This window comes from Geotrypetes seraphini, chromosome 2, assembly GCF_902459505.1.
Source record: "Geotrypetes seraphini chromosome 2, aGeoSer1.1, whole genome shotgun sequence".
Lineage (NCBI taxonomy): Eukaryota > Metazoa > Chordata > Amphibia > Gymnophiona > Dermophiidae > Geotrypetes > Geotrypetes seraphini.
In genome coordinates this window covers 65,076,958-65,221,136 of record NC_047085.1, presented here as the reverse complement: position 1 = coordinate 65,221,136, position 144,179 = coordinate 65,076,958, and the positions used below count along the sequence as shown (strand labels likewise).

General features: G+C 43.6%; 1 protein-coding gene across 7 annotated transcripts; it reads right to left on the bottom strand.

The window, feature by feature from the left end:
• Positions 1–35,364: 35,364 nt before the first annotated feature.
• RRM2B (ribonucleotide reductase regulatory TP53 inducible subunit M2B) lies at positions 35,365–120,298 on the bottom strand. 7 transcript variants are annotated; one of them, XM_033935094.1, is made up of 11 exons: positions 119,178–119,678; positions 115,653–115,724; positions 114,464–114,513; positions 93,562–93,717; positions 91,567–91,683; positions 78,748–78,881; positions 66,851–66,945; positions 63,032–63,165; positions 54,292–54,396; positions 51,841–51,954; positions 35,365–36,666 (listed from the first exon to the last, which is right to left on the bottom strand). In XM_033935094.1, exons 4-11 carry the CDS (start codon positions 93,610–93,612, stop codon positions 36,514–36,516), a joined length of 903 nt encoding a protein of 300 aa, XP_033790985.1. In that variant the 5' UTR covers positions 93,613–93,717; positions 114,464–114,513; positions 115,653–115,724; positions 119,178–119,678; the 3' UTR covers positions 35,365–36,513. The 7 variants fall into 7 exon arrangements, with proteins under 7 accessions (XP_033790985.1, XP_033790980.1, XP_033790982.1 ...); XM_033935089.1 differs by lacking the exon at positions 114,464–114,513 and having other exon boundaries at positions 119,178–119,683; XM_033935091.1 differs by lacking the exons at positions 114,464–114,513; positions 115,653–115,724; positions 119,178–119,678 and adding an exon at positions 120,105–120,298.
• Between the last annotated feature and the right edge of the window lie 23,881 nt (positions 120,299–144,179).

Below are 144,179 nucleotides of genomic sequence, written 5' to 3'. Positions count from 1 at the left end.
TTTCTTTGTATTGTTTGATAGAGGATTCAGCTATAGTATTGCTTTCTCCCCCTTTAATTGAGGTCTAATGTAACAATCCAGTAAATTTTATATTTTGGTTTAATGCTTTGCCTTTATGATGAGAAAAGAAACGCTTTTGTTTTTCTAATGTAAACTTTTATTATTGACTATTGTGTCATCTCAAAAGTTTGAACTGGTATTGTATTATTTCTCTGTCTTGACTAATAATTATATCAAAACTATAAAATGAAAATAAAGATTAAAAAAAAAAAAAAAAAAAATCGAGCACGTTGCTGGCCTCAATTACCTTAAGTGGAAGATTATTCCAACGATCAACCACCCTTTCGGTAAAGAAATACTCCCTAGTGTCACCATGAAATCTCCCACCCTTGATTTATAACGGATGCCCTCTTGTTGCCGTAGGTCCTGTAAGGAAAGATGTCTTCTTCTACCTCAATTCTGCCACTAACATATTTGAACATCTCTATCATGTCTCCCCTCTCTCTGCGTTCCTCGAGAGAATATAGCTGCAACTTACCTAGACGTTCTTCATATGGGAGATCCTTGAGGCCTGAGACCATCCTAGTGGCCATTCGCTGAACCGAATCCATTCTCAGCACATCCTTTTGATAATTTGGCCTCCAAAACTGAACACAATATTCAAGATGAGATCTCACCATGGACCTGTACAATGGCATTATAACTTCTGGCTGACAAAACTTCTACGGATGCAACCCAGCATTTGTCTAGTCTTGGATGATGCTTTCTCTACTTAATTGGCAGTCTTCATATCTTCACTGATGATTACTCCTAGGTCCCGTTCTGCAATAGTTCTTGCTAAGGGCTCATCATACAGGGTGTAAGTTCTGCGTGGATTTCCGCTGCCAAGGTGCATAACCTTACACTTTTTGGCATTAAAACTCAGTTGTCAAGTTGCAGACCATTGTTCTAGTAAGTGTAGGTCCTGCGTCATAACGATACGAAGTTATTCAGAGTAGTGAAGACACAGAAGGATTGTGAAGACCTGCAACGTGACATAAACACGCTCAAGAAATGGGCTGCGACATGGCAAATGAGGTTTAATGTGGATAAGTGTAAAGTGATGCATGTGGGTAACAAAAATCTTATATACGAATACAGGATGTCCGGTGCAGTACTCGGAGATACCCCCCCAGGAAAGAGACTTGGGAGTACTGGATGACAAGTCAATGAAGCCATCTGTGCAATGCGCGGCGGCAGCGTAAAGGGCGAACAGAATGCTAGGAATGATTAAGAAGAGGATCACAAACAGATCGGAGAAGGTTATCATGCCACTGTACTGGGCCATGGTACGCCCCCACCTGGAAAGCACAGTTACTTACCGTAACAGGTGTTATCCAGGGACAGCAGGCAGATATTCTTAACGCATGGGTGACATTACCGACGGAGCCCCGGTACGGACACTTTTAACTAGAAAGTTCTAGTTGGCCGCACCGCGCATGCGCGGGTGCCTTCCCGCTCGACGGAGGAGAGCGTGGTCCCCAGTTAAGATAAGCCAGCTAAGAAGCCAACCCGGGGAGGAGGGCGGGTCCTAAGAATATCTGCCTGCTGTCCCTGGATAACACCTGTTACGGTAAGTAACTGTGCCTTATCCCAGGACAAGCAGGCAGCATATTCTTAACGCATGGGTGACCTCCAAGCTAACAGAGAGGGAGGAGGGATGGTTGGCCATTAGGAAAACAAATTTTGTAACACAGATTGGCCGAAGTGCCCATCCCGTCTGGAGAAGGCATCCAGACAGTAGTGAGAAGTGAATGTGTGAACTGAGGACCAAGTGGCAGCTTTGCAGATCTCCTCGATGGGCGTGGAGCAGAGGAAAGCCACAGAAGCAGCAATAGCTCTGACCCTGTGGGCCGTGACAGCACCTTCCAGTGAGAGACCGGCCCGAGCATAACAGAATGCAGTGCAGGAAGCAAGCCAGTTAGAAAGTGTCCGTTTAGAGACAGGGCGACCTAGACGGTTAGGGTCGAAGGACAAAAAGAGCTGAGGGGACGAGCGGTGAGCCCTGGTACGGTCAAGGTAGTATGCAAGGGCACGCTTACAGTCCAGCGTGTGTAATGCCTGTTCCCCAGGATGAGAATGGGGCTTAGGGAAAAAAACAGGTAACACAATGGATTGGTTGAGGTGGAAGTCCGAGACCACCTTGGGAAGAAATTTAGGATGGGTACGCAGAACTACCTTGTCATGGTGAAAAACCGTGAAAGGTGGGTCAGCGACCAGTGCATGTAGCTCACTAACCCTCCTGGCAGAGGTGATGGCAATGAGGAAAAGCACCTTCCATGTCAGAAATTTGAGTGAAGTTGTGGCAAGAGGCTCAAATGGAGGTTTCATGAGGGCTGAGAGAACCACGTTCAGGTCCCAGACGACTGGAGGAGGCTTCAGCGGTGGTTTGACATTGAAGAGGCCTCTCATGAACTGGGAAACCAGGGGATGAGCCGTGAGAGGTTTTCCGAGGATAGGCTCATGAAACGCAGTGATGGCACTGAGGTGGACTCTGATTGAGGTAGATTTGAGGCCAGCGTCGGAGAGAGAAAGCAAATAGTCCAGTATAGTTTCTACCGCCAATGAGGCGGGATCGTGATGATGAAGTAGACACCAAGAGGAGAACCGGGTCCATTTCTGATGGTAACATTGGAGGGTGGCCGGTTTTCTGGAGGCATCCAAAATATGACGGACAGGCTGAGACAGGTTCTCTGGAGAGGTCAGCCCGAGAGAAACCAAGCTGTCAGGTGGAGCGAGGACAGATTGGGATGCAGTAGAGACTGATGCTGCTGTGTAAATAAAGTAGGAAACACAGGAAAAGGAATGGGCTCCCTAGAGCTGAGCTGGAGCAAGAGGGAGAAACAGTGTTGGCGAGGCCACCGAGGAGCGATGAGAATCATGGTGGCTCTGTCCCTGCGGAGTTTGAACAATGTCCGCAACATCAGAGGTAGTGGAGGAAAGGCATAGAGGAACCGATCCGTCCAGTCGAGCAGGAATGCATCCGGGGCCAGACGGTGAGGAGAGAAGAGTCTGGAACAGAACTGGGGCAGCTGATGGTTGTGAGGAGCTGCAAAGAGGTCCACTTGCGGAGTGCCCCAGCGCGCAAAGATGGAGCGGAGTGTGGGAGGATCCAGAGTCCACTCGTGAGGTTGAAGGATGCGGCTGAGATTGTCGGCCAGGGAGTTCTGTTCGCCCTGGATATATACAGCCTTGAGGAAGAGACTGTGGGCCGTGGCCCAGGACCAGATGCGGATGGCCTCCTGACAGAGGAGGGGAGATCCGGTGCCACCTTGCTTGTTTATGTAGTACATGGCGACCTGGTTGTCTGTGCACAGAAGAAGGACCTGAGGGTAGAGAAGGTGCTGGAAGGCTTTGAGAGCATAGAACATGGCTCTGAGTTCCAGGAAATTGATGTGATGTAGACGCTCCTGAGGGGTCCAGAGACCCTGAGTGTGAAGATCTCCCAGGTGAGCTCCCCACGCATAGGGGGAGGCATCCGTGGTGATGGTCATGGAGTGAGGGGGCAGATGAAAGAGTAGACCCCTGGAAAGATTTGAGGAATTCAACCACCATTGAAGAGATTGCTGAAGAGACGATATCACAGAGATGGGATGAGAAAGAGGATCCGAGGTCTGTGACCATTGGTTGGCTAGAGTCCACTGAGGTGTCCTGAGGTGGAGTCGTGCCAGAGGAAGTACATGGACCGTCGAGGCCATGTGGCCTAGGAGGACCATCATCTGCCGAGCTGGGATGGAGTGATGAAGGAGCACCTGATGACAGAGATGGAGCAGGGTCCGTTGTCGGTCGGCGGGAAGAAACACCCTCATCAGAGTGGTGTCCAGAACTGCTCCAATGAATTGAAGTCGCTGTGTGGGAAGCAGATGCGACTTGGGGTAGTTGATCTCGAACCCCAGGAGATGGAGGAAAGAGATGGTGTGTTGTGTGGCTTGCAGCACAAGCGGAGACGTAGGAGCTTTCACCAACCAATCGTCCAAGTACGGGAACACCTGGAGGTTGTGAGACCTGAGGAAGGCTGCCACCACAATAAGGCACTTGGTGAACACCCTGGGTGATGATGCGAGGCCAAAGGGTAGCACTTTGTACTGATAGTGGCGGTGCTGTACCTGAAATCGGAGGTAGCGACGTGAAGTCAGATGGATTGGAATGTGAGTGTAGGCCTCTTTGAGGTCTAGGGAACATAGCCAGTCGTGTTGAGAGAGAAGCGGGTAAAGCGTGGCAAGGGAGAGCATTCTGAACTTTTCCTTGACCAGACACTTGTTGAGGTTCCTGAGATCGAGGATGGGATGAGATCTCCTGTCTTCTTGGGAACCAGGAAGTAGCGGGAGTAGAATCCCTGACCCCTTTGGTCTGGGGGTACCTCTTCGATGGCATTGAGAAGAAGGAGGGATTGGACCTCCCTCAGGAGGAGGGGGGATTGAGAGGAGTGAGAAACAGACTCTATGGGAGGATTGTCCGGTGGAAGAGTCTGGAAATTGAGAGAGTAGCCGTGGCGAATGATGTTGAGGACCCACAGGTCTGATGTGATGACCTCCCAACGGTTGAGGAAGAGTTGAAGACGTCCTCCTACGGCTGAGGAAGAGGCAAGGATGGTGGGAGACTGGCTATGCCCTGGAGAAAAGAGTCAAAAGGGCTGAGATGGTTTTGACTGCGGGAGAGGCTTGGTCGGTGGGTGAGACTGTGAACGTGCCTGAGTCTGGTGTTGCTGACGAGGCCGGCGAGACTGTTGTTGTTGAGGCGGGTTGAGAGGTCTGGCCGAGAACCTGCGTTGATAGGAAGACTGCTGTTTGTAGGGGCGAGCAGGAGGAGTTTTCTTCTTAGGTTTGATCAGGGTATCCCACCTGGTCTCGTGTGCCGAGAGTTTCTGGGTAGTTGAGTCCAGGGACTCCCCAAAGAGTTCATCACCAAGACAAGGTGCGTTGGCTAGGCGGTCTTGGTGATTAATATCGAGGTCAGAAACTCTCAGCCAGGCCAAGCGCCTCATGGCAACAGCCATGGCAGATGCTCGAGAGGTCAGCTCAAAAGAGTCATAAATGGAGCGCACCATAAATTTCCTGAGTTGGAGCAAACTGGAAAGTTGTTGTTGAAAAACCGGGACCTTGCGTTCAGGGATGTACTTTTGGAAGGAGGAGAGTTGCTGCACCAAATGCTTCATATAGAAGGAGAAGTGGAAGGTGTAATTATTAGCTCTGTTGGCAAGCATGGAATTCTGATAAAGGCGCTTGCCAAATTTATCCATCGTTCTGCCCTCTCTGCCAGGAGGAGTAGAGGCATAAACACTGGAGCCCTGGGTTTTCTTTAAAGTGGACTCCACTAGAAGGGATTCATGGGGTAGTTGAGGTTTGTCGAACCCCGGGATAGGAATGACCCTATATAAACTATCCAGTTTTCGAGGTGCACCCGGTACCGTGAGAGAGTTTTCCCAATTTTTGTAAAAAGTTTCCCGTAAGATGTCGTGGACGGGTAACTTTAAAAATTATTTGGGGGGTTGTTCGAAGTCCAGGGTGTCAAGGAAAGCCTGGGACTTCTTAGAGTCGGACTCCAAAGGGATAGACAGAGCTGCCGACATTTCTCGTACAAATTTAAAACGAAAAAGAAACCCGAAGGTAAAAGAAGAAAAAGGAAGACAAAAACGCGAGCGGGAAGGCAAAATCCGATATTTCAACGGCCGTTGAAAAATACATGCGTCTTCTTCGCTCCGCGGAAACGAAGAAACTGGGGACCACGCTCTCCTCCGTCGAGCGGGAAGGCACCCGTGCATGCGCGGTGCGGCCAACTAGAACTTTCTAGTTAAAAGTGTCCGTACCGGGGCTCCGTCGGTGACATCACCCATGCGTTAAGAATATGCTGCCTGCTTGTCCTGGGATAATAATGCATCCAGCACTTGGAAATTACCAGAATCTATGAATCAAACCAACTTCAACCACAACTTACAATTCTTATTCAAAATTCAATAAAATCAAATATAATTACCTTCACAAGAGCCACACAAGCCAAAACACCTCCTCACAGAACCAAGTCACCCTCCCAACTGTCAAATCTCACAGTTAGAATGTTCAGAAAGCTGATGCTGATCTCTGCATGAGGACAGCAGACCTGTGCAAGAGATCAGCAACAGAAAACCTCAAAACTACACCAATACAAACAATACACAAACCATACTTCTCAAAAATAAAAAAAACACAGATATTTCCTTCCAGATCCTCTCTGCTTCATTAAACCCTTTAAAAACTTCTTTAAACCCTGTTTTTTTTCTCAAGTAGCTATTAAATTTTTATGCTTAAATCTATTATTGATTTTTCAATTTAAATTTCAAGTATTACACTTGTACAGAAAGCAATAATAGAATAGATATCAATTATACAGTAAATATAATTCACAAATTAACAAATTTTACTATTTATGCTCAAGTCCTCAACTTAGGATCCAAGAGTCAAAGAAAATTGGCGAAAAATAGAAGAAATTAATAATAATGCATAAGAAACTGAAAGCTATAGCACTGAAATGAGGTCATCAATAATCAAATTTAGGGTTCAAAGGTTGTTGAATTCAGACGAGACATTGCCACAAAGTTTGTCAATTGGGATGGTTCAAAAAACACATATTTGAGAGTACGGTAACACACAATACATTTACACGGATGTCTCAAATAAAAAGTCGCCCCCAAGGATAAAACCCCAGGTTTCAAAAGAAGAAATTCACGGCGGCGCCTTTGCGTCTCCCGTGCCAAGTCTGGAAACATTTGTATCTTGTGACCAAGGAAACTTTTCTGTCTATTTTTAAAGTAAAGTTTTAACAACCATGTTTTATCAATTGGCAAAGCTAAAGTAATAATCATAGTGGCTGATGATGTTAAGTCCTTCTCAGATGTCTCTAAGATTTGTGAAATATTTAAGGGTTCTCGGTCTGGAGATTTTACTTTTTGTTGTTGGTTTCGTTCTTTATCAGGCAAATAATAAACCCGTGAAAATGGTGGTAATGAATCTTCAGGTATTTCCAAAGTTTCCACTAAATATCTCTTAAGCATATCTCTGGGTGTTACCAGATCAAGTCTTGGAAAATTAATTAACCTTAAATTGTTACTACGTGAATTGTTCTCAAGCATTTCAATCTTCTTCCTTAGGTTAATATTATCTTTAACTAAAGTCTCTTGCGATTGTTTCGATGTTATAATTTCCTTTTCTATTTTCTGTATGGATGAGTTAGAGGTATTCATTTCTTTTCTTAAGTCCTTCAATTCTTTATTATGTTCCTTAATTTTCCCTTCGATTTGTTGAAAAGTAGGAGTTATATTTTTAACAAAACCAGCCATTAAGTCCCAAATGGAATCTAAAGTCACTTCAGCAGGTTTAATCAATACAATTGGAGTTTGTGTGAATGTGAAGTGCTCACCGTTCTGAAGATTTCCTTCGGGGCTTGTCTTCTGTCCTTCCCCCTCATATTGAGATGTTACTGCCCCAGATATCTCCATGGGGACCCTTGCAGTGAGAGCCCCAGCCTCCAAGCTCTCCAGAAGATCCTTCCTTGCCTCTGGAGAGGAGAAAACCTCAGAATCCGGGGTTTCTCCACCCCTGGGAGAGCTGGTAATCTGAGGCTGCGGGGGTGGTGCCCTAACATCGGGGCTTAGAGTAGTATCGGGCCCAGGAGTGTTCACCGTGGGTTCGCCTCCCTGTGTCCTCAGCAGGCCGCCGTCCGATGTTGCAGTGACCTCCTGCATACGCCGCAGAAGATCTTGGATATTACTAAGAGCGGGGGCTCCAGGACGCCGCGAGGCAGAAGCGGCACTCCGGCCCCGTCTCTTAGGCATCGCGGTAAGCAAAGTACCGCTAGAATTGTTCAAATCCGACACTGTTCTGGGACGTGCAACTCAGCGCGTCCTGCTCTCAGTCGCCATCTTGGATCCGCTATTAAATTTTTAACCCTGGTTACAGTACATGAAGAAAGGGTCCAGAAAAGAGCGACTAAAATGGTTAAGGGGCTGAAGCTGCTGTACAGTAAGAAATTAGAGAAACTGGGCCTCTTCTCCCTTGAAAAGAGGAGACTGAGAGGGGACATGATCGAAACATTGATCGAAACATTCAAGATAATGAAGGGAATAGACTTAGTAGATAAAGACAGGATGTTCACCCTCTCCAAGGTAGAGAGAACGAGAAGGCACTCTCTAAAGTTAAAAGAGGATAGATTCCGTACAAATGTAAGGAAGTTGTTCTTCACCCAGAGAGCGGTAGAAATCTGGAACGCTCTTCCGGAGGCTGTTGTAGGGGAAAACACCCTCAAGGGATTCAAGACAAAGTTAGACAAGTTCCTGCTGAACCAGAACGTACGCAGGTAAGGCTAGACTCAATTAAGGCACTGGTCTTTGACCTAAGGACTGCCGCAGGAGTGGACTGCTGGGCACGATGGACCACTGGTCTGACCCAGCAGCAGCAATTCTTATGTTCACCCCACCAAGGGTCCTGCATGCCTCTGGAGAGACCCAGATCCTCATTAAGAGACAAATCATCTGTTGTTTAGGCCGGGGTGTGTGTGTGTGTGAGTGAAGGAAGCACAGGAGCTGAAGGAACAGCCACCCGAAGGAACCTGAAACCACCAGAGAATGAATGTGGATGCCAGTCAAGTGCATGCAGTATGCTTTGTATATAGCCAACACAAATCTGGGGAGAACCCCATGGCCAGGAGTCCAGCTCCACTGCAAAGGAAGAGGCCTGCAAGTTATGTTCCTTTCTCTACAGCCTGGGTAGGATCTCAGAAGGACTCAGCTAAGATAGCAGAGTTTTTTGTCACAGAAGAAATAACTGATGAAAAAGGCTCCCCAGAGGTTGCGAGCACTGAAGAAGCATGAACACTCATAGATGTGGTAGGAGAATCCCCCGCAAGCCCTGACATAACAGCTGGGGAATCCTATGTGCCTGCAGGTCTCCCCACTGCTGGCTGACGCGATGGCTGGGGAATCCCTAGGGCCAGTGGCAGTAAAGGAACCCCAGGCCTCCCCATCACCAGCCGATGGCTAGGGAATCCCCAGGGCCTGAGGTGGTAAGGGAACCCCAGGCCTCCCCAATGCTGGTTGACGCAATGGCCAGGGAATCCCCAGTGCCTGCAGTGGTAAGGGAAACCCAGACATCCCCGTCACCAGCCGACTCTCCCTTCACAGCTGCCAGGGGATCCCTCTTGCCAGCAATAGCAGCGGACTACAAAGCCAAACCCAAAGATGAACCCCCTACCCACGGAGCCAAGAACAGAAAATGCCGGCTACATTGAGGACCCAACAGGAACACACAGAGCACTTCTTTGGCTGAGAAGTGATCATGGTAAACTGCCACATGAGTAGCCCAAGTAAACAATTGGCCGCTAGAGAAGGGAAAATACATTTTAAAACTTCCCTTCAGACTGGCAATGTACTTTGTTTCTTTTTTTTTTACTTTTAAAGAAGCAGACCCCACTGGCTCTCCAAGTTGTAGTCAATGCCCAAAGGCAGAGACGTACAGCTGAGGCACGACTAAACAAGGAGGGGAGGTGGGGGAATGGGGAGAGGAACTCCACCATCTGAGTGTAGTACCCCTGAGGTTTAAAAGGGACCCCAAGAGGCCCTTACCTCTGTCTGGACAAGCAAAAGTCCAAAAAGGGCCACTGTCTATCTCCTCCAACAGAATCCAAGTAAAAGTGTGACAGGACTGCACAGGCTTACCACCTCCACCTGCTGGAGACTGAGAAAAGACTGATCCTAAGGGGACTGCAAAGCTCACTTGTACTACTGCTAGAATTCAGTTGTTCTCAGTCTGCACCTTCCTCTCAGAGGAACATAAACCCATCTGTCTGTGCCAGTCTGGAGGGATGCTAAAGAACATATTTTAGACAGGTACTTATTTTGTACCTGGGGCAAATAAGTGTTAAGTGACTTGTCCAGAGTCTTAAGAAGCTACAGAGGAAATTGAACTTGCAACCTCAGGTGCTGAGGCAGCAGCTCTAACCACTAGGCCACACCACTGTACTCCTCCACTTACTACTATTACTGTACTATACAAAGCTCTGAATCCTTATTGCATTGGATCCAATATTTAATGTTGATCCAGATGGTCCAGAAGTTGTTTTGTAACTACTGCCTCCACAATTATAGCTAATGTTGGAAAATTAGCCACTGCTTGATAGTTTTACAATTGAAAACATCCAAATTATCCTCTTTTAATAGTGAAGCCAAAATAATGTTACCCTTAATTCCAGGAAAAACTGTAAGCCAATCAATTGTGCTGGCAAAATTTTTCATCAGTTCCACCAGACAAGGATCCAGGTAACATTTACCTTTAGCAACTTTTGAGTACTAGTGTGATTACAATTTGTTTAGTTGCATAGGGGAAGGAAACCCAATAACAATCACCTGGACTTTGCTCTATTTCATAGCTATTTTCTTCTTGAAATTTTGGCTCTTCTTTTAATGTTGGAAAACTATCCATTATTTTCACTATTTTAGTTGGAAATGCGTTTGTTAAATTTTGAATTACTAACTCCTGAGTCGTTTGTTGCTCTAATGAAGCAATAAAACTAACTGTTCTATAACTTCCTCTAGTGCAGTGTTTTTCAACCGCTGTTCCTGGTGTGCCGCAGGGCCGCCAACAGGGCAGTACTACCAGTCCTGCATTCAGGGGCCCGGAGCTGACAGGGGGCCCGAGGCAGGGGCGCCAGTAGCTCGCCAAGGCAAAGTGAGTTGATCACCCAGGACTCACTTTGTCTTGGCGATCTAATCTATCGAGCCGATAAGTCTTCTTCTCCCCGACGTCAATTCTGCAGTCGGAGAGGAAGTTCGGGCCAGCCAATCGCTGCCTGGCTGGGCGGAACTTCCTCTCCGATTGCAGAATTGACGTCAGGGAGAGCATGCGTCGGCGTCGGCTTTGGGGCCTGTTATCCATTGGTGGGTCTGTTCCCCGAGGCAGCGGCAGTGGCAGTGGCTTGGGGAACGGCAGAGAGAAAGGAAAGAAAGGGGGCAGGCAGGGAACAGAAGTAAAGAAGAGAAACAGAAAAAAAGAAAGAAAGGTCAGGGAGAGAGGAAGAAAAAGTTGGGGGGAGGGAATGAGGTGTGAGGAGAGAAAGCATACAGGCTGGATAGAAGGAAGAAAGATTGGATGCACAGTCAGAAGAAGAAAGTGCAACCAGAAATCACCAGACAAGGTAGGAAAAATGATTTTATTTTAATTTAGCAAAGTGGGAGGCAGTAGTACCACAGTTTTCAAAGGAATTTGCCCAAATAACTTAATAGTTAACTGGGTAAATTACCAGAGATGAAAACTTCCCTTCACTTAACTATGCACAGTTCTGAATTTATACCTGCTGTCTATATTTTACAATATGGTCACCTTTTACTAAACCGCAATAGTGGTTTGTAGCGCAGGGAGCCTATGAGCGTCAAGAGCAGCGCTGGGCATTCAGCGCAGCTCCCTGCGCTAAAAACTGCTATTGTGGTTTAATAAAAAGGGATGGAGGGTATATTTGTCTATTTTTGTATGCTATAAAAACCAAATACAGAGGAGAGACTGAGAGCTGTTGACGAAGAGCTACGTGTGTGTCTTTCTTTCGATTCCAGCCAGAATATCCAGCTTTGTGTTCAGCCAAACAGGCCCAGGTTTCGCACTGAATAAAGTATTTTATAATTTTTCACTATTCTGGTTTACTTAATATTTCATATAAAAGTAATTATAAAATACTTTCTTTGTGTTATTTGATTCCTATTCAAGAGAATTACTTTAATATAGTCAATATAGGCACAGAGTTAAATTTTTTAACATTTTCTAATGGTGGTGTGCCTCGTGATTTTTTTCATGAAACAAGTGTGCCTTTGCCCAAAAAAGGTTGAAAAACACTGCTCTAGTGGGAGTGCTACTTTCTGGAAATTTTGTTGGATTTATCACCTTTATGAAAGCATTAACTCAAGGCGGTATACAACAAGAATAGGTCAAACAAATGCAATATACAAGTACAGCAGTAAAAGTATTCAGACAATACTACGTATGGCATATTATGCCATATTATCACAAAACATTTTAATAGATAGCATAAGGCGTAAGCAAAGATGGAGCATATAGAGAGATAAGATAGAGTAACAGGAGTTAGAAAATAAGGGGAAAAATTTTAAAAAAGTTGCCTGTGAAGTACGAAAGGTGCTTGAATATTATCTCAGCTAGAACATAAAACTTCTCGGTGTCAAACTTCTCTTTATGTGATCTAATTTTCTCCTTATGCTTTTGAATTTGTAATCTCAGATTCGTATACGCATCTTCACTTTGTGATTTTAGTCAACATCTCTCCAGTTTTCTACATTCCCTTTTGAAGTTATAAAAATCTAAAGAGTATTAAGGATCCTTATTTAATTTGACTTTAATCTATCTGTCCTAAAATCTAAAAACGAAACCATGTACTTGATTCTGTACAAAACAGGCAACCAATGCATCTCCCTAAGAAATGAAGTACTGTAACATGATTCCATATAGTGAAACAGTAGAAGCCTGTACCCCTGAGAAGGGAGTCACCGAGCACCACCTCTGTCCTTTGCTTCCTAGGCAGAGTGATTGCTGATTCAGATATAACTTTTGGTTCCTTCCACCGGTTCTGTAGCTCATATGAATGTGGAGTCATAATGTTGATTTTACGAGCTCTGGTAATGTGTGCCCACTTGTCATCTCATGACCCAGTTTCATCTTCCCCTCTACTGGAAATCGTGGATGCCCAAGAAGCATTTTATCTATGTACTCATAGTTCTCATGGTTACAGGTGTTTCTTAACATCACTACATTCTCTTTTATTATCACCACCTTTTTCCTGAGGACATTAATCTACAGACACCTTTCACATTGAACTGGTTCCTCACAGTGGATCAGGAATAGAGAGTTGCGTGGGGACAGAAATCCCACCCATCCCTGCCCAATCCCCGCCAGGATCTTCTCCATCCCCACCCGTCCCCGCCAGGATCCTCCCATCCCCACCCGTCCCCACCAGGATCCTCTCCGTCCTCACCCGTCCCCATCAGGATCCTCTCCATCCCCACCCATCCCCGCAAGGAATTACCTCCATCCCCGCCCGTCCCCATAAAAAGCAGCAATTACTTCTGACAGGATCATCAATTCCACAGTTTCTTTGTGTTTGCGCTGCTGTTTTCCTTGTGGAATCTCTTTGGTGGAACCCTTTTTTGTTTTCTGTTCAGGTAATTAACTTATAAACCCCCTCTTTTACTAAGGCTGACATGTCCATTATATTATATGGACGAACCCTGCTTCCAAAGCCTTCCATCCCCGTGGGAGTCCCGCGGGCCAGAGGGGGTCCCCGTGGGAGTCCCGTGGGACCTGCGGGATTCCTGCGATCCCCGTTCCTGTCAGACCTCTAATCAGGATATTCATCTAGACCAGTGGTTCTCAACCCTGTCCTGGAGGACCACTAGCCCAATCGGGTTTTCAGGCTAGCCCTAATGAATATGCATGAGAGAGATTTGCATATAATGCAAGTGACAGGCATGCAAATCTGCAACATGCATATTCATTAGGGCTAGCCTGAAAACCTGATTGGCCTTTTGGTCCTCCAGGACAGGGTTGGGAACCACTGATCTAGACCAGGGGTGTCAAAGTCCCTCCTCGAGGGCCACAATCCAGTTGGGTTTTCAGGATTTCCCCAATGAATATGCATGAGATCTATTTGCATGCATTGCTTTCATTGTATGCTAATAGATCTCATGCATATTCATTGGGGAAATCCTGAAAGCCTGACAGGATTGCGGCCCTCGAGGAGGGACTTTGACACCCCTGATCAAGACAGAGAAATACACTAGTGGTGACTACTACATTTCTAGCAAACACCGGTGGCAGCTGTGATCACAATGGCATTGAACGTAAGTGCAAGACACAATGGTGGTGACTGTACTTTTCTCTGTTACTTCTGAAGATTTGAGATTTGAAGGGAAAGAGAGGAAGGTCATGAATTAAATCCCAGGGTGTAAGACAAATTAATAAATTAGAGTAAATGTGTAATTTGCATAAATTTTCAGAAGTTTGTGTGAAAGCTTACTATAGAGAGAACCTGTGAAATGTTTTTTTCAGAAGGGGCTTTGCACATTAAGCAGCTAGAGAGTGCCTGCATTTCTGTCTTTTTTGCAAATTCGTCAATGTTTTTGCACTGTTTAATGCACAAAGCTCCTTTGGGAAAGCATCTTCTGTAGCTATCAAACATTAGATATTATCAGCATAAGTATAAAAGAAGTCCCCAAATGCTTTAACTAGGGCACCTAAAGGATTTATATAACAATATAAGAGTTGCCATATTGGGACAGACCAAAGGTCAAATTTTGGTTATCTGTGAAAGGAGAACACTTAAGTTATCTTATTACATCTTTTATTTGGATTTTTCAAATCACGATAGAATACAAACCTCTTAGATGCATAAACATATATTGTAGTCAGCAGGAATAAGATAAACTCCTCCATTCTCCCATAATTTGCAAGCCAGCAAACAGGATTACACACAGAAAATTAGAGCATGGAAGATCTCACAGAAAATAGGACAGCTGAGGAAAAAGTAGGGACTTTGCTAGGTATTTCTTATTTCAAGTTATCAGAGCTCCTAACAGCAGAAGGATGGCTGGAAAACATTGGTTCCTCACCCCCCTTTGGCTGCAATCACCAGTACCAGCTGGGCCCAGTAATGTGGGATCTTGCATCCTCCTCTGTGGCCATGATCACAGCCATTTATGGATGCAGTTAAAGAGGAAATAGTCTGAGGAAATACATTTAGCTCTTTCTCCTTTTGTCAACTCTGATTATTGGGCAAGAGGATGAGTTTTAAAAGGACTGTGGAGGAGGGTTATTAAAAGAGAAACAAGAGAGGGGATAACCCTGCTGCAGTAGTGTTTCTGCAGGAGCAGAACCTTTGGGGTAGCAAGTTTTGTCTGCCCCCCCAAAAGGAAAACAAATTGTGAGTGCAGTCAAAGTCTCCCTTATGCATTTGAGTCCATAAAGAAGCAATATGTACATCTATTCATTATTTCTTTGTTTCCAAATGTGTAAACTACATCTTCTGGAAAGGCCATGAAGTGGTGACTATGTGCCCTTGTCACATCATCAGTCAAATTTCAAAAAGAAAAGTATTATATGAAAAGGCAAAAATTAAAATACTGTGATGTGATCAGTGCTCATAAAGCCCATCAATTATGAGAAATTAGCCTGTGAAGATGAGTTAATCTCATAGGAACACACTTTTAATGAGAATTTTATTTTCACTAGATAAACTATGGAACTTATTTCATGTTTTATTTGTTCCTTGGCTGTATTATCCCCAAATAAGAGAGTGGCGGTGAACATTTGCTGATGCTCAGTCACACTGCTAGGTAATCCCTGTTGGTGACTTTAATACAGTTCTCAATTGAAATGCCAAAATCAAAGAGAATGTGGTTCTGGTTATGAAAGTGAGAGGAAGTGAGGTATATACAGTACGTGTACTGTATGTGCACTTTGGTTGACTAGACCCAGTAGCAAGGCATTGCAGATACAAGCTGAGTCAAACCTAGAAAAAACTGGATCATTTGCAGGTTTTTTTTATGCTTTTGTAGACTCATGAAGTACAACATTTTGTATTACTTTTTATGCTCCTCTAAGAACAGTTAGCAGAACCCAGACAGAATTTGGGTACATCTACGTAGGAGAAAAAGTCTATAAACAAATTGTATGTTTAGGAGCCAAATCAGTGAGTGCTGAGCACCTCAAATATTGAGCAAACTCCTTCATAGTATTCAAGGAGAGGTCATGTGTATTGTGCTTCACACCCCCAACTGTTGAAATGTTGGCTCCTATTCTGACACAAACAAAAAGGCAGAACCAGTCTAAGGGTTCTGAGAGTGGTAACCCAATGATGAATAGACCTGTGAGAGCCAACACAACTTCAAATAAAATAATAATGCTAAATATTAGCGAAATTGGGTAACCTCAGTGTGGAGGGTCAGCAAAAGGAGAATTTCTCCAGCGCTTCACACAAGGCAAAGGCAAACATACCCCTCCCTGCCCACCATCATCGGTTACCTCATGTGTGCTTAAATCAAAATGTGTGACAAACCACAGTGAAGTAACTAATAACACACAGGTGAAAATCAATCATTGAAACCACTCTAAGAACCCCCCCAGCCAACTCCCCAAAAAAGGAACGGACATTAGCTTCAAATAGTCTATCATGAGTTCCTGTGGCAGCTTGTTTGGAGTTGTGTAGTATATTGAGTGGCCCCTATACTGAGCCAATTCAGCTGAAGGAGGATTGTCTTGAGGTGCCTGCCCTAATCTACCCCCTCTTTTACAAACGCATAGAGTGGGTTTTAGTGACAGCAGCGGTGGTAACTGCTCTTACGCTCATAGGAATTCTATGAGTGTCAGTTACTGCTGTTGCTAAAACCCACGCTATGCGTTCGTAAGAGGGGGATAGTAACATTAAAAATTGAAGAAACTAAACAATTCCTTTGTATCAATTTTGACACACCTAACTTTAGCAGAATAAAATTACCTACGTTTCTCTTTTATCTTTCTCTTATATTCATGTACGCCTTTTCTCTAGTTAACGTTATCCTCATCACTGTGGGATTTATACCAAATTCATTTAAATTGTCTTAGTGAACGTTTCAGCTCCAAAAGTTCTAAATCATACCATCCACAGATCTTCTTTCTCTCTTTTTAATTAGACGTTTAGGTGCAATATTCTCTATAATTGAATTACTAGAATGTCCCAGTAGAATAAAAATTAATGGGGTTAATATTCTCATGATTTAATTCATATTGAGTCCAAATTCTGTAGGGTTTATATAAATCCTCTGTAATAAGATCTCTAGTTTGGATGTATGTTTTGTCAGCGAGGATGATTTTATCCAATTTAAACCTAAAATTGTATATTAAATGATCTGACCAAATGAGTGAATTCCAGCTTCTTTGTGTCATATATAGAAAAACAATAGCCTTAGAAGAAAAGATTACTAAATCAAGATGGTGACTTAAATTGATAGTTTTAGTAGGATCTGGAATGTGTAATTTAATGAGGATAGGAATTCTTTCAAATCTCTAACTGCAGTATCATTCCCTATTTCTAAGTGTAGATTATGTCCGTTTTGTAAAGAAATTCATAAAAATGTGTCTCGTAGCCTTGATCCAAACTACCATGCATAACATAAAAAAGAATACAAGTTGTTAATTCCTTTAACTTATTGTCATTTAATTGTCATGCTAAAAATTTCGAGGCAGGAAGTTTGTCTGGAATCTAATAATTTAAAATCAAAGTGACCTTTCAAAATAATTGCCAAACCACCACCTTGCTTATATTTCTCTACATTTACAGAATTTCCCCTTAAGTGTATACCTGCATATAAAGGAGTAATTTGCTTGTTCATTTATCCTTATACAATGACCAAAAATGCACATACTTTTACATGAGCTGGATGTAGGCATGCTTGATGACAGTTATGGTTGGAGCACATGCAGAGTTAGAATTTAGATGTGTACTTTACAGTATAAAATATACACAAAACATCTATACCTTTTGGGCAGAGTAATTGACCACAGCTGCAATTGGATGGCAGGCTTTGTGCTGATATTTATAAAGACACAAATGTGGTTACGTGTCTTAATAGAATAGGGTACAAATAAGCACCTATCTACCACTTCAGTCTAGGTGACCTGTTATAAAATGATCCTTGGCTTCAACCATGGTCAGTGGATATAGCAGAAGAGGTTACAGTAAGGAAACAGCCAGTACTTTGAAGCATTTTTAAACCATAGTAGATATATTGAAGGAATTTCAATATTACTGTAAGATCTTATATGAGCCCACATTACATAAACAAAAAGGGTGAAAATGGGGTTATGGGCCACTGAGGACTATGGAAGCATACAACATAGGAGGGCAACTCTACTCTATATGTTATTGGAACGCTTGACATTAAGACTATGGTGCGTCCACATCTGGAATACTGCATTCATATATGGTCGCCGCACCTCAAGAAGGACATGGCGGTACTTGAGAGAGTCCAAAGGAGAGCAACGAACTGGTAAAAGGGCTGGAACACTGCCCATACGCCGAGAGGTTGGATAGGCTGGGGCTCTTCTCTCTGGAAAAAAGGAGGCTCAGGGGAGATATGATAGAGACCTTCAAGATCATGAGGGGCATAAGAGAGGGTGGATAGGGACAGATTCTCAGACTGAAGGGACAACAAGTACGAGGGGCATTCGGAGAAACTGAAGGGAGATAGGTTCAAAACAAATGCAAGGAAGTTTTTTTTCACCCAAAGGGTCGTAGGACACTTGGAATGCGCTACCGGAGGAAGTGATCAGGCAGAGTACGGTAGACAGGGAGATTCAAAACAGGGATTGGACGGATTCCTGAGGTAAAGGAATCGTGGGATACTGAGGGAGGAGCTGGGATGTAACACAAGTATAGAAAGCTAACCAGGTACTAAGTATAGAAACCCAACAGGGCGTGCATGTTGCAAGACCGAGGGTTAGGACTTCGATGGGAAGATAGGACTTCAATGAGAAACCAAGGTGGCAAGGGGAGCCCCTTCTGGTGATTCAGACAGGTCATGACCTGTTTGGGGTCCGCCGCGGGAGCGGACTGGCCCGGCAGGATGGACCTATGGTCTGAACCGGCGGAGGCCTGCTTATGTTCTTATGTTCTTAAATAAGAGCTTTAGACATATTAGTCAAATAGAAGTGAATTAGTCACAAGTTCTGTTGCTGTTAGGGGACAAGAGGCTAGCTCTTTACGCCAAGGAGATTTGTCAAGGTAGCCCTGCTGCTGGTCAAGAGAACTATTTGAGATTACTGGCTTAAGGAAGAATCCTCTCTCAATGCAGCTATAAGAAATCTGGTATGCATGAAATAGCAAGATAGTAACTGTTCGAGGAGGGAATAGGAAATGAGGAGTAGAGCAAGACCCAATCAAGTATTATGGAAAGTCTTTAGGGAGAACTAAGCAGAGGAGACTACCTCAGCAGAGGCTTGGAGGAAGTGGCAAGGGTTAGGAGGGAGTGGGTTAGGGAAACAAAAAGGGGAGCCAAAACATGGATGTGGTGTTAAATTATCAGGCTGTTGTATAAGTTATTTAGTTACTTCATGGGCTACATGTGATGACACTTTTCTTTTGCTGTACCTCTGTTTGGTTCTCAAGAGTGATAAAAATAAAAAGAAACTGTCTACAGCTAAAAAAAAAAACCCAACCCAACATACTATACAAGGCCTAAAAACTAACAACTAGTCTTAGCACTTTATTTATTTGACTAGTCATTAAGCCCGTTACATTAACGGGTGCTAGAATATGTCTATGTGTCTTTCTTTCTGTGTCTCTCCCTGCCCCTGTCTCTTTCTTCCTTTCTTTGTCTCTCTCCCTCCACTGTCTGTCTTTCTTTCTGTCTGTTTCTCTCCTGGCCCCCTTTGCCTGTCTGTGTTTCTTTCTTTCTGTTTCTCTCCCTGCCTGTTGTCTTTCTGTGTGTCTGTTTTTCATTCTCATGCGCTGCCTGCCTATCTTTCTGTCTCGCTCCAATGGCCCCCTTTTGTCTCCCCGCCCCAAAGCAAACCAAGATTGCTCCCTGGCCCCCTTTCCCTTCCCCCCTCCCCCACTTTCCTGTGCAGCAACAGCAGCATTCCCCCTTCTGTGTAGCATGCAACAGCATTCCCCCCTTCCCTGTACAGCAATATTCCCCACACTTCCCTGTACAGCAGCAGGCAGTTCCCTCCTTCTCTGTGCAGCAGCATTCCCCATTCCCTGTGTAGCAGCAGCATTCCCCCTCTTCCCTGTGCACCCACCCCTTGCCTGCTCCCCCTGTTCCCTTCCTTTTCCCTCCCCCGTCCAGCAGCATTCATTTCCTGCTCCCTCTGTGCATATGCCCCACAGAAATTTACTTGCCTCACAGAAAAGCGCTGCAACCGCGCTGTTGCTGCCTCGGTATCTTCTCTACAGTGCGGCCAACCCTAGCGGAAACAGGAAGTTGTGAGAGGGGCGGGCCGCAGTGGAGAGGAGATGGTGAGGCCAGTGGCAGCACAGCACAGCGCTTCTCATTTAAAACGCTGTGAGCATGCGAGAGGGAGGAGGAGGAGCAAAAATAGATGCCGGCAGGGGGGTTTGGCGGTCAGGGTGTGTGCGGCAAGCCGCCGCTCGTGCCTGAAGATTTTAAAAGGGCGCTTGGCGTTGGGAAGTTGGGGCGCGTCTGTCAAGCCGCCGCTCGCGCCTGAAGATTTTAAAAGCGAGTATTTTTTTTTTTTGTAGTTGAAAGACGCGGCGGTGGCTCCTCTCATGATCCCCACCTTGCGTCAGACTTCCGACGCAGGTGTGGATCCTGAGAGGAGCCACTGCCTCGTCTTTCAAACTTTAAAATATAGTAAGGCAAGGAGCAGGGCAGTCCGAAGAACAGCACGGCTGACAGGGCGCCGCGTCCGACATCCGCCTCGGGGGAGGAGAGAGGACTTCAGGCAAGGAGCAGGGGCAGAGCAAAAAACAGCACGGATCGACAGCCGCACGGAATACAGACCCACGCGATGGAACGGCGCATGCGCGGCCTAGCATTTTATTATATTAGATGTTTTAGGCCCGTCCTCATCAAAGGAGCTCAGAACAGGTTACCAATCAGGAACACATGCATTTTCCCTATCTGCCCAGTGGGCTCACAGTAACCGTATTTCGCGGATATAACGCGCGCGTTATACGCGTTTTTACGTACCGCGCATACCCTTCCGCGTGTTATATGTCTGAGCGCGGTAATACAAAATTTTTTTTACATATTTCACACCCCGCCCGACGCCCGATTCATCATCTGGAAGGACGCTCGCAACCCCCACCTCCCGAAGGACCGCCGACTCCCCGACAATATCGGGCCAGGAGGGAGCCCAAACCCTCCTGGCCACGGCGACCCCCTACCCCCACCTCGCACTACATTAAGGGCAGGAGGGATCCTAGGCCCTCCTGCCTTCGACGCAAACCCCCCTCCCCCCAACGACTGCCCCCCCCCAAGAACCTCCGACCGCCCCCCCCAGCCGACCCGCGATCCCCCTAGCGACCCCACGACCCCCTCACCCCCCTTCCCCCGTACCTTTGGTAGTTGGCCGGACAGACGGGAGCCAAACCCGCCTGTCCGGCAGGCAGCCAACGAAGGAATGAGGCCGGATTGGCCCATCCATCCTAAAGCTCCGCCTACTGGTGGGGCCTAAGGCGCGTGGGCCAATCAAATAGGCCCTGGAGCCTTAGGTCCCACCTGGGGGCGCGGCCTGAGGCACATGGGCCCAACCCGACCATGTGCCTCAGGCCACGCCCCCAGGTGGGACCTAAGGCTCCAGGGCCTATTCTGATTGGCCCACGCGCCTTAGGCCCCACCCAGTAGGCAGAGCTTTAGGATGGATGGGCCAATCCGGCCTCATTCCTTCGTTGGCTGCCTGCCGGACAGGTGGGTTTGGCTCCCGTCTGTCCGGCCAACTACCAAAGGTACTGGGAAGGGGGGTGGGGGGGTCGGGGGGGTCGCCAGGGGGATCGCGGGTCGGCTGGGGGGGCGGTCGGAGGGTCTTGGGGGGGGGCGGTCGGTGGGGGGAGGGGGGTTTGCGTCGAGGGCAGGAGGGCCTGGGATCCCTCCTGCCCGTAATGTAGTGCGGGTGGGGTTAGGGGGTCGCCGTGGCCAGGAGGATTTGGGCTCCCTCCTGGCCCGATATTGTCGGGGGAGTCGGCGGTCCTTCGGGGTGGGGGTGCGAGTGGTCCTGCCGAGGGGGGAGAAGAATCGGACGTCGAGGGGGGGCATCAGGCTTTCAGGATGGGGACAGACCTTCAAGGGGGGACAGGACTTCAAGGGGGGACAGGCAGACCTTCAAGGGGGACAGGCAGACCTTCAAGGGGGACAAGGCAGACCTTCAAGGGGGGACAGGACTTCAAGGGGGGACAGGACTTCAAGGGGGACAGGCAGACCGAAGGGATTGAAAAAGCTATAAAAATAAACCCACTAGCGTGTCAATTGTGTTGAGAGGAAGAGGTGGTCTGGGAAATTCTGCTGAGAAAACTCCGGGTCGGGACAGCGCACGGAGAGGCGGGCAGCGCACGGAGAGGCGGGGCGGGTGAAACGGTGATCGGGGCAACCAGAGGAGAGTCGGGGAGGGCGAAAGGAGAGTCGGGGTGGCCAGAGGAGAGTCGGGCAGCATGCGCGGTATACCCATGAGTGCTGTATACAAAAGTTTCCGTACATACAAGTGTGGTTTCTGCGCGCTATACCCGTGTGCGCGTTTTACACGGGTGCGCGTTATATCCGCGAAAATACGGTACATACTAATGTATCTGGGGCAGTGAGGATTAAGTGACTTGCCCAGGGTCACAAAGAGCAGCATGGTGTTTGAACCCACCAACTCCAGGGTGCTGAGGCTGTAGCTCTAACCACTATGCCACAACTCTCCTCCTTAAGGCCAAGGTAACAACCATAGCACCCAGCCAGCACAACCCGATCCTTACAATAATGCCATTATATCCAAAAGTCCAATATCAAAGGCTTGCTGTTGACTTGACATTTCTGCCCTAGCTGCAGGTAGATAACTTAATGCTGCATTTGCCCATACAGAGTGCTTCTCCCAAAAAATTTAACTCAGGGTCTTTTTGTCAATAATAATTTTTTATTTTACCTTTCTTTGGTAAACCAAAATTTTAAAGTGAATATATAGTTATTAAATGCATGCAGCTGTGCGTCTTAAAACAATTTTAGTACAAAACAATTGAAAATAAAAGGTCTTAGAAAAAAAGGTCCAAGAACTCCGAGTTGGAGAGAAAGACAACATGCCAAGGTCAGCCCGACGCTTTGTTTCCCTGGTCAAAAAATGAGACACCTGCCTGTTAATTTTATAGAGCTTTTTCTGCACTGTTCCTAATGTGAAAAATATCTTCTGACTCTCAAAAGGAATTTATTACCCTGTTGCTATGGGAATCCTAATTCAGTGCCTGTTAGGCCACCGGGATTACAAAGTATGGAACAGTACGTCTCAGAACAATATAACATTGTTCTGAGACATACTGCTCCATACTTTTAATCCAGGTGACCTAACAGACATTGGATTCATTTGCATGTTGTTATGTTCTACATTGTTTACCCCAAAGAAACATCCTGACCCCTGAGGAAGATGTTTTAATTGAAACACAGACAGGTTGAGTCTTTGTTTTTCTTTAACAAAGTTAGACCACTTTTTAAACGTTTCATTGATTTAAAATAAAGATCCTGCATCAAGTACATCAATTCTGCAGTTTCTCTTTTGGTTTCCATTGCTCGACACTTGTTGCAGACCTGTTGGATCTCTTTTTCCTTTGTGAATCCTAATTCAGTCCCAGGATTCTTATCACTAGGTGGTCTGCACAAATATGTACCAGTCATAAATCCCCCTCTCAGGCACCAATTTTCCAGTGCTAATTTGCCCTCACATGCATACCACAACCTTTTCTTGAGGTCTGGTTAGGATGGACTGCATTCCACAACTCCTGTTTCAAGGCCTATTCAAGACAGACATGGCTAACAATGCTAATATCTATATCATTTTTTTTCATAACTTATATATAATAAAGCTTGACAATAAGTCAAATTGATAGTTTTTTGGGTTTTTTTTAAAGTGCCCAATATATACTTCCTAAATATCTTACAAGGAGATAAAACTGAAGACACAGAAAGTTAATTAACCTCAGATTAGGACTCCTATGAAGAATTCTGAAGGCCTCTATTTTTCTTTCACAGATTGGTTATATCTTTAATCAGAATGGTCTGATAAAGATTGATTTTTCTCTTGACAGAATCAGTTGCACTTTAATTTCAGAAAGCTCCTTTTTTGAGATTCTACAATTTAAACTCAGAATGTTTATTTATGGAACAAGGACTTTACTGAGGCATTATTACACTTCTCATATCAAGTCCAAGATAAACACAGACAAGTAGCTCCAGAAAAAACTCAACTTCATGTTTTGGGATCAAAGAAACAGAGCCTGAGGATACAACAGGAGCTCCACTTCAATTAATGAAAGTCTTAAGGTATTTGCTCCTACAATGTCAAGTTCTTAACACCATTCCTTCTTCTCCCCTCTTGTATCCAAATGTGCTGCCACCCTCTTCCAGGGCTAAGATGGAAGTCATACCGCTAATGTTTTCCCTTCGTAGCAGTCAACCGAAGCACATCATCATTGCATGCTATTTCTGCCAGAATAGATGGCAGAATCTTGGATGTGGCAGTAAGGGAGGGGAGGCAATTGCTCCAGACAAGACCTAACACCTGAATTACTTGCTCAGTGGTACAAAGCAAATCAAAAAATTCAGTGGTCCTGTTATAAACAGCCATGTTAGGGATTAACGCAAAACTGAATTCCCTGTGGAAACAAGCCAGCAAAGTTTCTGTGGGCAGAGTAAAACTGGAGGAGAGAAAGATTTATGGAGAAGCTGACACACTGATGGACATACTTACCTGCAAGTGTGAAATACTGTAGAGTTTGTACGGATGTGGGATGCAGTTCTGCCAGTGCCAGTGGAACACGTACTTTGTGACTGCAGCAAAAGAGAAGATTCCTTGTTAGCCTTTATAAAGTTGGGGGAGTGTTTGGGACCCACCAGAATTGGACCAGGTCGACCTACTTTGAGACTAAAGGACAAGAATTACATGAGCAAAGGCAGGCAAAAAAGGATTGATGAAGAAAAGCAGAGATGAAGTGAAACAGAACAGCATAACAAGAGATGATGGAGAGGATCTGTGCTTGAAAATGGAACAGGAGATTCGGATGACATGACGAGGAACCAATGGAAGAGGCTCCTGTTACCTGCTAATAGAAAGCTAGGAAGAGGCCAAAAATGTAATAATGAGATATAACTAACATAGCTCTAGCTGTTTTACGAGAACTCGCCCTCAATCCAGCTATTTCTCTCTCCTCTATAGCCCCCTGCCCCCCCCCATCTCTTAAAACTGTTTTTTCTTGTAGAGTTTGCCAACAACAATTACATATGCTACATGCAGCCAGCCCCCAGCCTTCTCTTTGCCATGTCCTGCTCATGTGGAAACAGGTGTTTATATCAGAGGGGGCAGGACAGGCAAAGCAAAGACTCCCACTACTGGCAACATCTAGTGGGAAAAGGCTTGTTGAAGGCAGATCAGGGGTGGGAGGTGAGGGGGTTGAGGAGAGAGGACATGCCATACCCAGGGGTGGAGAGAGATGCTGGATATATTGGTGGGGAGAGGAGCCATTGTGTCTCCTACTGTTCTGTGATCTTGGGAAACTGCTAATTGCCTGAATAGTCAGTCTGCCTCTGCCTTTTTATGTGTAGCAGTCCAAAACTTTTTGTGTGGCAACTTAAAAGAAATGCATGTAGGCTCAGCTGCACAGCTGAAATATAATAGTGATCCAATTAATTTTTTACTATACTAGACTATTAACTGTAGGTGACAGAGCATAACGGTTACAATCTAAAATTAGTCAATTTAATTTTAAAAGAATTACAATTGTTTTTAAAGGAGTACTCAAATATCCTTCAAACAGATTCAATAGGAGGGTATGAAGGTGGTAGAAGGAATGGGAAACCAGAGGTGGGGAACAGAAACGGCTGAACATGTTTGCCTGGAAAGTCTCTATCTCATTTATTGAATTCCTGGTTGAAAACCTGATTTTTATTGATGTTTTGAAATTCTTAATTGAAGAAGGCCTACTGGGCTAGATGGAGCCATTAGTCCTGACCAGTAAGGCTATTCTTATGTGTGTATGGTATTTAATTATTTTCTTGGACAAGTCACTTAAATCCTCCCATTCCCCCAGGTAGATTAGATAGATTGTGAGCTTGCCGGGACAGATGGAAAAATGCTTGTTCCTGAATAAATTAATGTAAATCGTTCTGAGCTCAGAATAGTATAGAAAAGTTGAATCAATCAATAAATAAAAGTTCAGAATGGATAGTTTGTGGCAGATAATTCAAGAGAGCTGGGCTACGAAGAAAAAACACTGATTCTTGTGGACTCTAGATGTGCAACACTGGATGTGGAAGAACTAGACGATAATCATTTAATGAATGGAAGGTCCAAGATGGTGTGTATGGTATTGTCAGAGAATTAAGAAAGGCAGGGAGTCTTGTTCTTAAATATGTTCTTTGAGTAAAGGTGAAATGTGTGCACAACAGAGTAACCGGATTGCACAGTTTTGCATATTTATTAGGGGTATCCTGGAAACATGATATGTTTGCAGCTTTTGAAGACCACCAATGAATTATAGCAACAAACTAATTTAATTCTTCAAGCAAGAGCTTATAAAAATGAATGCTATTGAAGTAAACAAAGTCAAACAGAACAATATCTTTTTCCTTTTCAATCAAAGATTCTTATATATTCTTCTTAAGTGCATAGAAATAAAAGTGAAACGTATGAAAACAAATATCTAAAGTGATTTTTATTAATTTTCAAAATGAAACATTCCAAATAAATATGAGACAAAAATACCTATAATATACAATAAGCAATAATATTCAAATTTTAGCCTACACGAGTGTTTCCCAAGTTGGTCCTGGAGTACTCTTGCCACAGGTTTTCAGGATATCCACAATGAATATGCATGAACAGATTTAAATACAATTGAGGTAGTGTATGCAACATCAATCTCATGCATATTTACATCCCTCTAACCTTTCTTAGGCCCCCTTTTATGAAGCCATGTTAGGCGTTTTTATTGCCGCGGCTGCAGCGGTATTAGCTCTAGATGCTCATAGAATTCCTATGAGTGTTGGAGCTAATCCCACCATGGCTAGCGAATAAAAAAGCTAATGTGGCTTTGTAAAGGGGGGTTACTTACTTGTGCTATTAGCAAATTCACCTTAGGTGGGACAAAAAGTTTCTGGAAATCAGCAGCCATCGGGTACAATTTTGGTCTGGTCTGACCCAGCAGCGGCAATTCTTAACCCTCAGAGGGTCCTCTGGCACCTCTCAGTGTTCCATCAGCATCATGGTTATCTTTGGATGTGATGAAAGAAAAAAATGTGGACTGGTTCTTGGAGCTGCTCATACATGAAATTTGAGCTGTGGAAGTCTGCAGAGGTTCCAAATTTATTTTAAAAAATGTATATTCTGCATATCCAGCAATTCTATGCAGATTACAAAATAACATACATAATAAAATAAAAAAACATAACAAATGCAATAAACACATCAATATACCAAAACATAAGACATTTTGCCAACGCACAAAACCACAAACTCTCTCCCAAATAATTTATCTACATCACTAAAAAAGAGAGAAGAGAAAAAAGAGAGAGAGAAAAAAAGATATGCAACAAAAAATAAAAAAAGCTAAAAGATCCTATTCAAAGATGTGCACAAACAACAGTCTTTAACCCCTTCTTGTAGCCTGCCTCAAGTCCAATGGTAGCATATTCCAACAAGTTGGTCCCTGTACTGAAAACATGGTTTTACGAAACCCTGCCAACTTATGCACTCAAGAGGAGGCACATCCAAACACGACTTGTCCATAGATCAGAGATTCCACCTTGGCTGATTGGCAGCATCTTCGGACAATCATTCAAAAGTTAAAAAATTATAGCACAAAACCTTAAATTCAATGTGCATATTGATTGGTAGCCAAAGTAATTCCCTCAGACTGGGGTAATATGCACATACTTGAAAGACATAAGGCAATCGCGCGCAACAGCATTCTGAGGCAAGTTGTAATTCCCAAAAAGATACTGTAATGACTTTCATCAAATCCGCCAGTTTGTAAAGTCTGCACACTGTCAGGTATCCCTTCCTCTCTTAGCTGTTATCACCCACTTGAGACACAGAATCCTCTATGAGATTTCACTTTGGGGGCGTATAGACATTGACCCTGACGCCCAGGCAACTCTGTTCTTTTCAACTAGACCTCCAGTTCCTGGGTTAAAGCTTCCGCTGGGAGCTTTGCTCTGCGAAGGTAAACCCTATGTACCACTACTGGCAATACTCCAGACAATGCAGATGCTTCACACATCAAACTTACAAAATAAGAGTCAAATCCCTGACCTGGATCTCATGAGGATCTCTGAAGATGGAGTGGTTCCATGTGTTTTCAGCTTGAATCCCTCATAAAGAAAGTATAGAAACTGAAAGAAGGGGTAGCAAGACTGAGAAGCATCTGCGAGAATAAGAGGTAATCAATTAAATGGTTCATGAGGTGTCAAAGATTTCCAGCAGTGGGAGTGCTGTGCTGAGAGAAGACAGCTGGACTCAGATTATGGAAACCCTGCAAGACTGGTACTGTGACTCACCTGCCCTTGAAACTGAAGAACTGGTATGCTGCCCTGGACGTGGAGGAGATGAGAGACTCTCAAGGTAGGAAGGACCAAAGCTTAAAATCCCCAAAATTACTGGATTCATGACCACTAGGAGGCATAAAATAGTAGTAGTTGGTGATTCCCTTCTGAGGGGTACAGAAGCATCCATCTGCAGACCACACATGAAGTCACAAGAGGTATGCTGTCTGCCCTGGTGCCAAAAACCAAGATATTATGGAGAGATTGCCAAGACTCATCAAGTCTGATGACTATTATCGGATGCTGTTCATATAAGTTTGCACTAACGATACTGTCAAGTACCCCTGTGGAACGTATCAAAAGTGACTTTGTGGCTCTGGAGAGGTGAAGCAGTCAGGTGTGCAGATGGTATTTGCCTCCATCCTCCTGTAGAGAATAAAGGCTAGGCAGAGAAGTTTGCATCCTGGAGATGAATACATGGCTTACGTGGATGGTGTTGTCGAGAGCATTTTGGCCTTCCTGGACCATGGGAATGATTTTCAGGGCTGCTGAGCAAGGAGTAGTGTGCATCTATCAAAGAAGGGAAGAAGTGTCTTCAGCCAGCAGGCTGGCTAATCTACTTGAAGAGGGTTTTAACTAGAAGTGATGGGGCAGGGTGATCAAAGCCCCTGGGTGAGTATAAGCCTTCAGGTAAGTAAATCACTGAATACCTCTACATAGATATGAAAAGGGCACAACGTCTGGAAAGCAATATATATTAATGCTCGAAGTCCAGGAGATCACTCTGAGGAAAGGGATATTACTAGTGGTGTGCCTCTAGGTTCTGGAATAAGCACAAACAACATCAACGCAGGTGCCATAATAATAACAACAGTTTATTTATATACCGCAAAACCATAAAGTTCTATGCGGTTTACACAATTTAAAATACAATAAAAGCAGAAGGAAATTAGAGAGTAAGAACCAATGGCTAAAACCCCTAAAATCTGATAATTACATAATATAAAATTTTACAAATTAATTACTTAAGTACTTCAGAAATAAATGTGTTTTTAGATGTTTTCTAAATTCCCCATAAAATTCAGAAAAAATGAGCAATTAAGTACATAAGTACATAAGTAGTCGCCTCCGCCCGGGGCAGACCAGAGGTCCATCCCGCCCAGCGGTCGCGCTCACGCGGCGGCCCATCAGGCATATTGCCTGAGCAAGCGGTTCCCTGACTAATTTTATACCTACCTCTACACTTATCTCTAAACCTTCCACTGCTCTTATCTGTACCCCTCAATCCCTTTGTCCTCCAGGAACCTATCCAGGTCTTCCTTGAAACCCTGTACTGTGCTATTTCCTATCACTGCCTCAGGAAGGGTGTTCCATGTGTCCACCACCCTCTGTGTGAAAAAGAATTTCCTTGTGTTTGTTCTAAACCTGTCCCCCTTCAATTTCATCGAGTGACCCCTTGTTCTTGTGGTTTCTTTCAAATTGAAAAATCTGTCCTTGTCAACCTTTTCGATGCCCCTCAGGATCTTGAAGGTCTCTATCATATCTCCTCTGAGTCTCCCGTTTTCCAGGAGAACAGCCCCAGTTTCTTCAGTCTGTCAGTGTGTGTAAGGTTTTCCATACCCTTAATCAGTTTAGTTGCTCTTCTCTGGACTCCCTCAAGCATTGCCATGTCCTTTTTGAGTTACGGTGACCAGTACTGTACACAGTATTCCAGATGCGGGTACACCATAGCCCGGTACAGTGGCAGGATGACTTCCTTCGTTCTGGTCGAGATACCCTCTTAATGATACCTAACATTTGGTTTGCTTTCCTCGAGGCTGTGGCGCACTGTGCCGACGCCTTCAATGTCGTGTCTACCATCACTCCCAGGTCTCTTTCAAGCTTACTGACCCCTAGCATTGATCCCCCATTTTGTAAGTGAACATCGGGTCCTTCTCCCTATATTCATGACCTTGCATTTCCCTACGTTGAAGCTCATTTGCCACTTTTTCGCCCATATCTTCCAGTGTCGTAAGATCCCTTTGGAGATCCTCGCAATCTACCGTGGTTCAACCTTGCTGATAGTTTGGTGTCATCTGCGAATTTGATGACCTCACAGTTTGTTCCCGCCTCCAGGTCGTCAATGAATATGTTAAACAGGAGTGGTCCCAGCACTGACCCTTGAGGAACCCCACTCTGACCCCTTGCCAGTCGAGTAGTGGCCTTTACACCACCCTCTGCTTCCTGTCTGCAGCCAGTTTTTGATCCATCCGGTGGACCTCCCCTCGATTGATCTAGATCTAGATCTTGATCTAGATCTTTGCTGCTGCTTGATATGAAAGAAGATGCTGATGATACTTTTTTAAGTTTTTAACAGCGGAAAAGCAAAAATCAAATGTGAGCATCTTTATGTCTGTTATGTTGTAAAAGAAAAAGTTCATTTATATATTTAGGAGTCAGACCAAATAGAACCTTAAACAAAAGCAACTGAATTTAAATTTCACGCACGCCTCCATTGGTAACCAATGCAACACCCAATAAAAGGGGTGTCACATGGTCATATTTTTTCATCCAAAGATCAACCTGACCGCTGTATTTTGCACCATCCGTAATCGGTGTATATGTTTCTGAGCAATTGCTAAATAAGCAATGTTGCAGTAGTCAAGTTGACTTAGTATAAGAGATTGAACCAAAACTCTAAATGATGAAACATCAAAATATGCCTTAATGGTTCAGAGCTTCCAAAGAGTAAAGAAACCCTTTACTCTTTGGAAGAATCCACTTGGTCCTTCATTGTTAATCCCTGGTCCAATATTACACCCAAAAGTTTAACAGTAGGTAGAACAGGATAATTAAATTTATTAATGCACAATGATATGTTGGTGTCAAACGGATGAGGTGAAGCGATGAAAAATTTTGTTTTTTCTGAGTTAAGCTTCAACCTGAATTCAATCATCCACTGCTCCATCAAATCCAATACTTCTGTTGCCTTAGGAATAATAATAAGGCGGTAAAAGGGGCCAAAAGAGACAATGAGGAAAAAATAGCCAAGGAGGCGAAAAACTTCAAGTCGTTCTTTCGATATATTAAGGGGAAACGACCTGCGAAGGAAGCGGTCGGACTGTTGGATGACCGTGGAATGGAGTGCTAAAGGAGGACAAAGCAATCGCTGACAAACTGAACACATTTTTTGCGTTTGTATTTACCGAAGAGGATATACACAGCTGGAAACGAAGATGGGAAACTGACAGGTTTGACGGTCAGTCTAGAAGATGTATGCAGGAAGATAGATAGGCTTAAGAACGATAAATCCCCGGGACTGGATGGCATCCATCTGAGGGTAATCAAGGAACTGAAAGGAACTATAGCTGAACTGCTTCAAATAGTAGCCAACCTATCAATCAAATTGGGAAAGATTCCGGAGAAAGGTGGCAAATGTTACGCCGATCTTCCAAAAAGGTTCATGGGGGGACCCGGGAAACTACAGACCGGTGAGTCTGACCTCGGTACCGGGAAAGATGGTAAAGGACTGCATCATTGATCACCTTGACGGACACGGGCTGATGAGGACCAGCCAGCACAGTTTCAGCAAAGGCAGATCTTGTTTGATGAACTTGCTGCACTTCTTCGAGGGAGTAAACAGGCAGATAGACAAGGGCGACCCGGTCGACATCGTATATCTGGATTTTCAGAAGGCATTCAACAAGGTTTCACATGAATGACTACTTCAAAAAATTGCAAGCCATGGAATCGAGGGTGAAATACTCACGTGGATTAAAAACTGGCTGGAGCATAGGAAACAGAGAGTGGGGGGTAAATGGACAATACTAGGACTGGAAGAGAGTCACCAGTGGGGTGCCACAGGGCTTGGTGCTTGGACCCATGCTCTTCAACATCTTTATAAACAATCTGGATATTGGTACGATGAGTGAGGTGGTTAAATTTGCAGACAATACAAAGTTATTCAGAGTAGTGAAGACACAGGGAGATTGCAAAGATCTGCAACGTGACATAATCAGGCTCGAGAAATGGGCATCGACATGGCAGATGAGGTTCAACGTGGATAAGTGTAAAGTGATGCATGTCGGTAACAAAAATCTCATGCACAAATACAGGATGTCCAGGGCAGTACTTGGAGACACCTCCCAGGAAAAAGACTTGGAAGTTCTGATCGACAAGTCGATGAAGTCGTCCATGCAATGTGCGGCGAAAAGGGCGAACAGAATGCTAGGAATGATAAAGAAGGGGATCACGAACAGATTGGAGAATGTTATCATGCCGCTGTACCGAGCCACGGTGCACCCTCACATTAAGTACTGTGTCCAGCACTGATCGCCGTACATGAAGGACATGGTATTACTCGAAAGTGTCCAGAGAAGAGCGACATAAATGGTTAAGGGGCTGGAGGAGTTGCCGTACAGCGAGAGATTAGAGAAACTGGGCCTCTTCTCCCTTGAAAAGAGGAGATTGAGAGGGGACATGATTGAAACATTCAAGATAATGAAGGGAATAAACTTAGTAGATAAAGACAGGTTGTTCACCCTCTCCGAGATAGAGAGAATGAGAGGGCACTCTCTAAAGTTAAAAAGGGATAGATTCCGTACAAACTTAAGGATGTTCTTCTTCACCCAGAGAGTGGTAGAGAACTGGAATGCTCTTCCGGAGGCTGTTATAATGGAAAACATCCTCAAGGGATTCAAGACAAAGTTAGACAAGTTCCTGCTGAACCAGAATGTACGCAGTTAAGGCTAGTCTCAGTTAGGGCACTGATCTTTGATCTAAGGGCCGTCGCATGAGCGGACTGCTGGGCACGATGGACCACTGGTCTAACCCAGCAGCGGCAATTCTCTTAGAAAGAGGAAGAGATGATGGTTACTGTGAATGGGTAGACCGTATGGGCCATTGGGTCTTTATATGACATAATGTTTCTATTATTTCTTGTGCTCTCATGGGTTCAGAGGTGTCACCACATTTGCGCTTTGCCGCCAATGCAGAGTCATCATTCAAGAGCTATAGGGGGATTTATAAAACTCTTCCTGCAACTCTAAATCCTTAGAGGGACCATAGGGGGCTAAGCCCAGTGCTCTGCCCCACCTCATGTGCCCTGCAGCAAATGGACTTTCATCCAACCAGCCAGCCCATAACTGGCAGTATATAGGGGTAGAAAGTCCTGGGGAGTCCATAAAAATCATTATAAAAAATGAGTTGTTTTGAGGCAGCTAGAGGCTTTTAAATAAAATTGAGAAATCCAATATGGCCACTGCAGCAGCTTTTTGGTGCCACAAAGCTATATAAAACTTCCAAAAATTAAGAAAAGGGATTTTGGCGAAGGGGACCCTATAGGAAGCCGCAGAGACCCTCAAAAGTCCAGTTCTTGAATGACCCCAAAGTCATTCATCAACTTACATTGCAGCTGGACAATGAAGAAGATTTCTGCCTCAGACAAGCATCTAGGATTTTTCAGCTGCCTGTCTCTTCGGAACTTTGATTTACGAGCATAATTTGTTCTAGAAGTATGCTCGTAAATCAAGTTACTCGTATATTGAAGCGAGTTTCCCCGTAGGAAGTAAGAGAAACTCGCTTGATTCATTCCCACCCAACCCCATCCCCCGAGGCCAGCAGCGCTGCTTCACCCCCCCCCCCGAGGACTGGCATCGCTCCCCCCCACTCGCAAATCGGCATCTCCCACCAGCCCAAACAGAAGCCTTACTCCATCTGGCACCGGCACGTAGCCCCAGGACGTGCCAGTGAACGAAGTTCCTTGCTGTTGCCTGGGCCTTGAGCATCTGCGTATGCTCAAGGCCTTCTGGCTCTCGCTCTCTCTGAGATTCTCGGAGATGACTCAGGCAACAGCAAGGATCTTCGTTCACCGACTGCGTGCCGGTGCCAGATGGGGTAAGGCTTTTGTTCGGGCGGGTGGGGGTGCTGGTTCACGAGCCAGGGGGGGGGGGGGAGAGCGATGCTGGTTCTCGGGGGGGGGGCTCGCAATTCGAATCAACGTTCAGTTTGCAAGTCACAATTTGTGAGAATGTTTTACTCATCTTGCAAAACACTCGCAAACCGCTTTACTCGCAAATTGAGGTTTGACTGTATATCAATTGCAGAGCAGATGAAGAGACCCCTTTTCTTCTTGCTTGCACAAAAATTGAGGAACTGAGGCACTGCCCAGTGACACAAGAAGGTGGAGCTGAAAAATGTAGATGATACCTTCAGTAAACCTCGTAGGTGAAGGCAAGAAACCTACTTGTCAAGCCTACTGTACCCTTTGTATTAGAATGTGTTATGGCTAAATTTAACAAATTATTCATCATAAGCAAAGGGCAGTTAAAGTGATTTACCTGAGGTCAAAAAAACATCAATGTGAAAAGCAAAATTTGAATCTTGGCTTTCCCAGTTCTCAACTAACAGCTTTACCCAACTAGAGTACCCTTCCACAGAGAGAAAGCAGAATTATTTCTGGTAGTGAGTTAAGAACTCTAACCCCCAATATTCAAGTGGGACTTAGCGAGCTGGGAATGGCTCTCAGTCAGCTAAGTCCCATTTAGCTAGCTATCCACTGATATTCAGCACACAACATAGCCAGTCACGCCAGTTTTCATCAGCTGGCTGGCTAAGGCGGATCTATCGTTGGCCGCTAGACTTAGCTAGCCAGCATAACTCGCTTGTGCAGGAATAGAGTGGGATTGTACAAGAAACTACTTTAGAGAATGAGCACACTATAGTTGTCAAATTAAATTTCTAGATCAATGGTGCTGCAGGCTCTTACACTGTTCAACTCTGATGTCATACTTTTCTATTATCAAAACATAGAAACCATTAAATAGTAACAAACATCATCCGATAAGGAAATGCGGCCTAAATATTCTACCCGGATACACTCATGCACTTTGCTACTATGTAGACTTTACTGGATCACCAGTTATCTTCCCATTCTTTCCTGTTACTGCTGTCTCCTGTATCTGTTCCACAAGTGCTTCAGTTTTCAGGGTTAGCGTTAGTGGGTACAACTAGGGCTATTGCCCTGGGCCTTGTTGCCAAAAGAGGCCCCAAGCCTGTCTTCAATTTGAAGGAAATAAACTTTGGGCCCCACCTCCCCTGTTTCTGCCCTCAGCTCTGTCAATTTTGTCAATACTCAGGGAATATTGACCACTGCTAGGACTTTATGTATATAAAAAAAGGAAGAATCCCTTAAAATTAAAATGACTTAATTCTGAAAGAGCTACAGGTGTTCCCTTTCCAGTACAATGATCTAAACAGGGAACATTATGAGAACTTTACAATATTTGGGAGGCTATTTGTTATTCCTGCTCTTATATAACAGCTAATGTGAATTTAACAGGAAAAAACCAACAAAAAACAAAAAAACCGAAAGCATTTTGGGTTATGATTTTAAAAAAAGAAGACTTCAATTCCCCACTATACCCATAATGAGGTTAATCTGTCAGTGGTTCTTAAACCTGTCCTAGGGCCTCCCCAGCCACATGGGTTTTTAAGATACCCTAATGAATATGCAGGAGGCAGATATACATGTCTGTCATCTCTATTATATGCAAGTCTGCCTCCTGCATATTCACTGGGGATATCTTGAAAAGCCGACTGGCTGGAGGTCCCCCAGAACAGGTTTAAGAACCACCGGTTTACATGTTAGAGCAGAATAAAACAAATAGAAGCAGGATATTTCACACCAGAGTGAATCATTTAAAATGGTACTCGGCCAAAAAGCAAGCAGCAAACAGTGCAATCAAAACAGGGCTGGAAGGCTGTTTTCAAAACAGCTTCTTGAGATGTGTATACAAAACCAATGAATTGTTCACAGCAAAACTACCAGCCAAGAGGAGCCACTAGAAGCAGAGATTGATTCCTGAATATGCCAAATTGCTCCAATTTCCGTGGTATAAAAACTGAATCGAAATGGCAAATATTTGAATGGAGAGGTTAATTTGTACATCCTTTGAGTGCCAGGCACAGCATCAGTAATTCAGAGTAGCCAGAAGACTAGCGTTGCCTGTGTCTGGAGGTTTAGTGATGTGAGTGCCAGGATATATAAAAAAAAAATCAGCCATACAGCACGATGGCAGCACTCACACACCTTTCATTCTGCTGCCACTCGAAGGATTTATGGAACACTGCAGTAGCCCAAACCATCCTTTTCTTCACTTTAGTACAAATACAAAGTAGTAAAAGATAGGCTAAACAAGGAACTCTGTTCCAGTGCAGCAGGGACAGCTAAGAGATGCCACCAAACAACAGAGTATTCAAAAGTCAGCATCAAGAGTAAAAACGTGGTCTGATGTTCGTGCCATGACTGCAAAGTGTTGGTACTCAGATACTCTTCTCTCAAAAAAATTGGTTTTCCCTTCTAATGAAATATTCTCCATGAAATCAAAGGGGTTTTCCACCTGAAAAACCTGAAAGAAAAATTCAAATAAAAAGACATCATGAAATTTTGTTCTAAAATCAACTTTATTTTTTATAAGCGTGATTCTAAGGCTGGGAAGTAATATGTTTACTAAATAATACCACTTTCCAAAGGAGGGAAGAAAGCATCATCAAGTAACGCGTATTGTTCCCTTTAGCTCAGTGGTTCTCAACCCTGTCCTGGGGACCCCCTAGCCAGTCGGGTTTACAAGATATCCCTAATGAATATGCATGAGAGAGATTTGCATACCTGTAACTTCCATTTTATGCAAATCTCTCTCATGCATATTCATTAGGGATATCTTGAAAACCCGACTGGCTGGGGGGGTCCCCAGGACAGGGTTGAGAACCACTGCTTTAGCTCAAAGCATGTACCATAATAAAAGCACTTATCAATTATGCCTGATGCCAAATGCACTGTTGCTATTATACAATACAAATAACACGGTTTTAAAAAGCACAGTTACTTACCGTAACAGGTGTTATTCAGGGACAGCAGGCAGATATTCTCAAATGTGGGTGATGTCAGCCATGGAGCTACGGTACAGACAGCTTTAAAAGTGCGTTGCCACTTTAAGAACTTAGGAAAGTTTGTGAACTGTCTGCACCATGTATGCGCGAGTGCCTTCCTGCCAGATGCTGCTCACGGCTCCTCAGTTCCGTAAGCAAGCTAAGAAGCCAACCAGGGGAGGTGGGTGGGTTGTGAAAATATCTGCCTGCTGTCCCTGGATAACACCTGTCACAGTAAGTAACTGTGTTTTATCTCAGGACAAGCAGGCAGCAGGAACTCCCTAGCTTACTAGAAAGGGATGGAGGGAGTGTTGGCCATTAAGAAAATACATTTTGCAATACTGCTTGGCCGAAATGACCATCCTGTCTGGAATAAGATTCCAGACAGTAGTGTGATATGAATGTATAAACTGAGGACCAAGTAGTACCTTTACAGATTTCATCAATAGGAGTGGAGTGTAGGAAAGCAACTGAAGCTGTCATAGCTCGGATTTTGTGGGCTGTGACTCGACTCTCCAGTTGGAGCCCAGCCTGAGCACAGCAGAAGGTGATACAAGCTGCTAACCATGTTACTTAAAGAATCCCACTGGCTCCCCGTGGCACATCGTATTCTATATAAAATTTGTTTGCTTACGTTCAAATCAATAATGTCCCAAACCCCAGCTTTTATTTTTAGAGTTCTAATTCCCTATATAACTACAAGAACACTTAGATCTCAGGACCAACATCTATTGGCTATTCCTTCATTGAAAGTTATAAACACTAGACGGCTTACTATTTTTTCAGTGACCACCCCACAATCTTGGAATAATCTTCCTATTTATATAAGAGAAGAAAAGAACTTAGTTAATTTCAAGACTAAGCTTAAAAGTTTTTTATTCAATGATGCTTTTAGTTAGTACTCAATGATGTTTTTAGTTAATAAATAACTTTATAATCCTTCTTAATCTTTTATTTTCTTATTTGTGCTTTTATTCCCTCCCTAATGTTGTAATCCTGAAATATAAAATTTGATACTGAATGTAACCCTTTAAATATAGTTTTCCTAATGTTTCATGATTGTAAGTTTTTGTAATTATGTAATTTTATTTGTCTATGTAATAACTACCCCAAGTTTTTATTCACTCATTATTGTTTGTATATCGCCTAGAATGTAGAATAGGCGATTAATCAAATTACATAATAAACTTGATAAACTTGATGTAGAAATTGTTCTCTTGGATACAGGACATCCCAACTTATTAGGATCAAAGGAAATGAAAAGTTGAGAAGATCTATGTGGCTGAGTTCTCTGCAAGTAGTAAGCCAACGCTCTTTTGCAGTCTAGATTGTGAAGAACCATTTCTCCAGAATGAGAATGAGGCTTAGGAAAAAACACTGGGAGTACAGTAGATTGATTGAGATGAAATTCAGTGACGACTTTAGGAAGGAATCTTGGATGGGTGTGAAGCACAACTTTGTCATGGTGGAACACTGTGAAGGGTGGGTCCGCCATCAGCGCTTGATGTTCACTTACTCTTCGAGCAGAAGTAAAGGAGATGACAAAAACCAGTTTCCAAGTGAGGTATTTGAGATGAGTCGTAGACATTGGTTCAAAAGGAGGCTTCATTTGTCTAGCAAGAATCACATTAAGATCCCATTGAAACATTGAAACATCCTCTCATAAATCTGGATACAAGAGGATGAGCAGTGAGAGGTTTTCCATCAACTGGTCTATGAAAAGCAGTGATAGCACTAAGATTAACTCTAATCTAAGTGGTCTTGAGGCCTGAATTGAATAAATGTAGAAGGTAATCCAATACTGAAGATACAAAGGTGGATTTAGCATGATGATGAAGAGTATACCACGAGGAAAACCGTTTCCATTTCTGCTGATAACACTGTTCGGTAGACGGTTTTCTTGATGCTTCTAAAATAAGTCTGACAGGCTGGGAAAGCTGAAGGTCAGCTGATGTCAGCCCGAGAGGTACCAAGCTGTCAGGTGCAATGACTGAAGATTGGGATGAAGAAGAGATCCGTGACTCTGTATGAGAAGAAATGTACAAATCTGAAGTGGGATTGGTTCTTTGATACTGAGTTGAAGTAGAAGGGAAAACAAGGGTTGTCTGGGCCACTGAGGAGCTATAAGCATCATAAAAACATAAGCCGTGCCTCTGCAGGGTCAGAACTGAGGTCCATCATGCCTAGCAGTCCGCTCACGCGGCGGCCCATCAGGTCCAGGACTTGTATACTAGCCCTCTATCTATACCCTTCTATCCCCTTTTCCTTCAGAAAATTGTCCAATCCCTTCTTGAACTCCAATACTCTCTCTGGAAGCGCATTCCAGGTGTCCACCACCCATTGGGTGAAGAAGAACTTCCTAGCATTGGTTCTGAATCTGTCCCCTTTTAATTTTTCGGAATGCCCTCTCGTTCTTGTAGTTGTCGAAAGTTTGAAGAATCTGTCCCTCTCCACTTTCTCTATGCCCTTCGTGATCTTATAAGTCTCTATCATATCCCCTCTATCATATCTCCAGCAAAAAAAGCCCCAGTCTCTCTAATCTTTCAGCGTATGAAAGGTTTTCCATACCTTTTATCAAACGTGTTGCTCTCTTCTGAACCCTCTCAAGTATCGCCATATCCTTCTTTAGGTATGGCGACCAATATTGGACGCAGTACTCCAGATGCGGGCGCACCATCGCCCAATACAACGGCAGGATAACTATACAACAACCTCCTCCCATTTGAGCTTGACATGCATCTTGAGGATAAAAGGGATTGGAGGAAACATATAGAGAAACTTGTGTGTCCAATCCAGTAGAAAAGCATCCGCTTCTAGACGGTGAGGAGAGTATTGCCTGGAGCAAAATTGGGGCAGCTTGTGGTTGAGGAGGGACTCAAACAAGTCTATCTGAGGAGTCCCCCACTGAGAGAAGATGTGATTCAGAACTGCAGAGTTGAGCGTCCACTCGTGTGGCTGAAGAAACCTGCTGAATTTGTCTGGAAGAAAATTATTTTCCCCTTGAATATATATTGCTTTCAGAAATATATTTTGAGCAATCGCCCAGGTCCAAATCTTTTGGGCCTCCTGACAAAGACAGAGAGAGCCCGTGCCGCCTTGCTTGTTTATGTAATACATTTCGACCTGATTGTCCGTGTGGATAAGAAGGACTTGGTTGGTGACAATGTGCTGATATGCTTTGAGAGCATTGTAGATTCCTCTGAGTTCCAACAGATTGATATGGCAAAGCTGGTCCTAGGCAGACCAGTGACCTTAAGTGCGAAGACCATCCAGACGAGCCCCCCAAGCGTAGGTGGATGAGTCTATTGTCAGAACCTTCTGATGTGGAGGTATGTGGAACAACAGTCCTCTAGAAAGATTGGAAGAGTTCATCCACCACTGCAGAGATTGTCGAAGTGAAGGAGTGACCGTAATGTGTTGAAACAGTGAGCCAAGAGCTCGAGACCACTGAGATGCGAGAATCCATTCAGGCATCCTGAGATGAAGTTTCACAAATGGAGTAACATGCACCATGGAAGCCATGTAACCAAGTAGTACCATCATTTGCCTGGCTGAGAGTGATAGAAACATAGAAAAATGATGACAGATAAAGGCCAAATGACCCATCTAGTCTGCCCATCCACAGTAACCAAAGTTGAATCAAATTTACTAGTCTTTGCTGAGAGAGAAATGCTCCGAAATGAATGGTATCTAGCAGAGCTCCGATAAATTGCAGAGTCTGAAGGAAGAGAATTTTTAAGTGAGTCACTGCAATCACCCCTTTAGAGATTGGAACTTTGATCAGCCAATCATCCAGATAGGGGAACACCTGGAGACCCTGAGCCCACAATGCCCCTGCCACTACAACCAAAGACTTGGTGAATACTCTGGGAGAGGATGCAAGGCCAAAGGGCAGGACCTTGTATTAATATCTGAGGAAATCTGAGAAATTTCATGGAGGTCAGATTCACTGAAATGCGAGTATAAGCCTCTCTGAGATCTAGAGAGCATAGCCAGTCATTGAGATCTAAGAGGGGATATAAAGTTGTCAAGGACATCTAAAACTTTTCCTTCACTAGAAACTTGTTCAAGCCTCTGAGGTCTAAGATTGGATGCAGACCTCCTGTCTTTTTTGGGATGAGAAAATACACAGGTGGAACCTTTTCTATAGCATTGAGAAGAAGAAAGGATTCTATCTCCCGAAGAAGATGAGACGTCTGCTGAGGGTTGAAAGAAGACTCTCTTGGAGGATGATCTGGAGGCACACTGATGAAGTGAAGAGAGTATCCCCTCTCGAATGACTTTTAGAACCCAGAGGTCTGTGGTTATCAGTTTCCAATGGGGATAATACAGTTGGAGCTGACTTCCGATTGATTGAGGAAGAGGCTGAGAAAGAGGAACAGCGGCTATGATCTCTAGAAGCCCGTCAAAAAGAATGAGCAGGCTTTTGAAGAGCTGCTGATTGAGATTTCAGAGGGTGCTGTTTTTGTTTTTTTCTGCTGCAGTCTAGGAGGGACAGCTGGATATGAAGAAGGCAGCTTAAAAGATTTAGAAGTTGAAGGCTTAGACTTGGATTTAACCAAAGCATCCCAATGTTTCTCATGATCAGTGAATTTTTGTGTGGCATTTTCAATAGAGTCACCAAACAGCTCATCTCTCAAGCAGGGAATGTTTGCTAATCTGTCCTAAAGATTGATGTCCATATCTGAGACTCTTAGCCATGTGAGACGTTTAATTGCTACTGACATAGCTGAGGCTGTGGAAGATAATTCAAAAGCTTCATAAGCAGATCACCATATATCTTCTAGCTTACTGCGCTCCTGGCGTTAGTTCCGTTTTCAGCTGCTGAGCAGTACCAAGCAGGAGCGTACTTTGGCATTGCTGCTTGTTGCTAAGCAGTTTCCTGAATGAGCAGAACAGACATTTTTCTCAGGGAGAGACCCCATAGCCCTCCCTCTTCTGTTTACATTTCATGACTGACTGTCAGCTTTGTTAAGCACTGAGGAGTTGAAGGACAGCCCAAAGGGATAGGAGGAGCAAAAGAATGCAAGTGAAACTCCATATAAGAGTTCTCGCGAGAAGATGATGACTACCCGAGTGTTCAGGAATAGAGTGTATGTCTACTAGAAAGAAGATTAACAAGGTATGAACCTAATCTTTCCTTTCAGCACCTATGTTTTACGCAGCTGCAATTCTATAAACAGTGCCATTGCATGATTGACACATGGTCGGCAGCTGTTTTATATAATTTCCTCTAGTCCACATAATTGAGAGAGAAAACAGGTAGATGAAACAGACATATTTAAATATAATCCTGATCAATAAAGATCAAACATTCTGGTGTATAAATACAAATCAAAACTCCAAATTATTAATTATGTGGTGAGAGAAGAAGGTGAACTTGTTTCATGACGTTGTAAAAATTGTTCTAACTGCATTGAGTCCCAATAAACATAATCATTTTCCTGAAATTTAATCAAACATTTACAGGGAAACTTTAAATAGAATGTGGCTCCCAAAGCTAATACCCTAGATTTCAAAACCAAAAAGGATTTTCTTCTTAATTGTGTTGCTTGGGCCACATCTGGAAATATTAATACATTGTCTCCACAAAATTTTGTTTGTTTATTCTGAAAATAAGCTTTCATTATTAAGGATTTATCTATTTCTCTCGTACATGTTATTAAGAGTGTAGATCTAGTTTGGATTATATCCTGTGAGTCCTCTAAGAAACCAGTTAAATCAAAATCAATCTGTTCCAACTGATCTATACCCGGTTCTATGGAAACTTTTTTCTTCTGAGGAATATAATATAGATTTGTTAGAGGCAAATTTTCTATGTCAGCCATTCCCAAAACTTCCTTAAAATATTTCTTGACCAATATTTCAGGGGAAATCAAATGAGTTTTGGGAAAATTGACTAGACGTAGATTTTTTGCTCTCTGCAAGTTCTCCATTTTTTCAAATTTCAAATGAGTAATATGAAAATCCTTAACAGCTGATGAGGAGACTGCTTGTAAGGTAAGCATTTGGGACTCTGTTGACCTAATAGATTTTTCTATAATCTTTAAGTTTGAATCAACATTCACAAACTTATCAATCACTTCCTTTGAAAATTTTACATTCTGTGTCACCACAGATTTTAATAACCCCTCCATTCGAGTATTAATTAACCATACATCTTTTAAAGTAACTTCCTGAGGTTCAGCCTTAGGATCTCTAGGAGCCAAAGCCTCATCTTGAAAAGATAAGGCTTTCGGCATCACCCCATAAAACAATAAGGGTGATGTCTGTTGGCAGCTGTTTTTAAGGCCGCCAACAATGACCCTGTTTATAGAATCCAGGCCTAATAGAACTCAGATATTTTCAAATATTATTTTATTTACAAACTTTTCTTACCCTTTCAAAACACTAAAATCAGGTTCACTTAATATATGTATTCATTTAGCTACTTAAAGGGTATTTCAGTAATGTAATATGGATGGGAAAGTTGGACTGTGAAAGACAGGAAGAAAGTTGATGCCTTTGAATTATGACGGTGGGGAGAGTTGGGAAATTTGCAATACTGTTTTGAGTAGGCCGCCACCGTGGAATTCTGTTTGCTGTGAAGCAATGTAGCTATCACCGCAGTAGAATAGCCCTGGGCTGTCAAGGCTGCACACTTAAGAGCCATGCCTTAAGACCAAAGTGGACTGGGTTCTGCAGAGCGATCGGCCCCTTTGTAAGGAGCAGAGGGTAACAGGGCAATCGCAGCCCCTGGCCAAGCCGGAGCCACACTAGGTCAGCATACCATGGTCACCTCGGCCAATCGGGATCCACTAAGATCACCAGCCCTGGGTGCTCTGCTATGCAGCGCAGAAGATGCCCTATCATGGGCCATGGAGGGAAGGCATAAATACGACCCTGAACCAGTGTCCAGGCCATCGCTGCCAGCCTCTCGACTGTAAAACCAATCAGCTTTCTTGTTCACCGCAGTTGCCATGAGGTTGACCACTGGTGCCCCCCATCGGTGCACTATGCACTCGAACGCTCTCCGGGAGAGAGAACACTCTCCAGGGTCCAGGGTCTAACGACTGAGAAAGTCTACCTAAACGTTGTCCACACCTGCCAAGTGAGCCCAGCAAAAGAGCAACCAGGCCTGAAGGGACTCCTTGTGCCCCCCTACGCTCATGAAGGGACTCCTTGTGTCCCCCTACCAGTTGACATAAGCCACCACCGTGGCATTGTCTGAGAACACTTGGATAGCTTGATGACAGAGATGACCCTGGAAATGAAAGAGGGCCAGATGAATCGCCCTCAGTTCCAGGTGATTGATTGACCACTTGCTCTCCAAGGGCACCCACTGGCCCTGTACCGGAATAGACATACAAACTGCCCCCCAACCGGAGAGACATGCGTCCGTTGACAGAGTCACCAAATCCTAATTCCAGAGCGGAAGGCCCCTGGCCAGTAACAGGGGATGCAGCCACAACACCATGCTGCTGCACGCCGCCATAGTCCAAGGCAGGAGGGCAAGCAATGGGTCCCACTGCGGATTCCATCAGGACAACAGCGCCTCCTGCAAGGGATGCAGTCTGGCTCTAGCTCATGGAACTATATCAATCATCGCCACCATGAGCCCCAGGACCTGGAGATACTGCCAGGCCGTCAGGGTCTGAGTGGCCAGAAGATCTCTGATGACTTTCTGAATCTTCTCTTGACAGGATATGAGAAGGAACACTTTGTTCTGTCCCGTGTGAAAGTGGATCCCCAGGTACTCCAAATCCTGGGTGGGCTCCAAGTGACTCTTTTGAAGGTTGATCATCCAGCTCAGATGCTGCAGCAAATGAACCATCTACTGAACTGCCTGAATCCTCTCGGCCAGAGAGGGAGCTCTGATCAACCAATCGTCCAGATACAGACGGACCAGGACACCCAGAGAGCGGAGATGCGCTGCCACTACCACCATCATCTTGGTGAAGGTCCTGATGCCATTGCCAATCCGAAAGGAAGAGCCGCAATCTGAAAGTGCTGCTTCAGGATGTGAAACCACAGAAACTTCCTGTGCACCGGAAAAATGGGGATATGAAGATATGCCTCCGTGAGATCCAGGGAGGCCAGAAACTCCCCTGGTGCCACTGAAGCAATGGAGGTAGAAAAACACAGCAATTTACATATTGGTGGCAAAGTTACTACATAAAAATTGTTATTCCACATTATGTAAAATGTCAGCACTTTTCTCTTTTAATTCAGGTACAATAAGTATGTTCCTATTCCCAGGAGGCATATGATTGTATCTAACATCTGTGGGGGTCCCTCATGTTAGCAGGGTGCAGTGTCAGGGTCATGGCGTAGTTTGGAGTGGCACACAGGAACGAAGGACGCAATGCAATGAAGGATGAGGCTGTCACTGCCTTGACACCAGCCTCAGCCAAATCAAAAAGGCGTTTAAGGATGAAATCTACACACCTGTCCTAAACATCCTTCAGGACCACTCCCTTTCATCAGAAGGGAGGGAAGTACACTTGGTGTCCTGAGCCACAGCTGAATCTATCTTTGGAGAAGCAAAGTGCTTGGTAAAACCGACCGCCATGGGATAAAGCCTTGCCATGGCCTGAGCGCATTTCAGGGGACCCTCCAGATTATCCCAAATCTCCGACAGGATATGAACAACATCGGGGTTATCAGGAAAGGAGGCAGTTAGTGGCCTCTGATCACTCTTGAGAGAACATTCCTCCTGAACCAGCTGATCTGGATGCAGTTTTAATTCCTGCAGAGATTCTGTAATGATGTCCTCCAGACGAGCAGATATGAAGAACCTGCATACTGTGGGATCGTCAGCCAGGTCCCGGGACCCACATGGATCCTGATCATGGAGCTCTGCCAAATTTGCCATATCTGTGGATGCCACCGAGCCTCCCTTCGAAAGCAGAGGGATTGAGAGAGCGCCCAACGCAATCATGGGCAGCGCCCTTTTTTGCTCTAGGGTCCCTATCGGGGAACTAAATGAAAGACTCGGGCCGAGCGGAGGCTTAGCCCCCACGGACGGCCCAGATGTCCGTGGGGTGACCACAGACATGAATTTCTTAATGAAGTATGCCTGATAGAGCATATTCACAAATTCCAGGGGAAAAAGATCTCCCGTGGCGAGAGCCGCCCTGTGCACCTCAGACTTAAGAGTGCTTGGAAGATTTATGAGGCTTTTCTCTGGAACCTGAGTAGTGGCGCTGGCTGGCTGGTAGGGGGCGCTATAATGCTGTAATGGAATGGATAGTGTGCAAGACATGTTTGCAGTATATATTGTAGATTTTTCTACATATGACACCTGCCTTTCATATGGTTCTGGGTAAATCTAGTTAGATGCATATGTGATAGTTAAGGCCATGTCCAATAAAAACTAATGAAAAGTTGGTGCATAAATACAAAAATAAAAATCTGAATATGGAGTGTAGCAAAGGCCAGAAAAACACTACAGATTAATATTAAGGAAAAGCATAATAATATTCTCTTTATGTATTCTTCTGGATTAAGCCAGATCATATAGAGCAATGGTTCTCAACTCTGTCCTGGGGACTCCCCAGCCAGTCGGGTTTTCAAGATATCCCTAATGAATATGCAAGAGAGAGATTTGCATACCTGTCACTTCCATTATATGCAGATCTCTCTCATGCATATTCATTAGGGATATCTTGAAAACCTGACTAGCTGGGTGGTCCCCAGGACAAGGTTAAGAACCACTGATATAGAGGTATTAATCTGATTCCATTAAGCCAGATCTTAAAGAGGTATTGATCTGACTCCATTTTTCATCTTTCTTTGTCTAAAATACTGAAGGTTTCCCGCTTAAAAAAGGCCTGGGTTTCTAGTGTTCTTTGTCTGGATTGTCATGAAACCTCGTGGCTTAAGTATTAACAGATGGTCCTGGCATTCCAATGCTGGGTATAGAAGAAAGTGAATATAGTTTGTATTTAAGTATTGAATGGTTAATGAATGTTTTGGAGCCTCAAAAAATGTGAGAGAATGGGTTTGATTATGTGTGTGCATGTATGTTTAAACATGAGAATTAGTTTTGAAAATTGTATTTTTATATATTTTAAACCTGAAGAAATCCTGAAAACCAACATCTGCAGTTTGACCTATTTGACCTTTAAGCTGGGCAATTCTCTCCACTCTGTGACATTCAAGGAGGCCTGTTGGCTGTTTCAGGGCTCCTTTACATAAGAACATAAGAATTGCCACTGCTGGGTCAGACCAGTGGTCCATCGTGCCCAGCAGTCCGCTCATGCAGCGGCCCTCTGGTCAAAGACCAGCGCCCTAACTGAGACTAGCCCTACCTGCACACATTCTGGTTCAGTAGGAACTTGTCTTTGTCTTGAATCCCTGGAGGGTATTTTCCCCTATGACAGACTCCGGAAGAGCATTCCAGGTTTCTACCACTCTCTGGGTGAAGAAGAACTTCCTAATGTTCGTACAGAATCTATCCCCTTTCAATTTTAGAAAGTGCCCTCTCGTTCTCCCTACCTCGGAGAGGGTGAACAACCTGTGCTTATCTACTAAGTCCATTCTCTTCAGTACCTTGAATGTTTCAATCATGTCCCCTTTCAATCTCCTCTGTTCGAGGGAGAAAAGGCCAAGTTTCGCTAATCTTTCGCTGTACGGCAACTCCTCCAGCCCCTTAACCATCTTAGTCTCTCTTCTCTGGACCCTTTCGAGTAGTACCGTGCCCTTCTTCATGTACGGCGACCAGTGCTGGACGCAATACTCCAGGTGAGGGCGCATCTTGGCCCGGTACAGCGGCATGATAACCTTCTCCGATCTGTTCATGATCCCCTTCTTTATCATTCCTAGCATTCTGTTCCCCCTTTTTGCCCCCGCTGCACATTGCAGAATTCCCAAGTCTCTTTCCTGGGAGGTCTCTCCAAGTACCGCCCTGGACATCCTGTATTTGTGCATGAAATTTTTGTTACCTACATGCATCACTTTACACTTATTCACGTTGAACCTCATCTGCCATGTTGATGCCCATTCCTCAAGCCTGATTATGTCACGTTGCAGATCTTCGCAATCCCCCTTTATCCTCACTTCTCTGAATAACTTCGTATCGTCCGCAAATTTAATCATCTCACTCATCATCGTACCAATGTCCAGGTCTTTTATAAACACTGAGCCCTGTAGTGCCCCACTAGTGACGCTCTTCCAGTCCAAATATTGTCCATTTACCCCCACTCTCTGTTTCCTATGCTCCAGCCAGATTTTAATCCACGTGAGCATTTCACCCTCGATTCCATGGCTCGCAATTTTCTGAGGTAGTCGTTCATGCGGAACCTTGTCAAACGCCTTCTGAAAATCCAGATATACAATGTCGACCGGGTCGCCCTTGTCTATCTGTCTGTTTACTCCCTCAAAGAAGTGCAGGACGTTCATCAAACACAATCTACCTTTGCTAAAACCGTGCTGACTGGTCCTCTTCAGCCCGTGTCCGTCAAGGTGATCAATGATGTGGTCCTTTATCAGCGCCTCTACCATCTTTCCCAGTACCAAGGTCAGACTCACCGGTCTGTAGTTTCCTGGATCTCCCCTCGAACCTTTCTTGAAGATCGGCGTAACATTCGCCACCTTTCAGTCTTCTGGAATCTTTCCTGATTTGATCGACAGATTGGCTATTAGTTGAAGCAGTTCAGCTATGGTCCCTTTCAGTTCTTTGATGAACCCTCGGATGGATGCCATCCGTTCCCGGGGATTTATCACTCTTAAGCCTATCAATATGCCTACATACCTCCTCTAGACTGACCGTCAATCTTGTCAGCTTTCCGTCTTCGTTTCCAGCATATAGCCTAATGGGTTCCGGTATGCTGTGTAAATCTTCTTCGGTAAAAAATGTGTTCAGTTTGTCGGCGATTGCTTTGTCCTCCTTTAGCGCTCCCTTTATTCCATGGTCATCCAACGGTCCGACCGCTTCCTTCGCGGGTCGTTTCCCCTTAATATATCGAAAGAACAGCTTGAAGTTCTTTGCCTCCTTGGCTATTTTTTCCTCGTAGTCTCTCTTGGCCCCTTTTACCGCCTTATGGCACCTGTGTTGATGTTGTTTGAGCTTGTTCCAGTTTTCATCCGTTTTTGATCTTTTCCATTCCTTAAATGAAGTTTTCTTGTCTCTGATCGCTTCCTCCACCTCTACAGTGAGCCACGTCGGTTCTTTTTTCCTTTTCCTCTTGGATCCCTTGTTGATACGCGGTATATATAGATTTTGCCTCGGTGACTGTGTCCATAAAAAGGGACCAAGCTTGCTCTAGCGTTTTTACAGTGCTTATCCTCTTCTTAATCTTCTTCCCTACCATGAGTCTCATCCCTTCGTAATTCCCTTTTTGGAAGTTCAGTGCCGTGGCTGTCATTTTGGACCTATGTTTCTCCCCTGCGTCCAGATCGAAGCGGATCATATTGTGATCGCTGTTTCCCAGCGTCCCTTCTACTTTTACATCTTGTGCCGGTCCTCACAGGCCATTTAGAATTAAGTCCAGAATTGCATTTCCTCTCGTATTTTCCTTGACAAATTGTTTCAGGAAGCAATCGCCTATAGCATCCAAGAACTTGGTCTCCCTAACACAGCTGGAGGTGCTAGGTTCCAGTCTATTCCCGGATAGCTGAAGTCACCCATGATAACTGCGTTGCCTCCCTTTCAGTTGCGTTTAATCTCATCCGTCATTTCTCCATCAATTTCTTTGGACTGCCCTGGGGGTCGGTAGTAGATGCTGATCTTCGTTTCCAGGCCATTTGTTCCTAGAATTTTGACCTATAGAGACTCTAACTTATCCATCAGTTGTGGCATGTTCTCTCCAGTAGATTCAATTCCCTCTTTGACGTATATGGCAATGCCCCCACCTTTTTGAGCCACTCTGTCTCTGCGGTATAGTTTAAGCCTATATTAGGAAATTCTCAGTAAGGGGGGTCTGGGTTTTTCTTTTCTTGTGAGTGTCAGTGAAATTTGAAGCTGTCAGATTTCTCCAAAGCACGAGTTTCCTGATAGAGAGTTGATTTTGGATTCAAACTTTTCCTCTAATGTGTTATATATTCAGAAATTACTGTGTATAATTTGTAAAACTTTTCTTTGAGCTGGTAACTATGTTAAAAGGAAAATTTTTTGTTAAAAAAAACCTAAGGACAGCCTCTGTTGGCCGATTAGTTGACAGGTGTGATGTCATACTAGGCACTGCAAAAGTATATAAGTGAACCTGGTGGCAGGGGTTTCCCCGAGACCATGCATTGCTTCAGGAGAGGTGCAATTTTCACACCTGACGGGTCTCCTTGCTCAGATTGCCTTTTGAAAGTTGATCATGTTAAAGCTAATAAAAAATTGGAAAAGATTTGTACAATTGTCATTATTCCTGGCCAACTAAGGACAGGGTTTGGTAAGTTACCCTGTTCAAACCACACTTGCATTTCGCTGATACACCGCCAGCGCTCTCCCAAGAGCCCCCAGATGCAATTTTCACAGAAATTGGGCCAGAAGTCTCAAGGAGGGTCTCACCAGAAGTAGAAGGCACCGCACTTATGCAAACTTTGCCCCCCTCGCAGGCCGCAGCGCATGTGGAACATGGCTGAGCAGCTGACAGCCATCCATAGCAAACGAGGCATGAATCCATCCCATCCTGACTTCAGGAGGCCATCTGTGGAGCAAAAACGAAGCTCCTAACTATATAAGATATAGTTTTATTCAAAATCCAAGATAGCCGCTCAGGTGCCAATTTTGCAATAATAGCCCGGGAAAGGAACAGGAATCCATAAAAACGGCGATTTTAGATGTAGGGAGGGGTAGGGCATGGAGGGAAACCACCCCAAAACCCCTTTTTAAGATCCCCAAATCACTAAAACAAGCTGTCAGAAGAGACTCACTGTTCCATTGTGCTGAATGGGAGAAAATGCAGGAAATGCTGGAACAGCATGTAGGGAGATCTAAAGCCTCTGGAAGCTGGATTTCAAGTCTTCTAATTGCCCCACCGGCCTGACCACTATGGCCAGTAACCTCCGTCATCCTTGGCTCCAATCCCGGTCACGCCTCCATGGAACTGCTCATCCCGCGCGTTCCACCAACTAGCGGACAAACCTGGGGTGAGCTAGCTCCCAATCCCGGAGCCTCGATCTGACCTGCAGGCTGTCCAGGGGGCTTACTGTAGCGCAGGGAACCCCCTAGAAGCAGACATTCTCCAACAGTCTGCAATCTCCTTTCGAAAAGATGTCTCCGCAGGGAACCTCCACAGCACAAGGACAAACCCACGAAGGAAATACCGAAAAAAATCCTGAAAACTAGCAAAAGAAAACACGAGCAGAAGAAATAAACTCCTACAAGCTGGCATGTAGAAAGCAAGATTGGAGTCCAAGGGGCATGCTCCAGGATATGCTAGCAGAGGGACGAGTTAAGACTTCAATCATCTGAAGCTTTCTACAGAGCCTGGCGACTAAGGATACATAAAACCCACTGGTCCCGGAATAAAGGGGGTTTGTACAAGAATCTTATTTTACTTCTTATGCTCGTGTTAATAGAAATTATATAAAAATACCTTACTAATATACTATGTTTATAAATTCTCTGTCTCTGAATTATTACAGACAACATTACAGGACATACATGCTTATATGATAGGGTACAATGCTATTCAGACTAAGCTTCAGTTATTCTGCATGGTGATGTTCTTCCTTCTTACCTTAGAAAACCCAAGTTCTACAAGTAGATGGTCAGCCACAAACTCAATATACTGTTTCATTAGCATACAGTTCATTCCAATCAAGCCTACTGGTAAAGCATCAGTTAAAAACTCCTGAGAGAGAGACAAAAGGGTATGAGGTTGTCATAGCTAAGCAAGAAAAGCAGATCCAAGATGATATAGCTATACTTAAATTACTACAATTGTTAAGGGTGTTTTTGTAAAGTGTTCCCCTTGCATCACTGAGAAAATGTATTCTCAAATTAGATACTGGAATAAATTACTACCCCAAAACCCTATTATGGATAACTTTATAACAGGACTTTTATAAAATTTTCTAAAAATATGCCTTTTAATGCCCATTTTACAAATTCCACACTTATTTCATTCTAATCTTTAAATTGTTGTAGCAGGATCATTTTACTACACAGAAGCTATATACCAAGTAACTCTTTAGCAAACCCCAAACAAGTGTATTAATAGATCTGAGTCCAAGTTCAATTTCTTGAGGCTTTTCGAACTATTATACATTACAATCCACATTTATCACCCACCTATATCAAAATGGATCAAGGCGATTTACAGAAAGTTCAAAAAAGGTCAAAATAGCATAACAACCTTATATACAGTTTAAACATTATTTGTAATCAAAATATGTAAACTGTTCCCCTAATCATTCAGCCAGTACTACTTATTTCTTGAAAAAGAAATGCTTTAAAGCTTTGTGACATTGGACTGTGTACTGAAATAGTTCTTATTGACTGTGATAACATGTTCCAAACATAATTGCTTGATAGAAAAAAAGTAGTTGAATGAGTATGTTTATATTTCAAGTCACCAAAAGATACCGTAGTTCACAGGTGGAGGGGCATTTAAAAAATAAAAGTCTTAAATTCAATGTGGATGTTTTCAACTGAATGTCCAAAGTTGGAGGAACAAAAATGATCTATCACATCAAATGTACTAGCTAAGTCGAGAACTTGTCCAGTGCACATGCATGTTCTAATTGCAGATGTCAGGGCACTGAGTAGTGTTTCAGTGCTATAGTGTTTTCTGGAATCTGATTATGTAGTGTATAGTAGTTTAAGGTGTTCCAGGTACTTTGTGAATTGATTTGTTACCACACTTTCTAACAACTTGATGTTTAGTGGGACTGAAGCTACTGGTCTGTAATTCTTAACATCATTCATTTCACCATTTTGATCTTTTGAGATGGGTGTTAGAATGATTTTTCCTAGGTGTTTAGGGAATATTCCATCATGTAATTTCTTCTGATAAGGGTACACAGTGATGCTCTTCGAGAGCACCTTAGAGGCTTCAAAGATGTTTAGAAGGCCAATTTATTTTTTTAGACAGTCTGGCCCATTTTGTCTGACGGTCTTGAAAATCATAGTTTTAAATTTGGCCCTATAGGGTACTGGTAGCCTTGTAGAAAATGTCTGATGCAAACACACTGCTTGGAATCCTCTTATCAGTTTTGCTGCATTATCTGAAGCTGGTGCAAACATTTTTTGGTTACACCAATATGCAAGTTAGTCATGATAATATCTTTTATATATATCTATAGAAGCATTTTTTAAAAGTAGTTTGAATTTGCAGGATCAAAGCGAGTGACGAGTCTAGAAGTATCCCTATTATTTAAGGGTAGTTCATACTTCCCAAATAGTGATTTGGATTTAGCTCATGCCTTTTCACTGGCACCTCAAGACAAGTTATATTCAAGGAACTGTAGGTATTCCTTGTCCTCAGGGAGCTACAGCAGAAGCAATCATTTTACTATAATCTTTCTAAAGATAACTACTACTGTAGTAATTATGCTTAACATACTCCCTCTGGAAATTATATCAACTTTGATTAAATATATTTACTATTGCCAAACTACCCCATCACCAGAAACTTCATAGATGATAAGGCCTGTACAGTCCATCTAATCTGCCCAGTAAAATAAACTCGGTATCCCTTAAAATAAGTCCTCCTTTACAGTATTTCTGCCTCTAGTCAGTTTCAAGGCCAGCTACTGCATGAGGCAATCACCTAGAAACATTACCTTCCTAACATGTCTTGATGAGACATTTATCCAATAAGTTCTGGGGTAACTAAACACTCTCATTACCTATAAATACACAATTCAGTTAGTTTCCCAATTTCTATTAGAACAGCACAGTCCACTTTCTCATCTTGGTCAGGGTGACAAAAGTATACTCCCATTGCTTATACCCTTCACCAATTTCTATATCCATAAAGATTCCGCCTCCTGCAGAACTTTTATCGCACTTGACTCTATGCCATTTTTAAATTATAATGCTCTCTCTTCCTCCAGTTAATCTGTCTTATCATTTCAACAAAATATTTACTCGTTATAGCACCACATTCCATCAGGTTTCAGAAATTCTGTTATGTCTATATCTTCATTCTATGCAAACAAGCTGAGCTGTTCAGATAAATCCTCACCTGCTCAATTTTGACTGCATTAACAATTATCTCTTTGACTCTTTTTTCTGAAGGTTTATTCACCAAATAGTGAAACAACAGGCAAGCAAAATCACAGTGCAGACCCTGGAAAAAAGTGACAAAATGAGATTAGGTTTTTACTTTGATAATATACTTTCCAGTAGATAGAGATGGTATGCTGAACCAAGGGTCTTGCATCCACTCCCATGAGTCTGTTGCAGGAGATACTGATCATCTTTTTCGGTACCTCCTCCTTCTTCCTGCTCTATGCTGCCCCCAGTCAGAGTTTCAAAGCTGGCAACAGCGCTACAGGAGAACATAGGAGAAGGAGAACGGGAAGACCCCCCAAAAAAAACTTTGATCTGCTCATTAATAAAAGCATCATTAATAAAAACACATAGCTCATAAACACGTTACGAAGAAGAAAGTAACAAATAATCTTTATTAGCAAAAGGTCATAAAAACTATGGAACTCTGGGGAAACCCAAAGTAATTATATACAAACAATATACCATGTCTTCCAATTTACTATAGCTGGCATAAAAGTCAGAGACGCAGCCTTCAAGTAGCAGGAGGTCCAGGCAGACACATCGACAATGATGGATGGGAGATTCAGCATACCATCCCTATCCACTGGAAAAGATATCAACTTAAGAACTAATCTATTTTTCCAGTGCAATAGGGATGGTATGCTGAACCAAGGGACATACCTAAGCAGTCCCAGAAACCCCAGGTAGGAGATATAAGCCTGCCTTCAAAACACAGGCTCCAAAGGAGGAGTCCTCTTGATCTGCTACATTCACCCTATAAACCTTGGTGAAAAGTGTGAAGGGACGACCAAGTCGCCGCCTGGCAAATCTTATCCGGCGGGATCGTCCTGGCTTCAGCCCAGGAAGAGGCAATTCCTCTCGTCGAATGCACTCAAAGTGTGAAAGGAGGCTGCCTACCACAGACGATGAAATAGTTGACCTGATCCATTTTGAAATAGTTACCTTGGAAGCTGGCTTCATCAACATGAAGAGGTGGTCCGAGAGATGAAATTCATTTCTGAACTTCAGGTAATGCAAAATAGCCCTCTGGACATCCAGCACCTTCAAGACTCTGTCTGTCTTCTTAGAAACTGAGGGTGGAAAGCTGGTTGATGTGAAATGCTGAGACCACCTTTGGCATGAAAGAGGGAATGGTCCTCAAGAAAACCCTGGTCTTTGTGATACACAGGTAAGGGTCCCTGCATGACAAATCTTGCAGTTTGGAGACACACCTCACATAAGTGGTGGCAACCAGAAACACTGTCTTGATAGTCACGTCCATTAGGGTGGCTTCCTGCAAGGGCATAAACGAAGACCTCGAGAGCCCTTCCAACATGATGTTCAGATTCCAGGGTGGACAGGGCTGATAAACCGGGGGCTGCAGCCTCAGAGCACCCTTGAAGTACCTGACAACATCCGGGTGTGCAGAAAGAGAACATCTGGCACTCTGGGACCTAAAATAGGAAATTCCAGCCACTTGAACTTTCAGTAAGGAAACTGTCAGCCCCATATCCAGACCTTCTTGAAGAAAGGACAGGATAGCAGATACAGAAGCCGTGGCAAGATCCAACTGCTCCTTGTGGCACCAACATTGGAAGGTATCTCATGCCTTGATGTATGTCGTGAATGTAGCAGGCTTTTTGGCTTTCAAAAGAATGTATACAAGCAGATCCGAGTAGCCTTTCTGGCTCAAAGCTGAGTGTTCAATAGCCATGCCGTGAGACCAAAGCACTCTGGATCTTGCCAAGTTGATCAGACCTTGAGAGAGGAGTCCCAGGAATGGCTGAAGTCTCAGAGGACGGCCGATTTGAAGACGCATCAAGTCTGCGTACCAGGGGTGTCGAGGCCAGTCTGAGGCCTCTAGGAGAACCTATCCATGATGCCTGGCCAGTCTTCTCAGGACTCTCCCTACCATGGTCCAGGGAAGGAGCATGTATAGGAGTTTATCCATCAGCCAAGGCTGAACCAGTGCATTGATCCCAGCACTTCTGCGCTTGTATCTATGGCTGAAGAATCACATTGCTTTCTTGTTGCTCATCGTCGCCATGAAATTGAACATAGGTCTGCTCCAATGATCGACAATGGTCTGAAATGCCTGAGGTGAGAGGGACCATTCTCTCCAGTCCAGAGTCTACCTGCTGAGGAAGTCTGCCTGCTCATTTTGCACTCCAGTGACATAAGCTGAAGTGATGATCAGAAGATGAGTCTCCGTCCAGTGGAAGAGAGCTTTTGCCTCCTTCTGGAGGCTGATAATCCTGGTGCCTCCTTGCTTGTTAATGTAAGCCATTGCTATCGTGTTGTCGGAAAACACTGTGACTGCTTTGTTCAGCAACTTGGGCTGAACCTGAATCAGCGCCAACCAGATAGCTCGGAGCTCCAGCTTGTTGATGGACCAACAACGCTGTGATGGGGACTATTGCCCCTGCACTGGGTGATCTTCACAGTGGGCCAAGCAATTTAGAATGGCATGTTTGAGCCACAAAGGAGGCTGCCACAGCAGCCCATACCACCAGAGACAAGGCCTCAAACTAGAGTATGACATGGGGCCAAATTTGTCCCCATCCCTGCAGGAACTCAATTTCCTCGTCCCATCCCTGCAGGTTTTGTTGCTGCCCCTATCCCTGCCCCATTCCTGTAATCTCTACCTCAACTGCACAAGCCTCCAACAGAGCTTGCAGAGATGTGGCAGGCACAGGAAAAGAACTTGCTAGGATGAAAAAACGAGTTCCTGTGGTGATGGGGAGTGATAATTAGCGAAGACATGAAGACTGCCAATCAAGTGGAGAAAGTTTCATCCAAGGCTAGACAAATCATGGGTTGTATCCGTAGAAGTTTCGTCAGCCCTAAGCCCGAGGTCATAATGCCGTTGTACAGATCCATGGTGAGACCCCATCTGGAATACTGTGTACAATTCTGGAGACCAAATTACCAAAAGGATGTGCAGAGAATTGAGTCGGTTCAGCGAATGGTCTCAGGACTCAGGATGGTCTCAGGACTCAAGGATCTCCCGTATGAGGAACGGCTGGGTAAGTTGCAGCTTTACTCACTCGAGGAACGCAGAGAAAGGGGAGACATGATCGAGACGTTCAAATATATCATGGGCCATATCGAGGTGGAAGAAGATATATTCTTTCTTAAAGGACCCAAGGCAACAAGAGGGCATCCACTGAAAATCTGGGGTGGGAAATTTCATGGCGACACCAGAAAATATTTCTTCACCGAAAGGGTGGTTGACCGCTGGAATAATCTTCCACTACAGGTAATCGAGGCCAGCAGCATGCCAGATTTTAAGAAAATATGGGATTGGCATGTGGGATCTCTTCATTGAGGAAGTTAGGGGGTGGGTCACAAGTGTGGGTAGACTGGATGGGCCGTTGCCCTTTTCTGCCGTCATTTTCTATGTTTCTATGTTACCTCAAACTGCGGTCTTGAGCAACATGTCCAACCTGCAATGCTGTTGATCCTTAAGCACTATACCCCCCTCACTGGGAAGGGATGTGCGCTTGGTCACCTGAGCCACTATAGTCCACTTTAAGCATAGCAAACATTTGCTGGAACTCCTGATCCATAGGATATAGCTTGGACATTGCTTTTGCCACTTTAAGTGAGCCCTCCGGGTTCTCCAAGTGCTCAAGCTGGACTTTCATATCTGAGTGTATAGAAAGGCAGTAGGCTGAGAGCAGACCCCGCTCAACAGGGAACAGTGGGAAGAAGACAGAGTAGGATCAATTTTGAACTCCTTCAGAGACTCAATAAGAAGATCCGTCAGTGCAGCAGACCTGAACAGCCTGTGAAATAAGAGGTCCTCACCCTGGTCCACAGCAGCACTCAGACCTTGATCCACTTCACCCAGTGTCGCATTGTCTCTGACTAAGGCTTCTTCCTGGGAGAGGATAAGTGTCCAGATCATCATCTTCTGGGATCCTGTCTGACCAGTAGTCAGTGTCCAGGGGAGAGACAGGCATCCGTGAGGAACAGATGTTTAAACACAGGGAGGCTGCACAGATGGTCACTATCTAACTGACCCAGAAGGCACTGTAGTGCCACTGACAGGCTTGCCAGAGCAAATTCACAAAGTTAGGTGTAAAGGGCATAGAGGACTAAGAACCCCCTTCAAGAAGCTGGTTAAAGCACTTTCTTTTTCCCTTTGGGGCCATCAGAAGCTTTATTAGGCACTGGTGCCACATCATGGGACTCCATGAGGATAAAATTATGCCCAATCTGTCCCAACAGTTGTTTGGCAGCATTAATAACCTGAGGTTTCCACCTGCCCAGCATACGTGGTGGAACATACGGTGCATGGGCGCTCTTTGGGTGCCCAATCAGCACAAATGTCACATGAATTCATGAGCATGAGGACTCCATCCATAGTGGTTAGAATCAAAAACAAGGCTTCTTGAAGAAGTTTGAGAACTTAGAATTCAAACTGAAAAAATCCAAGATGGCTGCCGCCAGGATTTCTTGCTAAAAAAACAGCTGTAACTCCATCAGAGGACCTAAAAACCCAGAAATTTTAGGATTGGGGTAGGGGAACAAGGCTAAAACAAAATATAATCTCAAAAAACAAACTTTCAGGCCCCCCCAACTGCCTTGTGGGCTGTGACAGCCCTACTCACAGCCCACAAGGCAGGCTCCTTGCAGCGTAGCTGGAATAAGGAGAGGACCTCTGCCACCAGGAAAGCTGCCTCTTCAGAATCTTCAGCTGCCAGTCGGGCAACAGACTGACTGAGCTTCCATCCCCAGGATCAGGATTCAAACACCACGTGTGCTTTTCAAAGAAATGCAAATTGTACCCTTACAGCCAGCGCTACACTCCTGATCAAGCCAAAGAGTGAACAAACAGCAGGGGAAACCTCTGAGCTCTACAGTTCCATCAGGCTGGCTGAGCAGGTGACAGGAATCTGCTCCTCTTACACAGGCTAGGCAGTCACTGGAGCTGAACAGGAACATAAAATACCATGAAAAACCACAAAAATTACATGAAAATCAAAAAAGAAGACTGAGCAGATCATAGTTGCTCCTGCAGGCTCACTTGCAGAAGAAATAACGGGGCAGCAGAGAGCATGGAGAAAGAGTAGGTACTGAAGACAATGATCAGTATCTCCTGCAACAGGCTCGCGGGAGAGGATGCAAGACCCTTGGTTCATTCAGCATACCATCCCTATTGAACTAGAACACAAGTTTAGATACTGAATAAAATTATACAAGACAATTTATCAATACAAATGGCTACTACATTTAAATAGCAAATGAAGCCTCAAAGCTCTAGCAACAAGTAGCAAAGCTACTATAAAATGTTTTAAAAGAAGTCCCAAAGTATCATCATTGGCTTCACAATAAGCAGCAGGAAAAAAAAAGAAGAGAATTAAAAACTCCACTCTGTAAGAAAAAACTTGTTCTACAAAAAACTGATGCGCATAGTCAACTAATTGCAATCCTTTCCAAAATCAAATAAAATCCAAAAATATTTAAGTCATGGTTCCAAAATGATATCACAAAAACAACTTCCACTATTACTTTCCAAAAAACAGCTTGCATACAAGTATTAGAAAAATTACTTAGCTTAAGATCATCGAAAGTCTCATAGGTATCAGCTCACTATTCCTTAACCGTTGCTACATAAACAAGCTTTCCCCACATCTTCCTTATCAACCAACAAGGGACCTGTTTGGCACATTTTGTTGATTGTGTCCCCTTGTTGGTTGATAAGGATAAAGTGGGGAAAGCTTGTTGCTCATGAGCACCAAATCTCATCACTAAAAACTGTCATAACCTACTGGCAAATCCGCCATCGGCCCAGCCCACCTCCTCCCTGTACCTTTAAATAGTTGGAAGCAGGAGGGATGCTCAGTACCTCCTACTCTAGGCCTCCTCTTCTGATGAGTGCGGCCTTAGGCATGTGATGCATGGGGAGGGACCTAAGGCCCTGATTGGCGCCTCAGGCAATCAGGGACTTCCTTAGGGAGGAGTCTAAGGAATTCCTTGATTGTCCAAAAACAATGGCCAATCAGGGACTTCTTAGACTCCTCCCTAAGAAAGTCCCTGATTAGCGGAGGCACCCCAGGCCCCTCAGCCAATCAGGACCTTAGGTCTCTCCCCGTGCATCACATGATGCACCGGTGTGGGGCCTAAGGCCACACACTCATTGGAGGAGGCCTGGAGCAGGAGGGACTGAGTACCTCTCCTGCTCCCAACTGTTTAAAGGTACGGGAGTAGTAGAGATGGCAGGAGGGAGTGGGAACCCTCCTGCCATAATTTTAAAAGCGGTGTTGGGCATCGGCGAAGAGGAGGCACACTTTTTTTTTTGGTTCGGGGAGGGAGGGGGAAGAGGGCACTTGTTGGGAGAGGGTGGGGGGGCTTTTTATGAAAAAAAAAAAATTTAAATCGGGCCGCTATTTTGCGTGTGTAAAACACGCAAAATATATGCCCGATTGAAAAAAAAATTTTAAAAGTTGGCAGAAGCCCTCACAGCAGTGACAAGAGGCTGCTTCTCCTATCATTACTGTCAGGTCTCAAATCATTTGCATGCAAACTTGATAGTGAATCAATCGCTGTTTTAAAATCAGTCAGAAATCAGCCAACAGCGATTGACTCCACTATCTTTAGTGAATCTGGCCATTACTCATTTAGCAAGGGAGTTTTAGGGATAGTTTTTATGCTTTTTTTCTTAGCACAGACGTCTCGGTAATTAGTGTATACTGGCTAGCATTTCCAGGGGCTAATTCAAAATTTCTATAGTATCAGTATAAAGCACAACTAATAGGCACAAGAAGCTTCAGTTTAGACTTTAATTCCCTCCCTTCCACCCAGCTCCTGGCATGATCTCTGATTTATAGGCCCTTGACCCAATTAGAAGGATACTGTTAAATCAGAACATTTAGGGAGTAGCAATAGAGAGGTTTTAAAAATGGTGAAAGCCAAACGGGACTGAATGAATTCTTTGCTTCGATCTGTACAGAAGTAGATGTAAGAAATCTTCCTGAATTGGAAATGGTTTTCAAGGGTAATGAGGCAGAGGAATTGAAATAAATTTCTGTGAACCTGAAGATGTACAAAGCCAAATCTATAAGTTAAAGAGTGATAAAACACCTGGACCAGATGGTATACATCCCAGGGTACTGAAAGAACTCAAACATGAAATTCCGATTTGTTGTTAGTGATCTGTAACCTGTCGCTAAAATTGTCTGCAGTGCCTGAAGATTGGAGGGTAGCCAATGTCACATCAATTTTTTAAAAGGGTTCCAGGGTAGATCCATGGAATTATAGACTGGTAAGCCTGACCTTGGTGCCAGGCAAAAAAGTGAAAACAATTATAAAAAAATAAAATTGTGGAACATATAGACAAACATGATTTAATGAGACAGAGTCAGCTTTGGTTCAGCCAAGGGAGGGAATGCCTCACCAATTTGCTTGACTTCTTTGGTGTGAATAAACATGTGGATAAAGGAGAGCTGGTTGATGTAGTTTATCAAGATTTTCAGAAAGCTTTTGACAAAGTTCATCATGAGAGACCCCTGAGAAAATTAAAGATTCATGGGATAGGAGGCAATGTTCACTTGCGGATTAAGAATTGGTTATCGGACCAAAAATTAAAGGTAGGGTTAAATGGCCATTTTTCTCAATGAGGAGGGTAAATAGAGGTGTGCCACAGGGATCTGTACTGGGATCGGTGCTATTTAACTTATTTATAAATGATCTGGAAATTAGAACTACGAGTGAAGTGATTAAATTTGCAGATGATACTAAACTGTTCAAAGTTGTTAAAATGCATGCAGATTGTCAAAAATTGCAGGAAGACCTTAGGAAATTGGAAGACTGGGCGCCCAAGAGGCAAATCAAATTTAATGTGGACAAATGCAAAGTGAAGAATAATCCAAACCAGATACTAGGGTCCACCTTGGAGGCCAGTACTCAAGAAAAAGATATGGATATCATTGTGGACAATACACTGAAACCTTTTGTCTAATGTGTGGCGGTGGGCAAGAAAGCAAACAAGATGCTAGGAATTATCTGAAAAGTGATGGTAAATAAGACTAAGAATGTTATAATGCCTCTGTATCGCTCAATGGTGCGACCTCACATTGAGTATTGCATTCAGTTCTGGTCTCCTTAACTCAAAAAAGATATAGCAGCACTACAAAAGGTTCAAAGAAGAGTGACCAAGTTGATAAAGGGGATGAACTCCTCTTATATGAGGAAAGACTAAAAAGGTTAGGGCTTGAAAAAGAGACAGCTGAGGGGAGATATGACTGAAGTCTATAAATTCCTGAGTGGTGTAGAATGTATACAAGTGGATCAATTTTTCACTGCATCAAGATTTACAAAGACTAGGGGACACTCAATGAAGTTACAGAGTAATATTTTAAAACTAATAAGAGGAAATATTTTTTCACTCAGAGTTTAGTTAAGATCTGGAATGTGTTACCAGAGGATGTGGTAAGAGTGGTTAATGTAGCTGGTTTTAAAAATGGTTTGGACAAGTTCCTGGAAAAAAAATCCATAGTCTGCTGTTGAGACAGACATGGGAGAAGCCAATGCTTGCCCTGGATTGGTGGCATGGACTGCTGTTACTATTTGGGTTTCTGCCAGATACTTGTGACTTGGATTGGCCTCCGTGAAGGCGTGATACTGGGCTAGATGGACCATTGGTCTGACCCAGTAAGGCTATTCTTAAGTTCTTATAGTGCATGCAATTAGTTTAAACATCCTACCTCATCTCTGCTTATAAGCTCATTGGAGAAAGCCAGTCCAGGCATGAGACCTCTTTTCTTCAGCCAAAAGATGGCAGCAAAAGATCCTGAGAAAAAGATTCCTTCCACAGCAGCAAAAGCAACTAGTCTCTCCCCTGGTACACAAGATAAATTTAATCAAAATATGAAAGTGGAAACCTAGCCATAAAGCACATCACATGAGTGTTGTTATTCTACAACTGATTTACTGCAATTATTTTTTTAATCAAAGTTGACCCCTCAACCCCTTCTCCACAAGGGTCTAAATTTTGGTAGTAGAAAAATTATATTTACCGTATTTTTCGCTCCATAAGATGCACTTTTTTCCCCAATAAAGTGGGTAGAAATAAGGGTACATCTTATGGAGCGAATATCACAACCTCCCCCCCCTAGTACATGTTTTAATCCCGGCGCTTCCCTTGCTGGATGGCTGTGGCAGCGAGAGGCAGAATGGTGAACAAGGCAGGCGTGAGCTTTTCACATGCCTGCCTGGTCCTGCGCCGCTGCCTGAATGGCTGCTGCCAGTTCTCGCAACTGCCTCTCGCTACCGCAGCCATCCAGTGAGGGAATTGCCGTGATTAAAAACAGGTACCATTGGGGAGGGTGGAGGGGGATCCTGCCATGATTAAAAATAGGTACGAGGGGCACGGCCGTGATTAAAAACAGGTATGGGGGGGCCCTGCCGTGATTAAAAACAAATATGGGGGGGGGGTCCTGCCACATTTAAGAACAGGTACGGAAGAGGGGCCCTGCCGCAATTAAAAAAAGGTACCGGGGGGGGGGGGGGCCTCCCTGCCCTGTGCTCTGTCCCTACCTGCCTGCCAGCCTCTAGGCCTGCCTGCTCTGTCTGTCCCTGCCTGCCCTGTGCGGGACTTGGGAGTGATAGTATGTGATGATCTTACGATGGCCAAACATGGAATGTTGGTACTCTTTGGTCTGTTCCAGTAAGGCTATTCTTATGTTCTTATGAAAAGCTGACGGCGAAAGCTAGAAGGATGCTAGGGTGCATAGGGAGAGGTATGGCCAGCAGGAAAAAGGAGGTATTGATGCCCCTGTATAAGACTCTGGTGAGACCTCATTTAGAATATTGTGTACAGTTCTGGAGACTGCACCTTCAAAAAGATGTAAACAGGATGGAGTCGGTCCAGAGGAAGGCTACTAAAATGGTATGTGGTCTTTATCATAAGGCGTATCAGGACAGACTTAAAGATCTCAATCTGTATACTTTGGAGGAAAGGCAGGAGAGGGAAGAGAGGATAGAGATGTTTAAATATTTACATGGCATAAATGTGTGTGAGGCAAGTCTCTTTCATTTGAAAAAAAGCTCCAGAATGAAAGGGCTCAGGAGTAATCTAAGAAAATAGATTTATGCAGAAAGGGTGGCAGTCAGAAGCATGCTGCCACATAAGATGAAGCATGGCCAGGTTGCCCTGGAGAGGCTCAAAGTCTTTGATGACATTCCTCCCCCAAAAAGGAAACGCATGGAGGTACCTGCTGCCCTGAAAATTGTGCGTCTCAACTGACTCGCAGGAATGGGACAGGGAAATTGAGTTCCTGCAGGAATGGGGAAAAATGTGTCCCCGTGTCATTCTCTATGTGAAACACACCTTGCTTGACATTTCCTCTGTATCTAAGTCTCCATGTTCCACTCCCAGCTATTCTGCAACTGAAAACCTTCTTCCAGCAAAGAACCATCATCTCTGCAAGCTATCCTCTGCAGGCACAAGACCTCCATTACCAAATGACTTACTTTCTCCCAGCATAATTAATCAGCCGGTCTTCTCTCTAAAAATATTCTGTCTTGTGGTACTTTCTTCTTCTTTAAAGATTCCTACATTTAGAGCTAAAATTATTGCATTGCCTACATAGTATTGTAAATTAACTTGCTCCATAAAATACAATTCTAGTTCTTCCTTAAATACTCTAAGTATCTGTTCTTAAATATTATACAGTGCTGGTTTACAATGTAGGTAAGGCCATTCCCCAAAATTAATATCTATTTATATGATATATTTTCTTGTTATAAAAGCAGCCTTGAAAAGTGGGCTTTTAGCTTGTATTTGAATACTGCAAGAGATGGAGCCAGGCAGTCTGTTGCATAACAAGATAGAAGCAGGGCAGGATTAACCAATAGGTCAAGTAGGCACATGCCTAGGGCCCAAAAAGGTCAGGGGGGCTCGATGAAGGAGGGCATCAACATTGTTTTTTCCAAACGGCGATGGGCCCCTCCAGCATCGATCGGCAACGCGGGCCCCCCACGATCGACAACGTGCCCCCCCCATCGACGGAAAGTAAGACAAGCAAGCAACGTGGGTAAGAAAGGCAACGGGAACTGTAATTGTGCAAGCGGTGCTGCTTGCCCAAAGCTTCCCTCTGACGCAGCTTCCTGTTTCCGCCTGGGAGCATGGTGGGGTGGGCAGTGTACTTATGTGCCTAGGGGCCCTCGACGAATTAATCCTGCCCTGGATAGAAGGGATGGAGTCTGGAGTTGGCAGGGGAGAAGGATACGGTTAACAGGGACAAATACACAGAATTTATTCAACAGTAAATATATGTATTCACAGAAAATTAGAAACTTAAAAAAACATAATGTAACCACACAATGACCCCCCTCATCAGAATACAGTGGTGCCTCGCATAACGGACGCCTCGCACAGAGAACGCTGCGCACAACGAACTTCAGGTCTTGCTTCCCACAACGAACTTCGTTTCACACAACGAAGTCGCCCGAGCTGCATCCTTAACTGCCCTCTCTCCGCCTGGCTCCCTGTGCAGTGGCGCTACATATTTTAAACCCCCCTGCCGCCGCTGCTGCATATTTTTAAGCCTCTGCCGCCACCGCATATTTTTAAACCTCCCCCCGCCGCCACATATTTTTTTAAAAAAGCCACCACTGCTGCAACTTTAATCTCACCCGCTCACTCGTAACTGGTGGTCTAGCAAATTTCCCAGCCAGAAGTGCAGAGATCAAGAGCAAGCCTTCTGTGCTACTGCCTGGGCCTGCGCTGATCTCTGAATGGCTGCAGTCAGCTCTCGCGGGACTCACAAGAACTAACTGCAGCCATTCGGAGATCGGCATGGGCCCACACAGGCGTGCAGAGGAATTGCTCCTGATCTCTGCGCTTCTGGCCTGTACGCCACTGGCTGGGAAAGATGGGAGGAATTAAAAAAGGTACCGAGGGGGGATGATTAAAAAGGTACTGGGGAGTATGTGGGGGTGATTATAATACACAGCAAGGATCAACAAAACCCCTGTCTCCCTTCCCCTTCACATATATCCCCTCTACTATCAAGAAAATTGAATAAGCCAAATTATTATAGAATGCTACACAGAAATATCATGCTAACAGAATACCACAGTCACACATAGCAGGAATAGGGTTAGGGTAGTGCAACTAGGGCAACTGTCCCCCCTGGTCAAAGAGAGCCGTAAGCCTCTGCCTGGACTTTGCAGTCCCCAGTTGTGTCTAACACCAGCTCTAACAAGATAAATTTATCTTTTTTTATGTCATCTTAGCATATTTTATGCTACAGAACGAATTATTTTTTTTAACATGTATTGTTATGGGAAAACGCGTTTCACATAACGAACTTTTCGCATAACAAACTTGCTCCTGGAACCAATTAAGTTCGTTGTGTGAGGCACCACTGTATTATGATCCACTTTCATAATTCTTGGTATATCAGGCTTACCTGTTCATTTGCAACTTTTCATAATCCAGAATGAAGCAGTACATGTTTTCATACTCCAGTTTCTACAACAGCAAAATATGTACTTGAAACAATTAGGAAATAGATTACCAAAAGTGGATTCTTTGTCTGTTATCCATTGCAAAGCCCATTCTGCTTTCTGCTTCACATAAGGCAAGGTTTCAATTGCATTAAATAAAGTCTTCCTGAAAAATTGCATAAAGGGGAAAAAAATGTCAGCAATTATCTAAATAGAAAACTGTATAATTAACATAGTATAATTATTTTCACCCCCTTTTACCAAACCTTAGCACGGTGTTTAGTGCCGGCTGCAGTGGTAACAGCTCCGACACTCATAGGAATTCTTTGAGCATTGGAGCTAAAAACTGCACTTACTGTTTTGTAAAGGGGAGGGGGGGGGGGTTGTCTCAAATTACCTAACTTGGAGCAGTTCAAAGCATCTGCTTAAAACTTATTGCTATAATTTAGTTTGCTTTTCATGGAAGTAATAAAAAAAAAAAAAAAGTAAATAAATGATCCTGTAATTTTATTGTATAGAACAAATCTAACCCTTAGCAAGGTTCAACATGAGGCTCACATTAAAATAGTTTGCATAAATTTGGGAGCTCGCAAACAAATCATGATTTTTTTAAATTCCTACCCTACATATCAGTTACCCTCTCTTTTACTAAGGCATGCTAATTGATTTAGCGCATGCTAAATGCTAGTGCGTCCATTATATTCTATGGACACGATAGCATTTAGCGCGCGATAAATCGGTTCGCGCACCTTAGTAAAAGGACCTATTAGTCTTTAACCAGAGAATGCTAAACACCAGTAACAGATGCTATAAAACTTAGCTTTTATTGCTCCTTGATTTAACACAGGAGTCACCAACCTGCAGTATCTTAGTACTGAGGTTGCCTAGCATAGTAAATAAATAATGCTGTTTGCAATAGGAGTGGAATGTAGATAAGCTACTGAAATTTGCATTGCTCTTACTTTATGTGCTGTGATACGACCTTCCAGCGGTAGCCTAGCCCGCTAACTATATAGAAATTGTTCTCTTGGTTACCGGAGTTCCCAGCCTGTTAGGATCAAATGACAGGAATAGGTGAGTAGAAGTTCTATTAGGCTTAATCCAATTTAGGTAGTAAGCCAAAAACACATTTACAGTCCAATGTTTATCGAAAGCTTTTATAACGCTACTAATGACTGGGGAGTCAATTCAGAGTCAATGTGTGGAGTGCAGCTTCACCAGGATGGGACTGTAATCAATCAGTCATACAGATAAGGGAATACATGAAAGCTGTAAAAGCGGAGTGTTGCAGCCACCACAGCTAAACATTTTGTGAATACTCTGGGTGCTGACACTAGTCCGAAAGGTAACACTTTGTACTGGAAACAATGAGTTCCTATTTGAAAGTGAATAGGAGGGCTGGGAGGATGGGGATGTGTATGTAGGCTTCTTAGATATCAAGAGAGCAAAGCCAGTCATTCTTCTCCAAAAGTGGATAAAGGGTTCCCAAGGAGATCATTTGAAATTTCTCTTTGACTAAATATTTGTTGAAACATAGAAACATGATGGCAGATAAAGGCCAAATGGCCCATCTAATCTGCCAATCTGCAGTAACCATGATTTCTTTCTCTTTCGAAGAGATCCCATGTGCCTATCCCAGGCCCCTTTGAATTCAGACACAGTCTCTGTCTTCACCACCTCTTCTGGGAGACTGTTCTAAGCATCTACCACTCTTTCTGTAAAAAAAAATATTTCCTTAGATTACTCTGGAGCACATCAACTCTTAACTTCATCCTATGCCCTCTCATTGCAGAGTTTCCTTTCAAATTAAAGAGACTCGACTTATGCGCATTTACATTACAAAGGTATTTAAATGTCTCTATCATATCTCCCCTCTCCTGCCTTTCCTCCAAAGTATACAGATTGAGATCTTTAAGTCTGTCCTGATACGCCTTATGATAAAGACCACATACCATTTTAGTAGCCTTCCTCTGGACCGACTCCATCCTTTTCATATCTTTTTGAAGGTGTGACCTCCAGAATTGCACACAATATTCTAAATGAGGTCTCACCAAAGTCTTATACAGGGGCATCAAAGCCTCCTTTTTCCTACTAGCCATATCTCTCCCTATACAACCTAGCATCCTTCTAGCTTTCGCTGTCACCTTTTCAACCTGTTTTACCAGTTAAGATCATCACATACAATCACACCCAAGTCTCACTCTTCTGCCGTGCACGTAAGCTCTTCACTCCCTATTCTGTACCGTTCCCTTGGGTTTTTGCAGCCCAAATGCATGACCTTGCATTTCTTAGCATTAAATTTTAGCTGCCAAATTTCAGACCATTCTTCAAGCTTTGCCAGATCTTTCTTCATGTTATTCACACCATCCAGCGGGTCTACCCTATTGCAGATTTTCCCGACAACCTTTCAGCAATATCGTTTATAAAAATGTTAAAAAGAACAGGCCCAAGAACAAAACCTTGAGGCATGCCACTGGTAACATCCCTTTCCTCAGAGCGATCTCCATTGATCACTACCCTCTGTCGCCTTCCACTCAACCAGTTCCTGACCCAGCCCGTCACTTTGGGATCCATCCCAAGGGCACTCAAGTTTATTTATTAGACGTCTATTTGGTACACTGTCAAAGGCTTTGTTAAAATCTAAATACACCACATCTAGCGCACATCCGCTATCCAATTCTCTGGTCACCCAGTCAAAGAAATTGATCAGATTTGTCTGACAAGACCTACCTCTAGTGAATCCATGTTGCCTCCAGTCCTGTAAGCCACAGGATTCCAGAAACTTGACCATTCTCTGTTTTAAAAGTGTTTCCATTAATTTGCTTACCACAGAAGTCAGACTTATCAGCCTATAATTCCCTACTCTTTCCTTACTTCCACTTTTGTGGAGAGGGACCACATCCGCCCTTCGCAAGTCCTCCAGTACCACTCCTGACTAAATACTCATTGAAAAGGTCAGTCAGCGGAGCTACCAGAACTTCCCTAAGTTCCTTCAACACCCTAGGATGTACACCATCCTGCTCCATTGCTTTGTCTACCTTTATTTTAGCTAGCTCCTCACGAACACAACCCTCTGAAAATCAATCAGGGTCTATTACTCCTCCATCCCTATTCACATTTGTCTTCTGTGGTCCTGCTCCCGGCGCTTCAGCTGTGAACACAGAACAGAAATAAATATCTGTTAAGCAATTCGGCCTTTTCTTTATCAGCTTCTACATATTCCTCCTCTTCACCTTTGAGTCTCACAATGCCACTTTTGTACCTCTTTCTATCACTAATATATCTAAAAAATGTCTTGTCTCCCAGTTTTACCGTGTCAGCTATTTTTTCTTCCATTTGCATCTTTGCTTTCCTGACTACATGACCAACCTCTCTTAACTTTTCCAGATATTTTTGCCTGTCTTCCTCTTTCTGCGATATTTTGTAGTTTATGAAAGCTAACCTCTTATTCCTTACCTTCTCAGCTACTACTTTTTAGAACCAAAGTGGCCTTCTTTTCCTTTTACTTACTTGCCCCCAAAAGATTTGTCACCCTTACAATCGCTCCTTTCAGTTTTGCCCACCGCATTTCCAAGACGTTCCCATCCAGACAATAATTCCTTGACGTAAACCCCCATCTGAACAAAGATAGTTTTTTTAAAGTCTAGAATCTTTGCTTTTGAATGAGCCCTCTTTATACCCATCTTAATATTAAACCATACCATGCAGTGATCACTGAATGCCAGATGATCACCCACTGTAACATTAGAAACACTTTCCCCGTTTGTAAGAACTAAATCCAGTATGACACCATCCCATGTGGGTTCCATTACCAACTGCTGGAACAGTTCTCCTTGTAGAGAATCCAGAATCTCCCTACTTCTAGAAGACCCTGCAATAGGGATACCCCAATCAACATCCGGCTTATTAAAATCACCTATTAGCAAGACTTCCCCTTTTTTAGATATATTCTGAATGTCTATTATAAAATCTCTATCTACTTCTTCCATCTGTGAAGGAGGCCTGTATATCACATCAATGTAAATATATTCACCATTCCCTCTTTCCAAATTGATCCACAGTGCCTCTTCCTTGCACTGCAGATTCTGCAATTGTGTGGCTTTAATATGTTCATTAACATATAACGCTACTCCTCCTTTTTTTCTTCCTATCCTGTCTTTCCTGAACAGATTATAGCCTGGTATAACTATATCCCAGTCATGGTTCTCTGTGAACCATGTCTCTGTGATCGCCACTATACCCAACTCCTCTTCTTCCATCACAGCTTCTAGAGCACGAATCTTGTTTCCCATACTTCGAGCATTAGTATATACTACTTTCCAGACATTGCCCCTTTTCCCATCTGTGTAGAGCAGATATAGCAAACTCTGGCCCGCGGAGTGTTAAAAATTGGCCCGCCAAACATTTTCAACTTTATACTAAATCTGGCCCGCCAGCATGTACCGCTGCCATTCTTCACTCACGTCTGCCTGGTCTCCTCTTCAAAGCAACTAGCTGAAGATCGCTGGCCGGCTGTAGTGAACCTCGCAGACCACTGTTGACCTCAGTAGCATGTTCCTTCTGACACAATCCCGTACGTTAGAGGAGGGGCAGGACCGCGTCAGTGGGAACGTGCTTTGGTGATTTTTGAGTAGTCTGCTCAATCTTATCCTCAAACAGCTTGTCTCCTAAGCAAGTTTGCTAAGAATTCTTAGACATTTGCATCCAAATCAGACACTCTTAGTCATGTTTGCCACCTCATAGTGATGGACTGTGCTGACGCTCTCAATGGCACATCGAAGGCATCGAACATATAGTAACATAGTAACAAAGTAGATGATGGCAGATAAATACATAAATAATTATTTTTCTTCTCTGGGTTTAATTTTAGTTTGAATTTGAGCATCCATTTTTCAATTATCTCAAAAACTTCAGCTATAACATGACTGATATGTGAAATTGAAGTGGGGATCAAAATAGTTATGTCATCAGCATAGCTAACAGCTTAATCCCTAAATGGGATACTCTAGAACCGAGGGAGGACAAATATAGATTAAAAGCAAAAGGGGAAAGCGGGGAACCCTAGGGACACTGCAAGGGTTACTCCAAGTGCTGGAATGTGTGTTGTTTGCAAATACTGGATAAGTATGCAATGTTAGAAACCCTCAGAACCAATTAGAGACATTATTATCAATGCCAAACCATATAGCATCTCCTGTCTGTCTCTCTCTTTCCTCCCATCCTACCTTCTCTCTGTGGTTGTCTTTCTATTCCCTCTCCCCACTAATACAGTATCTCCTTCTTTTGCTCTCTCACCCAGAATCTTCTGTCTCTTTCTCCCTTCCCCTATCCCAGCAACAAAAGAAATAAAACCAGAAATGCATTTCCAACAAATTCAAAGACATCCTTGATGCACATTCCCCAAAGTTAACATATTCCACCTAATAGATTCTAAACAAAACACTTTTTCTACCTTTGTTTTCTTAGTATTTTATTTTTCCAAGCATGTTGGGCCCAGTTTCTCTCTTCTAATTTATCAAATCTTCTGTTTTCTTTCCAGTGGGTGATATCCACTTGTTCTTTTTCCATGTTTATTTATTTATTTGGTTATTTAGCCCATCCTCGCAAGAAGCCCAGAACGGGTTACAGCAAGACATTCACAATAAATCAGACAGTAATATATAAGCTTAACAACCAAATAAAAAAAACAAATTAAAACTAAATACAGAACCCCAAAATTAAGAATGATAAAAAAAAAAGAAATACAGTATTCCCCCCAAATTTGCGGGGGTTACATTCCTGGAGCCCCCATGAATTTAAAAAAACTACGAATACTGAAAATTACCCTGTACAGTATTTTCTCGTCCCAAGATCACCCACATCATTATCTTCTCTGGGGTCCCGCCCTCTTCCGAGGTTGCTTCCTGTTTCTGGCAAGGCGGGACATGAGATGGGTGGTGAAGGAAGAGGGTGTCTGAAGGACAGCAGGCGGATCGCGGCCGGCGGTCCAGGAAGGAGACCAGGAAGTGATGGTGGACCACAGGGAGGGGAGAGCGATAACGCTAGCATGGAAAAACCCGCGAATTACTGAGTCTGCGAATTTGTGGGGGTGTACTGTACATAAAATCAGGATGAAAATACAATAAATTCATAAAAAAATAAAAATTAGAACAAATACATTTCTGCCATTGCAAATTGCAAGTATTTCATCTAATGATGAAATTAAATTGAAAACAGGTAAGTTTTTACTGCCTTGCAAAATGAAAGTACAGTATTTCATCCAATGATCTAACATCAAAAGGAGCTGGGTTCTACAACTCTGTCATAAAGACAGAGTAGGCTCACTTACAAGATGAAGATGTAAAGTAAGATGTTCTCGTCTTTGTAATGATATGTGTCTTAATGATATGTATGTTTTATTGGACACTGCTTGGTAACAGGCAGTATATAAATTTTTAAAATAAAATAAGATGTTTCTAAACAAAATAGTCTAGCTCAGACATGGGCAACTCCGGTACTCGAGGGCCGGAATCCATTCGGGTTTTCAGGATTTACCCAATGAATATGCATTGAAAGCAGTGCATGCAAATAAATCTCATGCATATTCATTGGGAAAATCCTGAAAACCCAATTGGATTCTGGCCCTTGAGGACCGGAGTTGCCCATATCTAGTCTAGCTAAAGGAACACATAATTGCTTCATTTGAAGAACGTAAAGAATATGTTGGAACATAGCCTGGAAACTCAGAAATATAATCAGGAATCATTTTATGAAATATTTTGAACGCTAATATGAGAGGAGTTCCATCCCTTTTATCATCTTGGTCGCTCTTCTTTGAACCTTTTCTAGTGCCGCTATATCTTTCTTGAGATAAGAAGACCAGAATTGAACACAATACTCCAGGTGAGGTCATAAGTCTCTGTTTTCCTCAGTTCTCACTTCAAAGTCCTAAAATCATCATTGTTTATATTATTTTATTTTAGATACCTTAAAAGTGGCTAAGTTTTCATATAAATTCTGAACCTCAGTATTCCAAAGTGTACCTGCCTCACCCAATAAATATTAATTATCACTCAGTTTATCATAAATTTTTGAAATACCAAGAACAAAAGCCTCAAGGTCAACTGAATTTGGATTATGCACTTTAGTTGCCAAAGGTACACTGTGATCAACAACCAGTCCACCCCAGACATAAAATTAAAAACAATAAGCCGATGATCAGTTAATGGTACTGACTCAGAAGTACCCAAAACAAAAATTAGATCAAATACAAGGCCCAAAGTGTGAGTAGGAAAATTCAACAACTGAATAAAAACCAAATCAGATAAAGTCAAAATAAAATCTAATGAAGTACCACTAACATCAGGGTAAGTAGTAAAATTAAAATCCCCTAATACCACAATACACTTATATGTCACAGCTAATTTAACACTAGCAGCTAATAAATCTTCAAAAACATTCATTGGAGAATAAGGAGCTCTATAGATCAGAACATGCTTTTATTCTGACCAATAGAAAAGACTAAACATTCCAAAGCCTCCCTTACAACCTTACTGATTTATTAGAAGAAATAGAAATGGAACTTAAGCAACTTATCCTATCCTTTACACCCCAAAAAACACCCTTAAGTCACCATATTGCGTCTGGCCCAGAATAACAGGAATCTTGGACAGATCACTAGCAGAACACACTATTAAAAATACAAAATACCACCTAATCAGATATACAAGATAACCAAAAACCCAGAGATTCTCCTAGGACTCTCCAAGGGGCTCACTAAGCCTTCAGCTCATGTCTTACACAAAGTACCGTCCATGAGCTGCCGCCGGCGTCTATGGCAAGAAGTAGTGGAGATGGAGCAGATGTCATCCACTGGCATCAGACACTGAACCCATAGTTCCACCCACTTCTTCCCCACCAGAAACGCTCAGGCCACAGCAGATGAAGAAAAACATAATGGGTAGATGCTGAAGATGGTAACTAGCAAGCCCAGTTCTGAAGTTGGTAGCACTGTCTGGTCACCGCTGTCTAGCTGGCAAGAAATGGTGGAGATGCATCTTATGTTATCCACTGGCATCAGACACCGAGCTCGTAGCTCCACCTAGTTCTTCCTCATTGGGAACGCTCAGGCCACAGCAGATAGAGAAAAACAGAACGGATAGGTGCTAAAGATGGTAACTAGCAAACCCAGTTCTGAAGTTGAGGTACTTCCCAACTTCTGCTGTTACTTTAATACATCCATCTTTGACGTATTTTCTCTTTCTCTCTTTTCTGTCTGCCTACTCAAATTTCACCTCTCATACTTCAGTCCTCCACCTATATTTCATGTACCTATCTAATTTCCATCTATTCCTCTCACTCTAGCTCTCCTGTCTCATTCCTTCCCTGGCCTCCTACTCCACCCTCTTTCACTCACTTCCTATTATAACAGTTCAGCTCTCTGCATTCACCATCCTGCTCTTATTCATCTCTCTGAGAACTCCCATGGTCTCTCCCACATGGATCCACAATGCCCAGGATCTCCCCTTTTTCTTCCTTCCTATACTCTTATAGCTCAATATTCTCAGTATCAACCTGATCTGCCCTTCAGAGCTGTGGAGATGGAGTCAGTAAAAATGTACCAATTCCCACTCCAGTTTCAAAATAAAAAGTTACAACATTATAATACAGTGATACCTTGGAATCCGAACTTAATCCGTTCCAGAACCCTACTCGAGTTCCAAGACAATTTTTCCCATCCTCTATAATAAAACCCTAAGTTCGCATGTGCACTTACGATGCTATGATCCCTGCCACCGTGGTGTGCTTCCGTGCTGCATATGTGTACTGCCTGCCTTCTGCCCTGATCTCCGATGCCGGATGACTTCCTGCGCTACCGCAATGCCTCTTGTCACCCCCAGACCAGCAAACGCAGCAGCCACGGTTTAATATTGCAGCTGTGGGGAATTTGCTAGGCTGGCCTACTTCAATAATGCGAGGTGGGCCGGCCTAGTAAAAGCCCCAAGGCTGCCTGGACTAGCGGATGCTGGACAGGGGGAGCAGGGAAAGGAGAAGGGGTACTGGACAGGGGGAGCAGTGAAGGGGTGCTGCTTGATAGGGGGGAGGTAAAAGGAAGGTAGAAGGGCTACTTCTGGACAGAGGGAGTAGGGAAGGGGTGCTGCTGGACACGGGGGAGGTAAAAGGAATGGAGAAGGGCTACTGCTGGACAGGGGGAGCAGGCAAGGGGTGGTGGTAGACAGCCGAGGAAAGAGAGAGACAGAAAGAAGGACAGACACACACACACACATCTATTCTAGCAACCGTTAATGTAATGGACTTAAAGACTAGTTTAAAATAATAGAAACTAGATTAATCCATTCCTGGATCCCATGAACTCAAATTTTAACAGTAAATACACTGGATTTTAAGGTAAAATATTAACAAATAATAATAATACAGTATTTTCCTCAATACACTAAAGAAAGGTGAAAATCACATGAGATGCTTTCATTACAGCTTCTGACAATGAACTGAATGATGTATGGGTAGCCCGAGCGCTGGGGAAACGTATGCACAAACACATACGAACAACATGCAGGGCATTCAGATTCCAAAGCAGCATTCGGATTCTGGGGCAAAATTTGCTCAAATTTCAAGTTGTTCGAGTTCTGGGGCATTCGGATTCCAAGATATCACTATATATGGTAAATAATAATAATAATAACAGCTTATATACTGCAATTCTATCACTTTACACTTGCATAGGATTTTTTTTTGTCCTGGATTTAAAGTACTAGTAAATATAAGTTAAATTTACTAGTATTTTAAATCTAGGACAAAAAAATGTATAACCTAATATCAATTCACTTTTTCCAGGAGTCAGAGTTGAAGGTTTGGTTTAACAGCTCTCCAGCCCCACTGCCCATCCCTCTCTCTCCTCTCTTTCTCCCTCCTTTACACTATGATCCAGCAACTTCACCCCTCCATCTCATAGTCCAGAATTTCCTTGTCCCCTCTCCCTTCTTCTTCACCCCTATGTCCAACACTCCATGAACGCTCTTTCCCCATCCCCCTTATGATCCAGCGATTCTCTGTCCCTTCTGCCCCAGCAACTCATGTCCCTCCTCTTTTTCTTTTACTCTTATGGCCCAGTAGCTCTGTTTCCAACATTCACCCCATCACCAAAAAAGTGCACTTTCAATGTTCAGCAGGATAGTAACTCGAAGGGAAAGACAGCCGCAGAGAACCGAGCCTGGTCCAGGTTTGCTTGATTGCAGATGCTAAGAGACACTGAGGAAAAGGTACTGGATCCATGGTGGGGAGGGAGACACTGCTACTTTATAAGCAGGGGGAAAAATAGCTGTTTTCTGTGCCAGTTGAGAACCACTGGCTTAACACAGAAACATGATGTTGCTGGCCCAAGCATTTGGTGCTCTCTTTCACAGGTACTCTGGACCAGAGCCTCACCTGGTCCATAGGTTAAACTGGTTTGAGTAGGACCATACCTGGTCTTTCAGCTCTTCAGATCTTTCCAGGCTTTAAGGAATGGAGAACAAAATTCATATCCTTATGCTTTGTGTAGTTTCCAAGTTTTAAGTGGCTATTCCTAAAGACACATAGGCATCAATATTATCTTAACAAAAAAGTCACAAAACAGGTACCTATTTGACCTTCACACATAGTAGAGAATAACATGGAGATGGGTACATGCAGTTAACCGGGGGGGTGGGGGCAGGATGTGTCAATTTCAAAAAACTTGAGACTAGTAATATGTAAAAACTTAACATATCTTAGACCAGTGTCTCACAAACTCTCCAGAGCCATGGCACACTTATTTGGGGGCCGCAGCTGGAGGGCATCTGGAAATATGCAGACATCATGTGTGACATCGTCATCAGCGTGCGCAGAGGCCCTCCAGACAGAATCCTGAACCGCCAGTGTGGGGTGCTGGAAGAGGAGAGGTGCAGAGAAGAGCAGAGGTGCCAGCTGACTGCCTACAGGATGTGCCTCTCGCCGCGAGAGGCACGTCCTGTAGGCAGTCAGCCAGTGCTTCTCCTCCTCGCTGGTGTTTTGAAGCACACAGTTTGCCATACACTGTCTTAGACAATTAGCAACTGAATTCAATGATTTAAAAAAAACTGCAGAAGCTGCTTTTGAATTTATACGAAGTACTGTTAAATGACATAATTTGTGTCTTGCCTGCCTTCGATGTGGCAACAAAAAAGTCTTGTCTGCTGATTAGACTCCTACCATTTGCAACATCCTTCCATCATGTGCCCAGTTGCTCAAGCATCTTACTGTTACTGCAACAGATGCATCCATTGTTGCTGGCATCAAGGAACATTTCCAACATTTAAAAGACAATTATTTTCCTATCAATCCACTACACAGTTTAGGTTCTCTTCTACACCCATGTCTGAAAGACAATCCAATTACTTTCCCAGATGATATGTAAAAATATATACAACTGAATATTTAGAAAGGCTGTACCTAAACCAGACTGAAATGGAGGACTCTTTGTGATTTATAAACAGTAATTACATTAGATTAGTGATTTTTATTCTGCCATTAACTTATGGTTCAAGGCAGATTACACAAGAGGTTATCTGGACATTTCCAGGAGAGTTACAAAGTAGAGCAAATTACTTAGGGGGAGATCTGGACATTGTTTCAGGGTCATAATAAAATAGATAATTTAGTTAGAAGGTTGTAGGATCTGGGGGAGATTGAAATGCTTCCTGCGGTGTTAGTTTGTCTTGATGGATTTCTTCAATAGTAGGGTTTTTATTTCTCTTCTGAAAGTTTTGTAGTCTGGTGTCGTGATCAGTAGAGATTGGAGAGTTGCTGGTCTAGTAATACAGAATATTGTCTCTTAAAGATTTAAATATAAAATCAGTCCATGATACAGAGTCAGCGAGGATAAGACAGGGATAGGGACAGTGCTCATGGGGACAGAGGCAAATTCTATAAAATAGGCTAGTTATATAACTTCCCCTCAGGAAGCAATTACCGTTTCTGTGGATCTTTGATATAGGTTTCTATAAGCATGCTGTACATCTCAGAGTGAACATTTTCAATGTGAATCTGAAATCCATAAAAGCATCGAGCCTCAGGGATCTGTACCTCCTGGTAGAAACGTTCTACCTGTAGGGAAAACACAGCAATATCATCACCAACTTTATCTGATATACCACAATGTCAATACAGTGATTATCTAAGTAGTTTACAATTAAAAAATAATTAATAAAGGATAGAAAAGGACCAAGACAGAACAGAGGACAAAACTAAAAGGTAAAAAATTACAATATAATACAATATAAGAAATAATAGCCATACTAGATTAGACCAATGGTCCATCTAGCCCAGTAACTTGTTTTAACAGTGGCTAATCCAGGTTACAAGACCTGGCAGAAACCCAAACAGTAGTGAGGAGCACAATTAATTAAATTAGGAACAACTTGTCAAGGAAAATATGAGAGGAAATGAAATTCTGGATTTAATTCTAAATGAACTACGAGGACCAGCGCAAGGAGTAGAAGTAGAAGGGATGCTGGGAAACAGTGATCACAATATGATCCACTTCAATCTGGACACAGGGGCAAAACATCGATCCAGAATGATGGCCATGGCACTGAACTTCCGAAAAGAGAATTACGAAGGGATGAGAATCATGGTAGGGAAGAAGACTAAGAAGAGGATAAGCACTGTAAAAACGCTAGTGGAAGCATGGTCCCTTTTTAAGGACACAGTCACCAAGGCGCAAAATCTATATTTACCATGTATCAACATGGGATCCAAGAGGAAAAAGAACAAGGAACCAGCATGGCTCACTGTAGCGGTGAAGGAAGTGATCAGAGACAAGTAGACTTCGTTTAAGGAATGGAAAAAGTCAAAAACGGATGAAAATTGGAAAAAGCAAACATCAAAGCAGGTGCCATAAGGCGGTAAGAGGGGCCAAAAGATACCACGAGGAAAAAATAGTCAAAGAGGCAAAAAACTTCAAGCCGTTCTTTCGATATATTAAGGGGAAACAACCCAAGAAGGAAGCGGTGGGGCTGTTGGATGACCATGGAATAAAGACAGTAGCTGTGCCTACAATTTTCTAGCTGGTGATGTTAATTTACACCTTGAACAGGAAGATAACGCTAATGTAACAGATCTACTTTCCCTCCTTACATCATTGGGTTTTTCCAAACCACCTCCGACTAAAACCCATCAGAAAGGTCACCACTTAGATCTGATTACATTTCTTTCTAATGTTTCAATTACTCCCAGTGTAAGTTTAAAAGGTGAAACTTGGACCAATACTCCTTGGTCGGACCATCTTTTATGTAATTATGAACTATGCTGGATTAAAAGACAACTCAACGAAACCAAGGAACAATTTCAAAGAGAAAACTATTTGCACAAGAGGATAACTGAACCCAGTAGAATTCTGGACACATTATTGCCTAATATCTAACTCAGTTTTTGATCCAAATTTCATTTTAGGATTGAAAAACTTTAGCAACCAGGTCTTAAATGACATTGCACCTCTGAAAGAACGTAGGAAAAGACAATGCATATCAGACAGCTGGTACAATACTGATTTAATGGTTTTAAAGCAAGGATTACATAAATTGGAAAGAATATGATGTAAATCAGGGAAAGATGAGGACATACTTATTTGGAGACTTAAGGTTAAAGAAAAGCGTTGCAAACATTACTCTTAAAAAATTAATTCTCCTACTTTAAATAGTAATGAACTTTTCAGAATAGTCAACTCTTTGTTTGATATTGATTTACATAAACAATTTTTTTTTAAATATTCATTTTCAAACTTACAATAAGTGTGTCAATATGTTAAAACAGATTAACAATAAGTATATCACTTAATAATCATCAATAGTACAAATTATATATTCTTATCTCCCACCCTTCCCATTATATAATCAATACCTTGTACAATATGTAATCATAAAATTACCCCCTCCCCCCTCATAATTGAACCTGTAAATTTAAGGGAAAAAATGTCATCTAATAAGTACAATATTTTGTTAATGGCTCCCACACATCTTGAAATAAATAAATAAATATTGGATGCACAGTCAGAAGGAAGTACAACCAGAAACTCATGAAATCACCAAACAAAGGTAAAAAAAAAAAGATTTTATTTTCAATTTAGTGATCGAAATGTGTCAGTTTTAAGAATTTATATTTGCTGTCTATATTTTGCACCATATTTGTCTGTTTTTCTATAGTTGTTACTGAGGCGACATTGCATATTTTAAAGTCATCTGCCTTGACCTCTTTGAAAATCCCCCGAATATAAATGATAATTAAAATTTTCTGTGCAGACAGTGTGCTTTGTGTTTTTTTAACTTTGTGGTTACCATTATATATTAATAAGATTATATTACAACAGAAAATGGTGTTTACTCATTACAATAAGAATGATTGGAGGGAGGGGGAGGTATATTTTACATTTTTCTTATTGGGGAAATAAGAGAGGAATGATGGGAGGGAAAGGTGGTAATTTTATGTATTGTAAGATAAATCAGAAAGATTGCCAAGTGAGTGTTTAATTGTATTGTTTTATTGTTTGTGCACTTGATGTAAGATTGAAAACAAATAAAGAATTTGAAAAAAAAAAAAAAAGATTATATTGTGTGCGCACATGAAAAATGAATAGAAGAAATTGCATTACAATTAGTACTATTTTTATAGGGGTGGGGTCATGGGCAGAGCTTGGGGGGGGTACTTGGTTGATATTTGTTAGACTTAGGGGCTACTTGGCTTGAAGAAGTTGAGAACTCTGCTCTAGACCAGCACAGATGGGTATTACGCACTCCTACCAGCAGATGGAGTTTGAGAACCACAGAGCTTCAACTTAACCTATAGGTGAGCTGTGCAGTAGAGAATGACACGGTGACAAAATTCATCACCGTTCCCGTCCCCGCGGATAACTGCGGGAAACCATCTTCATGTCATTCTTTAAGGAGAGAGGGAAGAATCAGAGTATGAATGGCCACAACCACAACCAGAGTATGACCCGCAAGTTTTGCTTTGAAGAATGCTGGTGTAGAAGGACTGAGGTTGAAATAGACACTAGAAAATGACATGGGATTATTTCCCGCGGGGACGGGAACTGTGATGAATTTTGTCACCGTGTCATTCTCTACTGTGCAGTTCCCTGGATGCCAGTCACCGAATAGCAAAGCAGATGTCCCTCCAAGGAAAAGGAGAGAACAGCCGAAAACACCTCTCAAAAACCAAGGTGGCAAGGGGGCCCCTTCTGGTGATTCAGACAGGTCGTGACCTGTTTGGGCCGCCGCAGGAGCGGACTGCTGGGCAGGATGGACCTATGGTCTGACCCGGCGGAGGCACTGCTTATGTTCTTAAACCTCGTCACACGAGCTGCTGCTGTCAGATCTAGTAAATTTCAGATAAGTCCAGACAACTCTCCCTAGGGAATCTCCAACTCTATAAGTAACCACTTGATGTGCTCCATACAGAAGTTATTTGCAAAATTACACCCTGGGTTACCCATTATTATTGTGTTACTAGGTAACACAATAATAATGGGTGATTTCAAGTACCCCGATATTGACTGATAAATTTAACATCAGGGCATGCTAATTCCTTGATGAAATCAAGAACTGCTTTATGGAGCAGCTGGTTCAGGAACAGACAAGAGATGAAGCAATTCCAGAACTAGTTCTTAGTGGAGTACATGAATTGGTGCGGAAGGTAATGGAAAATTAGGTTTTTACATTCGATAATCTTCTTTCTGTTAGTCCCTATAGGATTTTGTATGCTTAGGTGTTCAATCCCAACCCGCAATCCGGGAGTTGCAGAAATCCAACACTTTTCTGAGCACATGCTCCTCCCCCTTTAGACTAAGTGCTAGAGCTATATCCAGTTGAGTCCCAAAGCCAAGCAACATACCTGAACAAATCCAGGGCAATCCTGCGTCCGGAATACAGAGAAAGGGTTCCCTGCATGAAAGAGCCCGAAGCACCGAAAAACGCCATGCCGATACAAAGGAGACCAGAAGGACAGTCTTGATTGTCAGATCCAGAAGAGTAGCTGCATTCAGTGGCTCGAAAGGAGTTTTTCCAAAGCTTGAAGAATGACGTTAAGATTCCACAAAGGGAAAGGATGACGCCTGGAATCCAAATGTCAGAGGACGTCAATTCTGACGTCGGAGAGGAAGTTCCGGGCCATCCAGGCAGTGAATGGCTGGCCTGGAACTTCCTCTCCAATGTCAGAATTGATGTTGGGGGGAAGGCTGTGGGCCCAGTGCTTGTATGTGCCCGGACTAGCGTCGGGGAAGCAGGGAGAACTGAACGCAAAAGCCCGGGATGGGCTCCACAATCGACTCGCGTTTCCTTTGCGATCAAACATTTGGGCACTCCTGATGTAATGGGCCAAGTTTGACAAACTGAAAAGTAGCAAATTGCCTGGACCACTACTTTTTATCATATTTATCCAATTTCCAAATCATTAAATCAATCCATTTGGCTAAACTCCAAGATTAAAATTGGTGGATTTCAAATTGTCTGGAAGCATTGGATTATTGCAGGTATACGTACTCTGAATGATGTTATTTTAAATGGTAAACTGCATGATTTTTCACAGTTGCAACATAAATATAGTTTAAATAAATTACAAAATTTCAAATGGTTGCAGCTGAAGCAGGCTATTCAGGAGGGGTTCCCTGAATGGAAAGATCTTAATACTCAGTATAGTTTGGAATTCCTATGCTTTCAGGCAGATTTCTTGGGACACCAAGCCGCACAGTGGTATAAATTGTTATATGGATACTTGAATAAGAAACAAAAAACTGGTCTAAAAGACATTTGGAGCATTGAGATCAAGCACCAAATTTCTGCTTCTCAATGGCCACGAATTTGGTCTTGGAGAATAAGATGTACAATGTCAGCATCTATGAGACAAACTTGGTTCTTTTTATTGCATAGAGCTTTTTGGACCCCACTTCGTTTAGCTCTAAGTCTAACATATGCTGGCACTGTAATCTAGATGCTGGGACTTTGGATCATTTAATTTTTTTTGTCCTTGTATCAATGCCTTTTGGAAGTCAATTTGGTCCCAAATTAATTCATTGTTAGAAAATCATGTTGCCCTATCTTATGATACAATTTTATTTGGAACATCTATGAGGTAAGAGTGTCAATTTTAGCAAGTAATAATAAACTTCTTTTAATAATGACAGGGGTTGCCATTCTGAATATTACCAGAAATTGGAAAGATTCCACTAGGCTTAATTACTCCTTTTGGTGGAATTCATTATGTCATATCTATAAAATGGAAAGAATACTTGCTATTCAGAAAGGGAATTATAATAACTTTAAAAAGATAAAGGGGGGGGCGCTAGTGAGCGCATTTAATGGCGGACGCATAGCAACGCGGCTCCCGCTGAATCGTAGCCGGTATCGAACACCCCTGAGCGCTCTGCAATTAAAAATTAAATTTAGCGGCACAGAAATCTGCCAGAAGCACGATGGCTTCAACCAAGCCCGGAAAACGGCGAAATCCCGATCCGGTATCGCCGCAAAAAGCGCTCTCTTCCAAGTCCGAGGAGGCCTCAACACAGACCATATTGGAAGAACTCAGAGCCATGCGGTCTGAAGTAAAAGCTGACAACGAAGAAATCAAGGAAGAGATTGCAGCGTTTAAAAAAGACCTTGCCCAGCTCCAGATCCAGGTACAAGCTACAGACACTAAACTGTCTGTAGCTGAAAACAATATTAAAGTACTGCTTAAACAAACCAAACGTATAGAACAGCTAGAGACAGCAATTGAGGATTTCAGTAATCGTTCCAGAAGAAATAATTTCCGGATACTAGGGATTCCTGAATCCCGTGAAGGGCGAAATATGAGTGAATTTTTACATACTACTCTTCCCAAACTGCTTGATCTTAAATTTGAACTACCTTTTGAAATAGATCGGGCGCACCGGGTTCCCTCTAATTCGCTGCCCAACAGAACCGGGCAATACCCCAGACCAACGGTGGTGCGCCTATTACGTTATTCGCAGGTTATTGAAATTATGCAGCAAGCACGTGCTAAGGCACCGATTAAATTTGAAGGGAACACACTGCTATTTGTGCCTGACCTGGGAAAACAAACAGCTAAACTCAGGAAGCAACTACTGGAATATCGCCCTAAACTAAAGCAACTGGGAGCGAGATTTGGAATGATGTACCCGGCCCGCTTGAGGGTCACTTATAATAATCATACGAAAGATTTTACTAATCCTACTGAACTTGCAGAGTACCTGGAAACATTAAGCCCGAGTACAATTGATTGTACCTGACTCAATAACAGCTGGTTTAATATCAGTATTTATTACTGTATGCTGGCAACACCACAATTTATATTACTGGTATACTAGTGAATGTCACACAATTGAAATGTTGTTATAACTTTGTGACTGTGTTTTACAGGGGTTCATATTTACTGAATATGTGGTTCTGCGGAGGTGGGTTGCTGTGGAGTTTCACCTTGCTCACTGACCCGTGGTAAATTGTTTGATATATCACATAATATGTATATTTTCAGTTTTTATATTCTTTTCTTACTGACTGCTTGGCTATATCTTCACATATTACTTGATACCCACAGTTCATATGGCCTGACATACATAAGTACTGGTGTATGCTTGCCATGCTCTTACTTTCTCTCTAATATATGCCTCTTATATGTGTCACCTTAAATGTTAAAGGTTTAAACAATCCAGTTAAATCCAAAAAAATCCTAAATTACATCTCAACATTATCTGCGGATGTAATTTTCCTGCAGGAAACCCACTTGGACGCTACCTCTTCTGCCAAATTATCTCTCCCCTGGGCTTACCCGCCTCAATTCTCCCCTGCTGTTGACAAAAAGAATGGTGTTATAACTTACATTAGAAACACAAACCAAATAAAAATTATCTCACATAGCACTGACACTCAGGGCAGATGGATATCCACAAAAATATCTATAAATTCCCAAGCTTTATGTCTTCTAAACATATACGGTCCTAACGTTGAGGACTGCTCATTTTTCACTACCATAGCTGATCAATTAAATTCCTATCAAGACACTTCTTTTATAATAGGTGGTGACTTTAATCAGATCCTCGACCCCCTGAAAGACAGAAAATCAATATATAAACATAAAAAATCAAAAACCTGGTTATGCCTGCAAGATATTATTGCCCAATTTAAATTAATAGATCCGTGGCGCATAACCCACATGGAAGATAGAGAATACACCTTTTTCTCTGCACCCCACGCCTCATATTCACGTATTGACTACTTTTTGATAAGCTCATCTTTAGTTAAATCCATTGCACAAACTGACATAAAAGCAATTAGTGTATCGGACCATGCTGCAGTCCTCCTTTCCTTGGATACACTTCCTGTCCCTTCTTCTCAGAGATCGTGGAGACTAAATACTTGTCTCCTCCAGGATAAGCAATTCTGTGATCACATAGAATCAGCAATTCAAGTTTATTTCTCTTTAAACTCACCCCAAGATAATTCTTGGATTTCAGTGTGGGATGCATTTAAAGCATATATAAGGGGTGTTATAATCTCTTATAATGCTCACCTAAAGAAAACTAATAAACAGGAAGTGGATACCTATGAAGCTGAACTTAAACATCTTGAGATCCTACACCAATCGAACCCTAGTGATATGCAAACCCTTAAGAAATTACAACACATCAGATTTCAATATAATACATGCCTTAGCAAAACAGCTGCATCACAGATTTTTATGAACACTGCCAAATATTATTCTGATAGTAACAAATGTGGCCAGCATCTTGTTTCATATCTTAAAGGCAAGAGGAATAAATCCACAATATCAGCCCTAACTACTGATAATGATACGCTGGTCACTAATCCCAATGAAATTCTTACACAATTTCACGAATTTTATTCTACCCTTTACTCGACTGAGACAAAACAAGTTGGGGATTCCATCCCCTTTCTTAATGGCCTCACACATAATTGCTTAGATGAATTGGACAACGTTGGCTTAGAAATTGAAATAACTTTAGAAGAAATAAATGAAGCAATAGGTCTAATGTCTACTAACAAAGCACCCGGACCTGATGGCCTGCCATCTGAATTTTATCAGGTGTTTAAAAAATGGCTTTCTCCACACTTATTGGAGTTCTATCACTACTTGCAATCCACTGGAGACATTAGGGGATCCTTCACTGAGGCAACTACGATTGTACTGCCTAAACCAAACAAAGATCCTCTTAAAGTTGGTAATTACAGACCACTATCCCTAATCAACTCAGACGCTAAAATTTACGCAAAAATTTTAGCCACTAGATTGCAATTGGTATTGCCTAAATTGATTAATACAGACCAAACTGGATTCATGCCTAATCGTTTGTCTTGTGACAACACTAGAACTTTTGCTCATGTAATCTCCTTAGCCAAAAAAATAGATTACCCACTTATAGCAGTGGGATTAGACGCTGAAAAAGCTTTTGATCGTGTTGAGTGGCCCTATTTATTTGCTGTCATGTCATGGTTTAGATTGTCTCCTATATTTATTAACAGGGTTAAGGTCCTATACTCATCACCGACTAACAAAATTTATGCTAACCAACATTTTTCTTTACCCTTTACACCTAGCAGGGGGACGAGACAGGGGTGTCCCCTGTCTCCATTGCTCTTCAACATAGCATTGGAACCCCTTCTAATTGCAATTCGTGCATCACCACACATACAAGGATTCACATATGCTGGGGTGGATATCAAACTGTCAGCGTACGCGGATGACATCTTATTGTATATCACACCTGAATCTTTATCTCCTTTAATACAATTACTGGCAAACTACTCTACTCATTCTGGATACAAACTGAATCTATCCAAATCAGAAGTGATGCCATTAAACTGCCCGGAAATTGGATCGTCCATTAAAGACCTTGGTCTGATGTGGTCGCCTGACAAATTGAAATATCTTGGGTTACACTTCACACCTGACCTAGAAGAAACTTCTGAACACAACGCTGCCCACATTTTGGACTCGGTTAGACTCTTAACGTCTTCTTGGTCCCCATTGAAACTATCTTGGTGGGGAAGGATGGATACAATTAAAATGATGATTTCTCCAGTAATCAACTACACGTTGAGCATGTTACCAGTCTTGATGAAGTCTACCTTCTATGCTAAATTGGACAAAATACTTACAGCTTTCCTTTGGAACAACAAACCACCTCGTATTAGTCTACAAAAGCTCAGAAATGACAAAGAATCAGGAGGTGTGAACTTTCCTAATTATAAAAACTATCATATTGCTTTCTTGCTGAGGCAGGGATCCAGATGGCTTCATACCACTGATGTCACCTCTGCACCACGTTGGCTACTACTGGAACGCTCGCTTGCTACAGCAACTCATCTGGCAGACTTACCTTTCACTAGACAGAAGGATTCTCAACACCTTCAACCAATCATGGCATCTACTTGTACAGTTCTAAGACACATAGATGCAATGTTTTCACCGACATGGAACGAAACTACGCAACTACCACTCTGGGGAAACTGTAAAATCCGCATACAAAATAAACCGACTTATAACTCTTTATGGCAATCCAAAGGAATTCATCGTCTATGTCATCTCTACTCGAATTCTACATGGATTCCTTTTCAAAGACTGGTGGAAAGTACCAAACTACCACAAACTCATTTCTTCAAATGGATACAACTAAAATCAGCCATAACAGCACATTTGAAGCAGCACCCGATTAAGGACGAACTTCCTAATTTGTTACTATTGTGTGAACAAATCTCGTACACCAGACATGAAGCATCACAATGGTATAAAATCATGAGAAAACATGATACCTTCTCACTTACTACTCTATACTCGTTATGGCATAAGGATACAGGTTTAGAACTTGAAGTATCTGACTGGAAAGACATCTGGAAAAAATCGCACTCAACACTTGCTTCCTCTGCTTCAACTCAGTCTCTCTTCTTCCTCATCCACAAGGCATTCTGGACTCCAATAAAACTGGCCAAGATAGCACATAAGGATAACCCACAGGATGGTAAATGCTGGTCCTGCCATTCATCTACTGGAACCTTGGATCATATGATCTTTCACTGCACCATTATACGACACTACTGGTCTCAAACTTGGCGCACCATCAGTGCCATATTACACATTACAGAACCTATTACATTAGCGATAGTAATATATGGCCAGCAAGGACTCCAGACTCCTCTACTTGACCCTCAAGCCAAGTTACTTAAAGCTTTGCTATCCATTACTATAAAACAGATACTTTCCAATTGGAAGAATTCATCTACACTGTCTTATTCTGCATGGTGGAATCAAGTCTGCCTTATTGCCAAATTCGAATTGGTAGCAGCTGAAAGGAAAGGATCTCTTCAAAAAACAAACCTCATTTGGCAACCGTTCATGGACTATTGTCAGGTCTGATATGAAATCACTGTTGTGTATGTATATATATAATAGACGATCTGGATATTATATAGCCAAGCAGTCAACTCTATTCTTTTTCTTTTTCCTCTCTTATTGACTATTTTGATTTTTGGTTTCTTATTTAGTTTGGCAGTGCTATGGCTGATCTCAGAATACTTTCCATGTAATGATATATAATGATGCATTGCCTTAGTTTGATAGCTTGATCTTGCTGTTATATGGTTTTTGTTCATTCATGGAAAATCTCAATAAAATTATTTGAACTTAAAAAAAAAAAAAAAGATAAAGGGGCCATTGATTGTATATTCTAATGATTGGACACCTTAGACACCTTTTTATGTACAAGAGTATATTTAGTGTGGAAGGGGGGATATAAGATGTGAATTTTACTTGATTCATTGTTATAGTAAGGGATGGGAGGGAGAGGGAGCTCTTTTATGTACTTAAGAATCTGTTGTTAAGATTGTCAAGTGATTGGTTTGAGTTCTTTGATATAATATTATACACTTGTTGTAAGAACTAAAAATGAATAAAGATTTGGGAAAAAAACAAAACATATTTATCAATGATCTAGAGATGGGAATAACAAGTGAGATAATTAAATTTGCTGATGATACAAAGTTGTTCAAAGTTATTAAATTGCAATAGGATTATGTAAAATCACAAGAGAAGCTTGTGCGAGTAGGGATCAAAATGGCAGATGACGTTTAATGTGAGCAAGTGCAAAGTGATACATATTGGAAAGAGTAACCTGAACTATAGGTATGTGATGCAGGGTTCCACATTAGGAGACACTGCCCAGGAAAAGGATTTAGGTGTCATCGTTGAGGATACATTGAAATCCTTAGCTTAATGTGCGGCGGCAGCTAAGAAAGCAAGTAGAATGTTAGGAATTATAAGGAAAAGAATGGAAAACAATTATGACAATGTTACAATGCCCTTGTATCGCTCTATGGTACAGCCACACCTTGAATACTTGTACAATTCTGATCGCCGTATCTCAAAAAAGAAATAGTGGAATTAGAAAAGGTACAGAGAAGGGCGACTAAAAAGATAAAAAGGATGGGACGAATTCCCTATGAGGAAAGACTAAAGCGGCTAGGGTCCTTCAGCTTGGAAAATAGGGGTAATGTGAGAGAGGTCTATAAAATACTGAGTAGAGTGGAAAGGGAAGATATGAATCGCTTGTTTACTCTTTCCAAAAATACTAGGACTAAAGTATTCTAAGTAGTTGATTTAAAACAGACCCAGAGAAAATATTTTTTCACACAAAGTTTCCAAGTTTTTTTATTCTTTATCAAACAGGTACCTAAACTGTTTACAATGGAATGAGTCTAAAAAAGTTTAAAATTAAAAAATAAAAACAGGTCTAAAAATTAGAATAAAGGTAAGAAAATAATAAAAGAGGGAGCATAACAGACTGACATAATGGAAACAAGACAGGAGGATGGGCTTGGTAAGTTAATAAACACATCGAGATTGAAAATAAAAATAAAGGGGTGGAAAGTGTGTGTGTGTGGGGAGGGGGCGATACATTATGTTAGGGCTCGCTTCAAAAGAAGCGTTTTTGCAAAGTCCATCAAGGAGCTACATGGATTCTATTTGTAAGAAATTAGATCAGAGGTTGTAGGCATCTTTAAAAACAAAAATCTTAAGTTTGGATTTGAACTTGTTGCTGGAGAACGTGGTGAAATCAGTTAGCTTAGCAGGGTTTAAAAAAAGGTTTGAATAATTTCCTAAAAATGAAGTCCATAGGCCATTATTGAGATGGCTTGGGGAAATCAACTGCTTATTCCTAGGATAAGCAGCATAAAATCTGTTTTACTACTTGGGATCTTGCTAGGTACTTGGGACCTCAGTTGGCTATTGTTAAAAACAGGATACTGTGCTTGCTGTACCTTCAGTCTGTCCCAGTATGGCAATTATGATGTTCCTATGTTCTTATGTGATGACCATGTCCTGTTTTTATGTTTAAAACTGTTAACTGGTGAACAGCACAATCCATAACAAAATATAGCATACAGATCACAATATGTTAAGCATCAGAACATATGAAATTTGATCAATTTTCCAAGTTAAGAAAGGGCAGTGAAAAAATATAATGCAATAATCTGTAGAGAAGCCCTCATACTCAGCCCTAAAAACTGGGCAGAGGGTTATGTTTGGAAGGAAGTATAAAGCATTCTTCTATTATACAAGCTGTCAGCTGTTCTATTTTCTATTCTTCCCACAGTTATAGCTGATGAATTCATTTTAATTGGTTTGTAAATGTTCATATATGCAATAATTTTAATAACATGTAATATTAAAGCTAACAAAGGGATTCTGTTCCATCAAAGTCATAGATAATAGAAGCTTGACTTACAAGATTTTCATTTACAATTCCATCACTTGCTGCAAAAAATGCCAATATATGAGAAATAAAATATTTTTCTTCAGCTTTTAGCTGGCACCAGTGAACGTCATCCTTTGATAAATCTACCTAAAAAAAATAAATAAAATAAAATTGGATCAACATTATAGATGAATAGCATTTCTTTAGCTTATGTTTTTCCCCACCAAACAGATACACAGTCGTGAACAGATGGATCAGGGAATTCTCTCTCTGATTTTCCTAAGCGCCATACTGAATAGTAGTAAAATAAGTAACAGAAGAGATCAATTGTTTTTAACGTCTACTCTGATGGCTGATTGAAAAGTAATGAGACTGCCTCTGTTTTTCCGTCCAAGAAGTAGATGTGGCAACGCTGTGCTCATACATCGACGTTTCTGAAACTACAGTTGGACTGCCATAGTCTTCATTGTTGGGCCACAGCAAAAGGAATAACTTTGTACATGTCATCATGAAAAAATGAGGAAGGCGTGTTTGTGAGAGCATGCCAGGAGTGTGTGATTGAATTTTGTGTTAAACTTGAAAAGAGCAGGAATGAAACTCTTGAAATGTTACAGCAAGCATATGATGGTGAAAACAATTCAAAGAGGGTAAGACACGAGTGACTGACAAAGCACGTTCTGAGAGGTCATCCACCATAGAACAGGGATGTCGCAAAACATTCTACTATGTGTCTTTGAAAAAGAAAAATGTTCAGATCCTATGGAGTCATCTGATTCTGAATTTAAAAACCACAAGACTCGTTACTTTTCAATTAGCCCTCATACAATTCTAGGATAATATAGTGTGGCGCAGTGGTTAAAGCTACAGCCTCAGCACCCTGGGGTTGTGGGTTCAAATCCATGTTACTCTTTGTGACCCTGGGCAAGTCACTTAATTCCCCCATTGCCCCAGGTACATTAGATAGATTGTGAACCTGCCGGGACAGACAGGGAAAAATGCTCAAGTATCTGAATAAACTAATGTAAACCGTTCTGAGCTCTCCTGGGAGAACGGTATAGAAAATTAAATAAATAAATAAGAAACAGCAAAACCTGCTTTCTATATTTGTCCAACACAAACCACAAAAATATGTTACTAAGAATCACCCAAGCCTTGAATCTAACTAGCAGACCTAAAGTTTAGGTAAATTAATTAAGAGAGAAGTAATGATAGCAGAGAAGCATGTTGTCCCATCACAAAAACTGGATCAATTTAAAAACAATTGTCATTAGTGATTAATAGACTGACCTATATCACATAGATTATAAAATACCAACTGGTATGAAAGTACATACCATAATAAAACAGTGCTTTGCCACTAAGCATGCATGGGGAGGCGCTTATGAGGCACATGGGCAAATTTGGCATAGATTATGAAAACAGCCATACTGGGTCAGACCAATGGTCCATCTAGTCCAGTACTCTATTTCCAACAGTAGCCAATCCAGGTCACGGTCACAAGTACCTGGCAGAAACCCCAAAAGCAGCATGCCTTCACTTACATCAGGTCTCAAGCACCTACATTCAAGGCACATTCTCTGCTACTTATGCTAGTATTTTATAAAAACAAGAACCCATGGCACTCTGTTATAAAATTACACTCTTATGCTCAAAGGAAGTTTCACCCAAAGATTTTTCCCCTATGTACTAGTAATCAAACACTGTCCTTACTATGGGAGGGTTCGTGATGGTTTGGGCATCACATTAATATACAGTACACAATTCTTTTCATCCATAACAATTCCCAGCTACCACTTTATTAGGTGCTTTGAAATATTAATTTTGAGAACCACCTGAGGTTCCTTTTTTCAGGTTAAAACTAGACTTTTGCTAGAAACCCCTAACAGCAGGCGATACTCAATGCAAATGTGTTTTCTATCCTGTAAAATATTTTACTGTGCTTTTGTTGCTCTTTTCAGCCAGTTTCCTTTTCAGTTTTTGGCCTATCTCCTGCTGCAAAGCAAATAGTCTATTAAAAAGACTCACCTCTTCTGCTGTCCAGAAGGAAGCCTGTGCTTTTTTATACATTCTCCACATATCAGGATACTGGATAGGAAAGATGACAAATCTGCGTGGATTTTTTCTCAGGAGAGGCTCATCATTTACTGTAAATCCATTTCCAATAGTATCCGAAGAAACAGTCTTAAAAAAATTAAATTATAATCTTTTAAACACTGAAGGGCAATTTAATGTTATGTTTATTATCATTTGTTATACACATCACCATATTACAGACCTCAGCTGTTTACATTCAGATACCGACCTCAGCAGTTTACATTCTGAATTATATTAAATAATAATAATAGTACATAAGAACATAAGCAATGCCTCCGCTGGGTCAGACCTGAGGTCTATCGTGCCCAGCAGTCCGCTCACGTAACGGCCCAACAGGTCCAGGACCTGTGCAGTAATCCTCTATCTATACCCCTCTATCCCCTTTTCCAACAGGAAATTGTCCAATCCTTTCTTGAACCCCAGTACTGTACTCTGCCCTATTACGCCCTCTGGAAGCGCATTCCAGGTGTCTACCACCCATTGGGTGAAGAAAAACTTCCTAGCATTCATTTTGAATCTGTCCCCTTTCAACTTTTCTGAATGCCCTCTTGTTCTTTTATTTTCCGAAAGTTTGAAGAATCTGTCCCTCTCCCTCTCTCTATGCCCTTCATGATCTTGTAAGTCTCTATCATATCTCCTCTAAGTCTCCTCTTCTCCAGGGAAAAGAATCCCAGTTTCTCCAATCTCTCAGCGTTATAAAAGGTTTTCCATATATTTTATCAAACGTATCGCTCTCCTCTGAACCCTCTCAAGTATCCTTCTTAAGGTACGGCGACCAACGTTGGACGCAGTACTCCAGATGCGGATACACCATCGCCCGATACAACGGCAGGATAGCACAGTTACTTACTGTAACAGGTGTTATCCAGGGACAGCAGGCAGCTATTCTCACATATGGGTGACGTCACCGACTGAGCCTGGATGCGGAAGCCTCACAAGTAGGCTTGCTTGAAGAAACCAGAAGTTTCGAGTCGACCGCACCGCACATATGTGAATGCCTTCCCACCCAGCGTAGGGCGTGTCTCCTCAGTTCAGATAGCTAGCAGAGAAGCTAACCAGGGGAGGTGGGTGGGTTGTGAGAATAGATGCCTGCTGTCCCTGGATAACACCTGTTATGGTAAGTAACTGTGCTTTATCCCAGGACAAGCAGGCAGCCTAGCCTAGTGACCTCCAAGCTAACCAGAATGGGATGGCGGGAGTGTTGGCAATTTAGGAGAATAAATTTTTTAATACTGTTTGGCCAAACTGTCCATCCCGTCTGGAGAAGGTATCCAGACAATAGTGAGAAGTGAAGGTATGAACCGAGGACCAAGTAGCAGCCTTGCAAATTTCCTCAATAGGAGTAGATCTGAGGAAAGCTACTGAAGCTGCCATTGCTCTAACTTTATGGGCTGTGACCAATGTTCCCTCAAATTTTTCATAGGCTGTGTGCGCAAAAAATTTCATCTGTGCGCATCTTAAAGAAAAACTAAATTTGTGCGCGCGCTATAAAAATGATTGCCAGAGGGCCCGGAGTTCAGTTATGGGCATTTATGGGCAGGGCTTTGAGTTTAGTCTGAATTAACGAAAACACAATGTAATTTTAGTTACACTTTATGTTAGTTACACTTTATGTAACATAAAGTCTCATTTCAATAAACATAAATTATGTTTCATTGAAATGTTTCATTGAGCGCTACCTATAAATAAGGTATCATTGTACTTTATTCTTAAAATTTAGAAAATAACAGCAATTTAGTTTTCAAAGTTTTTCCCTGCGATTTTTCATATTTATCCAGTCCGAATAAATTCTGTCAAGATCTGTTGAGCCTCCATCTTGAAGGTGACTCAACATGCATCAGCATTTCCAAATGCTCTAAATGTAAACGATTCCTTTGTTTAGTCTTCAAATTGTTCATAAGACTAAAACCACGCTCACAATCTGAACTAGATGCTAAGAATGTGGCACCAATGTCCATCAATTTTGCTAAATCTGCAAATTGATCATTCTGAAATGCAAATTTCGTCATATCTGGAAAGCTGTTTATCAAATTGCTTTTGATTTTTTCTGCAACAAGGAATTTAAAGTCATTGCATTGCTGAATAATAACACTTTCCTCCGGAAGAAATTGTTTATACTTTAAACAAAGAGATCTGATATGTCCATTTCCGAAGTCAAAGTTGCATTGTGATATTGCTGTACAGTCAAAAGCAGACCATTCCTCAACTTCATTTTCAGGAAATCTTTCACCCAGATGCAAACATAGGATGTTGATGAAGGTTAATATGGAATTAGTATCCACTGAAACTTTTTCTCCAGACCTCATCCTGTTGTCAAGAAGACTGTTGACTTTATCACTCCACTTAACCTTGTCGCCTAAGTATTGCATTCGAAGTTTGTTCAATTTACCCTTTGCAAAATGATAAGCTTCCAATGGTGTCAAACCAAGTTTTTGAAATGCCATGGTTAAGGAAGCCAGTTCTGATAAGACATCATTCAAAACTTCAAGTGTAATATGAAATTGTTCACTGTTCAGCTTCTTATAGCAGTACAGCACAGTTACTTACCGTAACAGTTGTTATCCAGGGACAGCAGGCAGATATTCCCACACATGGGTGACGTCACCGACGGAGCCCCGCAGTGGACAGCCTCGAAAGCAAACTTGCTTGAAGATCTCGATCTTTCGAGGGCTGCATCGTGCCTGCGCGCGTGCCTTTCCGTCCGAACTAGGGGGCGCATCTACTGAGAGGATCCTCAGTTCAGATACCTAGCCAAGAAGCCAACCAGGGGAGGTGGGAGGGTTGTGGGAATATCTGCCTGCTGTCCCTGGATAACAACTGTTACGGTAAGTAACTGTGCTTTATCCCAGGACAAGCAGGCAGCATATTCCCACACATGGGTGACCTCCAAGCTAAGTAAAAAGGGATGGAGGGAAGTTGGCAATTTACAAAAAAAGATTTTGCAAAACAGATTGGCCAAAGTGGCCATCCCTCCTGGATAAGGTATCCAGACAATAATGAGAGGTGAAAGTATGAACCGAGGACCAAGTGGCAGCCTTGCAGATTTCCTCAATAGGAGTTGATCGGAGGAAAGCTACAGATGCCGCCATAGCTCTAACTTTGTGGCCCTTCACTCGACCTTGCAGAGGAAGACCAGCCTGAGCATAGCAGAAAGAAATGCAAGCAGCCATCCAGTTGGAGATGGTGCGCTTTGATATAGGACGTCCCAACCTATTCGGATCAAATGAGATGAAAAGTTGAGGAGATGTTCGTGCAGTTGAGTGCGTTGGAGGTAGAAAGCCAAGGCACGTTTACAATCCAGGGTATGAAGGGCCATTTCTCCAGGATGAGAATGAGGCTTTGGAAAAAATACAGGTAGAACAATACACTGATTGATGTGAAATTCTGAAACAACTTTAGGCAAGAATTTAGGATGAGTATGGAGTACCACCTTGTCATGATGAAAAACTGTGAAAGGTGGATCTGCAACCAAAGCTTGTAACTCACTGACTCGTCGAGCAGATGTGAGAGCAATCAGGAACACAGCTTTCCAAGTGAGATAGTTGAGATGAGCTTTGTCAAGCGGTTCAAAAGGAGGCTTCATAAGTTGAGCTAAAACAACATTGAGATCCCAAACCACTGGAGGTGGTTTAAGTGGTGGATGGAGATTTAGAAGTCCTTTCATAAAGCGAGAAACCATAGGATGTGCAGAAAGAGGTTTTCCATCGAGAGGCTGATGGAAAGCAGCTATAGCACTAAGATGGACTTGAATAGATGTAGTTTGAAGTCCAGATTGTGACAAATAAAGTAAGTAGTCCAGAACTGATGCTAAGGAGGACGAGATAGGTTGTAAGTGATGTGTAGAACACCAAGTTGAAAATCTAGTCCACTTCTGGCCATAACATTGTCTAGTTGATGGCTTTCTGGAAGCAAGTACCGTATTTTCTCGCATATAACGCGCGCGTTATACGTGGTTTTTACAAACCGCGCATACCCTTGCGCGTTATATGCGTGAGCGCGTTGTACAAAATTTTTTTTAAATAATTCCCCCCCCCCCCGACGCCCGATTCATCACCCGGAAGAAGCGCTCGCACTCCCACCCCGAAGGACCGCTCGCACCCCCACCCGAAGGACCGCTCGCACCCCCACAGCCTCTCCCCCTCCCCCATGGAGAAGCTGTCTACCTTGTTTCCGGATGCCAGCCCAGCTGCTTCCTCTGCCGGTGGTCCTGCCCCTTCTCAGAGCCCTGTGCTGCGCTGCTTCCTCTTCAGGCGGTCCCGCCCTTTCTCTGATGTCAGAGAAAGGGTGGGACCGCCGGAAGAAAAAGCAGCGCAGCAGGGCTCAGAGAAGGGGCGTGATCGCCGGCAGAGAAAACAGCTGGGCTCGCTGGCATCCGGAAACAAGGTAGACAGCTTCTCCATGGGGGAGGGGGGGGAGGCTGTGGGGGTGCGAGCGGTAATTCGGGTGGGGGTGCGAGCGGTCCTGCGGGGGGGGGGTGAATCGGACGTCGGGGGGGGGGCATTAGGCTTTCAGGGTAGGTACAGGACTTCAAGGAGGAAAGGAGAGTCGGGGCGGGCGAAAACAGAGTCGGGGTCTCCAGAGGAGAGTCGGGGCGGGCGAAAGGAGAGTCGGGCAGCATGCGCGGTATACGGGTGTGTGCGGTATATAAAAATTTATGTACATAAATATGTGTTTTTTGCGCGCTATACCCGTGTGCGCGTTTTACACGGGTGCGCATTATCTATGTGAAAATACGGTAATATATCTCGAACAGACTGAGAAAATTGAGGAAAGTCTGTTATGCAGAAAGGTACCAAGCTGTTAAGTGTAGAGACTGCAGATTGGGATGAAGCAAGGATCCTTGACTTTGCGTGAGTAGAGAAGGAAATATTGGCAGAAGTAGAGGCTCCCTGGTGCTGAGTTGAAGTAGAAGGTAGAACCAAGGTTGCCTGGGCCGAGGAGCTATCAGAATCATGGTGGCATGTTCTGACTTCAGTTTGACTAGAGTCTTGAGAATCAGAGGAAACGGAGGAAAGGCATAAAGGAACCGATTCCTCCAATCCAGTAGAAACGCATATGCTTCGAGACGTTGAGGAGCGTAAATGCGGGAGCAATATTGAGGCAGCTTGAAGTTGAGGGGCGATGCAAACAGATCTATCTGCGGAGTTCCCCAACGAGCAAAGATTTGGTGAAGAGTAGGAGAATTGAGCGTCCATTCGTGAGGTTGTAGAAGACGACTCAATTTGTCCGCCAAATAATTGTGTTGACCCTGAATGTAAACAGCCCTTAGGTAGAGGTTGTGAAGAATTGCCCAATGCCACAATTTCAGAGCTTCTTGACATAGGGAATGAGATCCCGTCCCTCCCTGTTTGTTGACATAATACATGGCTACCTGGTTGTCGGTACGTACAAGAAGCACCATGTCGTGAAGGAGATGTTGAAAAGCTTTGAGAGCATAGAATATCGCTCTGAGTTCCAAACAGATTGATATGACACCGACGGTCTGCTTGAGTCCATAGACCCTGAGTACGAAGACCGTCCACATGAGCTCCCCATGCATACATTGATGAGACGGTTGTGAGGACTTTATGATGAGGAAGAGGGTGGAACAGCAAGCCTCTTGAAAGATTCAAAGAGAGCATCCACCAACGGAGAGACTTCCGCAATGAAGGAGTTATGGAAATTAGTCGAGCTGGTGGATCCACGGTTTGCTGCCATTGGGATGCCAGTGTCCATTGAGGAATACGAAGGTGAAGTCTGGCAAAAGGAATCACATGAACTGTAGAAGCCATGTGACCGAGCAGAACCATCATCGTTCGTGCTGGAACAGTTGAAAGGTGGAAGACTTGTTGAGAAATCTGCAGAAGGGCGGCCTGACGTGGTTGTGGAAGGTAGGCTCTCAGATTGATAGTGTCCAGAGTTGCTCCTATGAACTGGAGAGACTGAGAGGGAGTCAACTGAGATTTGGGAAAGTTGATGTGAAATCCCAAACTTTGTAGAAAAAGAATAGTCTGTTGGGTCGCTGCAATAACCCCTGAAAAAGAGGGAGCTTTGATGAGCCAGTCGTCGAGGTATGGAAATACTTGGAGACCCTGGTTGCGAAGAGCTGCAGCCGCCACCACGAGACATTTTGTGAAAACTCTGGGAGAAGAAGCCAATCCGAAGGGGAGAACTCGGTACTGCAGATGAAGGCTTCCTACTTGAAATCTGAGGTATTTGCGAAATGCTGGATGAATAGGGATATGAATATACGCCTCTTTGAGATTGAGGGAACACATCCAATCCCCTTGATCCATTAAGGAATATAAAGTTGGCAGAGTGAGCATTCGAAATTTCTCTTTGACTAGATATTTGTTGAGAGCTCTGAGATCTAGGATCAGTCGTAAATCCCCCGTCATTTTGGGAACTAGAAAATAACGGGAGTAGAATCCCAAGTTCCTTTGTGGAAGAGGAACTTCCTCCACAGCTCGCAGGCGAAGCAGAGCCCGAGCTTCTTGAAGAAGAAGGGGAAGGTGCGACTGATCGGAAGGACACTCTCTTGGATGGCGATCTGGAGGCACCTGCAGCAATCGAAGAGAGTATCCCTCTAGTAGGATGGAAAGCACCCAGAGATCTGATGTAATGAGCTCCCACTGGTGATAAAATGTGGACAGACAACCCCCTATGGGGAGGGGAGAATTTGGAAACAGAGAAATTGGAATGCTCAGGCTGAGACTGTCAAAAAGACTGAGCTGGTTTGGTGACAGCAGGAGTCTGAGATTTTTGCTGGCACTGTTGTTGAGGAGGACGACGAGGAGGAGGCCTGGAAAAAGCAGGAGTCGTTTTTTGAGGATAACGACGTGGAGTCTGTTTAAAACCTCTAGTTGGTGCAGGTTTGGGTTTTGGTCGAATGAGGGAAGCAAAAGAGCGTTCATGTTCTGATAGACGCTTGGTAGCTGCTTCAATAGAGTCATCGAACAATTCGTTACCCTGACAAGGTAAATTCGCCAATCGATCTTGAAGATTGGGATCCATGTCAACAATACGTAACCATGTTAAACGACGCATGGCTACCGCAAAGGCAGATACTCGAGACGATAGTTCAAAAGCGTCATATGAGGCTTGTAACATGAAGAGTCGCAATTGGGAGAGAGCCTTAAGGATGAGTTTGAAATCCGAAAGACGAGTTGTGGAGGTGTCCGGATAAAAAGATGGTAATATCTTGAGAAAATGGTTGAAGTAAGAAGTAAAAATGTAACTGTAATTAAGAACTCTATTTGCCATCATAGAGTTCTAGTATAAACAGCGACCCAACTTATCCATGGTACGACCTTCTCTGCCTGGAGGAACTGAAGCGTAGATTTTAGAAGGATGTGCTTTCTTCAAAGATGATTCCACTACCAGGGATTGATGAGAAAGTTGAGATTTTCATAACCTTTACATGGAACTGTTCGATAACGAGATTCCAATTTAGATGGAATGGCAGTGATTGAATAAGGAGTCTCCATGTTACGAACAAAGGTTTGTTTGAGAACAGGAGTCATGGGTAAACGTAGTGACTCTTTAGGTGGATGAGGAAGCTTCATATCTGCTAAATATTCAGGAGTATATTTAGAATCAGAATGAAGATCCAGTTTGAGAGCTTGTCCCATATCAAAAATAAATTTGGCAAATGAAATGGATTTGGAATCAGATGCTTCCTCAGGAGACACACTGCGAGATCTAGGAAGTGCTGAGTATGAAGGAGAAGCCTCTCTGGAATATGGTGACAGTGGTTCCGAGTCAAGGCGTAGAGTCACCGAAGAAGCTGCACTGTGAGGTGGAGTAAGAGAATGTTTTCTCTTAAGGCTCCTGGATGGAGAAGTACCAGGTGTACGTGGTACTGAATGAGTCGAGGTCTGAGGCGAAGTGTCTCGACGAGCCGGTTTCGACGGAGGAGTCTTCGGTCGAGAAGGACTTCGAGTCGATGCTCGATGGTGTCGAGATCTGTGCTTCGACTTCGAAGAATGGGGCAGAGAAGTCTCGGTATCCAAAGCCGAAGACTCCCTCCGAAGCTTAGAAGCACTATGTCTCGAAGGCTTCGACCGGTGCTTCGGAGGAGGTGAGTCCGGAGAAGAATCAGATGAAGGTATTCTCTTCGGTGTCCGGGATCGGCCTCGAGATACTGGATGCTCCGGTTGGGTGACAGGCTGATCCACCTGAGGCAAGGTCGAGGACGGGACCAATTGAGCCACTAAAGAGGAAATCTGTGTGGTCAGTATAGATTTTAGCATGTCCTCCAGCATCGGCACCGAGACAGAAGGTTCTGATCTCGTAGGTGCAGCAGTACGCTCCGAAGAGGGCGACCTCGAAGGTGAGTATTCCCTTATCTTGGAGGTACGCTTGGAAGATGGACGTGCAGAGGACTCTGGTGGCTTCTTGGGTACGGTACCTGAAAGAGAACCCGGAGACTTACCCCCTATGGAAAATTTCACCGAGGACACCGTCTTTGAGGGAACTGAAGCAGGCAAGGTCGAGGCCTTCGAGACCGAAGCTCCAGCCGGAACTTGGGTCGAAGCCTTCGAGACCGTGGTCGTCGATGGTGTCAGAGTCGAAGCCTTCGATACCGGGGCAGCCGCCGAGGTCGAAGTCGAATCCGAAAGTTGCTCCATGTCTCTGAAAAGTTGAAAAAATTGGGCGCACCTGCGTCGAAAAGCCCGTGGAGTGAGAGTGAAGCAACGATGACAATCTTCTGGGGAATGGGAAGGACCCAGGCACTGTAGACAGCGACAATGGGGATCGGTGACCGAAATCACACAATTACACTGACAACAACGTTAAACCCGTGAGAGGCCGGGACATAGAAAAAAATAAAGGTCCGTGTCGAACGGAAGGAGCAACTGGGCCTAGGCCCAAGGCTCACCGCGCCGGACAAGTAGAAAAGAGAAACAAAAATTTAATTTTTTTTATTTTGAGAAAGGAGAAATAAATTAAAGCACAGCGACCGAACTTTGTGAAAAAAAAAAGAAACAGCCGCGTAAAGAGAAGGCAAAAAGTGCTGCAGAGCTGAAGAAAAAACTGTCTTCTTGTCTCCGCGGAATTAAACGAACTGAGGAACCTCTCAGGAGATGGCGCCCCCTAGTTCGGGCGGGAGAGACAAAGCGCGCAGGCGCGGTGCAGGCCCTCGAAAGATCAAGATCTTCAAGCAAGTTTGCTTTCGAGGCTGTCCGCTGCGGGGCTCACGTCGGTGACGTCACCCATGTGTGGGAATATGCTGCCTGCTTGTCCTGGGGATAATTTGCAATAGGATCATTATCTCTGTCATTCTTCAAAATATTTTAACAGGGGATCATAATTTCAAATAATTGCTTTAAGTGCAAAATGTCTAGATAACCAGCGCACATTCATTCAGAGGTCTGAAAGCAATTGATTCATATTCAGATGCAGTCTGCTATTTCTTAGAAATTTGCATCGTTTAGTAGAAGACCGACTGAATACCGTGTATACAGTTTCTCAATATACAGTTTCTACTTCTTTCAACAATTTTACTTCTTTCCATGAATCAGAAAGTCCCAATCTTCCCGATGTCAACACAATGTTGCTGCACTAAACGTGGAATGTCCTTTTCTCAGCTGTGCTGTAACACCATCTTATTTGCCCAACATAACAGAGGTACTATCAGAGGTGGACATAACCATTTATTCATGTCAAGTTCATGTTTCCTATAGAATTCCCTAATTGCTGTTACTATTGATGTAGCATCACATGCTTCCAACTGTAGCAATCCCACCAAATGAATGTCCTATACTCATTTGAATTGACTGGCCGATACTTAAAGTAGAGTATTAAGTACTTGTTGACAGAAATGTCTGTGCTTTCATCAACAGTTAACGTATGATACGTTGCTAATTTAATGTCTGTCATACGATCATCTTGCACAATGCCATTGATAATTCCAAGAAATTCAAATGCATAGTTTTTGCTTCTCCAGCTATCAGGTATACTAACATACTTCGCCATGTGCTCATTGATATCTTGAACAGAGAGCATTGAGATATTCATCTTAATGGCCAGCACAACACTGTCAACAAGAACCTTAATTTCATCAGGACTGAAACGCTTCCGTTCATTACTAATTTGCCTGTTTTCTTTTTTGGTTGGGCTTTCAAGCAACATGTTAACCAGTCCCCCTCTTAAATTTGGATTTTTACTTCTGAGTTTCCTAATACTGTCGGTATGAGATTTACTTGATAGATGGCATTTCAGAAAGTCCAGTTTCCAAACATCATCCCATATATTTCCAGTAGAGAATTTTCCAGTTGCTTTGGCATCTTGACACTAACAACACACAACTCCATCATCTTCGTCATAGGTAATTTTTTCACAGTCGAACACGCATTGTATTTCGAGATTCCGGTGTCTCCATTTCAACAATTTCTTCAAGCCATTCAGACCTAAAAGCTGTTGCAGCTCTCTTAGCATTTTACACTTTTCACCATTCACAATTTATACATTTTAAGAGTTATATCTGGTTGCAATTTAATAAACGAATACAGTTATACAACCGCAGTACCCGACGCTGCACACTAACGATTCCATGAAATAAACAATATGGCGGAACTTCAGGAAGTACAAAGAATCGGAAGTGTTTCATATCCTATGGGCCATACGCTAGGGCCCTATGGGGCACGTGACGTGTCGAAGTTCAACTGCCAAAGATAACGGAATCACGTGAATGACTTAAAATTTATATTATAGCGCTTCAATAAATGTGATAAATGGGAAATCGGAACAGCTGGTCTTCTGCAACATTTCATTTTAGCAGTGAAAAATCATTTTAGGGCAAAAATTTATTTTTTTGTGCGCGCAGGTTCGGCAAGTTGTGTGCGTGCGCATAAGCGCACAGCTTAGAGAGAACATTGGCTGTGACTCTACAGTGTAGGGGTAATCCAGCCTGAGCATAGCAGAATGAGATACAAGCAGCCTTTCAGTTGGAGATGGTACGCTTAGAAATAGGATGTCCCAACTTATTTGGATTGAAGGAGACAAAAAGTTGATGAGCAGTTCTGTGTGGTTTGGTGCATTCCAAATAGAAGGCCAAAGCACGTTTACAGTCCAGAGTATGAAGAGCTGCTTCTCCAGGATGAGAATGAGGCTTTGGAAAGAACACTGGAAGAACAATGGATTGGTTGAGATGAAATTCCGATACCACTTTAGGGAGGAATTTAGGATGAGTACGAAGAACCACCTTGTCACGATGGAACACCGTGAAAGGTGGATCAGCAACTAAAGCTTGCAGCTCACTGACTAGTCAAGCAGAAGTGAGGGCAATAAGAAACACCACTTTTCAAGTGAGATACTTCAGATGAGCCTTATCAATTGATTCAAATGGAGGCTTCATCAGTTCAGCAAGGACAACATTGAGGTCCCAAACCACAGGAGGTGGTTTGAGAGGAGGTCTGACATTGAAAAATTCTTTCATGAATCTGGAAACCACCGGATGAGCAGAGAGGGGTTTCCCTTCAATAGATGGAAAGCTGCAATTGCACTGAGATGGACTCGGATTGATGTAGACTTGAGGCCAGAATTGGATAAGTGCAAAAGGTAATCCAAAACAGAAGATAAGGAGGAATGCTGAGGCTCCATATGATGAGAAAAACACCATGTAGAAAATCTAGTCTATTTTTGGTGATAGCATTGTCTAGTGGTAGGCTTCCTAGAAGCTTCTAAAACGTCTCTTACAGATTGAGAAAACTGAAGAGGGGTTATGTTGAGAGGTACCAAGCTGTCAGGTGTAGAGACTGCAGGTTGGGATGAAGCAGAGATCCTTGACTCTGTGTAAGCAGAGAAGGAAAGACCGGTAGAAGGTATGGTTCCCTGCTGCTGAGTTGAAGTAGGTAGGACTGGAAATTGGCAAATGTCACACCGATCTTCAAGAAGGGATCGAGGGGTGACCCCGGGAACTACAGGCCGGTGAGCCTGACTTCAATAATAGGGAAGATGGTGGAAGCTATGATCAAGGACGACATTTGTGAGCACATCGAGAGGAATGGCCTACTGAGAACAAGCCAGCACGGATTCTGTAAGGGAAGGTCGTGCCTAACGAACCTTCTGTACTTCTTTGAGGGAATAAGCAGTCGGATGGACAATGGGGAGCCCATAGACATCATTTACCTCGACTTTCAAAAGGCTTTCGACAAGGTGCCACATGAAAGGCTACTTAAGAAGCTGTGGAGCCACGGGGTGGAGGGGATGTGCACAGATGGATCAAGCACTGGCTGTCGGGTAACTGCAGAGGGTTGGAGTAAAGGGCCAATATTCTGACTGGCGGGGAGTCACGAGCGGTGGTGCCACAGGGATCGGTGCTGGGGCCTTTACTCTTTAACATATTCATCAATGACCTGGAAAAGGAGGCAAAGTGTGAGGTTATAAAATTCGCAGACGATACCAAAATGTGCGGCAGAGTTAGGACCAGGGAGGAGTGTGAGGACCTACAAAGGGGACCTGGACAAGCTGGAAGACTGGGCAAACAAATGGCAAATGCGCTTCAACGTGGACAAATGCAAGGTCATGCATATAGGGAAAAAGAACCCGTTGTTCAACTACAAATTGGGGGGTATTGTTGGGAGACAGCAGACTCGAGAGAGACTTGGGTGTGCTGGTGGATGCATCACTGAAGCCATCTGCACAGTGCGCAGCAGCCTCGAAAAAAGCCAAACAGGATGCTGGGCATCATAAAGAAGGGCATAACAACCAGAACACGGGAAGTCATCATGCCATTGTATCGAGCGATGGTACGTCCGCATCTGGAATACTGCGTTCAGTATTGGTCACCGCACCTCAAGAAGGACATGGCGGTACTTGAGAGAGTCCAAAGGAGAGCAACAAAAATGGTAAAAGGGCTGGAACACTGCTCGTACGCCGAGAGGCTGGATAGGCTGGGGCTCTTCTCTCTGGAGAAAAGGAGACTCAGGGGAGATATGATAGAGACCTTCAAGATCATGAGGGGCATAGAGAGGGTGGATAGGGACAGATTCTTCAGACTGAAGGGGACAGCAAATACGAGGGGGCATTCTGAGAAACTGAAGGGAGACAGGTTCAAAACAATGCAAGGAAGTTCTTTTTCACCCAAAGGGTAGTGGACACTTGGAATGCGCTACCGGAGGAAGTGATCAGGCAGAGTACGGTACAGGGATTCAAGCAGGGATGGATGGATTCCTGAGGGATAGAGGGATCGTGGGGGTACTGAGTAAACCAACCTGGTCGTGCATGTGCAAGACCGGAGGGCTAGAACTTCGATAGGAGGGCAGAACTTAAATGGGGAAACCAAGGTGGCAGGGGAGCCCCTTCTGATGATTCAGACAGGCCTTGACCTGTTTTTGGCCACCGCGGGAGCGGACTGCTGGGCAGGATGGACCTGTGGTCTGACCCGGCAGAGGCACTGCTTATGTTCTTATGTCTCGGCTATCGAGGAGCAATCAGAGTCATGGTGGCATGATCGTTCTTCAACTTGACCAGAGTCTTGAGAATGAAAGGAAATGGAGGGAATGCATATAGGAAGAGATTCGTCCATTCCAGAAGAAAAGCATCTGCCTCGAGGCGATGAGGAGAGTATATCCTGGAGCAGAACTGAGGCAGTTTGTAGTTGTGGGGAGCTGCAAAGAGATCTATCTGAGGTGTTCCCCACTGTGAAAAAATGTGATGAAGAGGCGAGGAATGGAGTGTCCATTCGTGAGGTTGCAGAAGACGACTCAAGTTGTATGCCAAGCAATTCTTCACCCCTTGAATGTAGACAGCTTTGAGGAAGGTGTTGTGGCGGATTGCCCAGTCCCAAACCTTCAGAGCTTCTTGACAAAGGGAGGCAGATCCCGTCCCTCCCTGTTTGTTGACATAATACATGGCGACTTGGTTGTCCGTCCGAATGAGGACTACTTGGTCATGATGTTAAAAAGCGTTGAGAGCTTTGAGGATAGCTCTGAGTTCCAACAGATTGATATGACACTGACGATCCGTACTGGTCCAGAGGCCTTGAGTACGGAGACCATCGAGATGAGCGCCCCAAGCGTAGGTCGAAGAATCTGTCGTGAGGACCTTCTGATGGGGGGGCGTTTGAAAAAGCAAGCCTCTGGAAAGATTGGAAGAGAGAATTCACCAACGGAGAGACTGCTTCAATGAAGGAGTGACTGTTATGTGTTGAGAAAGTGGATTGCAAACCTGCGTCCACTGAGGAATTCTGAGGTGAAGTCTGGCAAAAGGAGTCACGTGTACTGTAGAGGCCATGTGACCTAGGAGTACCATCATGTGTCTCGCTGAGATGGAAGAGCGGGAAGACACTGTATGACAGAGTTGAAGAGCTTCCAGACGTTTTTGTGGGAGGAATGCTCTGAGTTGAACAGTGTCCAGAACAGCTCCAATGAATTGTAGATTCTGTGAAGGCTGAAGTTGGGATTTGGGAAAGTTGATTTTGAATCCCAAACTTTGTAGGAACCAGGTAGTTCGTTGGGTCGTTACAATAACCCCTTGAGATGTTGAATCTTTAATGAGCCAGACATCGAGGTAGGGAAATACCTGAAGACCATGGTTCCTCAGAGCTGCTGCTACCACTACCAGACACTTGGTGAACACCCTGGGAGATGAAGCCAGGCCGAAGGGCAGCACTCTATATTGATAATGCAGATTTCCCACCCGAAATCTGAGATATTGACGGGAGGCCGGATGAATGGGGATATGAGTGTAGGCCTCCTTGAGATCCAGAGAGCATAACCAGTCGTTCTGCTCGAGAAGGGGATAAAGGGATGCCAGGGACAACATTTGAAACTTTTCTTTGACCAGAAATTTGTTGAGAGCCCTGAGATCCAGAATGGGCCGCAGATCGCCCATCTTCTTCGGAACAAGAAAGTAACGGGAGTAAAACCCCCCTGTTCTGCTGATCCACAGGAACTGGTTCGATGGCATGGAGGCGATGCAGAGCTTGAGCTTCCTGAAGAAGAAGGGCGGTCTGGGAAGGATTAGAAGGATACTTTCTTGGAGGAAGCTCTAGTGGAACCTGAGTGAAATGAAGAGAGTATCCTTCCCTGATGATGATGAGCACCCAGAGGTCGGATGTAATAGTCATCCATTGGTGGTAAAAATGATGGAGATGACCTCCTATAGGGGGAAAAGAAGACAGAGTCAGAACGGTGGAGGTTATGCTCTGTTTTAAACAGTCAAAAAGGCTGAGTAGCCTTAGGTACAGCAGAAGGTTGAGGTTTTTGTTGCTTCTGAGGCTGCTGTTTTTTAAGAGGAGGGCGAGTGTAAGGAGCCGTCCTCGGAGCAAAACGCCGTTGATAGATAGGAGCAGGGCGTGTAGGTTTGGCAGGAGCTGGCTTTGGCTTAGGTCTGACAATAGAAGCAAAGGATTTTTCATGTTCAGACAATTTCTTGGTGGCTGCCTCGATAGATTAATCAAAGAAGTCATTGCCCGCACAAGGAATATTAGCTAAACGATCTTGAAGATTAGGGTCCATGTCAATGGTATGAATCCAGGCAAGGCGACGCATAGCTACAGAGCAAGCAGCTGCCCGGGCAGACAACTCGAATGCATCATAAAATGACTGGAGGAGATATAATTGGAGTTGAGATAAAGAAGCAAGGACTTCTTGAAATTCAAAGTGCTTTTGAGTATCCAAATAAGTCAAGAATTTTGGTAATAGAGAAATGAGGAACTCAAAATAAGTAATAAAATGAAAATTATAATTGAGGACTTTAGAGGACATCATGGCATTTTGATAGATGCGACGTCCGAATTTGTCCATAGTTTTCCCTTCCCTTCCAGGAGGAACGGTGGCATAAACCTTGGAAGGATGGGACCTCTTCAAGGAGGACTCGACTAGCAGGGACTGATGAGATAACTGTGAGTTGTCAAACCCTATGCGATGTACAGTTTTATACCTAGAGTCCAATTTTCCTGGAACAGCCGGTATGGTATAAGGTGTCTCCAGGCATCGACCAAATGTCTGAGACAAAAGCTTGTGAAGAGGAAGCTTAAGTGACTCTGCCACAGGTTGAGGAAGATGCATGACTTCGAGGTACCCCTTAGAGTATTTGGAACCAACATCTAATTGAAGATCCAAGTCAACAGCCATCTGACGAAGAAAATATGAGAAAGATAGCTGATCCTCCAATGCTTTGCCTCGAGAAGGACTCGAGGACGTCGAGGCAGCCTGGGTCGAAGATGAAGCTTCGGCAGGAAAAAAGGCATCAAAAGAATATGGAGACTTGGACGAAGCAATCGAAACCGCTGGATCCTCGAGGTTCAGAAGTAGAGACCTCGAACGAGGAGTCGGCAGTCTAGTCGAAGTAGGAGTAGAGCGAGGCTTAGTTGAAGAGGGTCGTTCTTTAGAAAAAGAACTATGCCTGGAAGTATGCCTCGATGAAGGCCTCGATCGTTGGTGAGAACGGTGCCTGGAAGCAGATCTCAAAGATCGAGGAGACTTTGCCTTGGAGACAGAAGCAGCCGATGCTACCAAAGAATGGATAGGACTGGAGGCTGTAGATCAAAGCTCCAGAGGCTTGGTGGAGGAACCTCGATGCACTCCCAAAGACTCTGCTCCTTGCATAGAGTATGAGGATTCCTGCCAAGGCACTTGCAAAGATTCTGCTCCTTGTTTCAAGTGCTTGGATGCCAGACCAGACACTCACAGAGACTCTGCTCCCTGCAAAGAGTGTGTAAGCTCAGACTGAGGCAAAGGAAGTGGCTCGACCTTGCGGGAGTCTACTGAATGCCCAGCCTGGATGAGAGGAAGCAGCTTCGGTCCCATATTAGTAAGGAACTGAATGAATTGCTTCTCCAACATGGTCTGGAAGGAAGCCGGCATGGTCTGGAACATGGTCTGGAAGGGTGGATCTGCGTCTGAAACCGGACCACCTGCTGTAGCTGGAGGTTCCACTGAGGCAGTGTAAATGTGCTTCGACTTGGAAATCTTAGGCACTTTAAGCACTACCGCTGGAACTTTCTGCTGAGCTATCTGACCTGAGGAAACAGGGGAAGATACAGCAGGTGTCGTCGAAGAGAGAGCCGCTGCAAACGACGAAGGTCTGATGGGGCTTGAGGTGGAAGCAGTTGAAGTGGGAGGAGTTTCAGTCGAAGGTGAGGCCGAGGGCGCCTTCGATGTCGAGGGATAGGAGGAAGAATCCATGCCGAACAGCTTCTCCACCAAAAGATGACGAAGTTTAATGGCTCGAGGCTGAAGAGTAGCACAGCGCTCGCACGACTTCGGTTGATGTTTCGGCCCAAAGCACTTGAGGCACCAACGGTGTGGGTCCGTAAGGGAAATCACACGCTGGCACTGGCTATACTTCTTGAAGCCCGTGACAGTGCCGGGACATAGAAGGAAAAATAGCTGCCGCAAGATCGAAGCCCTTGGGCTGCGGACGAACAGCCTGCCCCGACGGAAGAATGAAAATTATTATTATTTTTTTTTAAACTAGAAATAAAGTAAGAACAGCGATTCGTGAAGAGAAAAATACAAACCGCGGTTCAGAGAAGGCACGAAGTAACGAAGTTAAACGCAGAGAGTCAAAGACGGACTTCTCGGCTCCGCGGAAAACTGAGAACTGAGGAGACGCGCCGTACGCTGGGCAGGAAGGCACTCACGCATGCGGTCGACTCGAAGCTTCTGGTTTCTTCAAGCAAGTCTGCTTGTGAGGCTTCCGCATCTGTGCTCCGTCGGTGACGTCACCCATATGTGAGAATAGGCTGCCTGCTTGTCCTGGGATAAAATTTCTTTCGCTCTGGTTGTAATACCCTTCTTAATTATACCTAGCATTCTATTCGCTCTCTACAATTTGGGGGGGGCATTGTTGGGAGACAGCAGACTTGAGAGAGACTTGGGTGTGCTGGTGGATGCATCACTGAAGCCATCTGCACAGTGCGCAGCAGCCTCGAAAAAAGCCAACAGGATGCTGGGCATCATAAAGAGGGGCATAACAACCAGGAAGCGGGAAGTCATCATGCCATTGTATCGAGCGATGGTGCGTCCACATCTGGAATACTGCGTTCAGTATTGGTCGCCGCACCTCAAGAAGGACATGGCGGTACTTGAGAGAGTCCAAAGGAGAGCAACGAAACTGGTAAAGGGGCTGGAACACTGCCCATATGCCGAGAGATTGGATAGGCTGGGGCTCTTCTCTCTGGAAAAAAGGAGGCTCAGGGGAGATATGATAGAGACCTTCAAGATCATGAGGGACATAGAGAGGGTGGATAGGGACAGATTCTTCAGACTGAAGGGGACAACAAGTACGAGGGGGCATTCGGAGAAACTAAAGGGAGATAGGTTCAAAACAAATGCAAGAAAGTTTTTTTTCACCCAAAGGGTCGTGGACACTTGGAATGCGCTACCGGAGGAAAGTGATCAGGAAGAGTACGGTACAGGGATTCAAACAGGGATTGGACGGATTCCTGAGGGATAAAGGGATCGTGGGATACTGAGAGAGGTGCTGGGATGTAACACAGGTATAGAAAGCCAACAGGTCGTGCATGTGCAAGACCGGAGGGTTAGGACTACGATGGGAAGATAGGACTTAAATGAGAAACCAAGGTGGCAAGGGAGCCCCTTCTGGTGATGCAGACAGGTCGTGACCTGTTTGGGCCGCCGCGGGAGCGGACTGCCAGGCAGGATGGACCTATGGTCTGACCCGGCGGAGGCACTGCTTATGTTCTTATGTTCTTAGCAGCCGCTGCGCACTGTGTCCACCATTACCCCCAAGTCCCTTTCTTGGTTACTCTCATTCAATAACATCCCTCCCATCGTATAGCTGTACCTCAGGTTTCTGCTTCCCACATGTAGTACTTTACATTTCTCAACGTTGAACTTCAACTGCCATCTCGTCGCCCATTCCCCCAGTTTGTTCAAGTCCCTTTGTAATTCTTCGCAGTCCTCTTTAGTCCGAGCTCCACTAAATAGTTTGGTGTCGTCCACGAATTTTATTATCTCGCACTTCGTCCCTGTTTCTAGATCATTTATAAATATATCAAATAGCAGCGGTCCGAGCACCGAGCCCTGCGGAACACCACACGTGACCCTTCTCCAGTTCGAGTAGTGGCCCTTCACTCCTACCCTGTTTCCTACCCGCCAAACAATTTCTGATCCATCTATGTACGTCTCCTTCCACCCCATGGTTCTTCAGTTTCCGAAATAAGCATTCAGGGGGTACCTTGTCAAAGGCTTTTTGGAAATCTAGATATATGATGTCTATGGGGTCTCCTCTGTCCATCCTTCTGTTAATTCCTTCGAACTAATGAGAACTTTGTACCAGTAAGAGAAAAAAGAGCAGACAATCTTGAGTTCAAATTGAAAGAAAGAGAGGAGAATAAGAGCAGAAAGAGAACCTGAGCGTAAGGAAAAATAAATAGATAAATAAAATATTACTAAGATTTTCTCATAAACTGGACAGATCAATAAATAACAACAAAAACAAGTATAATAAGCAGAAAGAAAAATAATGGGAGTAATTTAAAATCTGTAATTAAAGCGGCTTGGTCTCCACTCAGGATGGCAAGGGAAGGTGCCACAGCCCAGGTCCAGGAGCAGCCGAAAGCAGGATAACTGAAGAAGTTCACAGAGGTAGGAGGCAGCAGGTCGAGGAAAGAAGGAGGACTCTTCAGTCAGCTGCCTCTGTCAGGGCTGATTCATCGGCTGTATGCTGCATTGGTAAGGGCTTCTGTAACTCCTGTCTGCGGCTCTGTCGTCATTGGTCTCCGTGGCTTTTAACAGGAGCGCAGGCACGTAGGATGCCCTCTCTCAGGTCGCCTCCTCCGTCGACGCTCACAGTGCGCCACTCTCACCCCGGCTAGCCAAATATCGATCTCCCGACAGCTGACCTCCATCAACTCGGCAACACTCAGGCCCCTCAGATAAACGAGCAGAACCGTGGAACCAGATGGCAGGAGCAGGCAGAAAGCTCCCCTGACTGCTAGACGGTTAAAATGATCTCAACGGTCAAAATGATCTCAATTTCTGAGGAGCTATTCACTCCAGGGCCCAAAAAGAAACAGACCAAAAATGAAAATAGATAACCCAAAAGAATAAAATAAACATTAAATATTGAGAAAGAATAAGCAGGGTAAAGGAAAAACAAAATAAAATAACCTGGTGAGGGAGACAGCACAGCTGATGACCTAATTGGCCGCATCTTGTTTAATAACCTAGGCACTCACATTTACATGCATATATGTTTAGAACTTGCACATTTAAATCTTAGTAGGACATCTAAATGCTATTCTGCAAATAACTGCTTAACTTACACAGTATAGATTTGCAAGGGGGTATGTGGAATACAAAGGGGTGGAACATAGGAAAGGCTCCTATTTACATACAACTTACAGAATGCTGTAAGTTACACATATCCTTGCCTCAATCAGGCCTATGGCTGGCCTAGGTGCCAGCACCTAGGTTTTAGGCAGGTTGAGAACTGGTAATGTTAATACGCTATAATGGAACCTAGGTTCCTTCATAGCCTTGGTCTTCACTCCTACTCAATGAGGGCTGCCAATGGGTCAGGTTTTCAAAATTTTCCACTGGCCCCTTGTTTCTGTGACGTGCTGGTACAAAGTTGTCTATCACACAAAAGTGTGACTATGCATGAGACTGATTTGCATGCCTACTACCTTCATTATATGCAAATCTGTCTCATGCATATTCATTGGAATATCTTGAAAACCTAACCTATTGGCAACCTACAAGGTCTGGGAGTGAAGACCAAAGCTGTAAGAAACAAAAGATTAGGTTCTTACCTTTGCTAATCTTTCTTGTAAATCCACGCTCTATTCCTGGACAAGTGGGTTATTCATCTCATGTCGCAAGACTGCTTGTAGGAAGCCTCATTTACATAATTTTTTCAGACTCTTCCTTCTTACCTCAGGACTGCCATGAGGACTCCAGTTTGTGCAAAAGCAGACAGCGACACCTGTAGAGGACATAGAGAAGAAGGGAGGGGTATGGGGACCCTCCCTGACAAGTCTAATCTGCTTATAACATGAAAAGTCATAACAATCAAACACTTGAAACAGGTTATTAAACAGTATAAACATGAAAGAAACTGTGCTATAAGGAGACAGCCTGCACCAACAGATACTACTACTAATTATTTCTACAATGCTACCAGATGCATGCAGCGCTGCACAGAGTCACAAAGAATAAGAAAACAGTCCCATCTAAACAGGCAAGACAGACAAACAGGATACAGTTAAGGGAAACAGTTAATCAGTAGGCTAGGTTGGAGGGCAGAAGAGTAGGGTTAAAGCTTGAAAGCTATATCAAAAAGGTGAGTTTTCAGTCTGCTTTTAAACAAGGGAAGGGGCTTGACGGACAAACGTGGGTAATTTATTCCAGGCATAGGGGGCAGCTAGATGAAAGGAACAAAGTCTGGAATTGGCAGTGGAAGAGAAGGGTAAACCTAAGAGCGACTTATCTGAGGAGCGGAGTTCTCTGGGAGGTGTATAAGGAGAGAGAAGCGAGGAGAGATATTGAGGGGCAGTAGAATGAACATACTTGTAGGTCAGCAATAAGATACTGAACTGTATGCAAGTGAAGCGACTTTAAGGAGAAGGGTGACATGAGTGTAGCGAGATTGGTAGAAGATGAGTCGTGCAGCAGAGTTTTGCACAGATATAGCAGGACCCTGTATATAAATAAAATAATTAAAAAAAACCAACAGACCAGGGCTCTTTTACTAAGGCTTAGTATGCGTATGATGCATAGGTATAAAATCAGACACAGCATTTAGCACAAACTAAGCTTTAGTAAAAGGGTCCCTAGGTTTTCTCTATGTGAAACGTGCTGCATAAGCCTAGTAGGAGATATGACTTTTCTCAGAGAAAGTTTGATTAAAGGATTTTTTTTAATAATATTTTTATAATATACCGTATCATAAAACATTCCAAAAAGCTATATATTTCTAAAGGAATGATACAAATATGTCCTATCTAAAGGTAGCAGCTAGTTCCATCTTTTTTACACAGGCCAATTCACTAGTGGAGTTTTTTTTTAATCCAATGGTAATACAGAACAAAATTTGGAGGAAAGACTAGCTGACATGGCATTTACTTTATAGAAGGTTCCAGTTCCCAAGATGCAGGAAAGGATGTACAGAACCTGAGTCTGGGGCTGAAACACTGCCTATGATCAAAGAAAAAAAACAATGCTCAGAATCACTTAAGATTATGGCTGTTCATCACATTACATAAACATAAACACCACTAGCACAATTAAACTTTATGATCTATAGGATCACCATTTACTCCTTAACTCAGGGGTGTCAAACTCAATCACATAAGGGGCTGAAATCTAAAACATAGGCTAAGTTGCAGGCCGAATTTTTTATTAAGATACTTTGGAGTCCTTTTATTAAGGTACGCTAACCGATTTAGCGTGCGCTAAATGCGCACCTTAATAAAAGGACCCCTTAGTCTTAGTAGAAGTACAGGGTTACAACCTCTCCAACCCCACCCTGGCTCTGTTATATCCTTGCTCATGCTTGTTGTCTAACACCAGCTCTGGCAGGATACACATTTCAAATCTGACATATTGTAATCACAAAACAGCAAATAAAATTATTTTTTCTACCTTTTGTCTGTCTGTTAACTTGCTCACCAGGGTCTCCTGCCCAATTGATGTTTTCTTCTTTCTTCATGTCCCATCTCTGTTCCTTCCCCTCTACTGCCATATCTAACATTTCTTTCCCCATTTTCTCTCTTTCTCTCCCTGCTTTGTATCCTTGGCCAAACCTCTCTATTCTCCTCCATGCAGCATCTCTTCCTTCCTCCCCTCCATTATCATGTGCAGCATTTTTCTCCCCATGCATCTCTCCCTGCCTTCCACCCTATGTCCAACATTTCTCTCTCATCTCCATGCATGTCTCTCTCCCCTCCACCAAATGCAAGACTTCTCCCTCACCCCTTTCTACTTCTTTGTTGCATATCTCTATCTCCTCCACCCCATGTTCAATAATTCTTCCTTTCTCCTCTCTCCCCCAAAGTGCAGTAGCTTTCCATCCCTCCCTCCCATCCCCCTGTGCAGCAGCCTTTCAGCCCTCCTATCCCCCTGTGCAACTGCCTTCCAGCCCTCCTATCCCCCTGTGCAACTGCCTTCCAGCCCTCCCATCCCCTGTGCAGCAGCCTTCCAGCCCTATCCCCCTGTGCAACTGCCTTCCCTTCCTAGCCTCCTGTGCAGCAGCCTTCCAGCCCCCCATCCCCATGTGCAGCAGCCTTCCAGCCCTCCCATCCCCCTGTGCAGCAGCCTTCCAGCCCTCCCATCCCCCTGTGCAGCAGCCTTCCAGCCCCCCATCCCCCTGTGCAACTGCCTTCCAGCCCTCCCATCCCCTGTGCAGAAGCCTTCCAGCCCTATCCCCCTGTGCAACTGCCTTCTCCTCCCAGCCCCCTGTGCAGCAGCCTTCCAGCCCTCCCATCCCCCTGTGCAGCAGCCTTCCAGCCCTCCTATCCCCCTGTGAAGCAGCCTTCCAGCCTTACTATCCCCCTGTAAAGCAGCTTTCCCCTTCCATCTCCCTGTGCAGTAGCCTTCCAGCCCTCCCATCCCCTTGTGCAACTGCCTTCCAGCCCTCCCTCCCATCCCCCTGTGCAGCAGCCTTCTAGCCCTCCTAACCCCCTGTACAACTGCCTTCCAGCCCTCCCATCCCCCTGTGCAACTGCCTTCCAGCCCTCCCATCCCCCTGTGCAGCAGCCTTCCAGCCCTCTTATTCCCCTGTGCAGCAGCCTTCCAGCCCTCAATCCCATCCCCCTGTGCAGCAGCCTTCTAGCCCTCCTATCCCCCTGTGCAACTGCCTTCCAGCCCTCCCATCCCCCAGTGCAACTGCCTTCCAGCCCTTCCATCCCCCTGTGCAGCAGCCTTCCAACCCTCCTATCCCCCTGTGCAGCAGCCTTCCAGCCCTTTTATCCCCCTGTGCAGCAGCCTTCCAGCCCTCCCATCCCCCTGTGCAGCAGCCTTCCAGCCCTCCCTCCCTCCCCCCTGTGCAGCACTTCCTGATTGACGACCCCCCCCCCCTCCCCCATGAGACATCAACTTTCGGGCCTCCTACAACAGCAGCAGCATGAACAGTCTCCCTCTTCTCGTGTCATCAGGCAGGAGAAGCCTGTTCAGACTGCTGACTCAGCCTGCCAGGTATCGCTGTTGTTGCTGCTGCTGCTGCCGGATGAACAGCCCCTGCAGGTGCTGGAATCTAAGAACGCAGTGAGCGCTGTAAGAGCAAGTCAAACACTAACTGCGTCTCTGGACGTACAGCTGCAGGTGGCGCTCTTCCTGAGACAGGAACCTCCATTTCCCCCTCCCCTTCGTCCTCGCCCTCTTGCGCACTTCTCCTTGCTGTCTCATGGCTGGTCCTTTCCTGTGTCTGACCCGGTAGCTGGTGTTTGCTTCTCTCCATTGCCGCTGAACAGAGAGCAAGCAGGAGGGTATTCTCTCGCGGGCCAAATTAGGGAATTCGCTCGCGGGCCAAATTTAATTACCCCAGAGTTTGACATGTCTGCCTTAACTGATGTACGATTCTGACTAGAATGATTACTAGTGGACTAGAACTTCCTGAAAGCAGAGCAAGAATAAAAAATACATAGTAAAAAGATCTGATGTCAGCTGCATTCCATTTGTGAAGATTTTCTTTGATTTAAGCAAAAAGGTCTTGAAAAGAATACAGGATACTGACTTTAGTTGAGAATTTGCTCAGTTAATAGCTTTTAACATTCCTACTGCATAGAGGAAATAAGATACAAAGTTGCCATATTTATTTTTTATTAAATTAGGGACTGTCAAGACCACTTATGAATTCTAAATCTATCCTCTTGGGCTCAATTGAACCTACACATACCACAGTACTTACCACTAAACCCAGCTAAGTAAAGGAATGTCCATAAAGTCACAATCTGTCATCTGAAATAATTTAACAGGAATCTGCAGATTCATATTAAATATTCAATTAAATACATGGTTAAGGAATACATCTTCTAGAGCAATGGTCTCAAACTCGTGGCCCGGGGGGGGGGGGCCACATGCGGCCCACCAGGTACTGTTTTGAGGCCTTCGGCATGTTTATCATAATCACAAAAGTAAAATAAAACAGTTTCTTGATCATATGTCTCTTTAGCTATAAATGACAATATTATTATTAAGACTTAGTCAAAAGGAAAGATTTATAAACTATAAAGAGTTTTACCTCATGTAAAATTGTCATTTCTTTTATAAGACATTAACTATTTCCCCGAGGCCCTCCAAGTACCTACAAATCCAAAATGTGGCCCTGCAAAGGGTTTGAGTTTGAGACCACTAGAGCCTCCTTTTTCCATTCTCCTCTATAGTAACCACCTAGTGTAATCAATTGAAAATACTTGTGCCAAGTGTGCAAATGATGGTGCAGAAACAAATTAAATCTCAGAACATAAGTACGTTGTTTTTATAGGATAAGCATGGACATACACATTTTTTGTATACCATCGAGCTACAGCATTACTTGATGTTCTAAAACTTGTTAGATTTTGTAGGGAATTTGTGGCGAAAAGAGCTGTGGGATAAATATCTCATTAACATGAAAACATTGGAGGAAGAAAGACACTTTTTTTTTCTCACCTCAGCACAGACAGATAGTGTCGGCATGCTACTCATTGCAGAAAAGACAGGAGTTAAAGCAAATCTCAGCAGCCTTTTTTTGCCTTTTTCCGTGTTGCCAATGAGAGCCGGAACAGGCTGCTAGTCAGCTGGCAACAAAGCAGGAAGAGTTAGGCTGCCCTAAAGAGCTAATGTCACTACATAATAAACCGTATGGGGAAAAAAATCCATGGAGGAAGGTTAGTTCCCGTCTTGGGGGGACACTTTAAAGAGGAACACCACTGAGAGGAAGAAGTTTAAAAAGGCAACGTGAAAACAAACAAAACCTCCAGAGAACCGAGGATTTGTGATCACGGAGTATAATAAGCAGAGGTCCAGAGTAATGTAACCCCGAAGGAAAGGAGAACTGGTAGGGCAAATAAGGAAGTAATCCTGTCAATAACTTCCACAGCACTGCCAGACTCGGGCTTCTGCTTTCCCAAAGCCGTTAAAAAAAAAAATAAAAAAATTATTAAGGAGCTTCTGCACTACGGCTAACCCCTAACAGAGAGCTTTCAAATTATCCTGTTCTAGGAAGGGAGATTTTAAGCCAGCTCTGGATTTCTGATAAAAGTTATCATAATGCTTTGTCTGTTTGAAAACTAGTAAAAAAAAAAAAAAGAAGAAGAAAGAAAGTACTATTAGTCCAATGAAAAGGATTAATTTCTTTTCTTTAAATTTAATATTACCTTTAAAAGTAGGGTTCCCATATTTGTTAAGTCAAAAATAGAGGACACCTGACCCATCTTTGGCCCCACCTATATGCCACCCTCTGCCCCGCCCCTGTCTTCCACTAATCTTGTCCTTAAACCACTCCCCCCCCCCCCCCCCCCCCCCCCACAGCCTCTCTCACCAGCCCACCACCCTGGAGTCGGGTCTGGCTTTTGTGGTCTCCCCTGTCCCCAGTACCTCTTCCAGCGCTACAATTTCAAAACTTTGGATAGCCAGCAGCATTAGCGACGATATTTTGGATCCACATGCTATCAGATATAGGTCTAAATACTCCTGCCCGTCCTTTTCCTGGGGCACAAACACCCTTACACCCAAGGATAACGTCCGCAGCCTTGGAGTAAATCTCAACTCAAATTTATTGTTCAAATGTATTTTATTGAGCTCAATAGAAAGAAGCACAGAAGCATAGACAAATACAGAAAGCAAGCTCACATTTTGTCAGTGGAAAACACGGTATTAAACCACCTCCCCCACCCACACAACTCCCCAATCAACAGAATGAGCACTACCCTTATTTCTCCTCATTTTATGTATATTCTGGTCTCCTAACTATTTGTAAACCGAGTCGAGCTCCGATAAGAGATGACCCGGTATATAAAACGAAGACTAGATTAGATTAAATCCTTCTGCTGTCGGCCTTCCCCAGAAGCCTTCACTCTGCAGCACTTCCTGTTCCCACATAGGCGGATGCTGCAGAGTGAAGGCTTCTGGGGCAGGCCGATTTGCTGGCCCGGACCTTTTCTCTGACGTCAGAATTGGCATTGGGGGGAAGGCTTGTGGGCCAGTGGCATGCAATCGCTGATCGCGCCTGGCCCTTCCCTTCCTGGAGTTGCGGTGGGAGATAATTAAATGCAGATGGTGACGGACTGGGGGGAGGAGGAATTGGCGTTGGGTAGGCTTGGGGCATGCAGACTTTGGTGCGGCAGGGAGGGAAGAAGGACAAAGGCTGGAAGGCAGTGAGGGAAGGGGTACGAACTTGGGACAAAAGCAGGAAGAAGGGAGGAAGGGGGCACTAATTTGGGACAAAGGAGGGAGGGAGGGAATAGAAAGAGGGAATCTCATTATCTGCTCCCATTCTGTTAGACAATTTACCTCTGAATGTTGTTTCCTCATTAAAAATCCTAGGAGTAACATTTGACACAAAATTATCATTTCATGATCACATTAGTATGTTGTCAAATCGTGCTTTTTCAAACTTTGGATGATTCACTCAATTTTCAAATCCCTAGAACCCAAATCCCTGAACATCTGGTCCACTCATTAGTCATAGCGAAATTAGATTATTGTAACAGCCTTCTTAGTGGATCTACTCAAAAGGAAATTGAGCACCTACAAATAATCCAAAACATTGCCATTAAACTTATAACAAAATCTAAAAAATTTGACCATGTAACACCTCTGCTATGCAAAGCCCACTGGTTGGCAATAAAAAATAGGATTTCTTACCAAATTGCATTAATTTTCAAAACATTACAAACCAAATTCCCACAGTTTATCGAAAAATACCTTATTCCATACGAGCCGTCACAGCTCAGATCTTCAGACCGTAAATTATTTACCGTTCCCTCATTGCGAATTATCGGAACCAAACATCAAGACATTTTTTCCGTTGCTGTTCCCCAACTTTGGAACATCCTGCCCAATTTGGTGAGGGAAGACAACAACCTAGATCGCTTCAAAAGCCTTCTCAAGAGCCATCTGTTTAAAGAAGCCTTTAATATCTAATCCCTTTTCATTCTTTTGTACATCGATCCTTTTAAAGAAACAATAGGCAGGTTCTACCCTCCTCATGTCTTTCCCTTCAGTGTTCTCTTTCCTTTTTAAAATTGTATTTCCTCCATTCAATTTTTTGTTTCCAGTAAGTCAGCCTATTTAGTCCTGTAAGTCAGTCTAGTCTAGGCAGTATAATTATTAATACACCTTTTCGTATATTTTGTTCTCTTTTTTTTTCAATATTTGTATTGTTATTGGCGTTTTTTATTTTATTTTTATATGAACCCCCTCTATTTTTAAATCGTTAATTCGCTTAGAAATTTGATAAGCGATTGTATTAAATTTTAATAAAAACTTGAAACAATTGTTCGGCCTGAGTGTGTGAGAGGGAAAGAGATGGTGCACATAGGGAAAAGAAATTGGGTATAGAGAGGAGTGAGGTAGAGATGTATGGGGAATAGAAGGATGAGAGGGAGAAATGTTTGATATGGTGGTTGAGAGGAACAGAGGGATAGATTGAAGGGGATGCAAGGGGGAGGAATATTGGGCATAGTGATGGAGGGAGAGTTGTGGCATGGTGTTGGAGAGGGGTGACAGAACGAGAAATGGGCATGGGGCTGGTGGGCAGTGGTGAAAAATTATCTGGGGGATGTGAGAGGAAGAAAAGTTGGACTCACGGGACAGAGGGAAATGTTGGTTGGGGAATGGAATGAGGTCTGGAGAAGAGAAAGCATGCAGGAGAAATAAATAAATATGGATGCAGCAGTCAGAAGAAAGTGCAACAAGAGACTCATGAAATCACTAGACAACAAAGGTAGGAAAAATTATTTTATTTTAAATTTAGTGATCAAAATGTCTGCTGCTGTCTATATTTTGTACTCTGTTTAATTTTCTATAGTTGTTTTTTAAATTTTGTGGTTACCATTATTAATAAGATTATATTGTGTGTATATGAAAAACGAATGGAAGGAATTACATTACAATTAGTATATTATGGGGTGGAGTCAGGAGCAGAGTTTGGGCGGGTCTGGGGCTGAGTTTGGGCAGGGGAACTCGGTTGGTATTTGTTAGGCTTGGTACTTGGCTTGAAAAGGTTGAGAAATACTGGTTTAGATGGGATGGAATGAGCTTTGCTGGAGATTTCAGTAGATGGAACCTAAGCACAGTACCAGGTAGTGTTTTGGGTTTCGGGCTCAGAAATAGCTAGGAAAAAGGACAATTTAAATTAAATCAGTAATTTAAAGAGAGGGTACAATTGGGCAGACTGGATAGACCATTCAGGTCTTTATCTGCCATCGTTTACTATGTTATGATGTAAAACTATACACACCATGGAGCGATACAAAGGTATTATAACATTCTCTTTTTTTGTTTTTCTTTCCTAATAATTCCTAACATTCTATTTGCTTTCTTAGCTACCACTGTACACTGAGCATCAATGACACCTAGATCTTTTTCCTGGGCGGTGACTCCTAATGTAGAACCTTGAATCATGTATCACTTTGTCATCTACCATTTGGCTATCCAGTCTCTCAAGGTCCATTTGCAAATTTTCACAATCCTTTTACAATTTAATAACTTTGAATATCTTTGTTATCAGCAAATTTAGGGCTCCTTTTAATAAGCAGCGTTAGGGCATTAACACGCGGAATAGCACGCACTAAATTGCCGCGCACACTAGACGCTAATGCCAGCACTGAGCTGGCATTAGTTCTAGCCGCGTAGCGCGTGCTAAAATGCTACGTGTGCTAAAAACACTAACACAGCTTAGTAAAAGGAGCTCTTATTGCCATCTCAAGATCATTTATAAATACAATGTTAAATAGCAGCAGTCCCAGCACAAACTCCTGTTGAGAACATTGACTATTTGACACTATTCTCTTGTTTTCTTTTAGCTGGTTTAGTCCACAATAGTCCTATGTATAAAGCAGGGGTAGGGAACTCCAGTCCTCGAGAGCTGTATTCCAGTCGGGTTTTCAGGATTTCTTCAATGAATATGCATGAGATCTATTTGCATGCACTGCTTTCAATGCATATTCATGTGTGAAAATTTATGTTTACTTATAGACTGAAAGATCATTGTTCATAAGGTTCTCAGAGGAACAGGAAACTTGGGGGTTTTACAGAGAATCTGTTCCTTATAAATTAGAACATACAATGCTAACTGGGAGGTCATACAGATGCCAGGATGTAGATGTCAAGACGTAGGTTTTTTACTGACATGTTGACGTCTGAAAAGGTCAGAGATCAAAAGTGATTTAGAAAAAAAAAGTGAAACACTGCCACCTGCTGGGCACGGAAATTTTTCAACAACAGAACGAACCTGTGTTTAAAAATTTTTTATGACTATCACTCGTTGTACAATTCAACTTTGTCAGACGGGGTCTCCTGAAGTAGACACCGAAACGGGGCCTGCGTCGGGACCCTGATAAGTATTTTTTGAGAATTAACTATATGAGTGCTGAAAACTTTAGTGCTTACCTGAATGCAGAATATTTATTCTTTTTTGAAAGCCTGTTGAATGCACATCGCATCCACACTGAGATATATACATAGTTAAAACTTTCATACCTTGGAGTTGGGCTCGTTTGTCACAATTATGAAGCAATGATTGGAAGATAAACTCTTTCCCTAAGAGGGGGTTACCTCTCCCTCTTCAGAGTTTTATATCTCTGAGCTCAACTTTTTGTAAAACGAGTCCTCCTCTGGGGTTGTGTTACTGTTACAGAGTCAGTCTGTTTTGTTTATAGCATAGTGCTTTTTCTGACTCTCAGTTACATTGTTCCTGCTTGTAGTGGAAACAGGGTTTAAAAACTTAACAGAATGGACTTTTAATGTTAACATTGATGCAAGGCATTTTTGAAAAGGAAGTCATGTGATCAACTGTGCCATTGTATTCTAAAGCATGATAATTATTACAAATGATGTCACATAGGGTATAAATCTGTTTGTCCTTGCTTTCTCCCTTTGAAGAACTCTGGAATTTTGATGGCTTGCTCTTCTCAGACAATAGGAGCTCTGTTAATAAATTCTAATTGATTATTACATGGCTTTTCCTCATGTCTGTTATTTGAATTATCCTCACAAAAAATGTAATGAATAGTATAAGAACTCCCAAAGAGGAAACAGTCAAAAGTGCAATAGTGGTGTAGTGATCACAAAGACCAACAGTTTGTAAATTTATATAAATGGGATATCAGAATGACCCCCAGAGTCCATTAACTCTTTAGGTCAGGTACTTCCTCATGCATCCCTTTTTTTTTGAAAAAGTTTATAAATAATTTTTAAATAAATTTTATAAATAGTATTTTAAATATAGGTTGAATAACTTAGCTTTAAGGTATGAAGCAGTCTCATAGTGTATTGATATCTCCAGCATTGACGCTTGGAGAGATGCTTCAGCGTTCAACTAACGCTCCCCTGGCCAACGCGTTTCGCCAAACTTTATCAAGGCTGGGGGCACTACAGGAAAAACCAAAACAAAATTAAAGTCCTAAGTTAGAAATCAAATAATACAAAGATTAAATAGACTCATACCTGCATCAGTTTTCCTAGCTGTTTGCTAAGCCGTCGGCATCCAAAGAAAGATGGCCACGGCGTTCTTACACCCGCTAAAATATCACCCGCCCCTGATGTCACATCCGGAATTCAAAGAATCTGACGGACAATTTCACTGCAAGAGGGGGAGCAAGAAAAATCAAAACGATAATTAATTTTATAAATCTACCTGGGCTAGCCAGTCAGAAGTTTCATTAAGTCCTTCCTGGTTCATAGATTTTAACAGAAACATCCATCGAAGTTCTTTTAAATTTAATTTCTTTCAATGTTGCCACCCTCCCACCCTACAGTAACAGTATCCACTACTCTCCATTTAAGATCACCTAAGGTATGGCCACAAAGTTTCCAGTGCCGTACCAAAGGGGAGGATTCATTTTTGGTGTGGACTCGAGACTTGTGTTCAGTTAACCGTGTTTTAATAGATCTCAAAGTGTGACCAGCATATAAGGACTAGATCCCTAAAGGTTATTAAATAAGGGTGAAGAGGCATGGCAAGGCACCAGCCCGATTTGTTGGCAATCAATGTGCCATCATTTTTAGGGGGATGGTCCAGAAAAAACATCTTCAAATGTAATTTTCGCAATAAACTGAAAAAGGCAAGACGTGTATCAAAGGCATTATACTGTGTAGTAGGGACGAATCCTAAGCCCAATTTCAAATCCTTCCATAAGGACTAGATCCCTAAAGGTTATTAAATAAGGGTGAAGAGGCATGGCAGGGCACCAGCCCAATTTGAAATTGGGCTTAGGATTCGTCCCTACTACACAGTATAATGCCTTTGATACACGTCTTGCCTTTTTCAGTTTATTGCGAAAATTACATTTGAATCTGGACCATCCCCCTAAAAATGATGGCACATGATTGCCAACAAATCGGGCTGGTGCCCTGCCATGCCTCTTCACCCTTATTTAATAACCTTTAGGAATCTAGTCCTTATGGAAGTTGAAGAGATGGAACATCAACATAGACATTGCTCTACAGAATATAATCTATCTCATGAAGAACGGTGAGCGCTCTCTGATCTCCAAGAGGATACTTCCCTAATTATAACTAGGGCAGACAAAGGGGGCGCGATTGTGATTCTGCCCAGAGAGAAATATTTGCATGAAGCTTACTGTCAACTGAACAATGTTCAATTCTATTTGAAACTGAGGGAGGATCCAGTATTGGACTTGAAATCAACTATATCCACCTTAATATCAAAAGCTTATAAAGCAAAAATGATCACTACTCGAGAAGCCATGTTTCTCAACCCTAAGTGGTATGTTAACCCCAAAATCTACTTTCTTCTGAAGATACATAAGGATTTGGTAAACCCCCCTGGGCGTCCAATAGTGTCTATGAGAAATTCTCCTTTGGAGCCCATATCAAAATTTTTAGACATTTTTCTCCAACAGGAATTACTAACCGTACGTTCTTACATAAAAGACACCACACATATGCTACGATTGTTAGCTGAAGTGAGGGGAGTTCAGGTTCACTGGCTGCTGGTCACTTTTGATGTCACTGCCCTGTATACCATGATCCTGGTGGACCAAGCCCTTAATATGCTTCAAAAAATCTTTGCAAAACAAACATTACGGCCCCTTATGTCATCTGAAACATTAATGGAAATGGCTACGTTAGTTCTTACTCGAAGCTATTTTTGGTTTCACAATGATTTTTATCTGCAATGCCATGGGATTGCGATGGGTGCCTCCTTGGCCCTGTCTTTGGCAACATTATTTATGGCAGCCATGGAGGAAGAGCAAATCTATTTAATGCCTCTGTTTCGACATATGGTTTTTTGGAAAAGATATTTTGACGATATTTTTTGTATTTGTACCAATTTGTGGAAAGTTTAAACCAACTGGACACTAACATCCAATTCACCGCATCTATTGATCAGCGTGAAATTGCCTTTCTTCACCTTAGAATCATGAAACATCAGGATAGACTTTTGACAACTATATACCGTAAGGAGATGGATTGCAACAGTCTACTCCGTTTTCATAGTTTCCACCCGATTACTCTTAGACGAAATTTGCCCATCAGTCAATTCCTGCGCTTGTGGAGAATTTGCCATTCTGTGGATGAATTTCGGTTTCAGGCCAAAGCTATGAAGAGGTTTTACCATAGAGGTTACCCCTACAAAGTAGTGAAAAAAGCAAATACAAGGGCGAAGTATGCCCACCGGGAATGGCTTTTACTGGAACAGAAGAAACCATCTAATCCCAATGAAGGGACTGCTTTTATTCAACAACACTCTACCTTAGCTCATAAGATCACTCAAATTGTTGCTAAACATTGGCACATTGTAAAGTTAGCCAACCCCACTCTAGAAGATCGTCCCATTTTCTCCTACAAAAGAAAGAAGAATATCGGGGAATATGTCAACCACAACATTATGAGGGATCCTACCCCTAAGCTAACTGGTTGTCATCTACCATGTGGGAACTGCCAATGGTGTCCTTTTACTTTGCCTGGGGAAATATGGATTCACCCCATTACAGGAGATAGTTATCGTTCTAGAGTTAACACTAGTTGCGACTCTAGCAGGGTCATATACATCATCCAATGTCCCTGTCTGAAATTATATGTTGGTCGCACTTTGAGATCTATTAAAACATGGTTAACTGAGTCCACACCAAAAATGAATCCTCCCCTTTGGTACAGCACTGGAAACTTTGTGGCCATACCTTAGGTGATCTTACATGGAGAGTAGTGGATACTGTTACTGTAGGGTGGGAGGGTGGCAACATTGAAAGAAACTTAAATTTAAAAGAACTTCGGTGGATGTTTCTGTTAAAATCTATGAACCCGGAGGGACTTAATGAAACTTCTGACTGGCTAGCCCAGGTAGATTTATAAAATTATCGTTTTGATTTTTCTTGCTCCTCCTCTTGTAGTGAAATTGTCGGTCTTGTCAGATTCTTTGAATTCCGGATGTGACGTCAGGGGCGGGTGTAAGAACGCTGCAACCATCTTTCTTTGGATGTCGACGGCTTAGTAAACAGCTAGGAAAACTGATGCAGGTATGAGTCTATTTAATCTTTGTATTATTTGATTTCTAACTTAGGACTTTAATTTTGTTTTGTTTTTTCCTGTAATGCCCCTAGCCTTTATAAAGTGTGGTGAAACGCGTTGGCCAGGGGAGCGTTAGTTGAACGCTGAAGCATCTCTCTAAGCGTCAATGCTGGAGATATCAATACACTATGAGACTGCGTCATACCTTAAAGCTAAGTTATTCAACCTATATTTAAAATACTATTTATTTAAAAATTATTTATAAACTTTTTTTAAAAAAAGGGATGCATGAGGAAGTACCTGACCTAAGGAGTTAATGGACTCCGGGGGTCATTCTGATATCCCATTTATATAAATTTACAAACTGTTGGTCTTTGTGATCACTACACCACTATTGCACTTTTGACTGTTATTTGAATTCACAGAACTGAGTCTCTAGCCCAGTCATGTGGGAGAGAGAATCCACCGAATGCCGACATCTCTTTCACAGTCGGCAGAGCCGGTTCGTCCCTTGGAGAAGATGTTAGGAATTATTTCCTGCCGCATCAAGGTAGGTTCTAGCTGCCGGGCTGAAGCACTCACTCTACCCCTTCTTTTAGGCATCTTCAAATATTAAGTTTAAACCTGAATCGGGTCAGAAACACTGCAATTGAAGCAAGTTTCTCAGCGTCCTCACTGCACCACCATCTTGCCCCCGCATTTATTTTTAATGTACCAAAGAAAAGGTAAATATTAAACAATTTTTATTGGTAAAGACCCTGAGTTTTAATTAATTTCTTTTTCGGGAACAAGCACTTTTTATTTGGCCAAAAGCAGCTTGGTCAGGAGTTGAAATAATGTGTCCTTTCAGAACAAAAGGGGGAATCCTCAATATTTTCCAAGAAATCTCTGGAAACATATTCCATGTTGGTGCTTTCAGATTACATTACTCACATGTATAAACATAGGAACTGTTTGCCTTCAGAGAAAGTAGAACACTCCCAATTCAGAAGCATAACATTTGGGAACATCTGTGACAATGTATTTGACATGTAATGATAGTAAGTATTTAAAAATGTCCTTGCTACAGGAGCTTTTGTTGATTTCCAAGTGCTAAGTGAAGGCTCCTCAGCTAAGGTGCAAACTTGCTGTTTATTGCGAGTACCCTATGCAATTTAAAAAAAAAGTTTGCATTCAAAGTGAACTCAGATAATGCTGTTAAGAAGTTGTCATTAAAACTCAGAACTACAGGAGACGGCTTTGTATTGAAAAACAATTATTTCCTTCACCTGTGGCTTCACAGCTTTCTCCTGCAGCAGTTTTGCCCAGACTTACATCTTGACTTTCAAATTTGGTGAAAGAGTAAGGCATATTACATTACATTAGTGACTTCTATTCCGCTCGTACCTTGCAGTTCTAGGCGGATTACAAAGAAGCTAACTGGACATTTCCAGGAACATTACAGTTTAGATATTAGGATTACAATGAAGCTAACTGGATATTTCCAAAAGATTTGCAAGTTAGGTAGTGGAATACATGGTTGATACTTAAGATAGAAAAAATTACAAGAGGGGGTGAGACTATTACAAGGGAGGAGAAGGGAGAAGGACAAGGGGAAGAGTTAAGATATCTGGATACATTTTTTGAATAGCATTTTGATTTCTTTTCGAAATGATTTGAAGTCGCTCGTTGTTGTCAGTAAGTTGGAGATGGGGTGGTCAAGTTTCGCTGCCTGTGTCGCTAGTAGGTTGTCGTACATCTTCTTGTACCGAGTACCTTTGAAAGGGGGGTAAGTAAATGGGGTTTGAGTTCTTCTTTGCCTAGTAGTACGATTTTGAATTAGGCGGTTGTTTAGGTAAATGGGAGCAGTACCATTTATAGCTTTGAATAATAGACAGTATAGTTTGAATTGAATTCGTGCTTGTATTGGTAACCAGTGTGAGTCCAGGTAGGCAGCGGTGATGTGGTCATATTTACTTAGAGAGTAGATTAATCTGAGAGCTGTGTTTTGTACAGTCTGTAGTTGTTTTATCATGAATGCAGGGCATGGTAGATAGAGGATATTGCAATAGTCCACTAGACCCAGGACTAGGGATTGGACTATGAGCCTATATTGCTCTATGTCGAAGAATTTTCTTATTTTTCGTAGATTTCTTATGGTTAAAAATGCTCTCTGGGTAGTCTTGTTAATTTTGGCCTGCATTGTGCAGCATCTATCTATCATCACTCCTAGGAGTTTAAGTTCGGACTGTTTAGGGTATTTGGTGGCATTAATTTCTAATTCTGAAATGGAAGGGGTTTTGGCCTTTTCGAGCAAAATAAATTTTGTTTTGTCAGAGTTTAGTTTCAGTTTGTGGTCTATCATCCATTTTTCCACTGTTTCTAGTGTTTATTTTCAGTTTTTCTGTTGAGATGGGATCTGGAGAATCAAAGGGGAGGAGTATGGTAATATTGTCTGCGTAGCTGAAAGATGATACATTTAGGTTATCTAGAGTGGTCCCAAGGGAGGATATAAAGAGGTTGAAGAGTGTAGGTGACAGTGGTGACCCTTGAGGAACTCCACAGGGGTTGGACCATGGTTCAGATTTAAGATCGTTAGATTTTACTCTGTAAGTTCTTGATTTAAGAAATCCTTGGAACCAGTCGTATACCCTGCCTGAGATCCCTATGGTTTCAAGTATTTGTAGTAGTATGGAATGGTCAATCAGGTCGAATGCAGCAGATAGGGCCAGATTAACTAAAGATAACGATTCAATTGCTGTTGGCCGATTTCGAAACAGCGATTTATTCACTATCTTTGCTGCATTCAAATGATTTGCACAGAAGTGCAAATCATTTGCATGCAAACTACCCAACTCAATTGCTCAGTGAGTAATTGAGTCGAGGCAGCCCTGACAGTAGTGACAGGAGAAGCAGCCTCCTATCACTGCTGTCAGGGCTTCTGCTGGGGTTTTTGTTGTTTTTTTTTTAATGGCAGGGACGTCGTTGGCGTCCCTTGGGTGGCAGGAGAGAGGTGGCATCCCTCCTGCCAATTGTTTTTTTTTGGGGGGGAAGTCAGGTGTTTTACAGATGGTAGGAGGGAGTGGGAACCAGTGTTCCCTCTAAGCGGGCGGGTGTTGTGAGCAAACTTTTTTCACCGTGAGCCAAAAATATCGGGCGCCAGCAAGTTATGAGCCAACTCGCCCGATTCTCCTCTCGCCGCCCTGCCATCTGCCGTACGCCTCTTCCGATCGTGCGCTGTGACGAGAAACGTGTGCGCTGCGATGTAATATTTTGTGCGCCAGCGCACGCCAGCGCAGCTTAGCGGGAACACTGGTTCAAATGGTTTTATTTATTTCCCCAAATTTATTTTTGTTATACGCATTGAAAATATTTGATATTGCGTTTAAATCAAAATCTCAATAAACTTGAAACGAGTGCCCGTGAGATTGTGGGAGGGTTAAATACTCAAAACTTAGAAGTTTTTGCTACGCCAGCTTTCTGGTATCTTTACATACAGTGGCGTACCTAGCATATGTAACATCCGGGGCCCATCATTTTTTGGCACCCCCCCCCCATCTGTAAGAAAAACATGATTTTTAGTAACAAACCACACGTCACACATGAGTACCTAGGAAAAGGCAGCATCTTACATATTGCAGTGAGCAGTACATCAATACACCCATTGTAAAACTAAACAAGCCAGACCAGCACAGATCAATCCTACACCGTCAATCCTAACAGAAAACCATGTCTTTCGAACACACAGAACACAGAAAACACCTTCGCCTAGTAAGGAATATGTAATCACAAACTAACCCCTCCCTCTTTTACAAAACTGTAGTGTGGATTTTAGCTACGGAGGTAACAGCTCTGATGCTCATAAAATTCTGAGCATCAGAGCTGCTACCACCAAGGCTGGTGCTAAAAATGCTTCACAGTTTTGTAAAAGGGGGGATAAAATAAAAATACATAGACAAAGGTTAAATTGAACCAGCAAGAAGCTGGACTCTGCATACAATGCTTCACAGAAACAGTGACACATGTCTCCTAAAGCAATAAATAAATAGAAATTTTTTTCTACCTTTGTCTTCTGTGGTTTCTCCTTTCCTCATCTTCTTGTAACTCTCTTCCTTCCATTCACTGTCTGCCGTCTCTCTTCCCCTATATGGCATCTTCTCTCCTTCTATGCCCCTTCCAGAAACTGTATGCCTCCCCCTTCCATCTCTCCTTTCACCCCATTGGTCTGGCATCTCTCTCCTCGCCTTCCCTCTCCCACACCTCTCCTCATAGTCTGGTATCTCCCCTTCCCTGATTCTCTGGCATCTCTCTCCTTTCCTTTTCTTCCATCTTTCGCTCCCCCTCCATGCTCTCACATCTCCCCCTTCCTTTTCCCTTAGACTGGCATACCTTCCTCCTATGCTCCAAGCCCTGGCATCTCCTTTAATTCCCTCCCTCATCTTCCTTCTCCCTCCAGCTGGGTACCGCAACACTCTTCCCTGCAGCTCTGCACTTCCCCACAATTGCCATGCTTCGGTTCCTCTTCTTCCTTCCTTCCTCCCCCCCCCCCCCGCGGGACCCTGCGGCACCATCAACTCTTACTCCCTCTAATGTCGGCCCTGCAGCTCCAGACTTCCTCGCACCTTCTCCCCTCCCCCTTTGTATCGCTATTATTTTAAATGTTATAGCCGCGGAGCTGTATCCATCAGTGGAGATGTCTAACCTCGGCCTGCCCCGGAACTCTTACTGCAGCAGCCGCCCGTCTAGGCAGGAACAGGAAGTCACTGTTGCAGTAAGAGTTCCGGGGCAGGCCGAGGTTAGACATCTCCACTGATGGATACAGCTCCGCGGCTATAACATTTAAAATAATAGCGATCCAAAGCGGGAGGGGAGAAGGTGCGAGGAAGTCTGGAGCTGCAGGGCCGACATTAGAGGGAGTAAGAGTTGATGGTGCCGCAGGGTCCCGCGGGGGGGGGGGGGGGGGAGGAAGGAAGGAAGAAGAGGAACCGAAGCATGGCAATTGTGGGGAAGTGCAATCCCCCCAATGCGTCCCCTTACCTTACCTCCCCTTACCTTTGCGACGCGTGTGTGCGCTGTGAAGAGAAACTTTGCGCTGCGATGTAATATTTTGTGCGCGCGCGCAGGCCAGCGCACCTTAGCGGGAACACTGGTGGGAACCCTCCTGCCATAGAAGCGGGCATCATCACCGGGAAAAAGGGGGGGGCAGGTTAAAACCACGGGCTGGCAATTAATTTTGCAGAATATATAAAAAAGAAAGAATTCCTTTTTTATGTATTCTGCAAGAGCGCATTGCCAACCCGTGGTTTTAAAGGGCAGGAGAGTTGGTAAGAAGTGAAGCGACTGTTCCTCAGCAATCGCTTCACTTTGGATTGGCAAGCCCAATCGGTCTTCCTTCTTCTGTTTAGTGAATCGCTGCCTTCCTACTTTGCATGCCGTTTCCCCTCATTTGCATGCGCAGATCGGATCGGAGGTTGGTCAGTAGACGATCAGTTTGCTTAGTGAATCTAGCCCATAGTCTCCCCACTGTGAAGATTAAAACAAAAAAGTTCTGATTAGCTTAATGTCACTGGTCCGCTGTGTCAGCAGGTAGAAGCTGTAGCCCTGACTGGGGGAAGGAGCCTCGGTATATTACAGTGGGTGGTACATAATCTTTCGTTCAGTCAGTGTGAGTGAAATGGATGAGAATTTATTTCAAGTACAGTGTGTCACAAATTGTATCACACACTGAAGGAACTATTCACATTTTATTAATGTGGCAATATTCCAACAAGACTGCTTTCAGGTTTGTTGATAAACATAAATGTTTGCAGACTTTAAAAAGATCACAGTGCTATGTGGCTTCAGCATGGGCAAGACATTGGTCTCAAAGGTCTAATGGATCTGTCAGGGGTAGGATATACTGTATGTTGCAAGAGTGGCATGTTTCAGCATAGGAAGGGGAATAGCTACCATTGCTGAAATGATCTGTGCTACTCACAGAAGCAGTGCTATAATGAAAAATTATGTCTTACCTGATAATTTTCTTTCCATTAGTTACAGAAGATGAATCCAGAGACAAGTGGGTTATGTTCATCCACCAGCAGGTGGAGATAGAGAGAACCAAATTGAACTCTGTCTTATAGGATGGTAAGCTCCTTGATTAGCCAGTATTTCTCATAACAAAGCCAATAGGCAAAAAAACTCCCTCCTCATAGTCCAGAGATGTACGGTTATCAACAAGGCCAACTCAAAGCCACTAGAAGTCCAAAACACCTATGGAAGAAAATAGAAACCAAACAATCCAGAAAGGGCGGGACCCTTAATTTATCTGCTGTGACTAAAGGAAATAAAATGACTACTACTACTATTAATTTCTAAAGCGCTACCAGATGCACGTAGCACTGCACAGTAGTGCTGCCCAATTCGAATCGATTCACTTCGGGTGAATCGATTTAAAAAAAAAAAAAATTGGCCTCCCGATTTGGTGACTGACCCTCCCCCTCATGCCCCCTTAACAGGAGCAGTAGTGCTGCCTTTTACTGGCTGGCCGCAGCTGCTCCTGTTTTAGAGGGCGAGGGGGGAGAGTCAGTCAGGAAGTCCTGCGGTGTCTGGCTTCCCGCGCATCTATTTACCTAATTCCAGCAGCGGAGCAGCCTGCAGAGAGGATCACCGGTTCTAGCGATCTTTGCAGGCTGCCATTGGAGCTGTTGTTTCCTCTGCCGTGATCCTGCCTCTGACGTCAGAGGAAGGGCGAGACTGCAGCAGAGTGAAGACAGCTCCGGAAGCCAATGGCAGCCTGCAAAGATCGCTAGCACCGGCGATCCTCTCTGCAGGCTGCTCCGCTGATGGAATTAGGTAAATGGAAGAGCGGGAGGCCAGGGGGGAACACGCAGGCCTTCAAGGGAGGTGCAGGCCTTCAGGGGTGGACAGGCCCTGGTGTAGAAGTACACGGAGGGAGGGAAGGGGAGGGGGGTTCAAAGAAACATGCATATGCCAGACTGGGGTGGGAAAGAAATAATGGGTCTAAAAACAGAGGAGACGGAGAGAGATAGTGGCAATGGGATTTAGGGAGGGAAGGAAAAGAAATGAAGAGAAGTTGGGACATGATGTGGAGGGGGGATAGCGATACTGGATAGGAGGGTAGTTGGGAAGAGAGAAAGGGAGAGATGGTGGATCCTGGGGTAGTGGGGAAGGAGGGAGAGTTTCTGGATGAAAGGGTATTTGAGAAAAGGTGGATCTGGGGATGGAGCCGAAAATAAGGTAAGATGCCAGACCTCCAGTGGACGGAAGGGAAATGGAAGGGGAGGACAGAGATGGAAGATGGATAAGAAGATAAGAATTGCAACTGCTGGGTCAGACCAGCAGTCCATCGTGCACAGCAGTCCACTCACGCGGCAGCCCTTAGGTCAAAGACCAGTGCCCTATTTGAGTCTAGCCTTACCTGCGTATGTTCTGGTCCAGCAGGATCTTATCTAACCTTTTCTTGAATCCCTGAAGGGTACTTTCCCCTATAACAGCCTCTGGAAGAACGTTCCAGATTTCTGCCACTCTCTGGGTGAAGAACTTCCTTACCATTTTTACAGAATCTATCCCCTTGTAACTTTAGTGAGTCCCCTCTCTTCTCTTCACCTTGGAGAGGGTGAACAATCTCTCTCTACTAAGTCAATTCCCTTCAATATCTTGAATGTTTCGATCATGTCCCCTCTCAGTCTCCTCTTTTCAAGGAAGAGGCCCTTTTCTCTAGCCTCTCATTGTACAGCAACTCCTCCAGTCCCTTAACCAATTTTGTTGCTCTTCTCTGGACCCTTCTGAGTAATACTATGTCCTTTTTCATGTACGGAAACCAGTGTTGGACGCAGTATTCCAGGTGGGGGCATACCATGGCTCGGTACAGTGGCATGATAACCTTCTGAGATCTGTTTGTGATCTCCTTCTTAATCAATCTTGCATTCTGTTGGCCTTTTTCGCTGCCGCCGCACCAGACATTGAATTGTCTTCAAGTATTCCCAAGTCTCTTTCCTGGTGGCTCTCTCCGAGTATAGCACTGAACATCCTGTATTCGTGCATATGATTTCTGTTACCGACATGCATCACCTTGCATGGTTAGCACTGAGAAAGAAGAAAATGACAAATGGGCAGGAGACCCTGGCAAGCGAGTTATCAGAAGACAACCAGCGCCTAGAACCAAAATGATTTGAATAATGACCAGACAACAAAAGGTAGAAAAAATAATTTTATTTTCTATTATGTGATTACAATATGTCAGATTTGAAATGTGTATCCTGCCAGAGGTAGTGTTAGACCGCAAACGTGAGCTAAGATTTAACAGAGAGAGAAAAAGTCTTTAAAAAAAAAAAAAAAAAAAATTTACACCACAGCGCCAGTGTGGGTAGGAGAGGGCAAGAGGGGGGGGGGATGAAGAGGCTCTAAAATAAACCCACACGGATGTTTGAACCCTCTCCCCCCCAAAAAAAAAACCAAAAACCACCCAGTTGGGCAGGCTGAATTTAATCAAAAAATTTTTTCCTGAATCGGGCAGCACTACTGTACAGTCACAAAGAATAAGAAAACAGACCCTGCTTGAAAGAGCTTACAATCTAAACAGGCAAGACAGACAAACAGGATGTCATGGTTACAATTAAGGAGAACGGTTAATCAGTGGGCTGGGTTGGAGGGCAGAGGAGTACGACTAAAGATTGAAAGCTATATCAAAAAGGTGAGTTTCAGTCTGCTTTTAAACAAGGGAAGGGCTTGACAGACAAACTCGGGTAATTTATTCCAGGCATAGGGGGTGGATAGATGAAAGGAACACCTTGAGACAAACTACCGGAATGCAGGAAGTGGTTGGAGACGCTGACTCCTGGCAGTTGGTGACTTCCTCCACAAGAAAATGCAGAGGACCTAACTCTGTCTCTTTTTCCCCCATACAGGACAGCTCAACATCAACACCTCATATCGCCCTGAGGAACAGATATCAGCTGCTACAGGAAGGTCCGGAGAAAGAGCTACAAGTAGTTGTTCAGCAGACGGTTCCAACTCCGGAATCAACAGTACAGCCCACCCCTAAGAAGCGCAGAGTGGTGGTCATCGGAGATTCGCTGCTGAGGGGCACCGAGGGACCAATCTGCAGACCAGACCTACAATCAAGAGAGGTCTGCTGTTTGCCAGGGGCCAGGATCCGGGATGTCACTGCTTGCATTGACAGACTCATCAAGCCCCGAGACCACTTCCCCATGGTTCTAATCCACGTCGGAACCAACGACACCGCAAGGAGCAGCCCGGACAGCATACCTGAAGACTTCAGGGCCCTGGGGGAGAAGCTGAGGAGGATGGATGCGCAGGTAGTCTTCTCCTCGATTCTCCCAGTGAGGGGCAAGGGCAGAGCCAGAGAGGATTGAATACAAAGGGCGAACGACTGGCTGCGAGGATGGTGCAAGGAGATGAACTTCGGGTTTCTGCACCATGGAGAAGCATTGCAAGGACTACAGGGACACGACGGGCTACACCTAACCAGAAGAGGGAAGAATGTCCTTGGACACCGCCTAGCCCGCCTACTCCACAGGGCTTTAAACTAGGTAAGTCGGGGGAGGGTACAGGCACAAACAACATACCAGGCGAACTAAAATGCCAATACATTTATGAGGCTGAGGAAAGTAGACACCAAAATTCTGGGTCAGGGGTGAGTGCACACACTTTTGAGACGGGAGTAGGGTCACATCATATTTATGGGTCACATTGTAATTCCGGGTCTAGGGGGAGTACACACTGTAGTTCTGGGTATATGGGGAGTACACATTGTGGTTCTGAGCCTCAGGAAAGCACAAATAACACAAACAATGCTAAAGGTGTTCAAATAGCTCAAACAGGAATATCCCCACTGAGACATAACAAAAATATAACATGGAGGGCTATGTACGTCAACGCACACAGTTTAGGAAACAAGATCCTGGAATTGGAAACAGAAATAAGGAATGCCGACCTGGATGTGGTGGCGATATCCGAAACCTGGCTCACAGACTCCCACGGGTGGGACATGGTCATACCGGGTTACAACTTGCTTCGCCGGGACAGAGAGGGTAGGAAGGGAGGGGGTGTAGCATTATATACTAAAGATGACATTAAGGTCACGAGAATCTCAGATGTCCAGTATACTGGGGAATCCCTTTGGGTTAATTTGGCCAGAGGGAAGGACAAATGCTTGTATCTTGGCGTAATTTACAGACCCCCAAGACAACAGGATGACCTGGATATGGAAATAATCGAAGATATAGAAAATATCACCTTGCGTGGGGACACAGTATTGCTAGGTGACTTCAACATGCCTGATGTGGATTGGGTTACACTTACCTCTGCTTCCGGCAGCAGCAGGAGGCTATTAAACTCTATGAAAGGAGCAAGCCTCAGGCAACTGGTGTTGGAACCGACAAGGGATCAGGCAATACTGGACCTGATACTTACCAATGGAGAAAGTGTCACAGAGGTCTCGGTGGGCGACACATTGGCCTCCAGTGACCACAACATGGTATGGTTCAATATCAGGAAAGGTTTCACTAAATCTACTACACTAACCAATGTCCTCAAATTCAAGGACACAAATTTCAAAGAAATGGGAGACTTCGTTCACCAGGCGCTACAAAGCCAAGAAGAAACCGATAACGTGGAAGACATGTGGTCGACTTTGAAAGCAACCATACAAGAAGCAACAAACCGCTATGTAAAATCAGTAAGTAAACGGCGAAGGAACAATAAGCCACAGTGGTTTACTGCGGAGATCTCAGACCTGATCAAGGAGAAGAAAAAAGCATTCATCTCTTACAAACAATCAGGGAAGCAGGACTCTAGAGCACACTACCTGGCCAAATCAAAAGCCGTCAAAACAGCAGTCAGGGAGGCTAAATTCCTCATGGAGGAGTCTCTAGCAAAGAACATCCAGAAGGGAGATAAATCCTTCTTCAGGTATATCAGTGATAGAAGAAAAAACTCAGGCGGGATTGTACGTCTTAGGAAACCAGACGGAGACTATGTGGAAAAGGATTCGGAAAAAGCCCAGCTATTAAATGAATACTTCTGCTCAGTCTTCACCCGAGAAGCGCCAGGGCTCGACCCTCAGCTACAGACAGGGGTTGGCTCAGTTGACCCGTTTAGTAACTTTGAGTTTACGCCCAGCAGTGTCTACGGTGAGCTGTCAAAGCTCAAGGTTAACAAAGCAATGGGGCCGGACAACCTGCACCCCAGGGTGCTTAGGGAGCTGAGTGATGTCTTGGCGGAGCCACTGTCCGCGCTCTTCAACCTCTCCCTTAGTACAGGCAGCGTCCCGTTGGACTGGAGGACGGCTAACGTCATTCCACTCCACAAGAAAGGCTCAAAGATGGAGACAGCAAACTACAGACCAGTGAGTCTAACATCGATAGTGAGCAAACTAATGGAAACTCTAATCAAACACCAATTAGATAAGATCCTGGATGAGGAGAATCTACGGGATCCCCGACAACATGGATTTACTAAGGGGAGATCCTGCCAATCCAACCTGATCAGCTTCTTTGACTGGGTAACGGGGAAGCTGGATATTGGGGAGTCCTTGGACATCGTGTACCTGGACTTTAGCAAAGCATTCGATAGCGTACCACACCGCAGGTTACTGAGCAAGATGAGTTCTATAGGATTAGGTAACACATTGACGAAATGGGTTGGGAGCTGGCTTGGAGGTAGGCTCCAAAGGGTGGTGGTGAACGGCACCCCTTCCGAAATGACGGAGGTGATTAGTGGAGTACCACAGGGCTCAGTCTTGGGCCCAATCCTATTCAACATCTTTATAAGAGACTTGGCAGAAGGGCTTCGAGGTAAAATAACATTATTCGCCGATGACGCCAAACTGAGTAACGTAGTGGGCAAATGCACAACAGACGAAGATTCAGTGCCCGACAACATGATGCACGACCTACTTCTACTGGAGCGATGGTCTAGGACATGGCAACTCAACTTCAATGCCAAAAAATGCAAAGTTATGCACCTGGGCAGCCAGAATCCATGCAAGTCTTATACCCTTAATGGCGAGATCCTAGCAAAAACGGTAGCAGAACGAGACTTGGGGGTAATCGTCAGTGAGGACATGAAGTCTGCCAATCAAGTGGAGCAGGCTTCGTCCAAGGCAAGACAAATCATGGGCTGCATACGAAGGGGTTTTGTCAGTCGTAAGGCGGAAGTCATTATGCCATTGTATAGATCCATGGTGAGGCCCCACCTGGAATACTGTGTGCAATTCTGGAGGCCGCATTATCGCAAGGATGTGCTGAGACTGGAGTCGGTGCAAAGAATGGCCACCAGGATGGTCTCGGGACCCAAAGATCTACCATACGAAAAACGGCTTGACAAATTACAGCTATACTCGCTCGAGGAGCGCAGAGAGAGGGGGGACATGATCGAGACGTTCAAGTATCTTACGGACCGCATCGAGGCGGAGGAAGATATCTTCTTTTTCAAGGGTCCCACGACAACAAGAGGGCATCCGTTGAAAATCAGGGGCGGGAAACTACGAGGTGACACCAGGAAATTCTTTTTCACTGAAAGAGTGGTTGATCGCTGGAATAGTCTTCCACTACAGGTGATTGAGGCCAGCAGCGTGCCTGATTTTAAGGCCAAATGGGATCGGCACATGGGATCTATTCACAGGGCAAAGGTAGGGGAGGGACATTAAGGTGGGCAGACTAGATGGGCCGTGGGCCCTTATCTGCCGTCTATTTCTATGTTTCTATGTTTCTATGTAAGTCTGGAATTGGCAGTGGAGGAGAAGGGTAATACTAAGAGTGACTTTATCTGAGGAACAGAGTTCTGTGGGAGTTATATAAAACATTTTTTCCTTTCTTTTCATCATCAGCAGATGAATCCAGAGACAAGTAGGATGTAGCAAAACAGTCCTCAATAGGGTGGGATAGCAAAAAGAATATCAGGAAGAATGAGTTACTAAACTAGACAGAGCTCCAAGGAACTGAGGAACAAGGCCATCTGAAATTGATGTCCTTAAGAACAGGAGACAAGTTGGTATACGAGGCAGCCAAAGGACAAGGAAACACCCTGACCCTGGAGTACCACAAAGATGCTTGGGCAGAGCAAGAGCATAGTCCACTGCTCCAGAAAAGGACTAACCGGAGCAGAAGCCATATGAACAATGTCCAGAGATGAAGATGCAGCCAATGCCTAGCCTGAAGCCCAGGAAAGGACACTGCGCCTACCATCAGTGCCAGGGCTGCACTTGACCTGTTCCTGACAGCCAGGAAAGAGGCTGCACCTGACAGCCAGTGTCGGGGCTGTACTTGACCTGCTCTGACAGAGCCATGACGAACACCCAGGTAAGGAATTATGTGGTACATGAGAAAGAGACATGCTCTGCAGCCAAAGATGGAGCCTCACTGAGACCCTCCCCAAGGGAGAGGTGTCAGCTACACCTAGGGATGGAATCCCTGCCGTACTGCCTTACCGAATCATGCTCAACATCATGCCGTATAGCCAAGTGGAGATACTCCCAATATACAGAGAGGGAGCTGTGCCGTACATTAAGAGGTGCGTTATACATTCATAGATGGAGCCATTCCAAACACCAGGCGGAGGTACACTCTAAATTCCAAGATGGAGTTGTCCTGTACAGTCAGACGAAGACTTGTCCTACCTCCAGAGAAAGATTTGCGCTGCCCAATCAAGTGGAGACTTGTTCTACATCTGGAGATGGATCTGTGCTGCATGGCCAAGCAAAGACATGCTCAACAACCAAAGATGGATGCTTGGTATTCAGGCAGTCGGATACCTGCTCAACAATCAAAGATAGAGTTATGGTATCCACCCTGGAGGAGACTCGCTTTATATCCAGAGATGGGGCTGTAGTGCAAAGCCAGGTGAAGACTCGCTCTGCATTCAGAGATGGAGTCGTAGTGCCCAGTCAAGCAGACTCCTAAATCCAGAGTTGAGAGCCATAGTGCACAGCCAGATGAAGACTCTGTTTACATCTAGAGAAGGAGCCATAGTGCACAGTCAGGTGTAGGCTCACTCTACCTCCAGAGATGGAGCCATAGTGCAGCCAGGTGGAGACTACCTTTGCATTCAAAGAACATTGGAATCACCTTAGATTGGCTTGTTAAAGGGCTGGTTGATACATTATGCCCAAGTAGTATACATACATATAAATAAGATGATTGATTATGGTATAAATGTTGTCTATTTTGAAAACCATCTCAGAAAACACTGACTCTGTATTGTAACACATTTACACAAGCTCAAGTAAACTGCTCTAAATTGACTCTTCAGTCATTAGTAGCATTATAGAAGCTTTCAATAAGCATAAACATACATCCAGAGATGGAGCTGCGATGCACAGACAGGTGGAGGCTTGCTCTGCAACAGAGAGAGCCATAGTGCACACCCCAGTGGTGACAGGCTCTATATCCAGAGCACCTATCCAGATAGAGACTTGCTTTACATCCAGAAAGAGAGCTGTAGTACACAGACATGTGGTGACACACTCCACATCTAGGGATGGAGCAATAGTGAGACTTGCTCTACATCCAGAGAAGGAGCCGAAATTAGACCCTAAGAACATAAGAACATAAGAAATGCCTTCACCGAATCAGACCTTTGGTCCATCTAGTCCAGTGACCCACACACGCGGAGGCCAATCCAGGTGTTCCCTGTTTAAGACCTAGGTGTTCCCTGATGAAGACCTTATTTTACATAAGAATTGCCATTACAGGGACCGATCAAGGGACAAATCCAGAGTCCCATTACTAAGCATGACTGACCCAGACACAAGTACCTGGTAAGAGTCCAAACAGTATACAGATATTATGCTGCCTACCCTAGGAAAAAAGCAGTGGAGCCCCCCCAATCCATGAAAACAATGGCTTATAGACATGTGAGGCAAGGCCCAGGAAGAAAAGAGAGACTATCAGAGAAGATACGCAACATTACACCATTGTGGCACAAACATCCTCCTCCAAACCTCAAGAAAATCTTTTGCCACTGGTAGAACCAGAGGAGCCTAGGAATACACAGGTCCCTATAGGATGAAATAGGTCCTTCAATCGCTAGGGCAGTGTCTCTCAAACTTTCTCAAGCTGGAAGTGTATGGACGTTGCTGTGATGACATCACATGCATGCATAACGTCATAATGTTGACGCCACGCATGCACAGTGGCCCTCCACACTGGCCCTGAGATGCCAGTTGGGGGTTCCAGCAGGGAAGAGGTTGGAGAGGCGCTGGCTCTCAACTATTTCAAGCTAAGTACCCCCTATGTCTAACTGAGTACCCCAACCACAGACCTCCAAAGCTCCACCCTAGGCAGTACCTCTTCTGGTTAAATGGTCATTTTCTCAATGGAGGAGAGTAAACAGTGGAGTGCCACAGGGGTCTGTACTAGGACCGGTGTTATTTAACTTATTTATAAATGATATGGAAATTGGAACGACGAGTGAGGTGATTAAATTTGCAAATGACACTAAACTGTTCAAAGTTGTTAAAACGTATGCGGATTGTGAAACACTGCAGGCAGACCTTAGGAAATTGGAAGACTGGGCGTCCAAATGGCAGATGAAATTTAATGTGGACAAATGCAAAGTGATGCACATTGGGAAGAATAACCTGAATCACAGTTACCGGATGCTAGAGTCCACCTTGGGGATTAGCGCCCCCAAAAAAGGATCTGGTATCATTGTAGACAAAACGATGAAACCTTCTGCCCAATGTGTGGGGGTGAACAAGAAAATAAACAGGATTCTGGGAATTATTTAAAATGGGATGGTTAACAAGACTAAGAATGTTATAATGCTCCTGTATCACTCCATGGTGCAACGTCATCTGGAGTATTGCATTCAATTCTGGTTCCTTATCTCAAAAAAGATATAGTGGCGCTAGAAAAAGTTCAAAGAAGAGCGACTAAGATGATAAAGGGGATGGAACTCCTCTCGTATGAGGAAAGAATAAAACGGTTAGGGCTCTTCAGCTTGGAAAAGAGATGGCTGAGGGGGAGATAT

What these genes read in the sequence shown, in the direction of transcription:
- RRM2B (XM_033935088.1), bottom strand. Translation starts at nt 114,637, where the DNA reads ATGTTTATACTGTTTAATAACCTGTTTCAAGTGTTTGATTGTTATGAC. An exon ending in ATCAAAGATCCACAGAAACG is followed by an intron (nt 66,946 to 78,747) that starts GTAATTGCTTCC and finishes GCAATTTTTCAG; the next exon opens with GAAGACTTTATTTAATGCAA. An exon ending in TAGAACTTGGGTTTTCTAAG is followed by an intron (nt 36,667 to 51,840) that starts GTAAGAAGGAAG and finishes TTTTTCTTTCAG; the next exon opens with GTTTTTCAGGTGGAAAACCC.